General features: G+C 41.7%; 8 protein-coding genes and 2 pseudogenes across 12 annotated transcripts; 6 read left to right on the top strand and 4 right to left on the bottom strand.

The window, feature by feature from the left end:
* On the top strand, positions 9960 to 10902 carry Or52b3-ps1 (olfactory receptor family 52 subfamily B member 3, pseudogene 1; annotated as a pseudogene).
* On the bottom strand, positions 11303 to 33915 carry Trim21 (tripartite motif-containing 21). Of its 5 annotated transcripts, none has more exons than XM_006229884.3 (7): positions 33783 to 33915; positions 24845 to 25276; positions 24349 to 24471; positions 23268 to 23498; positions 21633 to 21655; positions 14720 to 14820; positions 11303 to 14435 (listed from the first exon to the last, which is right to left on the bottom strand). In XM_006229884.3, the coding sequence occupies exons 2-7, from the start codon at positions 25262 to 25264 to the stop codon at positions 13891 to 13893; spliced, it is 1443 nt and encodes a 480-aa protein (XP_006229946.1). In that variant the 5' UTR covers positions 25265 to 25276; positions 33783 to 33915; the 3' UTR covers positions 11303 to 13890. The 5 variants fall into 5 exon arrangements, with proteins under 5 accessions (XP_006229946.1, NP_001076041.1, XP_038934047.1 ...); NM_001082572.2 differs by having other exon boundaries at positions 24376 to 24471; positions 33783 to 33845; XM_039078119.1 differs by lacking the exon at positions 24349 to 24471.
* Positions 33916 to 45102: 11187 nt separating this feature from the next.
* On the top strand, positions 45103 to 46053 carry Or51r1 (olfactory receptor family 51 subfamily R member 1). The gene has a single exon (NM_001000541.1). It carries the CDS (start codon positions 45103 to 45105, stop codon positions 46051 to 46053), a length of 951 nt encoding a protein of 316 aa, NP_001000541.1.
* Positions 46054 to 56991: 10938 nt separating this feature from the next.
* On the bottom strand, positions 56992 to 57939 carry Or52p2 (olfactory receptor family 52 subfamily P member 2). Its single transcript, NM_001000125.1, has one exon. It carries the CDS (start codon positions 57937 to 57939, stop codon positions 56992 to 56994), a length of 948 nt encoding a protein of 315 aa, NP_001000125.1.
* A 15316-nt stretch (positions 57940 to 73255) lies between these two features.
* On the top strand, positions 73256 to 74209 carry Or52k2 (olfactory receptor family 52 subfamily K member 2). Its single transcript, NM_001000124.1, has one exon. The coding sequence runs from the start codon at positions 73256 to 73258 to the stop codon at positions 74207 to 74209; it is 954 nt and encodes a 317-aa protein (NP_001000124.1).
* Positions 74210 to 83791: 9582 nt separating this feature from the next.
* Positions 83792 to 84736, top strand: Or52k1 (olfactory receptor family 52 subfamily K member 1). Its single transcript, NM_001001001.1, has one exon. The coding sequence runs from the start codon at positions 83792 to 83794 to the stop codon at positions 84734 to 84736; it is 945 nt and encodes a 314-aa protein (NP_001001001.1).
* Positions 88708 to 90816, bottom strand: Bcl2l1-ps1 (Bcl2-like 1, pseudogene 1; annotated as a pseudogene).
* Positions 94404 to 95363, bottom strand: Or52m2 (olfactory receptor family 52 subfamily M member 2). Its single transcript, NM_001000123.1, has one exon. The coding sequence runs from the start codon at positions 95361 to 95363 to the stop codon at positions 94404 to 94406; it is 960 nt and encodes a 319-aa protein (NP_001000123.1).
* A 16254-nt stretch (positions 95364 to 111617) lies between these two features.
* Positions 111618 to 112571, top strand: Or52m1 (olfactory receptor family 52 subfamily M member 1). Its single transcript, NM_001000122.1, has one exon. It carries the CDS (start codon positions 111618 to 111620, stop codon positions 112569 to 112571), a length of 954 nt encoding a protein of 317 aa, NP_001000122.1.
* A 24157-nt stretch (positions 112572 to 136728) lies between these two features.
* On the top strand, positions 136729 to 137676 carry Or51h1 (olfactory receptor family 51 subfamily H member 1). The gene has a single exon (NM_001409141.1). It carries the CDS (start codon positions 136729 to 136731, stop codon positions 137674 to 137676), a length of 948 nt encoding a protein of 315 aa, NP_001396070.1.
* The last annotated feature ends 6503 nt before the right edge of the window (positions 137677 to 144179 follow it).

Consider the following 144179-nt stretch of genomic DNA (forward strand, 5'->3'; position numbering starts at 1 on the left):
GAGGGGCATGTTTGCCCGGAAACCGGGAAAGGGAATAACACTCGAAATGTATATAATAAATACTCAAGTTAATAAAAATAAATAAATAAATAAATAAATAAATAAATAAATAATAAGGGGGAGATGTAGAGGGCCGCTATAACATTTGCCACCCCAAGATGGCGCTGGCTTCCACTGCGCCCCACGTGGAAGGCCAGGATAGCTTCCTCCATTACAAGATGGCGCTGGCCTCTGCCGCGCCAGCTGACTTCCTTTCAGGAAGTTAACTGTGTGCACATGTGCAAGAGTGCCTTCGTGCCAGGTCTTTGCCCACTCCGGGGTGTGCCTAATGAGATCATGGGTAAAGCGACCAATCAGGTGTGGATGCGCTGCACTAGGGTGTATATAAGCCGTGCCAAGCGGGCGCGCGGGGTTCTCCTTTTTTTTTTTTATTTTTTATTTTTATTTTTTTTATTATCTTGAGTATTTCTTATATACATTTCAAGTGTTATTCCCTTTCCCGGTTTCCGGACAGACATCACCCTCCCCCCTCCCCTTCCTTGTGGGTGTTCCCCTCCCAAACCTCCCCCCATTGCCACCCTCCCCGCATAGTCTAGTTCACTGGGGGTTCAGTCTTAGCAGGACCCAGGGCTTCCCCTTCCACTGGTGCTCTTACTAGGATATTCATTGCTACCTATGGGGACAGAGTCCAGGGTCAGTCCATGTATAGTCTTTAGGTAGTGGCTTAGTCCCTGGAAGCTCTGGTTGCTTGACATTGTTGTACTTTTGGGGTCTCGAGCACCTTCAAGCTCTTCCAGTTCTTTCTCTGATTGCGCGGGGTTCTCCTTAAGATTGAATAAAAGTTTTGGCTGCAGCAAGGATTCGTATGTCCCCGCGTGTTTTCTTGGTGGCGAGGTCGCGTGCGGTACACTGAGCCAGAGAAATCATCTGAACAAAAATGAGAAAACCGGGGAGGGGAAAAAAAATGAGAAAACCTATACCATGAAAACACTAACCAGTTGAAAGCTAATGTTGCCATTAAATAAATGCCATTTAATAAAAATAAAAGTAGACCTTTGTTACATAATAATTGTACCTGAAATGCAACGTTTCTTCCTAGGGGGACCCTGTTAAGCTTTAGGGAGTGAACAAAATTTATAATCTCAGGAAAGTCACAAATTGTTGGAAAGTTACAAGTCTCAGGAAGAGCCCCAAACTAACAGGATTCACAGGGTCCCTGCCATGGTTATTTAAATGGTTAACAAGTACCTGGGAAGAAAGACTCTTTGTTCTGTCAAACTGCCTGCCATTCAGTCAGTGAGGTTCAACAATGCAGATTTATGAATTTACACACCTACTGGGTTGTCTTTTTGTGGCCTCTATTCTCCCCAATCCTACTAAACTCATTAACCTTGTTCATTTGCCATGTCGGACTTTGGTGGAAACATTTCTTTGTCCTGTCATTAGTGATCTGTCTGTGATGTCTGTTCTCATCTCCCCAGGAAAAGTCACAGAACAACTTTAGAAGAAAGGCCATGACTAGATTCATAATAATTATGATCTGTACTCTCCAGAAAATCATCAGTACGTGAAAATCACTTCACTAAATGCACAGCCTTAAAGTCCACTAAGAGTATTGAAATGAAGTGTGTCAAATCCAGTGTCATGGTGAAAACCTTCAATATGTCACCGAATGAAAATCAGTATTCCAATTTATTTTCTTTAAATTTTCATGTTCCTTACTGAAAAAAATTCCACTGTGTATTCACACCACATCTTTGTGTTCTAATTATCTGTTGATGAACACCTAGGACGGCCCCACTTCCTTCCTGTGAACAATACAGCAACAAGAAGTATTCAGAAAAGTGGATGCCTTTAGAAAGTATTACATTAAGCAAGATGAAACAGGCTCAGAAAAAGTAAAATCTTCAGACTCTGTACTTATGCAGATCCTGACTTTTAGTATTTGATGGATGTGAATAAGAGGGTATAAGGGTGGGCTATGTTACGGAATTAGATAAGAGGTCATGGACGGGTGTTGAGGGAAGAGCAGGCAATGGCCACAGGGGACATGATGGATGGTATAGGGCTGTGGGGGAAGGAAACTGCAGATACAAAGGTTGTTTAAAGTATGCTGTGGCTTTCAGTTTAGTTTTTTTAATTTTTAATTTTCAATTTAATAGTATTTCAGAGTGTATGAACGAATGAGTTTTTAAATCTGTATTGGTCTTTTCATGTCTCTTCTTGGGTTTTCCCCCTACTGTTTGCTTGGTCCTATCACAGTATGTTAGTTTTTATTGTATTGTATTATTGTCGGTTTGTATTCTGACGAGAAAGAGAAAGGTGGTAGATATGGATGACAGGGAGAGTGGAAAGAAACTGGGAAGAGTAGAGGGAAGGGAAAACCATAGTCGGGATACATCCTTTAAGAAAAAAAGATCTATTTCCAAGAAAAGGAAAATATAAATGACAAGAAAATTCCACAAATAAATGTAGTACTTTTTGTGCTAAATATATAAAAATGATTATATATAAACTAAAATAGTATAAGTAGTATAAATAACATAAATAAAAAGGTATACACTCAAAACTTATAAACAGAAAGAAAATCAAGGATATGGCCTAGATGTTCATAAACAATCAAGATGTAGTGGGTTCATACAATGGAATTTTCTCAATTGTAAAAAAAATGAAATTGGAAGTAAAATGGATATGTACCTCATTTTCATTATAGGATATATCAAAATCTTGGACATCATTTTATAGCTAGACAGGGATTAATAGCCTTGGAGGCCATTAATGATAGACCTCCTTTTCATCATTCACTTTGGACCCTGTCTCCCATTTCCATGGTGAAATGAAGAAGAGAAACTTTGCAGTTGCCCTTCCTTAGGATTTTAAAATCTCTGTGGGAAGGTGAAGTTTTCTGGGCTTTGCTGGAACCCATTAAGGGAAAGTTACTTCCTCCTGCTTCAAGGAGTTTCCACCCTGGGATCTCCTCGAGATATGGCCTTCAGATCTGCCTCAGAGATTTGAACTTTACACACATCGTACCCTTCCCTTACGAAGTAATCCAACTGAGCCTTCCCATCACTCCTCAGAAAGACATGCTAAAGGCATGGGGAGAACAGTTACCCCTTCAATGAAATAATGTGCCTATACCTCCCAGAAGCCCAGGCTGTGATTCAGGTGCTCGAAGGCCTTCACTTACTGCCTGCTTTTTGGAGTTGTAACTCAGAAAGACTAACTTTTCCTTTTCTTCTCTTTAGTGGATGCTGGCGGGGTTCTCTTCTTTCTCTGGAGTCTTCAGTGCATCATATAGCTGCGATGTATCTACTTGTCGAGCTTCATTGCTGAACCTGCCTGGTTTCTTGGCCCCTAATGCAGAAGACCAGGTTATCCCTTTCCTCTTCTCAATCTCTCTCCTCCCAGAAGCTGCCAAGATTATAGCTTGTCAGGCTTGTTGCTTCACTTCCAACTTCTCACAGGCCTCCTGCATTCCTGTGGGCTCATTTTTAAATTCTTTGGAGACAACAATGGACATGTTGAGTTATTAGAGAGAACACATATCTAGGTCTTCTCCAGACATGGGAGAGAAGTTAGTGGTGTGCTGTAATAATGAGACTCCATATATAATGGGAGATATTGGAAACACAGCTCTAAATCTTCCTGATGTGGTAGCATCCCTTGGGGTCTTCAACCAAATTTACAAAAAGCCTCTGCTCCCTCTGTCATTGAGTCTTATGTGAACTAATGCTATTCTATGCTGTAATGATTGCAGGGGTGCAGGAGAGTTACTTAGTAGTGTGGAGTGTTTTTCTTGGTGAAACAGACATGTGGGCCAACAAGACTAGAGGGTTCTGGGTCTGAGGTAAGTGTCTAAGAATACAAAGGTGTTTGTCTGGAATTCAATAGGGAGGGAAAAATGTAGAACCACAACAGTAAGTAACTCTAGTGTAGAGGACAGAGAGTGAGGACTGGGAGGGAAGAATGGGAGGCTATGGATGACTTCCTGGAGCTTATGTGCCAGGATTGCTCACTCCTTCCTAAGATCTGATGAGTCCCCAACCAGTGTAAATATCCTGCCCCCCGTTTTCTCTAATTTTCATTTTTACATTCTAGATTCTGGAAGTACTCAATGGAAAACAAAGTTCAGAAATCAATGAAGATCAAAGTAAATAAAAACAATTAGATAAGACTTCGCTGTTCTGTCATTGTAAGGGAGAGGTTGCCCCTGACCCTTCCGGGGCTTCTGGTTCTTCTCACTTACACAGCATCCCAGGATTCCTTTTTACATCCTTTTCTTCCTCTTTCTGTAAAGGAGGGTGATGCACATAGCTGGGTTGGGCCCCCTCTACCATTTTCATGACTCTTTGAGTTTTTGCTGCCCCATCTAGACTGCTGTCATGGTGGATATATTTTTAGTCTTTGTGTGCTGTTGATTGACTTGTGGTAGTTGATGTCCACATAGGAATTGGGCCAAATCAGATTCTTCAGTGTAGCAGACCAATCTACATTTCTCCTTGTGGTCCCATAGACTTCTTATTTTACACAAATATGCTCAGTTGGCATATTATTTTACTTAGTGATGTAAAACTCTACCTGGATGTAATATTTCCATCTCCTTCAAGATGCAGATCGTCTAATGTAGTTTTGGGCACAGCGACAGTGAAAAACAATTAGGAAGTGAGATGAAGGGTGTTCATTGTCTTCCCTATAGTGACCCTTGACTCTCTCTATGTCCCACAGCACCATGCTCAACACCTAAAAAATACACAACCAATCTAATGAAAGAGAAGCATGTTTTCCTAAAGCAGGAACAATAAAGAAGCTGTGTGGTTAATATTCATTACCACAAACAGTCAGAACATGCTGGGTATGTGAATGCCCCCAAATAGAGAAAGAGCTGGGAGAGTCATCAGTGGAAATGTTTTATTAATAATCGCTAGATATTGCCACTAGATACAAACACAACAGTGTAAATATACTTTATTTAGACTTGACTTTCTTTGACATTTTGTTATGATACTGCAAACATTGCACTAAGTCAATGTTGTTTGACTGGGTGAAACAAACAAACAAACAAACAAACAAACGTTTAAAAAGATAAACAGGATTCTAATGCTTAAAGTCTTTCTTTGCCTTTTATAAGTCAGGGTCTAAGAAGGTCAGTCATGCAGGATGAAGTTTGGGGCCCTTCAGAAGTTTTCCAGCTAAATTCCTGTCCTCTGATCTTACACCTTTTCCACCAATTGATCTCATCCAACCTCACGGCAGCCCTCCAGCATGCTTTCTCCAAGGGCTCCCAGCATCCGTGTCATGAAGGAATTAAGGGCTTTCTAGTTATATTCGTTCTGTAGAGGAGATCCTAGGGGAGAGGGATGTCATACCGATTAGCTCATGGTCCCTGGGGATGCTCAGAGAAAGGATACTTTGTTCTTTAGGTCCTCTCACACAGTGGCATACTGCCCAAGGCAGAGTCTTCTGCCGTGTGGCCACTCTGTGGTAAGGATGGATCGGGACTGCAGGCAGAGATGACAGTTGTCATGAGGAGAGACGCGTTGGTATTAATCATCAGAGCCTGGTGCTTCTGTGCCACTCTGCCCATGCCATGAGCTTTCAGAGTGTGAGTGTAAAAATGAGGGAGGTCGGGGAGGCAAAATGATGGCTGCCTTAATCATTTGGTCATCCAGTGGAGTTTGTGTTTGGAACTATCAGAACAGCCAGAGGTCAGTCCAGCTGTCCTAGCAGCTGTTTTGAGGCTTAGTGGGAACATGAGTGGAGGGAGAAATGCTTCTTGACTCTGAACCTATTTGTTTTGTGACTCTGAAGAGCTCCATTCTCAAGTCTGGATAAATAATAATAATACACTCCATTAGCCTCTAGCAGAGAGCTTGCAGATCTGTCCTGTGATGGCCTAGAACTTTTAGGTTTCCCTTACGAATTAGTAAATTCTACACTACAAAAAGCATCCATAAACAAGTAAGATTAACTACAGTTTTAAACAATGAATGTTAGCCACTGCCCCACCCCCGTCACCATTCTTTGCTCTCAACTCCCTCTTTCTCCCAGTGATGCCCTTCTTTACAAGCCCCCTTTTTACTGCCATCCTTCATTTTGTGTGAATAGATTAGAGTTTCTTGCCTGAGTATAGGTGGGGAGTTATGGGCTGTATTCTTATGCAGTGCTAGAAGAAAGAGGGTGTCTTTGGTCTTATTATTTTGATGTAGCTTATGGCCACACATTGCATTTTTCTCTCATGGTCTTTTTAAATAAACAAATAGGATGGTTTAAAAAAACAAGGTAGATAATAAGTAAATGAATCAAATGGCTATGGCCATTATAACTTTACTTTTTAAGAGCAGAAGGTAGGCACGACTTGACCCAAGCCTGCAGCTTGATGACCCCTGGAATGACTTCCCAGCCAGCATTTACAGTTTTGATTTTGATTTTGTGTTTTAAGACAATCTCTGTTCCTGTCATCCAAGCTGGCTTTGGACTGTCAACCTTCCCAGCACTGATATTTTGAGTGTCTAAAGCAACCATGTTGCCCTGGAGTTACCTGTTTCAAAAGCCCTTTTCTGGTAAATGTAAGAGGACAGGGAGGCTGGAGGGAGGGGTAAGGGAGTAGCTCCAACCCTCAGGTCCTAAACGATGTTCTCTGTTTAGAGGAAAGCCAGAATTCTGGGTGAAGATGGGCTCATATGACTCGTGTAAGTCATCACACAGGTAATGTTTCATGTGTGTGAGAGTAAGCTCGACACAGTTAATGGTGAACTGGAAATTTCTCAATGCATTAGGGGAAGCCTGACTGTACTTGTGTAGTGCATAGTGAAGGGCTACTGGTGTGAATTGTAAAAATGAAAGCCAGTGTCACTGCTTGATCAGAACATTTGTGAGCTAACACATATGATGGCGACTGTAAGAATATGGTGAAAATGTGTGTGCATGTATGTGCATGTGTATGTGGATTGTGTGTTTGTGCATTTGTATGCATGTGTGTGTGTGCATGTGTATGTGTGTGTGAGTGTGTGTCTGTGTTTTTCTTTCTTTCCACTATGTGGATTCTAGCAACTGAAGTCATGTTATCAGGCTTGGCCTCTTTTAGACACCGAGTCATCTTGACTCAATGGCCCAATGAAGGGTTTTAAAATTAAAGGAAGCTTGGTGCTACCTAAACTTGGATTTTAGACTGGCTACTAACAGATTGTTTGAAAAAAAATATTTACTTAATTGTTAGTTTCTCACACAAATTTGTGATGGCTTCAATTTCATGTATTTGATGTGAGAATTAAAAATAAGAATATGTTTGATATTCAGGCATTCAATGATTACTATTATAAAATTAAGAAACGTAAGTAATTGGAGATTACACACAAACATAAATGAAAGGTGACATTAGGCTTGGCGATTGTGGCACAGTAGATGGTTCTGTAGAGGAGATGCAGGGTAGTTTTTGGGTTACAGGGAGATGGCAGTAGGTTTGTGAGGAGGGAGGGGGAAGGCAGCAGAGGATAAATCTTGCTTTTGTGAAATGGAAAGGAGAGGAGACACAGACATATGTACACAGCTGGTTCAGTCGGGAGAAGTTGAAGTCTCTAGCCATGGATTAATGTGGAGGGGTAAAGACAGGGTTGGGGTCCAGTCCACATATGGAAGGTTCAGCCTTGCAGTGGAGGAAGAGGAAACATGGCTGTATATGAATCAGTGGTAGAGGACGTGAGGGGCTCTAACACCAGCTTTCTCCTTGAACAAGGCATCTGAATGTCAAAATTGTCTGATAAATTGAGGCAGGGTGGAGTAGGACAGACAACAACAGATTCAAGTTTGCTCTGAGGATCCAGATTTCAGCCTACCATTTGGACAACCTAGTGATCTTTGCTGTTTGTTCTCCTATCAGTGAAATGGGAAGGCTGCCATCGTTAGCTCAGCTGCAGTGATTAAGACACAAAGCACAGGCAGCCATAACTGATGCTTGCTCACCCCACCCTCTCTTCTCTATGCATCTGACACTGCACGGCAAGAGAGAGCTACTTAAAATGCACACGTACCCACCATTCCTTAGCCTGTCCATCAGTTCAGACTCAGAAACTGCAAGATGTCATAGGGAGAAACAAAGGTTCAAGTCAGTGTGCCAAGGAGGGCAGTGGTGGGTAGGGTGGGAACTCATGCTTCAGTGGTAGAATTCTTGCATCCCAAAGAAGGCAGGAGCAGGGAGCTTAGATAGGCAGTACTGAGTGACTACAAAATGATAAAAATTCCTCTGCAGCAACTTCAGTATCTGTTGAAATATTGAGAAACTGGGCATTTAGCCCAATGGTAAAGTACCTGCTTACCATGTATGTACCACCACCACCACCACCACCACCACCACCACCACCACCACCACCACCACCATCACATGTAACTCTCAAGAAATAAGGACAAATCAGATGTTGCTAGACTGTAGCTTAGTAATAGAGTGCTTGCCTAGTGTGCACAACACCCTGGCTTTGATTTCTAACAGCAGTGTCTAAAAAGGAGAGGGGGCTGAATTTGCAAGAAGAGAGGCTGGCAATGGTAGAAATAAAGATGTATAAATAGGATGGCCGTGTCTAGGAAACCAGTCTGATAACTCTTGTATTTGCACCAAATGCAGCTACCCAGCTTTTATAGATGCCCAAAGTCAAAGGGGGAAGCCTCAGGCAATAGTGTGTGATGCGTACAAGCCTTGCTCCCTTAATGTCTTCTCTGGACTCTGAGCTCCATTTTCAAAAGCTCTTTCAGATTTCCTCTCCCTGCAACACCCCCCCCCCCCAGTAATGAGTCTGAGTCTTCAGTGGCGGCTTCTTCTTCCTCTTCCTCTTCCTCTTCCTCTTCCTCTTCCTCTTCCTCTTCCTCTTCCTCTTCCTCTTCTTCTTCTTCTTCTTCTTCTTCTTCTTCTTCTTCTTCTTCTTCTTCTTCTTCTTCTTCTTCTTCTTCTTCTTCTTCCTCCTCCTCCTCCTCCTCCTCCTCCTCCTCCTCCTCCTCCTCCTCCTTCTTTCCGGAGCTGGGGACCGAACCCAGGGACTCGCGCTTGCTAGGCAAGTGCTCTACCGTTGAGCTAAATCCCCAACCCCCCTCTTCCTCCTCCTCCTCCTCCTCTTCTTTGTCTTCGTCTTTGTCTTCATCTTCATCTTCTTCTTCTTCTCCTCCTCCTCCCTTCTCCTCCTCCTCCTCCCTCCTCCTCCCCCTCCTCTTCTTCTTCCTCCTCCTCCTCCTCTTCCTCCTCCTCCTCCTCCTCCTTCTGTATACCTTCTAAAACCTTGGGGCTGTATGCAAGCCCTTCAGTGATTTGCCTCTTACTTCCTCTAACCCCCGAGTCCTTTGACACGTCTTTGATGTGGCCCATGTTCCTCCATCATCACACTTCTTTACTTTGGCAAGCCCTTACTTATTCTTAAAGATTAAGGTCATGAAGCCCTTCTAGAAAGCATTTTCAGAACTCATCCCAAAGTTTTTCAGGTTGGGCTTTTTCTTATACATTTGCTTATTTTATGTAAATAGATACTGTACTTGGTTTTTGTCTGTTCCTCAGATACCCATACCTTGAGCAAAGCTGGTGCCCAGTGTGCCCATTGAACTGATAGGCAGCTCCGTTGGGACTTTTCTTTTGAGAAGTAATATTCCAATTGCACAGCTCAGAGCTGTGGCCTTCTAGACTGGTCTGTCTTAAAGATAATCCACCCCATCTTTCACTCAGTTTCAAATGATTAGAGAAACCTAGGGCAGGACAGCAACTTACTGTTGTTTATATAGTAGATAGAATGGTGAGGATTTGTCCTCATCTCTTCACCGAGAGATGTACTATGGGGTTGCCACAATTACTGCTCAGAGTGCTTTTTGCTGTTCTATCCAGTGAAAAATGTCCCATTCTCCTCCTCAACCCCTTCCAGCTTTTTGGGAAGAGAGAAGTGACTGCCATATCCCATACTCTGATATACACATGACCTGGCCTGGGTATGGCAACTTTTACCCACACAGGAACCAGCCATTCTGCATTCATTTTGTTGGGCATCCCTGGCCTGGAAGAGCAGCACTTGTGGATCTCTCTCCCCTTCTTCATTTCCTACCTGGTGGCACTCTGTGGAAACAGCATTCTTATCCTTGTAATCCTCACTGAACACAGTCTCCACGAGCCCATGTACCTCTTCCTCTGCATGCTGGCTGCAGCTGACCTCATCCTGTCTACTACCACTGTGCCCAAGGCTCTGGCCATATTTTGGTTTCATGCTGGAGCGATTTCCCTTGATGGCTGTGTCACTCAAATCTTCTTCATCCATGCTACCTTCATTGCTGAATCGGGGATTTTGCTGGCCATGGCATTTGACTGCTACGTGGCCATCTGTGACCCACTGCACTACAGCACAGTGCTCAGTCATATGGTAATTGTTAGGATCCGCTTGGCTGTGGTCTTGAGAAGTTTCTGTGTGATCCTCCCAGATGTGCTCCTTTCTGCCTTTCTGCCACAGCAATGTGTTGCCGCACACCTACTGTGAACACATGGCCGTTGCCAGGTTTGCCTGTGCTGATATTCGCGTCAATGTTTGGTACAGCTTGTCTGTCCTCCTGTCTACTGTAGTGCTCGATGCTCTGCTCATATTGGTCTCCTACGGTCTCATTCTTCACACAGTCTTCCGCCTCCCTTCCGGAGGAGCCCGGCAAAAGGCCCTGGGCACATGTGGATCCCACCTTGGTGTTATTTCCATGTTTTACCTGCCTGGCATTTTTACCATAATTACCCAGAGGTTTGGGCACCACGTTCCTCTCCATACCCACATCCTACTGGCCAATGTCTGCATGTTGGCCCCTCCCATGCTGAATCCCATCATCTATGGGATCAAAACCAGGCAGATTCGTGAGCGTGTACTAAGTAGTTTGTCTTCACAGTGGAAACTATGCTGAGTTTGATTAACTAGGCGGCATACGCAACACAGAGCTTTACAGTGTGTACCTACTTTGCAAAGACTCAAGAATGAATCAAGACTTCCATGGATAGGGTACAAAGTGATTTGTCTTGACTCTCAAAGTCATTTTGCTACGTGACCAGAGAAGTATAGTGTTTAGGAAGCACGAACTTTTGGGTGAGGATTGAATCTTGACTTTATTGATGATAGTGGTGGCAACAATGACAATGATGACGATGACGACAACAACAACGACGACGACAATGACAATGACGATAGTGATGTTAGACCTTGGGCAAATTACTTATTTTTTTTTTTAAAAAAACTCTACTTAGGATATTCTTCGGACAACTTTAAAGGAGAGATTCCCACACCAAAGTAACTAAAAAACAAGAAAGTTTCATTCACAATGAATTTTATTAGTACATCACAATGAAAATGTCCACAATGAATTTGAATTAATGTAATGGTGCACATACATTTAACCAAAAATACATTTGCATTAGAAATTTTACATAATACAGTTTGATGCAAAAGAAAGCAATTTTGTGAGAACAGAGTGGGATGAGGGCGCGTCCATGCATCTTAGGGGAAGCAAACTATAAATATCTTATTCAGAAAAAAATTAGGTTTATTGTTGCAAAGTGATAGATACCTTCTGATTAGTCATTGGTTGTGATATTTTAAGTCTTTGTAGATCTGACTAAGAGCTGAATTAAATCATTGTGAACATTACAGCTTAATAAATGTTTATTGTCAAAACATCAGTTTAATTTGAATCAAATATAGAGGCTTGCCATAATATTCATACTTCTTGATTGTGCTCTGATTGTATGTTGATCATTACCCACAGCATGACTGACCTATAAACAGGAAATTTGTTACATATAATGCAAAATAAACTACAGGTATATTGAAAAAATTTTTCCCTTAGTGTCTTTGAAATTTTGACACTGCTTCCTTTCTAATCTCATTTTAAAATTATTTAAGAATTTCAATGTATTTTGATCATATTTACCGCCCTCCTCACATGTCCCAAGTTCATGCTCTACCCTACTTTGTATCATTACTCCTCTTTCTTTTCTTCCTTTTTATAAATCACCCACCAAGCACTGTTTATGCTGCCTTTATACACTAGTGGGCTTTCAGTGGGCCCACTAGGGCCCACACTGATTTAGCATCTATGTAACATACATCTCCAGGTAGTAAGGTAATCTGGTACAGCATGGTGTTCAGATTTTGAGGAACTGAAAGTTGTAACATTATAATAGTTTCCTTCCACCAGTATGAAGAAAACTGATGGTCCTTCTAGCGACTGCCCAACGCTCCTTAGCTAAGGGAGGGACTTGGTGCCCATCATTCTCCTTGCTGTGATTCTGTCTGGCCTGGGCCAGTACAGATAACATTTCTTTAATACTCTGTGTCTGTTCATTTGAAAGGTGGAGGTAGAATGAAAGAAGCCCAGGAAAATTAATAGGCTTTATTTGACCTTCAAAGACAATATTAATCAGAATTGGAACCAGTACTTGGAGATCTTTTTTAAGGTAGCTTTTATGTGACAAACAAGACTCTCATACCCAGACCACTTGTTATTGACTATGGGGGTGAAAAGTTGAGATGGTATGAAACCTCATAATTCCTTTCAGTGGAGAACAAGGGATTTAGTATCTGTGTAACATACATCTCCAGGTAGTGAGGAAATCTGGTACAGTATGGTGTTCAGATTTTGAGGAAATGAAAGTTGTATCATTTTAATAGCTGCCTTCCACCAGTATGAAAATCAAAAGATACAAACTATTACTTATAGTGTCAACTCTAAGACAGAACACAAGAATGAAAGGTCAATGTAAATATTAGTGCTTAAGGTTTTTTTAAATGTTTTTTTTCATGAACTAGATACACTTGAACCTCATTTAGCCTACTGAGCCATTAATTGGCATTGCTAACGTATCTTTAGCTCAATGATGATGTCCTCATAGAAACCATCTTGCATTTTCTTTATTGTACATTTGTCCATACTTTCTCCTAACTCTTCTGACAGTATTTTCAAAGTTCTCAAAAATATCTGTGTACGAGTTCAGCTACTAATTTCACTTTCTTCAAGGCAATGGAAGCAGGGAACAGAGTATTGTCAAACTGACAGTAGGCAGTGTCCAAGCACAGCTGTTCCACCCCGTGAGAATCAACAGAAGGGACTCACTAATCAGACCAGCATGGCACCTAGACTTTGGCTCTCACTGGGGATATTGAGTATACTTTCAGTGTTACATTCAGCTCTTGTCTGAACCACTTTCACTACTTTATCCTGGTTTTTGTTTGTTACCCTGGAAGATATTCTTGACCTGAGTCTACAGATGAGGTGCATAGAGCATTCCAGGGAGGGAAAACAGACAAACAAACAACAATAAACCCCAAACCTCCCCTAATAACAAACAAACAAGCAAACCAAAAGATGTACAATGTTAAAGACTAATATTTTGAGCTTTACCAAGAACTGAATAGGATAGACCAAGGCACAATTTTTAGGAAGTCCTTCTGCAAGCCACAGAAGGTATGGGAATAGATGGGTATCTGGCTAGAGGTAACAACCAAGGAAAGAGAAAACAAAGAAAGTCATACAAAGGAGGCAGAGATGGGATTTTGTCTGAGCTAGATGAGTTTGGGTGCAATGTGAGGAGTCTGTTTCATTGAGGAATCACTGAGGAATCTATGTCTGGTACATTGATGTTGAAGGTCAGTTGACATGGACTTCTAATTATGTCCAGCTGATGCCTTCATTCTGGGACCCTGACTCTAAAGAGATGAGGCTTTATGGAAGTTCCAACTAGACTGGTCAAAATGACAAAGTGCATGACTGAAGAACACCAACAGGAAGTGGGTAGGGGTATCCAGAAATGGTCCTCAGTAGTCAGTCATTGGATCTAGATCAGGACAAGGAGGAGGTAAGTGCCTGGGAGGTGCTGTCAGCAGGCACTGTTACTGACCATCATATCTTTAGTGGACAGAGCTTTAGAGGGGCTGAATTCCCCCCATCATCATTGAAACCGACACTAAAGAAGGGTCGCAGAGGTCCGATAAAAGCACACTCTGAGAAGGTGTAGATGAGGGAGCCGTGGTCAGTTATGTTGTAGAAGGAGACAATGCCAGCTTCATAGTCTACAAAGATCCCAATTTGGCACGGAGGTACCTGAATATGGAGGGTGGTCTGAGGACTGGTACCAGCCTCATAGTTGTCTTTTTGCCAAAGCCAAATGGTCCAGAAGCCATTTTCAGGACTGAGTGAAAAATGCCCTTTCCTCTGTACAGAATCTCTGCAAACCCCCAAATCCCAGGCCTGCTTTTGGGTCACATCTACCTCCCAGTACATCTTCCCAGAGGAGAATCTCTGGGCACCTAGCACCATGGGGTAATTATTAAATCTCTCAGCATTTTCAGACACATTCTGATAGGTGTCTCCCATCCTCACTTGTCTCCGATCCTTTGAGATGATGAGGCACGAGTTGGCAGTGTCACGATCCAGAGTAATATGAACTGCAGGGAGAAGGTCACAGGTAAGACTGGATGGGTGGGACCAGCACTCTCTGCCTGTAGTGAGGGGATCCATGTAAACTCAAAGATGAGAGGTGACCCTGATCCTCCTCATGTGAGGAAATGGCCCACAGTAACTCTGGCCCTTCCTCTTCAATCTCACCTATGTTCTCTCCTCCACCTGCACCACTTGCCACTTCTTCCACACATTACTACCCTGGGCTCCCCAAGACTGTCCACTCCCCACTCCCCACTGTCCAGCCCACAATTCCTACAAGTCACCTCACCCCAACAGGTCCTCAGCATCTTCTTCCGCCCTGGCACATGGCATGTGCTTGTCAGGTCTGGGGAATCAACATCTACCGTGTCCAGTTTCCAGGATACACTCCTAGGGAAAGAGTTTGAGAATCTTACCTCCTACTCTTATCTTCTACCTCGGGCTCTAATGATCTTCTTCACGCATGACTCTGATAATTAAATTCAATACAAATGTACAAATACTCATGCATTCAATGTTCATGTGAAAGGAAAAAAAATAGTTTCTATCTAGGAGTTCCAAGTTGTAGGAGTCGCAAATAAATCTCCAACTCTTTTCAGAGCCTGAGGTCATGGCCATGCAGATTCTATTTAATTTTATAGGGAACCATTTAATAGGTCACTTCTTTTTTTTTTTTATTAACTTGAGTATTTCTTTTTTTTTTTATTAACTTGAGTATTTCTTATATACATTTCGAGTGTTATTCCCTTTCCCGGTTTCCGGGTCAACATCCCCCTAACCCCCCCCTCCCCTTCCTTATGGGTGTTCCCCTCCCAACCCTCCCCCCATTGCCGCCCTCCCTCCATAGTCTAGTTCACTGGGGGTTCAGTCTTAGCAGGACCCAGGGCTTCCCCTTCCACTGGTGCTCTTACTAGGATATTCATTGCTACCTATGAGGTCAGAGTCCAGGGTCAGTCCATGTATAGTCTTTGGGTAGGGGCTTAGTCCCTGGAAGCTCTGGTTGCTTGGCATTGTTGTACATATGGGGTCTCGAGCCCCTTCAAGCTCTTCCAGTTCTTTTTCGGATTCCTTCAACGGGGGTCCTATTCTCAGTTCAGTGGTTTGCTGCTGGCATTCGCCTCTGTGTTTGCTGTATTTTGGCTGTGTCTCTCAGGAGCGATCTACATCCGGCTCCTGTCGGTCTGCACTTCTTTGCTTCATCCATCTTGTCTAATTGGGTGGCTATATATGTATGGGCCACATGTGGGGCAGACTCTGAATGGGTGTTCCTTCAGTCTCTGTTTTAATCTTTGCCTCTCTCTTCCCTGCCAAGGGTATTCTTGTTCCCCTTTTAAAGAAGGAGTGAAGCATTCACATTTTGATCATCCGTCTTGAGTTTCATTTGTTCTAGGCATCTAGGGTAATTCAAGCATTTGGGCTAATAGCCACTTATCAATGAGTGCATACCATGTATGTCTTTCTGTGATTGGGTTAGCTCACTCAGGATGATGTTTTCCAGTTCCAACCATTTGCCTACGAATTTCATAAAGTCGTTGTTTTTGATAGCTGAGTAATATTCCATTGTGTAGATGTACCATATTTTCTGTATCCATTCCTCTGTTGAAGGGCATCTGGGTTCTTTCCAGCTTCTGGCTATTATAAATAAGGCTGCAATGAACATAGTGGAGCACGTGTCTTTTTTATATGTTGGGGCATCTTTTGGGTATATGCCCAAGAGAGGTATAGCTGGATCCTCAGGCAGTTCAATGTCCAATTTTCTGAGGATTCTCCAGACTGATTTCCAGAATGGTTGTACCAGTTTGCAATCCCACCAACAATGGAGGAGTGTTCCTCTTCCTCCACATCCTCGCCAGCATCTGTTGTCCCCTGAGTTTTTGATCTTAGCCATTCTCACTGGTGTGAGGTGAAATCTCAGGGTTGTTTTGATTTGCATTTCCCTTATGACTAAAGATGTTGAACATTTCTTTAGGTGTTTCTCAGCCATTCGGCATTCCTCAGCTGTGAATTCTTTGTTTAGCTCTGAACCCCATTTTTTAATAGGGTTATTTGTTTCCCTGCGGTCTAACTTCTTGAGTTCTTTGTATATTTTGGATATAAGGCCTCTATCTGTTGTAGGATTGGTAAAGATCTTTTCCCAATCTGTTGGTTGCCGTTTTGTCCTAACCACAGTGTCCTTTGCCTTACAGAAGCTTTGCAGTTTTATGAGATCCCATTTGTCGATTCTTGATCTTAGAGCGTAAGCCATTGGTGTTTTGTTTAGGAAATTTTTTCCAGTGCCCATGTGTTCCAGATGCTTCCCTAGTTTTTCTTCTATTAGTTTGAGTGTGTCTGGTTTGATGTGGAGGTCCTTGATCCACTTGGACTTAAGCTTTGTACAGGGTGATAAGCATGGATCGATCTGCATTCTTCTACATGTTGCCCTCCAGTTGAACCAGCACCATTTGCTGAAAATGCTATCTTTTTTCCATTGGATGGTTTTGGCTCCTTTGTCAAAAATCAAGTGACCATAGGTGTGTGGGTTCATTTCTGGGTCTTCAATTCTATTCCATTGGTCTATCTGTCTGTCTCTGTACCAATACCATGCAGTTTTTATCGCTATTGCTCTGTAATACTGCTTGAGTTCAGGGATAGTGATTCCCCCTGAAGTCCTTTTATTGTTGAGGATAGCTTTAGCTATCCTGGGTTTTTTGTTATTCCAGATGAATTTGCAAATTGTTCTGTCTAACTCTTTGAAGAATTGGATTGGTATTTTGATGGGGATTGCATTGAATCTGTAGATTGCTTTTGGTAAAATGGCCATTTTTACTATATTAATCCTGCCAATCCATGAGCATGGGAGATCTTTCCATCTTCTGAGGTCTTCTTCAATTTCTTTCCTCAGTGTCTTGAAGTTCTTATTGTACAGATCTTTTACTTGCTTGGTTAAAGTCACACCGAGGTACTTTATATTATTTGGGTCTATTATGAAGGGTGTCGTTTCCCTAATTTCTTTCTCGGCTTGTTTCTCTTTTGTGTAGAGGAAGGCTACTGATTTATTTGAGTTAATTTTATACCCAGCCACTTTGCTGAAGTTGTTTATCAGCTTTAGTAGTTCTCTGGTGGAACTTTTGGGATCACTTAAATATACTATCATATCATCTGCAAACAGCGATATTTTGACTTCTTCTTTTCCGATCTGTATCCCCTTGACCTCCTTTTGTTGTCTGGTTGCTCTGGCTAGAACTTCAAGAACTATATTGAATAAGTAGGGAGAGAGTGAGCAGCCTTGTCTAGTCCCTGATTTTAGTGGGATTGCTTCGAGTTTCTCTCCATTTAGTTTTATGTTAGCAACTGGTTTGCTGTATATGGCTTTTACTATGTTCAGGTATGGGCCTTGAATTCCTATTCTTTCCAGGACTTTTATCATGAAGGGGTGTTGAATTTTGTCAAATGCTTTCTCAGCATCTAATGAAATGATCATGTGGTTTTGTTCTTTCAGTTTGTTTATATAATGGATCACGTTGATGGTTTTCCGTATATTAAACCATCCCTGCATGCCTGGGATGAAGCCTACTTGGTCATGGTGGATGATTGTTTTGATGTGCTCTTGGATTCGGTTTGCCAGAATTTTGTTGAGTATTTTTGCGTCGATATTCATAAGGGAAATTGGTCTGAAGTTCTCTTTCTTTGTTGTGTCTTTGTGTGGTTTAGGTATAAGAGTAATTGTGGCTTCGTAGAAGGTATTCGGTAGTGATCCATCTGTTTCAATTTTGTGGAATAGTTTGGATAATATTGGTATGAGGTCTTCTCTAAGGTTTGGTAGAATTCTGCACTAAACCCGTCTGGACCTGGGCTCTTTTTGGTTGGGAGACCTTTAATGACTGCTTCTATTTCCTTAGGAGTTATGGGGTTGTTTAACTGGTTTATCTGTTCCTGATTTAACTTCGGTACCTGGTATCTGTCTAGGAAATTGTTCATTTCCTGAAGATTTTCAAGTTTTGTTGAATATAGGTTTTTATAGTAAGATCTGATGATTTTTTGAATTTCCTCTGAATCTGTTGTTATGTCTCCCTTTTCATTTCTGATTTTGTTAATTTGGACGCACTCTCTGTGTCCTCTCGTTAGTCTGGCTAAGGGTTTATCTATCTTGTTGATTTTCTCAAAGAACCAACTTTTGGTTCTGTTGATTCTTTCTATGGTCCTTTTTGTTTCTACTTGGTTGATTTCAGCTCTGAGTTTGATTATTTCCTGCCTTCTACTCCTCCTGGGTGTATTTGCTTCTTCTTGTTCTAGAGCTTTTAGGTGTGCTGTCAAGCTGCTGACATATGCTCTTTCCTGTTTCTTTCTGCAGGCACTCAGCGCTATGAGTTTTCCTCTTAGCACAGCTTTCATTGTGTCCCATAAGTTTGGGTATGTTGTACCTTCATTTTCATTAAATTCTAAAAAGTTTTTAATTTCTTTCTTTATTTCTTCCTTGACCAGGTTATCATTGAGTAGAGCATTGTTCAATTTCCACGTATATGTGGGCATCCTTCCCTTATTGTTATTGAAGACCAGTTTTAGGCCGTGGTGGTCTGATAGCACGCATGGGATTATTTCTATCTTTCTGTACCTGTTGAGGCCCGTTTTTTGACCAATTATATGGTCAATTTTGGAGAAAGTACCATGAGGAGCTGAGAAGAAGGTATATCCTTTTGCTTTAGGATAGAATGTTCTATAAATATCCGTTAAGTCCATTTGGCTCATGACTTCTCTTAGTCTGTCTACATCTCTGTTCAATTTCTGTTTCCATGATCTGTCCATTGATGAGAGTGGGGTGTTGAAATCTCCCACTATTATTGTGTGAGGTGCAATGTGTGTTTTGAGCTTTAGTAAGGTTTCTTTTACGTATGTAGGTGCCCTTGTAGTTGGGGCATAGATATTTAGGTTTGAGAGTTCATCTTGGTGGATTTTTCCTTTGATGAATATGAAGTGTCCTTCCTTGTCTTTTTTGATGACTTTTAATTGAAAATTGATTTTATTTGATATTAGAATGGCTACTCCATTGCTTCTTCTGACCATTTGCTTGGAAAATTGTTTTCCAGCCTTTCACTCTGAGGTAATGTCTGTCTTTGTCTCTGAGGTGTGTTTCCTGTAGGCAGCAGAATGCAGGGTCCTTGTTGCGTATCCAGTTTGTTAATCTATGTCTTTTTATTGGGGAGTTGAGGCCATTGATGTTGAGAGATATTAAGGAATAGTGATTATTGCTTCCCGTTATATTCATATTTGGATGTGATGTTATGTTTGTGTGCTTTCATTCTGTTTGTTTTGTTGCCAAGACGATTAGTTTCTTGCTTCTTCTAGGGTATAGCTTGCCTCCTTATGTTGGGCTTTACCATTTATTATCCTTTGTAGTGCTGGATTTGTAGAAAGATATTGTGTAAATTTGGTTTTGTCATGGAATATCTTGGTTTCTCCATCTATGTTAATTGAGTTTTGCAGGATACAGTAACCTGGGCTGGCATTTGTGTTCTCTTAGGGTCTGTATGACATCAGTCCAGGATCTTCTGGCCTTCATAGTTTCTGGCGAGAAGTCTGGTGTGATTCTGATAGGTCTGCCTTTATATGTTACTTGACCTTTTTCCCTTACTGCTTTTAATATTCTTTTTTTATTTTGTGCGTTTGGTGTTTTGACTATTATGTGACGGGAGGTGTTTCTTTTCTGGTCCAATCTATTTGGAGTTCTGTAGGCTTCTTGTATGCCTATGGGTATCTCTTTTTTTAGGTTAGGGAAGTTTTCTTCTATAATTTTGTTGAAGATATTTACTGGTCCTTTGAGCTGGGAGTCTTCACTCTCTTCTATACCTATTATCCTTAGATTTGATCTTCTCATTGAGTCCTGGATTTCCTGTATGTTTTGGACCAGTAGCTTTTTCCGCTTTACATTATCTTTGACAGTTGAGTCAATGATTTCTATGGAATCTTCTGCTCCTGAGATTCTTTCTTCCATGTCTTGTATTCTGTTGGTGAAGCTTGTATCTACAGCTCCTTGTCTCTTCTTTTGGTTTTCTATATCCAGGGTTGTTTCCATGTGTTCTTTCTTGATTGCTTCTATTTCCATTTTTAATTCCTTCAACTGTTTGTGTTTTCCTGGAATTCTTTCAGGGATTTTTGCGATTCCTCTCTGTAGGCTTCTACTTGTTTATTAATGTTTTCCTGTGTTTCCCTAAGGGAGTTCTTCACGTCTTTCTTGAAGTCCTCCAGCATCATGATCAAATATGATTTTGAAACTAGATCTTTCTTTTCTGGTGTGTTTGGATATTCCATGTTTGTTTTGGTGGGAGAATTGGGCTCCGATGATGCCAAGTAGTCTTGGTTTCTGTTGCTTGGGTTCCTGCGCTTGCCTCTCGCCATCAGATTATCTCTAGTGTTACTTTGTTCTGCTATTTCTGAAAGTGGCTAGACTGTCCTATAAGCCTGTGTGTCAGGAGTGCTGTAGACCTGTTTTCCTCTCTTTCAGTCAGTTATGGGGACAGAGTGTTCTGCTTTCGGGCGTGTAGTTTTTCCTCTCTACAGGTCTTCAGCTGTTCCTGTGGGCCTGTGTCTTGAGTTCACCAGGCAGCTTTCTTGCAGCAGAAAATTTGGTCTTACCTGTGGTCCCGAGGCTCAAGTTCGCTCGTGGGGTGCTGCCCACGGGCTCTCTGCGGTGGCAGCAACCAGGAATACCTGTGCCGCCCCTTCTGGGAGCTTCAGTGCACCAGGGTTCCAGATGGCCTTTGGTGTTTTCCTCTGGCGTCCGAGATGTATGTACAGAGAGCAGTCTCTTCTGGTTTCCCAGGCTTGTCTGCCTCTCTGAAGGTTTAGCTCTCCCTCCCACGGGATTTGGGTGCAGAGAACTGTTTACCCGGTCTGTTTAATAGGTCACTTCTGAGAAGAAGTTGGAGCAATCTTGGCCATGCTGTAGGTTTCACTCATTACTTATGAATCTTCCCATATGAGAGTCGCAGCAGAGTCAGATTACCCGTTACTTTCATACTTTTAATGTATGAAGATGACATTCATTAACTACATTGGGCAATTCATCAAGTGGGATGTCCATTAGACATTTGAGGGTAGAGAACGTTTCAGAGAGGACCAGGTTTTGAGAATAGGGATGCATGAGGCAAACCCCAGTGCATGTACGCCTAACTCAATAGCCATTTCTATGCACACTTGCTTCCTGTTCTGTGGAAACCTCTCCTTACCTTTCCAGGACGATCCTCACCTCCTGAGGAGAGAAGAGACAGACAGTCAATTCTGGAGTTTCTGATTGACTACTGAGATGCCACTCCTGGGGTCATGTGACATCATTGACCGTGTATCCTTTGGGCTCTGTTCTGCACCATCGCCTTGGGCTAAGGCCCTAAGGATGACTCTGACAAGGAGAAATGACATGTGATGGCTAACAGAGTATCTAGGAAGCCAACATGCCTATGGCCTTTAGCTAGGATATGACCAGGGATCTAGAGACTGATGTAGGCTCCTGGAGGATGGGGCTGTCCAAGGAGACAGTAGAAGAGGAAAATAAACAACACGACCTGACTGAAGCCCAGTTTCAAGCAGAAAATGGCTGAGGTAGATGTCCAGAGAGGCTCCTTGCTATTTCTGGGCTTGAGTTGTTTGTGGAGGAAGGGCTAGTTGGTTAAAAGCTTTGTCCTGTGCTATGGCTAATCCTCTCTACTATTTACAGTGAGCTCAAGTGAGAATATTCATTCCCAGGGAGTGGCAGCCATAGTGTTTGAACTGGCAGTCTCCTAGGATCAGGAAAAAGACACCAGGGAGCTCAGTTCTATGACAGGAGGAGAAAGCCTGCCAAGTCAAACCTATATGACCAGCTTTTCTGTACAAAGTAGAAAGAAATGTCTGTACACATCTGACTGAGGGACAGTGACAGAGGTATGAGAAAAGATACCTAGAGATCATCTGGTCTATAATGTTCCAACACCAGGCTAACATCCATACCAAGGATGGATGAAAGATGGTTTTAGAGTATGAATGACTTTAAAAAGTAATCTGTTGTCTTAATTTCTGCCTCTTACTACTTAGACAAGCTGATGTAAGTTACTGTGAATCTCCCACTATGTCCATTAATGTTTTCTCTTCTGTGGAATGGGATCCCAGCAGCACTACCCTGAGCCCTGGTAAGTCACTGGTGTGCTCTTGAGGAACCTGCACTTACTATCCGTATGGGAAAAATCAGAAGAGAGAATAGTAGTACCAATACATGATCTTTTAGTTCCTATGCTTTGGGAAAAATATTTTAAATTTACTTTGGGAAAAGAGCGAGACTTTTTGCAGAATCCTATATGTTAAAAATCATATAGGTAGTTATGCAACAGCTATGCTTGGGTTAAGGGCATCCTTGTGGATCCTACTCCCTCTGTGGCTTCATAAATGGAGAAACAGTATAGAAAAGAAAAACAGTTTATTCCCATGAGCTATCACTTTGGAGAGAAACGGCATACTTCGGTTTTATATACTGAACTTTTATAAACATTCTATGGCTATTTGTCTAAGAACTCGAATGAATTTTCTCATTTATTTCTTTTTAAAAATATCACTTAAGATATGTGATACTATGCATCCTGGTGACATGATTCCCACTCCTGACACCTGCTGTGGTGGGCATCTCCTAGGAATAGCTATCTACTGGTTGCTATATGGAATACTTTCTCTTGTGTTTGTACCCTGCTATTCTGTAATGGAAGCCACTTGAGTGTTCACATTTCAGCTTATTTAAAAATATCCTAAAAATTAAGGCAGCACTTCCTTTTTAAGAGCGGTTCCAGACAGTGCTGGCCTTTTCCTAGTTATTCCTTGCGCCTGCGTAGGGATCGCACCTTCAATAGCTCCAGTTCTGAACCTCGGCTCCTCCTCTCCAGCTCTGAGATCAGTTCCTGCAGGGCCTGGTTCTTCTCAGCCAGCTCAGCCTCCTTCTCCCCAAGGAGTCTCAGGTGCTCCCTTTCATCCTTCTCCAGCCTCTGCAGCTGCCTCTGTTCCTCCTGAGCCAGCAAGCTATTCTGATGTGCGAACTCTTCGTGAATCCTCGACTTCTGGGTGTCAATGTTCCTCTGTGGTGGCAAGGGAAAGACAAGAGTTTCACAATCAAAATTTCCTAGGCTTTGGTGGTGAAGGTGTTTCTGTCCCCTCAACACCCACCCACACTCAAACCGCCACCCTCACCCACACATGCTTCCGTCACTAGATACTCAACCTTTCTTCCAAAAGCCACTAATGCCCATGTGAGTCCCTTTGTATTTCTATCTCAGCAAGTAATAGAGTGTAAATCTGTCCCCATACCCAGTGTTGCTATCTTTCTAGGCCCTGGGTGGAAAACAGCGGCCCCAGGAAAACATTCTTTGCCATCTTGGAGAGTCGAGTCTTTGCTACTCATTTGGGGTCTGTGATTGGCTGTAAGCCCCTCACATTCCTTGCCAATTTCAGATGTATTTCATTTCCTACCAGCAAATTCTCAGTGGGACAGGTTTTAGTTCTCTATCAGGCTTCGGACTAATACTCTGGTCACCAACAAGCAGCCACCAGGTCAGGTGGACTTCCTACCTCAGATCCAAGAACCCACTGTTGACTCTGTTGTCCCCTGAGAAGGAATGATGTGACCTTACACTTCCTCCAGTAATTCTTGATCTTTGTGCCAGACTGGTGGAAATCTCATCTAATTTTAAGCTTCTTCCCTCCCTTCCTCCCTCCCTTCCTTCCTCCTTCCCTCCCTCCCTCCCTCCCTCCCTCCCTCCCTCCCTCTCTTCCATCCTTCTTTCCCTCTCCCATCTTCCTTCCTTCCTTTCATTTCCTCTCTATCTGGAGACAAAGAGTGCAGATGCTTCATGGAGAGTGACCTGTATAATAACTCTACCATCCCTTGGGTAGGCACAGTCATGGTTAAGACTTGCTTAATGTCAAGACCTGAGAGATGCAGTCTACAGTTCTTGCCTTCCAGTCTGTTCTTTGCATTGCAAGATCCATTTCCAACTTCTCGGCCAACTCTTTCCCTTTTCTCAGTTTTTCTAAAGCCTTGTGAATCTTCTCCTGTAGAAAAAGATAGCAGGTTAGTCCCCAGCTAAAGATGTGGAGGACGAAGCTGGAAAGACTTTGGAAGAAACCTAGTATGTCTTACAAAAACAGAGCTAGGCCAATGGGGTAAGGGGATCTGGGCCATTGCATTTCTAATTCACCAGGAAGCCACAAGAAAGCTTGATACATGTTGCACCTCCCATGGCATAGCCTCTGCTACTGAGAAATAAAGTTGCATTCCATACACAGGTTCCTCTCAATGAAGGAAGAAAGTACCCTTCCATTCCTTAACTTCTCAGATGTCAGGGTGACTCTCAGCCACCATTCTGGGGGACAAAGCACCCTCCATGGGCCATTTCTTTAATGTGTCTCTGTGCTAAGGCCTCACCTGGTATATCTTAGCAGCCTCTTCAATGGGGACCTTGGTGTGGTCCCGGTGTTTCCCAGACTGGGCACACACCCAGCAAAGGGCCTGCCCATCTTCCTCACAGAACAGGTGAAGTATCTCTCCATGCTTCATGCAGTGCACTTCCTGGGTGCCCTTTTTGGTATTCTGGGCCTCTTGTTTAAGGTTTTCCACCATGTTTGCTATATGCCGATTGGGCCTGAGGTTTCTGAGCAGAAAGTGTTGCCGGCACACGGGACATGAACCGCCCCCATTTCCCCCAACCTCAGAAATGCATTCCTTGCAAAAGCAGTGGCCACATTCGATACTCATAGGCTCCACCATGGGCTCCAGGCAGATAGAACAGGTGACCTCCTCCCACATCTTTTCCAGGGACATTTTTGAGGTTGTAGAGTGTGACATCTGCCGTGGAATCTTGAGGGGTGAGGTAGGGGAGGGAGAAATAAAATGAGAGTTTGCATGACAAAAGCAAAAGCAAGGCGAACCCCAAACTCTTCAAAATAATGCAAAGGCATTATGTAATGACATGGGAGGGTATAGCGAAAGGCAAGAGCATCAACCTGAGCAACAGGAGTCTCTCCTCCAGCCTCACCCACTGAGCCATCCAGGCAGAAGGGGAAACAGAGAAAACTGGTGGGATAACACTGCTAACAACATCACCACGCCTTCCCTGCTTTAATCCTCAGTCCAGATGGTTCCCACATCTATTCTCTCAGCTCATGCCTCCACTGTGCAGAGACATTACTCATGGTAGTAATGACCATTTACCTTATTTACCACAGACCCTCTGTATTCCAACCGGGTGCGACATGCTCATGCCAGTCATCATTAATCTTGACAGTAACTACAGCGGTCAGGCGTCAGGAATGAAGGTTTACACAGCTACTCATTACATGTGAAGTTTTGTCCAATATGATGGCCTGCATATATGGCGATTGTGCAATAGATGATACTCTATAGCTTAGGTGTGTCATTAGTGACCAACTCAGGTTCATGTAAGAATACTTCAAGATCTTCCTGTTTCCGCCTACTCTCAGAGCTGACTTGGTCCCACAGCTCTCTGTACCCAGATCCTGTGGGGAGAGAGCTGGGTTCTCGGATGTGCAGACAATCCTGAGAGCACAGGGGAGACCAATACTTCTGCTCACATTTCTGGCCCAAGAGGAATCCTCCTGGAGCCCTATGGACACAGGGAACAAGGAGCAGTCTGGGAAAGGATCCTTCTGGTTTCTGCCTGTGCCAGAGCTGACACAGTGACACAGCTTTCTGTACCCAGATTCTGCTGGGAGAAAGCTGGACTCTAGGAGTGCTGACATAAAGGTTTATAGGAGGGTCAAGCGACTGCCAGAGACAGCAAGACCAGCTAACAGCAGAGATAAGCAGATGGCAGGAGACAAGGGCAAGAACCGAAGCAACAGAAACCAAGGCCACTTGGCATCATCAGAACCCAGTTCTACCACCACAGCAAGTCCTGGGTACCGCAACACACCAGAAAAGCAAGATTTGGATTTAAAATCACAACTTGTGATGATGTTATAGGACTTTAAGAAGGACATAAATAACTACCTTAAAGAAATACAGGACAATATAGGTAAACAGGTAGAAGCCCTTAAAGAGAAAACACACACACACACAAATCCCTTAAAGAATTACAGGAATAGGTGAAGGAATTGAACAAAACCATACAGGATTTAAAAATGGAAATAGAAACAATAAATCACAAAAGGAGACAACCCTGGAGATAGAAAACCTAGAAAAGAGATCAGGAGTCACAGACTCAAGCATTACCAACAAATACAAGAGACAGAAGAGAATCTCAGGGGAAGAAGAAACAAACATTGACACAACCATTAAAGAAAATGCAAAACGACTGGTACAACCATTCTGGAAATCAGTCTGGAGGTTCCTCAGAAAATTGGACATTGAACTGCCTGAGGATCCAGCTATACCTCTTTTGGGCATGTACCCAAAAGATGCCCCAACATATAAAAAAGACACGTGCTCCACTATGTTCATCGCAGCCTTATTTATAATAGCCAGAAGCTGGAAAGAACCCAGATGCCCTTCAACAGAGGAATGGATACAGAAAATGTGGTACATCTACACAATGGAATATTACTCAGCTATCAAAAACAATGACTTTATGAAATTCGTAGGCAAATGGTCGGAACTGGAAAATATCCTGAGTGAGGTAACCCAATCACAGAAAAACACACATGGTATGTACTCATTGATAAGTGGCTATTAGCCCAAATGCTTGAATTACCCTAGATGCTTAGAACAAATGAAACTCAAGACGGATGATCAAAATGTGAATGCTTCACTCCTTCTTTAAAAGGGGAACAAGAATACCCTTGGCAGGGATTAGAGAGGCAAAGATTAAAACAGACACAGAAGGAACACCCATTCAGAGCCTGCCCCACATGTGGCCCATACATATATAGCCACCCAATTAGACAAGATGGATGAAGCAAAGAAGTGCAGACCGACAGGAGCCGGATGTAGATCTCTCCTGAGAGACACAGCCAGAATACAACAAATACAGAGGCGAATGCCAGCAGCAAACCACTGAACTGAGAACAGGACCCCTGTTGAAGGAATCAGAGAAAGGACTGAAAGAGCTTGAAGGGGCTCGAGACCCCATATGAACAACAATGCCAAACAACCAGAGCTTCCAGGGACTAAGCCACCACCTAAAGACTATACATGGACTGACCCTGGACTCTCACCTCATAAGTAGCATTGAATATCCTAGTAAGATCACCAGTGTAAGGGGAAGCCCTTGGTCCCAGTGAACGTGATTTTTGGGGGGAGGGCGGCAATGGGGGGAGGATGGGGAGGGGAACAACCATAAAGAAGGGGAAGGGGAGGGGTTAGGGGGATGTTGACCTGGAAACCGGGAAAGGGAATAACACTCGAAATGTAAATAAGAAATACTCAAGTTAATAAAAAAAAAAGAAAGAAAATGCAAAACACAAAAAGCCCCTAACCAAAACATCCAGGAAATGCAGGACACAATGAGAAGACCAAACCTAAGGATAATAGGTGTAGAAGAGAGTGAAGATTCCCAACTTAAAGGGCCAGTAAATATTTTCAACAAAATTACAGAAGAAAATTTCCCCAACCTAGAGAAAGAGATGCCCACAAACATATAAGAAGCCTACAGAACTCCAAATAGATTGGACAAGAAAAGAAATTCCTCCATCACATAATAGTTAAAACACCAAATGCACAAAACAAAGAAAGAAAATTAAAAGCAGTAAGGGGAAAGTCAAGTAACATATAAAGGCAGACTTACCAGAATTATACTGGACTTCTCAGCAGAGACTATGAAAGCCAGGAGATACTGGGCAGATATCATACAGACCCTAAGAGAACACAAATGCCAGCCCAGGCTACTATATCCAGCAAAACTCTCAATTGATATAGATAGAGAAACCAAGATATTCCATGACAAAACAAAATTTTCACAGTATCTTTCCACAAATCCAGTCCTATTAAGGTTAAGAGATGGAAAACTCCCAACATAAGGAGGGAAACTACACCCTAGAAAAAGCAAGAAAGTAATCTTCTTGCAACAAACCTAAAAGAAGAGAGCCACACAAAAATAATTCCACCTCTAACAACCACCACCACCACCACCACCACCACCACCACCACCACCACCACCACCACCATCACCCAGGAAACAACAATCACTATTCCTTACTATCTCTTAACATCAATGGACTCAATTCCCCAATAAAAAGACATAGACTAACAGACTGCATACGTAAAGAGAACCCAGCATTTTGCTGCATACAGGAAACACACCTCCGTGACAGAAAGACACTACCTCAGAGTAAAAGGTTAGGAAACAATTTTCCAAGCAAATGGTCCAAAGAAAGAAGCTGGAGTAGCCATTCTAATATCAAATAAAATTGACTTTCAACCAAAAGTTATCAAAAAAGATAAGGAAGGACACTTCATATTCATCAAAGGAAAAATCCACCAAGATGAACTCTCAATCCTAAATATCTATGCCCCAAATGCAAGGGCACCTACATATGTAAGAGAAACCTTACTAAAGCTCAAATCATATATTGTATCTCACACAATAATAGAGTGGGACAATTCAACACCCCACTCTCATCAAGGGACAGATAATGGAAACAGAAACTAAATAGAAACACAGAGAAACTAACAGAAGTTATTGACCAAATGGATTTAACAGATATTTATAGAACATTTCATGCTAAAACAAAAGTATATACCTTCTCAGCACCTCATGGTACCTTCTCCAAAATCTTCCATATAATTGGTCACAAAACAGGCCTCAACAGATACAAGAAGATTGAAATAATTCTGTGCATCCTATCGGATCACCATGGACTAAGACTGGACTTCAATAAAAACAAAAACGACAAAAAGTCCACATACACATGGAAGCTGAACAATTTTCTACTCAATGATAACTTGGTTAAGGAAGAAATAAAGAAATAAATTAAAGACTTTTTAGAATTTAATGAAAATGAAGGCAGAACATACCCAAACTTATGGGACACAATGAAAGCAGTGCTAAGAGGAAACTCATAGCTCTGAGTGTCTCTGAATAGAAAGTGGAGAGAGCATACATTAGGAGTTTGACAGTACAACTAAAAGCTCTAAAATACAAAGAGGGAAATACACCCGAGAGGAGTAGATGGCAGGGCTGAAACCAAGTAGAAATAAAAAGAACTATACAAAGAATCAACAAACCAGGAGCTGGTTCTTTGAGAAAATCAACAAGATAGATAAACCCTTAGCCAGACTAACCAGGAGGCACAGGGGCAGTATGCAAATTAACAAATCATAAATGAAAAGGGAGACATAACAACAGAAACTGAGGAAATTAAAAAAAATTAACAGATTCTACTACAAAAGCCTATACTCAACAAAACTGGAAAATCTGGAGGAAATGGAAAATTTTCTAGACAAATACCAGGTACCGAAGTTAAATCACAGTCAGATAAACCATCTAAACAGTCCCATAACTCCTAAAGGAATAGAAGCAGTCATTAAAAGTCTCCCAACCAAAACAAACAAACAAACAAACAAAAAGCCCAGGACATATGGGTTTAGTGCAGAATTCTATCAGACCTTCATAGAAGACCTCATACCAATACTATCCAAACTATTCCACAAAATTGAAACAGAAGGAGCACTACCCAATTCCTTCTATGAAGTCACAATTATGCTTATACCTAAACCACACAAAGACCCCCAAAAGAAAGAGAACTTCACACCAATTTCCCTTAAGAATATTGGCACAAAAATATTCAATAAAATTCTAGCAAACTGAATACAAGAACACATCAAAATGATCATCCATCATGATCAAGTAGGCTTCATCCCAGGGATGCAGGGATGGTTTAATATATGAAAATCCATCAATGTAATCCATTATATAAACACATTTAAAGATAAGAACCACATAGTCATTTCATTAGATGCTGAGAAAACATTTGACAAAATTCAACACCCCTTCATGATAAAAGTTCTGGAAAGATCAGGAAATCAAGGCCCATACCTAAACACAGTAAAAGCACTAAACAGCAAAGCAGTAGCCAACATCAAAGTAAATGGAGGAAAACTTGAAGCAATCCCACTAAAAATCAGGGACTAGACAAGGCTGCCCACTTTCTCTCTATCTGTTCAACATAGTACTCAAAGTCCTATCCAGAGAAATTAGACAACAAAAGCAGGTCAAAGGGATACAAATCAAAAGGAAGATGTCAAAAAAGTCACTATTTGCAGATGATATGATAGTATCCTTAAGTGACCCCAAAATTTTCACCAGAGAACTCCTAACCTGATAAACTACTTCAGCAAAGTGGCTGGATATAAAATGAACTCAAACAAATCAGTAGCTTCCCTTTACTCAAAGGATAAACAAGTTAAGAAAGAAATTAGGGAAATGACACCCTTCACAATAGTCACAAATAATACAAAGTACCTCCCTGTGACTCTAACCAAGAGAGGGAAAGATCTGTATGACAAGAACCTCAAGTCTCTGAAAAAGAAATTGACGAAGATCTCAGAAGATGGAAAGATCTCCCACGCTCATGGATTGGCAAGATTAATATTGTAAAAATGGTCATCTTGCCAATAGCAATCTGCAGATTCAGTACAATCCCCATCAAAATTCCAACTCAATTCTTCATAGAGTTAGACAGAACAATTTGCAAATTCATTTGGAATAACAAAAGACCCAGGATAGCAAAAACTATCCTCAACAATAAAAGGACTTCAGGGGGAATCACCATCCCTGACCTCAAGCAGTATTACAGAGCAATGGTGATAAAAAGTATATGGTATTGGTACAGAGACAGACAGATAGACCAGTGGAATAGAATTGAAGACCCAGAAATGAACCCACACACCTATGGGCACTTGATTTTTGACAAAGGAACCAAAACCATCCAATGGAAAAAAGATAGCATTTTCAGCAAATGATGCTGGTTCAACTGGAGGTCCTCATGTAGAAGAACACAAATTGATCCACTCTTATTGCCCTGTACAAAGCTCAAGTCCAAGTGAACCAGGAACCTCCACATAAAATAAGATGCACGCAAACTAAGAGAAGAAAAAGTGGGGAAGAGTCTCGAACACATGGGCACTGGAAAAAATTTCCTGAACAAAACACCAATGGCTTATGCTCTAAGATCAAGAATCAACAAATGCGACCTCATAAAACTGCAAAGCTTCTGTAAGGCAAAGGACACTGTCATTAGGACAAAATGGCAACCAACAGATTGGGAAAGATCTTTACCAATCCTACATCTGATAGAGGGCTAATATTCAATATATACAAAGAACTCAAGTAGTGAGACTCTAGCGAACCACATAACCCTATCAAAAATGGGGTTCAGAGCTAAACAAAGAATTCTCAACTGAGGAATACCAAATGGCTGAGAAGCACCTAAAGAAATGTTCAACATCCTTAGTCATCAGGGAAATGCAAATCAAAACAACCCTGAGATTACATCTCACACCAGTCAGAATGGCTAAGATCAAAAACTCAGGTGACAATAGATGCTGGCGAGGATGTGGAGAAAGAGGAACACTCTTCCATTGTTGGTGAGATTTCAAGCTATTACAACCATTTTGGAAATCAGTCTGGAGGTTCCTCAGAAAACTGTCATAGTACTACCTGAGGACCCAGCTATACCACTCCTGGGTATACACCCAAAAGATTTTTCAACATATAACAAGGACACATGCTTCATTATGTTCATAGCGGCCTTATTTATAACAGCCTGAAGCTGGAAAGAACCCAGATGCCCTTCAACAGAGGAATGGATACAGAAAATGTGGTACATCTACACAATGGAATACTACTCAGCTATCAAAAACAATGACTTCATGAAATTCATAGGCAAATAGATTGGACTAGAAAATATCATCCTGAATGAGGTAAGTCAATCAGTAAAAACATACATGGTATGCAGTCATTGATAAGTGGATATTAGCCCAAACCTTGGGTTACCTAAGATACAATCCACAGATCACATTAAGCTCAAGAAGGACGACCAAAGTGCAGATGCTTCAGTCCTTCTTAGAAGAAGGAACACAAATATTAATAGGAGGAAATATATAGACAAAGTTTGGAGCAGAGACTGAAGGAAAGGCCATCCAGAGACTGCCCCACCTGGGCATCCAGACCATATATACATACAGCTACCAACCCTAGACAATATTGCTGATGCCAAGAAGTGCATGCTGACAGGAACCTGAAATAGCTGTCTCCTGAGAGGCTCTGCCAGAGCATGACAAATACAGAGGCAGATGCTCACAGCCAACCATTGAACTGAGAGTGGGGTCCCCTTTGGAGGAGTTAGAGAAAGGATGGAAGGAGCTGAAGGGGCTTGCAACCCCATAGGAAGAACAATATCAACCAACCAGAGCTCCCAGGGACTAAACCACCACCCAAAGAGTACACATGGACAGACCCATTGCTCTAGCTGCATAAGTAGCAGAGGATGGCCTTTTGGGGCACCAATGGGAGGGGAAGCCCTTGGTCCTGCCAAGAATTGACATCACAGTGTAGGAAATGTCTGGGCAGGCGGGTGGTAAGGGGTGGGCGGGGGAACACCATCATAGAAGAAGGGGGAGGGGAGGTGGAATAGGGGGTTTATGGAAGAGAAAACAGGAAAGAGATAACATTTGAAATAAAAATAAAAAAAAATCCAATAAAAAAACTTCAAGATGTGCATTCATTATCCTGAGTACATCATCTAAGAGTATATTTCCCAGTTATTAGGCTTGTGTGTGTGTGTGTGTGTGTCAGACACACACACACACACACACACACACACACACACACACACAAATTGATGTCTTTATTTACCCTGATATGTTCCATTGTAAGCTACACTTGAGCACAAATGCATCAATGTAGGCATGCCCATACGTTCCTCTATCTAAATGTCTATGTACAGAATATGTATGTATGCTCATCTATTGACATTTGTGGGGAGCACTCCCTGGGCTCTTCTCTAAGCTCCTCCAAGCCTAGTACTTCTCTCAACTTCCTTTAGGGTGCTGAGTATCTTAAACCCACTGAAATTTCTAAGTGGCTAGCACTCTCCTCAATCGAGGGTCTTCAAGGGGCTGGGGTTTCCCCGAGTTCCCCCCTCCCCTCTCCCTCCCGGACTAGGTCACCGCCCTGCTTCTCCTGCTCATGGCACTAGGAAAGTCAATTTCAGAGACCAGCTTTCACAGGGAAGCACGGGCAGCCTGGCAGGGTTGGGACTAGAGAACTCCGCTGAAGAGAAGCAGCAGGTGGGCTAGGAAATTCCGTGTGTAGGGCGCTAGTGGGAAGCGGCTCCTTGAATCTGTGGCATTGGGGTGGGGTGGGGGGAGCCCATCTAGTCTGGCCAGGGGTCCCATCCTCACTCACCTTACCAGGGTCCTCAGACTTGGCTAGGCTGTTTTCAGCTTCACTTTTGCAAGCCCGCAGTCTAATTTCACTTTCAGTTTCCTCTCAGAGGTAAGCTTAGAAGGAAGAGGGAGGAGCAAGGGGAGGAACAGGGAGTTGACTGGCAAGCCTTGGAGGCAGATAGGGCGGAGACTGGGCAGAGAGTGGGAGGAGAGTGGTCAGAGGTGCCAGAAACTGACTTCAGGCCACAGGCAAAGGAAAACTCAGTTAATGTCTTCTTGGGTGCAGTCTCTCTAAGGCCTCCTTGTCACCTTTAACAGACTGTAATCTACAGGATATCGACCTTTGACACTGGTCTTTACTTCAAACCTGGGAGCATCTGGGAGAAGAGGTCTGGATGGGAGAGGAGTTACTATCTTTTCTAGAGGGATCTTCCCACAAGACTGATAGTTCTTTAAAATCCGGGTGAAAGATCCTGGCACTGTTTTTGTTAACATATATTAATTGCACAGTATGCTTGACATATGCCCATTTCCCATCCCTCTGTCTTCTCGTTTTGCTCCCCTCTTTTCAAATAGTCTAGGGTGAGAAATTTATTCCTAATGATGTTAGGGTATGTGTTGTAGCAATGAAGGGAGACTTGTGGACATTGATTGTATTATAATTTGCGCTAAAACCATCAGGTGAATTTTCCTTGCCATTTATCATATTTAGGAAATAAAAGCATTCCGTGCTTTGAAATTTCCAGCCCTGTTTAAGAGATCCTTCTCAGTAAAAGGTCACCAGGCGACATCTACTGTCTAGATTGTGCTGTTGTATTGGGACTTGATTCCAGGAACACAACAGCTCCAGGAAGCAGAATGAAAAACAGAGTCAAGCATCTGAAAGGACAAAGGCATCTGCAAACATCAGAAAATGATTCTGCTTCACACCACTGAAGATCTGTCGCTATTTCCTGCAGGCAAAGAACTTGGGTCCCAAAATAAGGTAGTGGTAGAGTCAATGTCTATTTTTCTATTTACCACTAGATGACGCCTTATCTGTTTCAGTTTACACACTGGATAGAGAGATTAATACACACCCTAGGGTTGTGGTGATAAATACTCTATAATGTGCACACAGGATGACCAATGTAATATACTCATAGCTGCCTCAGCTCCCACCTTGGTAATTATCTGAAGACCCAAACTCCTGAAGAACAAAATCTCCTTCACTCTCAGCTAGTACTTTGATATCTCAACCCTCCTTCCCCTGGGCGAAATGACTCAAGTATTTATTTGGGAAGAGTTAATGTCATTGATAGGACTGTCTAGTACATTATCAGTGTTTTGGTGAAGTGAGATATTTATGCTTTGGGTTTTAGTCAGGCTTTACTAACTTGAATGTGTTTCAGTAACCCAAGTTGTCTCAGTGGTACCCAAGTCCACTCTGTCCAGGACAGGAAAAGCATTCTTTACTCATTTCTAACTTAGTGACCTAAGAAGCCCCAAAGATACAGAAGTAGAAGGAGGACAGCTGGGAACAGGAAAGGACCAATGGGTGTGGGAGAGGCACAAGAAAGATGACAGAGGGTTGACCAGTTGCTGGTTTTGACAGTGTATCAGAATTATGGGGTAGCCCTTTACTCTCATAGTTAAAACATTTGTTGATTCCTATAATAAAATGTCACAGACCAATTCATAAAAACCCATAAGTCTCTTTTTTATAATTGTGAAATATGGAAGTCCGAAGTAAGGTAGCAAAAGTTTGCTCGTCTCAGACTTGATCTCTTCCTCAAAGACAAGGCCTTCTCTTTGCATCTTTTTTCCCCATCTTAATTAAATTGGGTATTTCTTATTTACATTTCAAATGTTATTCCCTTTCCTGATATTCAGGCCAACATCCCCCTAAGCTCTCCCCCTCCCCTTCTTTAGGGGTGTTCCCCTCCCCATCCTCCCTCATTACTGCCCTCCCCTCAAGAATTCCATTCACTGGGGAGTCTAAGGATCCTAATCCCTAGCCTCACTTCTTGTTACAGTCATATATCGTCATTGTCGTCATCGTCATCATCATCATCATCATCATCATCATCATCATCATCACCACCACCACCACCACCACCACCACCACCACCACCACCACCACCACCACCACCACCATCATCATCATCTCACTCTATTAATTTCACTAAGATACAGATGTTCAGACTGCAGCAGATGGGATTTCCAAGTTGCTGCCGTACCTCCTCTCTCAACAGATCATGCCCCAATTTTACCAACCACCTCTTCTGACAATTCACATTCAAGATGATGGTTTCCATAGCCCTATTGTTAGGACTCCTTAAATATAAAACAGTTAGTTGTTACAGGTAATTCTTTGGAAAGAGCTTAATTGAGCAAGTTGAAAATGGTGGTGCTTGGAAGATATAATGTAGGAGAGAAAACAGATATGCTGGAATATTACTTATTTTGTTAGAAAAATTGGTTTAATATAAATAATATTTAATGTAAACAATGCAAAAAACTTCACTAGAAAACTGCTCAAGTTTTTCCTCAATACAGTAAAAAATCAGGCTAAGAGTAACATGATATATAATGATAGAGTGTATTATATGATTTATTTTATATACTATTTATGGCAGCACCTCCACTTCCTCCAGGGACCTCCAACTTCCTCCTTTCACTTCCCACAGGAAGTGAAGGGAACTAAAATCTTAAGACTGCATAATGGATCAAAATGACATAAACAAGAGTTCAAGGAGTATGAAAGTAATTTCAGTTGTCAACCAGTTGGCTTGCGGTAGGCCTGGAGAGCTGGTGAAACCTCTCTCTTTGAATTAGTTTGATAAAGTCCAAAATATAAAACTTATTAAAATTCCTCTACAACCATGGAGTAGGGGGAAGTTAATGTGATATAAGCTGTTATATAGGCCACCAAAGCCAGCTCTTAGCTTCTTACGTCTAATTCAAAGGAGTGTGTGTAAAGTTTATAGGTTCTTTTCTAAGAGCCTTACATATTCTAATTTATTTAAGTTTTAAAAGCCTCAGTGGTTTCTTAAGGAAAAACTTTAAGTGGATGAGTTTGGCTGGGAAAACAGTGAGGGAGTCGGGGAGGATCAAAGGATAGGGACTGGGGACCATAGTTGGTCAAAACACGGTATATGCAGGTAGGAAATTCTCAATTAATAAACAAGAAAAAATTTATGTGAAGCTTGATTTTTAAAAGACAGTGTGGAAAGTCATTTTATAAAGTAAAGGTCTCTGAAATAAACAAGTTTAATGAGTGTTGGAGAAAACAAGATTTATTACATTTGTGTGTGTGCATGCGTGCCTGTGCGCGTTTGGGCAAGCACCCATGGAAGCCAGAAGAGGATGTCGGATGCCCTGGAGCTGGAGTTGTTAGGCAGCTGTGCTCCCAGATACGAGTGCTGAGAACCAAACTCTGGTCCTCTGGAAGAACACTGTCTCCCAGTCCCATATATCCTAACTTAATCATAGTAATTAAAGATTCTGTGAAGCAATCATCACCTATAACATACAAATAAAGATCAAGTATCAAGGAAGTCACCTGCTCATAATTGCATATTTGGTGACAGATCTGGAAATAAATATCCTTGAAGTTTTTTCACTACCTCATGCTTGGCAGACAATCTCCAAGGCATTACTGAGCAAGAATGTTTGTTTCATGAATGTACCTTCACTTTCAAACACCGTCATTTACTAAGCAGCACCTTGGGGTTAAGTGGAGAATTTTTTCCTCCTCTTCTGCAAGTTTCCCAGGGCTAAATCATGGATGTGTATTGCTGGCTACCCTGTTTCCTTTTTGGCAGAATCTATGCTGATGTTTTCTATGTGTAGACATTCTTCATGCTCCCTTCTCTAGAAGGACAGAGTGTGTGCCTCAGTCTCTTGTTATAAGCTTGCCTCCATAGGTCACTGTAATTCATGGGGTTGGGTTTTCTGGAAAAATAGCCACTCCATAGGAGGTGTCTGAGCATCCTCCTGCAGGAAATCAGCAGAAACAGAAGCGTTCACCTGATGCTTCCCACCAACTCTCAGAGCTGCCTGGCCTAGAGCTCAGGGACCTCAGCAAGGTCAGCTGCGTAAATCTCTTGGATTTGCATCTGGTTCCCAGCAGACCTGTTATGTCTCTACTTCTAACAGGAAGATTATAAAGTACTGGCCTTTATGGGCAGAACAAGAGATGCTTCTTACTAACAGAGGAACAGAGGAGAGGAGACACAGGCTCTGGAGTTGTGGTGAGTGAGTGTATGAGGTGCTAGGTCTGGACTGAGGGCAGTGGACCAGGGCCTTGCTCCATCTGTTTGCATCATTATTTCTGTCACTAAGCAGAATGAAATCGATCTAGGGCAGCCACCTTCCCTCTGGGTCAGTCTACAGCGACTGGATGAAGGTTTTTCCTCATCTTTCCCTTTATTACATACAGGCTTGGTTTCATGAGGCCCTCTTTAGATCTGACTTTCCTAGGTGGTTTGGACCAAGGACCATCATGAGAAACTGAAATGCACTCAGGATAAAGGGAAACAGTGTTCTTCAACTTTCAACTACCTGGTTAAATCTGGGAAAAGCTGTAGGTGTGTGGATGGTGCAGGACTTCCCGCAGTGGCTGCTTCAGGCCCAGTCAGAATCTGATAAGTGTTCTGCAGTCTGCTGTGGGGAAAAGATAGTGACAACATAGGATCTGCTTCAGTCTGAGGTTCCGCTGCTTAACTAAACCTCCATTTAAATGTCCATTTCTGACAAACTTGAGCAGGGCAGCTGACAGTTCCTTTTCTACTAAGCTAACTCTGTCTGGGAGGCTGTTAGCCATGTGACAACTGATCACATAACACTTACTAGGATCCTATAATTTCTTGATCATAGGCCCTCACTGTCACTCAAAGGTAGAAACATTTTTTTTGTTATTTCTTGTTTACAATTCAGGCAATTTAGGACATAGAGATGTCAAAACATGCCCAATGCTTATAGATGATAAATAGCAATGTCAGGATTCAAAACCAGATTCATTTGGATATAAAACACAGATTTAAGATATTTTTAGGCTAATTTAATTATTTAACTTTGTTTGTATATGAGTGTTTTGCCTGCCTGTATGCATGTATACTACATGTACTTCAAAGGGTCATGATAGGTCATGTGGATTGGGTGATTGAACCTGGGTCCTCTGCAAGAACCACAAGTGTTATTAATCACTCAGCCATTTCTTCAGCCCCTAGACTGCACTTTGAATCCTATGTTGCCTGCCTAGATTGTAATATACATTATATGCCAACATGTCCCAACCTCTGACATGCCACTGTAAAATGTATGCTTTTAATGTGTGCTTTACACATCATCTATGCTACCAAAAACACTCAAGGGGGTGAAAGGGAGATCACATTTGCAGAGAGCTCAGGTGTCCTTAGATTTATCTGTGTCAATACAGGAGGGAATGGCCTGGCTGTGAAACAGTTATAGTGGCTCATGGATTACACAAGAGGCTTTTGTGTCAGTCTTTCCTTCTTCCCTCCCTATAATTTATCTGTCTGTGTCTATAGCATCTTAATAGTTCTGGACCTATTCTATTCTAGACTTCAACCTCACCAGTTAAATATAAGATTTTAGTTTTAACAAAGACAACATCTATAGGGTGAGAATTTGAAGGTCAACTGTTTAAAACATTTAAAGAGATTTCATATAAGTCAGAATAAAAAATGGCAGGATCTGATTTATTTAAGAACCAGATCTTTCTTATATAGATCATGAATTTATAAACGAATGGATGTTTTACAAGATTCTGCAGTTTTGATCCATTCACTGGCCTGCATTGCACCTCCACTGACAGCATCAGGTCTGGGTCTGCTATCAGTTCTCAGCCACAGACCCTGAGGGTCCCAGCCTGTAAGGGGTGAAAGGGAGGAGGTGTGGTGAACGGGTCACCTCCTCACACTCCCTCTCTACCACATAGTAAAAGCTCAGCCAGTCTAGAAGCAGCAGAGTGTGACTGTTTGCAGACCCTGCATGCGATCTGTGACTTCCTTGTCATGGGTACCTGGCAGAGGCAGTTTATGCCAAGTTTATTCGTGAATGATTTAATTTCAGCCTTAATGTTAGCTAAGACCCATCAATATCATGGCTTGAGAAAAACTGGGTTTCTGGCTCATATCAAACTCTGCTAGACTTAGGATTCAGTGCTATAACCTATTTTTCTGTGTCTTCCTTTTGAGCCCTAGGACCCAGCTGGCAAAGCCAGAGGCTTAAATCCTCACATTCCCTCGAGAGTGTTGGTGAGTGGTGCTTGGTTGTCATAGAAACCTTTTGGGGTCTCCAACTTTCTCTAAGATGGGCCATTTCCTTTGAAAATTAATAGTTAAGCTACCGGGTATAGACTTTGATTAACAAAACAAAATAGACTTTACGCTATTCATGTTTTCCCAGAACCTGGATAAGTAAAATGGTAGAAAGGCAGAGAATCTATTTTTTTTCCATCTCCAGAATTGACTCTGTTATTGGTTTTCTACCTATCCACTCAATCTTCTATCCATATATCATTACCTGTTTTATCTAGTCCCCATTCCTTCCACATCTAGTTTAATCAAGTGTCTCATTTGCTCTCTCAGGATATTACTGCTTTGAGGAGAGCATTCGTCTCCCTAAGCCATACCTGTATAGCTAAATTCACACAGTTCGCAGCACAGGACGGTCCTAAAGCACAGGAGCTCCCTTTGGTTTAGGCTGTTGAAACATGAGTGAGTGTACTCAGGATTGCTACCTCTGGATGGTCACGAGGAGGTAGGGGTGACAGACGAAGAGCATTCTCGAATATGTAACTTTATGCCAAACTTTAGGGGTCAGACATTTTCAGTCCTAATCATGTTAATAAGCACACTAGGTAACAGAAGAAGCATTATAATGTAGCACTTAAGCAGCCTCTGGGATCAGACTGTCTTGATTTCTATTCTGGCCAATCACTTCTTAACTTAATGACCTTAGGCAAGCTAGCAAACTACTTGGTACCCCAGTTGTCTCATGTGTAAAATGGGAATAATTTTTATCCACCTCAAACATAGTGAGTCCTCAATAATTAAGTTATTTATTATTATTAATCATTATTATTTTTGAGATCAGGGCTCACTGCGTAGCTTGGGCTGGCCTCAAACTCACAATCGTCCTATCCCAGTCTCCTGTGCACTGAGATCACAGGTGCGCTTCACCAGTGGAACACGCATGAAGTCGTGTCCGGTAGCCATTTCTGTGTTCAAGCACTGTTTTAAACCACACACACATAAAAGTGGTGTGTGTGTGTGTGTGTGTGTGTGTGTGTGTGTGTGTGTTATGATGAGACAATTATTTTTGAAATGTTTGGGGAGGGAGAATGCTGAAGGACAGATGTAAGCATTGGTGTCAAATCGTGTTGTTTCTTCTGCTTGCTTCTAATAAGCTGTGGACAGGGATTTTCATCTCTTAGATTGTCTTTTCATTGTTAGGAAGGAGAGGGTGCCATTCAAAGGCTTTAGAAAGTGGGAGACCTCATGAGATGCTGTCTATAAAGTCCTAGTCTCAGACGTGGTTAGCGTCACACTTTCATCAGTGTCTATAACATGTTAAGCAGTGTGCAGTTCCCCATGTTCATAACCACTCTGTGATGTCAGTAATGGTCTTTTATTCCATGAAAGGACACACTGACCATTCAGGCTGAGAAACACAACTTCTAGAGCCTACACTCAATGGGCTTAAGTATAATGGCAGCCCTCTCAGGTGTGCACTCAGCCCTGACTGGGCAGCTGCACATTTTATGAATAATATGTAAATATTCCCATGTGGTTTGACTTGTGGGGCATTGCCGCTTAGGCAGAGCATACAGGCATGCACTCAGTATGGGGAGACTGTACGATTCAGGCAGCAAAATGATGCCTGCTATATGAACCCTTCTTTATTCTCTTTTTTCTCACAGTTCTCCAACAAGATGTGCTGAAAAAAACCAAGGGTAAAAGAGGGAATGATGAGATTTTGATACTGTCTAGGGGCTTACATGTCTGGGTTCTCATTACTTAAGAGTGTCCCTAAACTTTCTTTCTTTTTTTTAAAAAGGCATTTAAAGATACATCTTTATTGAAATTTAGTGTAACCTAAAATGACATTGACAGAAATGCAAAGCTAAAAGAAAACTCTGTTGTTTACAAAACAACTTATTGAATTTTATCATAGCATATGGTTTTTAACAACAAAATAAAATATAGCAAGATAAAACAAAAACCGTCATATTGAAGTTTGACAAGGCAAACCAGCAGGAGGAAAAGGCTACAAGAGGAGGCACAAGAGTCAGAGATCCACTTGTTCACACACTCAGGAGTCCCATAAAGTGCTAAAGTGAAAGAGGACCTGGGGCAGACCTGTGCAGGCCCTGTGCTTGCTGCTCAAGTCTCTGTGAGTTCATATGAGCTTTTCTCAGTTGATTTAGATGGCTTTGTTTTCCTGGTGTCTTCTATCCCCTTTGGCTCCTACATTTCTTCTGCCTTCTTTCCTGTGGGTTTCCTGAGCTCTGAGGTTCCTAGATTTCCACTGAGTGAGAAGATGAACTGACAAGGTGAGGCAAACACTGTATGTCAGATACATGTTGCTGTATCTGCTCACAAAGGAAAAATCATCCAGCAAAGAGAATGAGCAAACTATAAGTACATGCAGCAGTGTGGATGTGTCATAGACAAGCACATACTGGAGGCTTATAATTACATAAATCCCAAGGTTTATAACATTAATCTTTGGTATCTTAAATCAGGATAATGTGAGGATGGGAATCACTGGACTCCAAGACATAGGACTTGGAGATTCTGAAGCTATTTGGTTTCTTTTTAAAAAAATGTTTTATTTGTGTGTGTGTGTGTGTGTGTGTGTGTGTGTGTGTGTGTGAGAGAGAGAGAGAGAGAGAGACAGACAGACAGACAGACAGAGACAGAGACAGAGACAGAGACAGGCAGACAGACAGACAGAGACAGAGACAGAGACAGAGACAGGCAGACAGACACACAACATGCCATGGCACAACTGTGGAGATCAGAGGATAACTTTGTGGAGATGGTTTTTCTCTTGACCTTTTACATGGGCTCTGGGGAGTTAGCTCAGGTCACCAGGTTGGCACCTTTACCCTCTGAGCCATCTTGCTGGCCTTCAATATTTGGTTGCATAAATATACGAACCTTGTGGAAATCCATCAGCTCTGCATTTGACATGCAGACTTTCTTGTGCATACACTATATCCCAAGCAAGATATTTTTAAATGACCAAACATAGTAAATTTGATGAGTAGAAGGATATTTTAATAATTCATGATACTTAGGAGAAAGGGGATTGAAAATATTAGAGATGTAAGATGGGCACAGTAGTCTCTCTTTTGGACTCGGAGATTTTGCTTAGATCTGCCCCTCTGTGCACCAGGGAAACATTGATGCTCATTACACAGAGCCGGGGCTGTTCAATACCATCCTTGTCTTCTCTTCGTCTCTGTCTCTGCCTCTGTCTCTCTGTCTTTCTCTCTCTCCCTCTCCCTTTGTTCATTTGTTTGTTCATTCCTGGCTGTATACATAATGATTTAAGTCTTCATGCTCAACTTTTCATAAACATCTGGAGCCTAATTCAATTGGAAATTTGAAAACAAACCGGAGTACACAAGGACAAAGAGAATGGGACAAAGAAGCTGTTTCATTACTCAGGGAAATCACGGTGATTTGACTTGATTAGTTTTGTTGGATCTGAGGAAAGGAGCCAGGTCAAAGATTAGTAGGCTAGGAGAATGTGTTCTAGAGAGAAAGGACAGGTCTTTTGAATGTTTAACTGATAATACAAAGGAAAGGAGAGAGAGGAGACAGGAACCCACAGGAAATAGAGTGTGGTTTGGGGAGGGGTGGGAGGGATTAGTGTTTTGCTCCATCTCTAATGCAGCCCATTGTGGTTTCCTAGTGAACAAGGGAAGGTCAGTTGTATGGCTGTGTTGGGAGGAGAGAAGCTGGGAGAAGTGATGTGTGAGGTTGTAAGAACAGGAGCGCTCACACCCCTCAGTCTTGGCTCTTTGGCAGAGCTCTATTCATCCTAAGATTCTGGAAGCTTCTGTTTCTTTGCCTGACATCTCCGTTGGCCTCAGCACTCTGTTCCCAGTTAAGGAGAACTTTGAGGTAGTTGACCCCATATAACAGCTTTTGTAGTAAGAGGGCTGGAAAGGGGTTCTTTAAGAGAAAATGGTTCTTTAGTTGAGTGTGTAACCGGAGCCCTATCTTGATGGTGGAGTCAGAAGCACACATGGAAGCTTAAAGTAGAGCATGAGGTGAACACGGGACTGGGGAAAACACTAGTAAAGTTGAATCCACTTGGCATCTTCGCACTTTGTTTATCAGACTCTGAGGAAACCTTGACCATTTCTTTTAAGCCAACTCCTCTTCATAGGACTTGTCACCAGTGGAAACACTTGGAGAGCTATTCTGACTCCTACACATTATATGTATGCACTGAAATATCATGTGTTTTCCCACAGTTATGTATAATTATTACACGCTAACCAAAAATTTAAAAACCCTTAATATGATAGGTGTCTGATTTGTTTATTATACAATCTATATACTAATTGGCACAAATAACTCCTTGCATCTGAATAATAAGCAGCAATTAAAAGCAAAATGTAACTAAGGGCCTATTTTTCTTTCCCTAAAGCATTACACAGAAAGAAATGCAGAAATCACACATAACAGCATCAGATGAGTTAGCAACCAGCCTCCTAAGGGATGCTTCTGAGAACACGCCGTTGGTTGACAGTCCTTTCAGGCATGTTTGATAGCAGATATCAAACGGGAAACCCACCTCTAAGGAAGAATGCACTCCATATGTTCTGTTTGTATTGTCACCCTAAAGTTAAAAATAATATTTATTATACTTACTTGTTGAGATAGAAGATTCTTTTCCTCTACTGGGTAGGTTTCAAGGATCAAACTTAGGCTTCAGGATTGGCAGAAGATGCTTTATACCAGCTGAGCCATCTTGCCAGCCCCCATTCTGTTTCTTTGGAGAATTATTTTTTCCTTAATATGAAGTCTGAGGAGGCTCTCTGGAAGATTAGGCTTTAGGTGTCACTTGGGTGAAAGAGGGAAGTTGCTCAGGCCCAAGGGAAGGCAGCTGCTGATTGGCTAAGGAGGGCAGTCAGCAGCAATCAGAGATTGACTCAGATAATGTATCCAATAACACTGTATTCACGGGAGCCAGTGCTCCTAGGACTGTTGTTTTTAATGGCTATGAGTCAGCTCTTCCTTTCTAGCTCGGCGACCACATGAACGAATGTTTCCTTCTCGTAGGGTGGACAGTTTCCTCCTGGAGTCATTATGTCCTGCAATACCAGCTCTCCTGGTCACTCTACCTTCCTCCTCACTGGCTTTCCAGGCCTGGAAGCCTCCCACCACTGGGTTTCCATTCCCATCAACCTCATCTGTGTGGTTTCCATCCTGGGCAACAGCATTATCCTCTTCCTGATCCGCACAGATCCAGCCTTACATGAACCCATGTTTATCTTCCTGTCCATGCTAGCAGCCTCTGATCTGGGCCTCTGTGCCTCCACCTTCCCCACCATGGTGCGGCTCTTCTGGCTGGGTACTCGGGAGCTGCCCTTCGATTTCTGTGCAGCACAGATGTTTTTCATCCATGCCTTCACCTATGTGGAATCTGGGGTGCTACTGGCCATGGCCTTTGATCGCTTCATTGCCATCCGGGATCCTCTGCACTATGCCACAATCCTTCCTCACTCAGCAGTGGCCAAAGTCGGGGCTGCTGTTCTGGTAAGGGCCATCCTGCTCAACCTCCCTGGACCCATCCTTCTGCGGCGTCTGATCTTTCCTCAGATCAGTACCCTCTCCCACTGCTACTGCCTGCACTGCGATCTTGTGGGACTGGCTTGCTCAGACACTCGAATCAACAGCCTGGTTGGCCTGGTTTCTATCCTCCTCTCGCTGGGCCTAGACTCCTCCCTCATCATGCTGTCCTATGTTCTGATCCTACGGACTGTGCTGGGCATTGCATCACCCGGGGAACGGCTCAAGGCACTCAACACGTGTGTCTCACACCTCTGCATCGTTCTCATCTTTTATTTGCCCAAGTTGGGGCTTTCTGTGCTGCACCGAGTGGAGAAACACAGTTACCCAGCTCTGGCAGTTCTCATGGCTAACCTGCACTTCTTGGTGCCACCCTTCATGAACCCTGTGGTCTACTGCATCAAGTCAAAGCAGATCCGTCAGGGGTTCTTAAGACGTTTCCAGCAGAAGAGGGTTGATATTTCCTAAGACAGAGGGATCCAGAAATATATGACCTTAGGGGACCACCATGAACCTGGGGAAGGGGAGGTATAGAGAATGAGTCAACTTTTGATGACTTTGAATGCTTGGTCTTAACTGTTGAACTCTTTGTGGGGCCTACCTGGCCTCTATAATTACAGACTTCAGACCCTGAGCATGTTGGAATACTGCAGTGATAATCCTTGCCATGTTTTATTAAACCAGAGTCAAACTACCCTAGCCTCATACATGCTGCAGCAGCTTACCCAGACTTCTCATCTTATGGACAGACTGTTAGTATCGATCGATCTGTTCTAGTGTCATTTTTGTAACTGTAATGAATACCCAGACAAAAAGCAACACCGGGAGGAAAGGCTGTATTAGGTTTACAAATAGCCTGTTATTGAATGGAAGTCAACACAGGGACTTGAAGTATCACATCTGTAGTCAAGAGCAGAGAGGAAAAACACACGAATTCTAGTCTGCTTCTACTCAGCCAGTCCCTATGCTCTTATACAGCCCAGGATCTCTTGTCTATGGAATGGTGTCACCTAGTGTGACTCAAATATTGTTTTCTATATCTAATTTGTTGATCATTCTGTCAACTCATTGTAACATACTACTGATAAGTCTATGATAACCTTTCCTTGCACTCTAGAGATTAATATCATTTCAATGCATTAAGTAATCCTCTTAAAGAAACAAAACAAACAAGACAACCCTTTACAGACACGCCCACAGACCAATTTGATCTAGGAAATAACTCAATGGAGACTCTCCCTTCTCCAATGATTCTAGGTTGTGTCAAACAGACAATTAAAAGTAATTGCACACTGCCTATACAGGCTTCTCTCCTTCCTAGATTTCTCTTTGCATTTCATGCATAAACAGAAGGAACAACTGAGGTAAGCTGTGTTTATTTGCTTTCCCCCAACTTTATATTAACTGGCTCCCAGAAACAGCTGCCAATTGCAGATAGCTACTCAGTTAGGGGTGGGACTTTGTACCCAACTGCCATCTCCATGGTGAGATATTTATCTGGCCTAAGCCTGCTGAGTTCTTGTGCACACTGCCTCAGTTGCTGTCAGTCCACATGCAACTACCCTGCTGTGTCTGGGAAACATTGTTTTCTTATAGTGGCCCATGGCCTCTGTGATTAACTCAGACACCCACAACTTGTCAAGGAGTAGAGAGTCAGAGACTCTCTTAAATGGGACATCTACATCATATCCTCTCCTCTCACAGCTCAGGGGTCCCTGCAGAAGAGATGATGGAAATATTGTAAGAGCCAGAAACAGCTGTTGGGAGACAGAAAGTACATTTTTCTAAGGCTATGGCCTCTGGTAGGTCAAGTACATTCTAGTGAATGGCTTCATACCCACAAATATATGAGAATCACAAATTGGACTTGATTTTTTTTAAAATGAGGGCACAAAGTTGAGAAGATAAGGATCTGGTACAAATTAATGTCATATATTCCACAAACTCTAAATATTTGAGGTAGTGACCTTGCCTAGCTGTCTGCTAACAGCTTCTTCACACCCATATCATATGTCTAATTTAATTATTCTTTCCCCAAGCTCTAGGAATCTCAAGAGATCTCCCCTAGCTTTGAGAGCAGATCTGAGAGTTGTCTAACTCCCTATCACTTTGTCATAAACACAATTTCAAAGTAGAATGTTGACATATGCTTTAGAAGTATTCATAAAAACGACATTTAAACCTTGCCTAGTATAGAAGGCTTGAACTGATATTTCATTTTCATGGAGGAAGAAAATTGTTATAACCTAGAATTGGGGGAGGAGTTGGGGAAGGAGAGACTTGATCTCTCTCATTGTTTTTATAGTCTTCCTGAAAGGTGTGTGTGTGTGTATGTGTGTGTGTGTGTGTGTGTGTGTATGTGTGTGTGTGTGTGTGTCTTTGTATGCATACATATATGTGTAAGCTAGAGAGCAATGTTGATTATCATTCCTCTAAGCACTTTATTGACTGAACTATTTTCCAACCCCCAGGCTCCTGTTTTTAATGGTCTGTAGATTTTTCATGCAAGGTCCTGTTTACATTGCCTCTTCTATATCTCTTCACATCTTCTGTAGGCATTTATTGTAGGCATTGATTCTAGTTTACTGTTGCCCTTGTTTGCAGGTAGAAGTTTACATTGAGAAAAATCTTATCTTTTTCAACTTGTTCTACATTTTGTTGTTGTATAAAGACAACATGTTAGTGAATGGATACAAATTTTCTCGAGTGAAGATTTTTCTTGGCATTAGGTTTTCTTGTTATTAGGTATCCACTGCCTAGAAGTAAAAGGTTAGAGCCATGTTTTAAGCCTGTATGAGGGAAAAGTCCACATTTAATGGTACTTTTCAAGACTTTGTCCTTTAAGAAACCATTGTGCCTAGGTAGACTAAATTTCTGTTTCTCCCAAACTACCAACCTTGTCAGGCATCACCTGTAAAGTTGTTACAAGCTTAGCTTTTGTCTCCCACCCTCCCTCCTTCATTTCCTCTGCTTCCTCTTTCTCTTCCATTGCCACCCCCCTCCTCCCCAGTCTCCTTTTCCTACTTCATTTATTGTCACAGGTTCTCGTCATATTGCCCAGGCTGGCCCCAAATTAATCTTTCTGGCTCGGCATCTGGAATTACACTGTATGCCACCATGCCTGGCCTTAAGGCTCAGTTTGCATCTCTGAAACTCATTTTCTAAGCAGTCATTATGGCAGATATCTAGCTGATCTCCATGCATGAAACAACAAAAGAAGCTTTTTTAGCTTGGCTGCTTCTTCTATTTTCAGAATCTCATTTTTCCTTTGGGGTTATGCCTCTTTACGGATCCATTTTAATTTGTATTGTGTTCTCATCCCTTTCTCCAAAGCCTGACTGAAAAACTTATATCTCAGGCGGAAGGGTAGGCTTGTAGAGTCATTTCATTGGGGGACCTGCTTAAGACCTCTGCACTTGTCTATATTATAATGAGCCCACACATACAAGATTATACTTCTGAAGGGCATGATTTATTATGAGTTGGGTTAAGAGGGATATCTGTACCCTACCACTTAGATTATGCAGCCACAAGGATTCTAATGGATCTCTAAGCTAAATGTATTAAGAAACAAGGAATACCCAGTCACTCTCCTGTCTTCATATAGAACCACATTGTATAGTTAGCACCGACACACTTCTCAGGCCTTAAAGAAGACAGTTTGGTACACATGGCAACTCAGAGGCGGAGCCCTGGTTAACTTTTTGGCTTTGATTTACCTCATGTGTGAATGCATTTTTTTATTTTTGTCATGACTCACAACAGTCCTGGTACCGTTATTCAGGAAGGATGGGAAAACTAGAAATGTTTAATGTACTTATTACCAGTAATTCTTTCTCATATTCTCTCTTACGTTCATAGCAGGTTTTTGGATTCATTAACTCCACTGAAATGACTTGTCAAGGAGGTCTAATGTGGGAGAAATAGTCTTCCCTGGGAAGAGTGCACCAACTGTTTATCCCCTGAAAACACTGACTGGGTGGGTTGTAGTTAGTTACCTACCCAGCTGTATGTCAACATTACAAGAAAAAAAGCCTGTGCGTTTGAGCATGAGTGTGGAGGGTATGTGGGAGGACTTAGAGGGAGGAAAGGGAAGGGGAAAATGGTTTAATTCTATTAATCTCAAAACCCAAAATCATTAAAAAAGTTTCCACCCATTATCTGATATCAGCACTTAACAGTGAATCTCTTCACTCTGTAACACTTCCTTCAGCTTCCTCTAAGACAGTAGCTACTCTCTCATTTTACCCCATCGCCTCATCGTGTCTTTAACTCTCAGATTCTTTGGCTGCTTCCTCATTGTACCAGATCCGGGTGGTGCTAACCTGGGTCCACCCATATGCCTCCACGGCTAGCAGAGCAGCAGAGGCTCCCAGCAGATGCGTAAATACTGTTCCTGGAGTTGAAGGTGAAGCTGCTCTTGTTGCTGAATGAATGTTTGCCTTTGGCTGCAGGGCCTGCTGCGGTGACTGCTACCAGGCTCTTACCTCATCCCCATCTATCATGTCTGTATACCCCATGCCTTTGTGTGTATTGCTGTGCACCAACATTAGTCAGCTTGGACAGTAAAAATAACAACATCGTGTCTTAGTTATGGTTATTATTTCTGTGACGGAACACCATGACCAGAAGCAAATCGAGGAGGAAGGGTTATTTGGCTTGCATTTCTACAACACTGTTCATGATTAGAGGAAGTCAGGACAGAACTCTAGCAGGGCAGGAACCTGGAGACAGAAGCTGATGCAGAAGCCGTGAAGGAGTGCTGTATATTGGCTTGCTCATCATGGCTTGCTCAGCTTGGTTTCTTTTAGAAACTGGGACCATCATCCCAGGAGTGGCACCACCTATGATAGGCTGGGCTCTCCCACAATCAGAAACTAAGAAAATGCTTGTCTACAGCCTTATCTTATGGAGACATTTTCTCAACTGAAGCTCCCTCCACTCAGATGACTATACCTTGTGTCAAGATGACATAAACCCACCAGAGACCACTTGGATATGGATTTAAGTCATTAGAAAGTCTTTGTTAGCCAGTCAGTGACTGCACTGGGTATTTGACATCCCAGCATAGCTCTGGGTCTTTCTCAAGGTGAGCTTTTAAACAGAAAAAAAAACATATCCTGGGTTGACATATATCATTTATAAACTTTCTCAGAAATATGAACTTTGACGGGTTGGGCCTTTGTTTTCATTTTGGCAGTTGGTGTTGTGTATGTGCCAAGTTTTATGGCCTGAACAGACTTCCATCATGGAGTCATTTGTGCTAAGGTTGGGAGTCTACTAGTCAGCACAACTGACCCCTTGGCAACTTGACACACAAGCATGTCACCGTTAACCAAAAACTTTCTTTTTTGTTTATCCCCAGCACCACACATCAATATAAACATCATAATATAAAACACTTTTATAAACTTAAAAAGTCTCACAGTCTTTACAAATTCAAACACTTTAAATGTCAGTCTATTTAAAAATTTAAAGTCTCTTTAGAACCTGGGATCGTCTTAAAATTTCAGTCTCTCAACTGTGGGCTCGTATAAAATGAAAAATAAATGGAACACTTTTTTATTCAAGAAAGCAGAACCAGGGCATAGTTACAGTCAGGTCAAAGCAAACAGCTCCAACAGTATACACAACTCAGTGGCCAATATCTGAGCTCCATTCGTGATTTTCTGTGCTCTTCCAAGGGACTTGGATCGTTTCTCTACCTCTACCATTTGCAACACACATGACTTAGTTTCCGCTCCTTTCTACTGCTGCTGCTGACATTTGTAAACTCAAAATACAAAGGAGTAGACATGAACTTTAACCAATAGAAGATGAGGCTACCTTGTCTTTCATCTCCTCCGTGGAGTTTGCGTCACAAGGCAGGAACTCTCAGAGCCCATAGGAGGACGTCTGTCATGCTGAACATGCCGTCTCTCTTCACTCCTAATTTCCTTCCTTCACACTATGCAATACAGTGTTTGCATATACTGTTTTCACCTTATGTTTTCTAGTGAAACCAAGAAAGACAGTAGATATAATAAACAGCTTTGGAAAGCTCTCAGGGTGTGATCTGAGATCATTTAATGTAGTTTGAGAGCACGAGGGACCACATTGCTGCTGGCAAGCAGGGTAGTGATCACAGTGATGTCCCATCTATCACAGTCGTGTCCCGATGCTAAAGACTTCCTGGTGTGTTTTTCCTTTCTGTTGTTTGTTTGTTGATTTGTTTGCTAGGATGGAAATGGAAGGGAAGGGAAGGAAGGGGAAAATGCTTGGATGTTCTGAGGATATGCCAGTCTTGGGCATTATGATACAGGTTGACTGCTTTAGATGGCATTTGCATCCCCACAGATAAATGTCTTTGTAATGGGAAATAATGAGTTCATGACAGTCTAACTTTAAGCTCAACACAATAAAAGCTTTGAAGTGGACTTTACTTCCCTATAGCTTGAGGTCAGGCTGAGAATGAGGTCTAGAATCTGCATGTTAAGAGATCCCGGAGATATCAAGGTAATGGAATGTGCTGATCAAAAGGTCACCTGGGTCAGCTTTTCTGATTGTGAAGGTTTGGTGCTTCTAAGCTGGAGATGAGGCATTTGGTTTTATGAGCTTAAAACTGTGGGATCTTACTAAAATCAGGGACTAGACAAGGCTGCCCACTCTCTCCCTACTTATTCAATATAGTTCTTGAAGTTCTAGCCAGAGCAATCAGACAACAAAAGGAGGTCAAGGGGATACAGATTGGAAAAGAAGAAGTCAAAATATCACTATTTGCAGATGATATGATAGATTATTTAAGTGATCCCAAAAGTTCCACCAGAGAACTACTAAAGCTGATAGACAACTTCAGCAAAGTGGCTGGGTATGAAATTAACTCAAATAAATCAGTTGCCTTCCTCTACACAAAAGAGAAACAAGCCGAGAAAGAAATTAGGGAAACGACACCCTTCATAATAGACCCAAATAATATAAAGTACCTCGGTGTGACTTTAACCAAGCAAGTAAAAGATTTGTACAATAAGAACTTCAAGACTCTGAAGAAAGAAATTGAAGAAGACCTCAGAAGATGGAAAGATCTCCCATGCTCATGGATTGGCAGGATTAATATAGTAAAAATGGCCATTTTACCAAAAGCAATCTACAGATTCAATGTAATCCCCATCAAAATACCAATCCAATTCTTCAAAGAGTTAGACAGAACAATTTGCAAATTCATCTGGAATAACAAAAAACCCAGGATAGCTAAAACTATCCTCAACAATAAAAGGACTTCAGGGGGAATCACTATCCCTGAACTCAAGCAGTATTACAAAGCAATAGTGATAAAAACTGCATGGTACTGGTACAGAGACAGACAGATAGACCAATGGAATAGAATTGAAGACCCAGAAATGAACCCACACACCTATGGGCACTTGATTTTTTGACAAAGGAGCCAAAACCACCCAATGGAAAAAAGATAGCATTTTCAGCAAATGGTGCTGGTTCAACTGGAGGTCAACATGTAGAAGAATGCAGATTGATCCATGCTTATCACCCTGTACAAAGCTTAAGTTCAAGTGGATCAAGGACCTCCACATCAAACCAGACACACTCAAACTAATAGAAGAAAAACTAGGGAAGCATCTGGAACACATGGGCACTGGAAAAAATTTCCTGAACAAAACACCAATGGCTTATGCTCTAAGATCAAGAATCGACAAATGGGATCTCACAAAACTGCAAAGCTTCTGTAAGGCAAAGGACACTGTGGTTAGGACAAAACAGCAACCAACAGATTGGGAAAAGATCTTTACCAATCCTACAACAGATAGAGGCCTTATATCCAAAATATACAAAGAAGTCAAGAAGTTAGACCGCAGGGAGACAAATAACCCTATTAAAAAATGGGGTTCAGAGCTAAACAAAGAATTCACAGCTGAGTAATGCCAAATGGCTGAGAAACACCTAAAGAAATGTTCAACATCTTTAGTCATAAGGGAAATGCAAATCAAAACAACCCTGAGATTTCACCTCACACCAGTGAGAATGGCTAAGATCAAAAACTCAGGTGACAGCAAATGCTGGCGAGGATGTGGAGAAAGAGGAATACTCCTCCATTGTTGGTGGGATTGCAGACTGGTACAACCATTCTGGAAATCAGTCTGGAGGTTCCTCAGAAAATTGGACATTGAACTGCCTGAGGATCCAGCTATACCTCTCTTGGGCATATACCCAAAAGATGCCTCAACATATAAAAAAGACACATGCTCCACTATGTTCATAGCAGCCTTATTTATAATAGCCAGAAGCTGGAAAGAACCCAGATGCCCTTCAACAGAGGAATGGATACAGAAAATGTGGTACATCTACACAATGGAATATTACTCAGCTATCAAAAACAATGACTTTATGAAATTCGTAGGCAAATTGTTGGAACTGGAAAATATCATCCTGAGTGAGAAAAACACACATGGTATGCACTCATCGATAAGTGGCTATTAGCCCAAATGCTTGAATTACCCTAGATGCCTAGAACAAATGAAACTCAAGACAGATGATCAAAATGTGAATGCTTCAATTCTTCTTTAAAAGGGGAATAAGAATACCCTTGGCAGGGAAGGGAGAGGCAAAGATTAAAACAAACACAGAAGGAACACCCATTCAGAGCCTGCCCCACATGTGGCCCATACATATACAGCCATCCAATTAGACAAGATGGATGAAGCAAAGAAGTGCAGGCCGACAGGAGCTGGATGTAGATCGCTCCTGAGAGACACAGCCAAAATACAGCAAACACAGAGGCGAATGCCAGCAGCAAACCACTGAACTGAGAATAGGTCCCCTATTGAAGGAATCAGAGAAAGAACTGGAAGAGCTTGAAGGAGCTTGAGACCCCAAAAGTACAACAATGCCAAGCAACCAGAGCTTCCAGGGACTAAGCCACTACCTAAAGACTATACATGGACTGACCCTGGACTCTGACCCCATAGGTAGCAATGAATATCCTAGTAAGAGCACCAGTGGAAGGGGAAGCCCTGGGTCCTGCTAAGACTGAACCCCCAGTGAACTAGACTATGGGGGGAGGGCGGCAAGGGGGGAGGATGGGGAGGGGACACCCATAAAGAAGGGGAGGGGGGAGGGGGATGTTTGCCCGGAAACCGGGAAAGGGAATAACACTCGAAATGTAAATAAGAAATAAAGTTAATAAAAAAAAAAAAACACAAAAACTGTGGGATCTTTTACTGTCTCTATGCTTTCCAGTCTTGTAAGAAATACTATCTCTTTTTAATGACAAAAAAGAATAGTTTTCCATTATCTGGGAATCACGAAATTACATGCTAACCAAGTGCCTTACAAGAACACAGTGCATTTACTGTTTTCTTCAAGATCCTGTTTATTCCTCCTCCTTGCGTCTAGACTGTTGATCTCTTTTTACCTTAGGAAGGTGGAAAAGTGAGTTAAGATGAAGAGATGAAAAGAAACAAAAGTAGAGGTTTTCAGAAAAAGACAAAAAAGGATAGAAAGGAAAAAAATCAAGAAATCTATATTTGATTTTAAAAAGAGTAACCATATACTCATATGGTTCCCGAAAATGTGACAGAAAAAAATGAGGCACATGCACTCTATATCCAAAATAAAAGACATAACAAATTATACAAAACTGTAAGGACCAAAGTATACTATGAACAATTTTATACATATATTGACAGATTATTTTAGAGAAAATTTGGGGTCAATTGAAATATAGTGAAAATAGAAAATCTGATTAAAAGCAGGTTTATTAAAACCCAGATATATAGAAGAGGCAGAGAATCTACTCGGGATGAAGAAGGAGACTCAAGGGAAAGGGCAGGAACAATGTATGGCTATCGAGGGTGAACATGATCTAATCACATAATATATAGTATGGAAGTTTCTCAATATAAAGATGACTGAATGTTCACTATGACATTCAATAGCTTATTATCTCACACAAATATTATACACTAATTAGAAACCCCTAATACTGTATCAATGTAGAAAGCAGATTTTGTCGCACCACACATTAAAGTAGACTGTTAATAGAAAAAATGATAAAACTCATGCAGGAACTATATTTGAAACATTTTGTTAATATCAAATACTTTATAAAGAATTTAAAGAACAGGGTAGACAGATGGCTCAGCTCATTTATGATCAAACCTGATGACTCGAGTTTGATCTAAAGAACCCCAGGTAGAAGGAGAGAACTGACTCCTGCAATATGTCCTCTGACCTCCTTCCTTGTGCTTTAAATAATGTGATAAAGTTCAGAGTAACTCAATTTGACAGAGAAAGAATTCCTAAGACAATCTGCAGGAGCAGCTGAATATCCACAGGTGAAAAACAAACTTTTAGTTCTACTTTATTCCATAATAGTTGTTATTTGTGTTGGGCCATACACCTTAAATAAAAACATAAGTCTATGAAATGAATAACAAGCCATGAACAAAACGATTTGTATTTCACTGTAACTCGCATTTTAAGTAAAAGACATCACTAAGAAAACAAAATGTGTCACAAAACTAGACACACATTTTCAGTGTGTATCCTTGACAGATAACTTGGATCCAGAGCAAAATGACAGTACAGAAATTACTAAACTAGAAAGTCTAAATATGGACGCAAGACTGAAAAATTTAATAAAAGGAATATTCATGAATTGTAAACATGAGAGAGATTGCTTAACATAATTAGTTATAAGAAAAATGCAAAGCAACTTTGCAATGAAGTCTTAGCTTATACTTCCTGGAGTGCTTAAAATGAAAAAAAGAATAACACTATCAAAGATGAGCAGGTGGGGAACAACTGGGAAGTGTTTGAGATCACTGATGAGATTGTAACATGTTACAGCTGTGTCAAATAAAGTCATCCAGCGGGTTCTGTTAAACATACACCTACCCTCAGTCCTAGCGATTGTACTTGGAGGTTAAGAAATATAGCAGCTTTATTTTCTAATAGCCCAAAGTGGAAAATATTCCAGGTGTTATGATCAGATGGTTAAACCATAGTGCATTTGCAAAATGCAATATTGGTCAGCAATAAGAAGGAATTAGCTGGTATGCTTAGCAGCGCAAGGGTGGGAACTGTTTTCTTTATCTTGTCAGTAGCTACATTTCTCTCCTTTAATCAACATCCTTTGGAAGATAGGAGAGACATTACACTGTGGCATTTCTATGGACACCACTATCAGTTTGGAAGCTGTATCTCCCTTTAGGTTCCTGCATTGTGATCCCTATCTCCATCACAAGTAGCAAATATATCAGATGATGCCTCCTCTGACATGTGATAGATCTCTATATTAAAGTAGGGATACCATTGAATGTGTGTTTCTGCCTTCCAGCCATGTTGGCATCCATGTAAACATTGCTCAAGGGCTAGAGAAAAACAACACAAGGTCTAAGGAGTGAGCTTGAAGCACTATGATTGTGCAGGGCCCCTCTTGAGTAGTCGGAGTGCTCCGTCTCTGATCTGCTTGGTTTTCATCCCATAGATGATGGGGTTGAGCATGGGTGGTACAACCAGGTAGAGGTCAGCCAGGAGGATGTGGACGTGCCTGGGTACGTGTTGACCGAAACGCTGCGTATAGAATGAGAAGAGCCCTGGTGTGTAGAAGAGAAGGATGACGCCCAGGTGGGAGCCACAAGTGCCAAAGGTCTTTGCCCTAGCTTCTTTGGAGGAGAGGCCCAACACAGCCCGGAGGATGAGTGCATAGGATACAGCAATACAAATGGAGTCAGTTCCTACAACTAGTGTGGCTGCTGTGATGCCATATATATTGTTTGGTTGGGTGCCCCCACAAGCCAGCTTCACCACAGCCATGTGCTCACAGTAGGAGTGTGCTACCACACGGCCACAGTAGCTCAGCCTTGCCAGTAGGCAAGTGAGTGGGGTCATGAGCCCCAGGCCACGGAGCAGAGCAGCAGCCCCTAACTTGCTCACTGACTCTGCGGACAGCAGTGACCCATAGTGCAGTGGCCGGCAGATGGCCAAGTATCGATCAAAGGCCATTGATAACAGGATGCCAGATTCTACAGCTGAGAAGCCATGGATAAAGAACATCTGGGCAGCACAGGCCCCAAAGGCAATCTCAGCTGCATTTGCCCAAAAGAGTGCGAGGAGTTTGGGGACAGTGGAGGTGCAGAGTATCAGGTCAATAGTGGACAGCATGCACAGGAACAGGTACATGGGCTGGTGCAGTGAAGGCTCAGAGCGCACCACCAGCAGGACTGCCATGTTGCCAAGAACTGCTAGGGCATACATGGAACAGAAAGGAAATGCAATCCAAAAGTGGGCTGCCTCCAGGCCGGGAATCCCCATGAGCAGGAAGGAGCTTGGGTTCTGATGGCTGTGGTTCGTGTGTTGCATGGTCAAGCTGAGGAAGAGTCTGTGCGGAAGATCTAAGCTCTGAACTCTATGAAGCCTTAAAGGGATGGGGCAGCTGGGATCATCTTTGTGCTGTAGCTTAACGGTAGCAGAAGCATTTGAGTTAAACTCCACAAAAGAGCATCTGGGATGAGAAGATTGTAAGGCCCTGGGAAATGTACAAAGCAGGACATGGGTTAGCATCGCCCAGGTTCAAAGGAACTCTTTTCAGTTCTGTGTGATTTAACAATGCCTTTGCTGGGAAGTGGGGTGAAGGGCATGGCTATCGAACCATTTCCATGGTGAAAGTAAGAGCTAGAGCTATTTACATGGCAGTTCTGTCTATAAACCTTTTTGCAAGTTTCTAGTATTGTTTTCTTCAGATTCATCTTCTGTGTGGCAATGTGCAGGGGATGTTAATAATACAGGGCCATTTGGATTGGATGGGAGCCTCAAGTTGTGAAGATTTTTATTGAGGAGAAGCACATGGAGGATAAAGACATCTTGCCCCAAACCACCTGAACCCATAACAACTCATGCATAAGGGTTTGTCTTGACCAGGAATATCAAATCACAGGTAAGGGGCTGAGTCTCTTGTAGACTTCAATGGATGGAAGATTTCCTGGCTCATGTTTGCTGAGATCCTGGACTTGCCTCATCTGTGCTATTTAGCTTTGGCAGCATCGGGTAAGATGATGCAGGATTGGTAGTGTTAGATATCAGGCTGCCTTAGCCATAATAGATGATTTGATGAGGTCACTGAGAGATAATTGTTTGCAAATATCTCCTCTAATAAAAGGTGAAAGTATGTGAAAGGATGGGGAGTGAATTTTAATCTCCAACAAACCACAATACCCAAAGCCAGCAGAGTTAAATTTGGTCCAAAGACAATGACAAACTTTGACACATTTCCACTCCACACTTTCTGCCTCCCTGACCTCTCTCCACCTACACAGGTCTTCTCCTTTGTCTTATATACTAGTCAGCAATATTTGAGAATTTAAGGGAGTGTGGAGATCAAGTGGAAGACATGGGAAGAGGACAGTGGGGCAGAGAGGCTGATGAAAAAGAAAAAAGATCAGAGTCAGAATCAGTGGTCGCATGGAGAGAAGTGCTCTCGATACAGTGGGACACAACTGTGTCCTGTTGCTAACTGAAGGAGAAAGTAGAACCAGGAAGATCATCTGGAGGTACCACAGTTGTGTCCCCAACCTAAAGACGCAGTATTCCATGCAATTGCTAGCATCAGCTACCTGCACCCAGGGACCCATGAAACTGTCTTGGAGAAAGGCAGGAAAGAAGTAGAGAACTTTCCAATACTGTTATGGCAGAATATCTCTTTTCCATCCTGATGCTAACTGTAGCTGTCATTCTGGAGTAAGTTATCCTGTCACTTTCTATCTCACTATCCCTATCTAATTATTTCCCATATAATCTTCTGTGATAGTTCCATTATCTATTCTGGGACCAATAATCTCCACAGGGAATTTCAGCCAACTGGTGATTGAAAGTAGGAGGGGCAGAGGAAATCAGAGTGTGTGGGACCTTGTGAAGTGGCATGAGCATGCTGTCTAAGCTTGTGACTTTGTGTGTCCATATAGACCTGAAAAGACTCAGGGACAATTCATAAGACCAGGTTATAGGCAAGCCTCTGGGGCAGTTTTTAAATTAGTGATTGATGGGGGAGCCCAGCCCATTGGGAGTGGTGCTATCTCTGGACTGGTGGTCCTGGCTTCTATAAGAAAGCAGGTTGAGCAAGCCATGAGGAACAAGCCGGTAAGCAGCACTCCTTCACAGCCTCTGCGTCAGCTCCTGCCTCAGGGTTCCTGCCCTGTTTTGACTTCCTTTGATGATGAAGAGTGATAAGGAAGTATAATCCAAATAACCCCTCCCATGAAGGAAACAAAAAGACTCACAGGCGATACTGCAGTCAGAAGATCCAGACTCATATATTTACACGACGCTTTCTTCGGTTGCTCATCCCTCACACAATTTCTCTGACAAAGAGAGCAGAAGGCTGAATAACCTAGGCATGAAGCGAACAGACCCATTTCTTTTCTTCTGTTTTCCCCTTAGGCAATTACTCATCACAGCGGATTTACTTTTCTTTTGAATGTCCACTCAAAGAACTTCACCCATCCTTCATGGAGCTACACACCCCAATGTCCTTATGTTCTCCCCCGCCTCTGCCTTAGCTGTATTTGCACAGGGGAGGAAGTGAGGCTGGAAGCGCAGGCACTGAGTATGCTGTACTCAGATTCCAGGACAGATGTCCGGGCTGAAGTACAGCTCATGGCCTTCTCCTTTCCAACTGTCACTAATATCTGAGTTAGGATTCATTAAAAACATCCAGGATGGGAAGATGGTAGGCAGTGATGCAAGGCTAAAGTTAGACCACCATCATCAGCATTCACAGTGACCCCCTAAGGGCTGGACAGCATCTTTGCTGGGCCCATTCATGGTGATGGTGGTACTGGATGCTCTTACAGCATTCTTAATTCTATGTCTGTGGCCGATTTCTTTTTAAACCTTTTTCCCCCTGATTTGTCTGCATCTTGCAGTCAACCAAACATCGCCTAGCCTCTTTCAAATACCTTCCTCAGAATATCAAGTAGTCTCCCATTTATTTGCCCTGCTTGCCTCATGGTAGTATTTGCTAGAAGACAGTCCTTACCTAGAACATATGATAATAGGTGTCCAAGCACCAGGAACAGAGCTGTGCTATGAGTACAGGAACAAATTGGTCACCCCTCTTGAGAACCCGAAAGCCACTTTGCCAGCACTTACCACTCCTTTATGGAAGACCAAGTTCAGTGCAATGCAAATCCTGGCTCAGAAACTCATCAGTTGTGTAGATTCAGTGACCTCCCCTAAGCTCTTGCTTCCCCATGATCTGGAGAGGCTGATTCATATTTCATAGGTGACTGTGTAAGGATATCTCATTGAAAAATGACCCCAGTGACACTTGGGTCTGTGGTCAGCTTATAGTACGTATAGTGTTGGGGTATGGGCGAGCTTACAAACAGCCAGACTTACCAGGTTTTGGAAGGGCATGATAGTGGAGTCCCAGGTCCTGCAGGACTTAGACTTCTGGAAACACAAGAGCTCCAGTATTTATCCTGTCATTAGGGCCTTAAGTTCGGGTAGAAACTCCTTGGGGATAAGGACACTAAAGAGGCCTCTGGGATACTGGAAAAGGCATCAAATTGAAGCTTTGAAATTTAGACCTTGAAGGAAGGAAGAATGTATTAATTCATCATCTTCTAGAACATAAAGCACAGGGTAAATTATAAATAGTAAAAATTTATTTGACCTAAGGTTTTAAAGGCTGGCAAGTCTAAGATCCAGGGGATCCATCTGGTGAGGGCCTCGTTACTGTATTACTACGTGGTATTTATTTACAAATGGAACTATCACATGGTCTATCAATTCCATGACTGGGTGTACACCCAAAGAAAATGAAACCAGTATGTTGAAGAGATATCTGAACTTCCAGTGTTCATTCACAACTAGTGTCGTACACGTCAGTGTCCAGCAGTAGGTGAGGGGATGAAGAAGATGTGGTAGATATACACACTTAAATACTATTTAGCCATAACAAAACAAAATGCTATCATTTGCCACAATATAAATAAACCTGCTGACAGATGACATAAGACAGGCACAGAGAGACAAATTCCACTTACCTGTGTAATATAAAAACATTATCAGAGACTCCCAGGGTGGGAAAGGAGAGAGGTAGATCAAAGGATACAAAAATGAAGTTAATCAAGGGATAGGTTTAAGAGAGAATTACTGTCTCTCATCTTAGTTAAAAACAGTTAACAGTTTTTTTTCTCCATATTGGCCGGCCAATTCAGTGCTTGCCTGTTTTTAGGCAAGCAGTCTTTATGTATGCATGTCACAGAGTACATATATTTGAGACAATATGTCATACATGATAAATGTATACAATTTTATTTAAAATATAAAATTAAAGGTGGTTTGGGAAAAACTGGATTGTAAGGTAGAAAAAGTTAGGAAGTACAACTAGGGAACCATGAGGAGTTGGTTAAGTGGGCATCTTGATGATGTGAGTGAGGAAGGCATGTAGGTCCATGAGGTTTACAGACAGAAGGAGCAGTAGATGTGGAGGCTTCTGGGATTAATTCCACTAATTTGAAAGACACCTTCAGGCCAGTTGCTAAAGTGGAGTGACAGAGAGGATGGTAATCATGAATTTTGAGTTGTGGCCATGGTCACTTGATGAAGGCTATAGTAAGCCATGGCGCGGGAATGGCGCTATTATTGGGAGGTATGGTTAGGAGGAAGTGTGTTACTCAGCTTAAGGCTTTGGAATTTCAGAAGCCCAAGCCAGGCATAATGGCCCTCTGTCTTTCTGATTCCTGCTAATTATGACGTTGAACTCTCAGCTATCTCTTTAGTATCTTGTCTACCTGGCTGTCCCTATGCTTTACACCATGATGATAATGGACTAAACCTCTGGCCTGTAAGCTGGTTTCAATGAATGTTTTTCTTTGTAAGACTTGCCATAGTCGAAAATATCACCCTGAGTGAGGTAACCCAATCACAGAAAAACACACATGGTATGCACTCATCGATAAGTGGCTATTAGCCCAAATGCTTGAATTACCCTAGATGCCTAGAACACATGAAACTCAAGATGGATGATCAAAATGTGAATGCTTCACTCCTTCTTTAAAAGGGGAACAAGAATACCCTTGGCAGGGTATTCTTGAGAGAGGCAAAGATTAAAACAGACACAGAAGGAACACCCATTCAGAGCCTGCCCCACATGTGGCCCATACATATACAGCTATCCAATTAGACAAGATGGATGAAGCAAAGAAGTGCAGGCCGACAGGAGCCGGATGTAGATCGCTCCTGAGAGACACAGCCAAAATACAGCAAATACAGAGGCGAATGCCAGCAGCAAACCACTGAACTGAGAACGGGACCCCCATTGAAGGAATCAGAGAAAGAACTGGAAGAGCTTGAAGGAGCTCGAGACCCCTTATGAACAACTATGCCAAGCAACCAGAGCTTCCAGGGACTAAGCCACTACCTAAAGACTATACATGGATTGACCCTGGGCTCTGACCTCATAGGTAGCAATGAATATTCTAGTAATATCACCAGTGGAAGGGGAAGCTCTGGGTCCTGCTAAGACTGAACCCCCAGTGAACTTGATTGCTGGGGGGAGGGCGGCGATGGGGGGAGGATGGGAAGGGGAACACCTATAAAGAAGAGGAGGGGGAGGGGTTAGGGGGATGTTTGCCCGGAAACCGGGAAAGGGAATAACACTCGAAATGTAAATAAGAAATACTCAAGTTAATAAAAAAATACTTGCCATAGTCATGGCATCTCTCTTCACAGCAATAAAACCCTAAGACAGAAGTTTATACCAGGAGTGGGGTATTGCTGTGATAGACCTGACTATACTTTAGTTTGGAGGAATATGGAACCTTTTCTAGTTTGGACTAGAAAAGCAATGGGACACTTTAAGCTGTACTTAATGGGCCATATCAGCAGGAACATGGAAGACAGTGGTTCTGAGGGTGAATTGAACTGTGGGAGCTCAAGACATCTCAGAGAAGAAGAGTATTAGCAAGTGGCCTAGAGATTGTGTTTGTGATAGTTTAGTGAAAAATATGACTGCTTTCTGTTCTTGTCCATAGAAATCTACCCAAGGCTAGATTGAAGAATAATGAATGTATTAATAACTTTGGCAGAGGAAATTTCAAAACAACCTGACTGTGTGGCTATAGTGGCTAGTTTTATGCAGATGTGTGATGAAAAGGAGTAAGCTGAGCCAGGAAAAAGAGAAAGTGTAGAGTTTGTGGAGAAAGGGACATCAGGAAGTATAAACAAAGGAAAAACCTAATGCTAAGTGGAATAAAGGGAGCAGTGACTCAGAGCAAAACCCCACCCAACTAAGTTTCCAAGTTATGAAAAGGAGTTAAAGAAAAATGTAGGACAGGGCATAGTGGCACATGCCTTCAATCCCAGCACTTTGAAGGCAGAGTCGGGCAGATCTCAGTTCAAGACCAGCCTGGTTTACAGATTGAGATCCAGGACAGCCAAGCTTAGACAGTGAAGGAACCCATCAAAACCACTGAATTGAGAATAGGACCCCCGTTGAAGGAATCAGAGAAAGAACTGGAAGAGCTTGAAGGGGCTCGAGACCCCATATGTACAACAATGCCAAGCAACCAGAGCTTCCAGGGACTAAGCCACTACCTAAAGACTATACATGGACTGACCCTGGACTCTGACCTCATAGGTAGCAATTAATATCTTAGTAAGAGCACTAGTGGAAGGGGAAGCCCTGGGTCCTGCTAAGACTGAACCCCCAGTGAACTAGATTGTTGGGGGGAGGGCGGCAAGGGGGGGAGGAAGGGGAGGGGAACACCCATAAAGAAGGGGAGGGGGGAGGGGGATGTTTGCCCGGAAACCGGGAAAGGGAATAACACTCGAAATGTATATAAGAAATACTCAAGTTAATAATAATTAAAAAAAAACAACAAAGCTGAATAAGGGGGATGTATAGGGAGAATACCCATATGGGGGAGGAGGAGGGGAGGGAATGAGGGCTTATGGACAGGAAACAGGGAATGAGAATAACCTTTGAAATGTAAGTAAAGAAATATATCTAATAAAAAATTAAAAAAAAAAACCACAAAGCTGGTGAAAGCTTGTTTGAACAAGGGGCTATGTTCTAGCCCCAGGAAGCAGCAGAACCTGGCAGCTTTGGTTTTGTGGTTATGGTTTTAGAATCAAGGATACAGGAAAAGGGTTATGGAATCCTTAGCAACTAAGGAAAGCCACTGGGGCAAGGCATGTGGCAGGGGTGTCTCTGTATGGAGGTCTAGAGAGGTCACTGTGTGAAATTGCGAAAGTGAAGCCTTGGAGACCCCAAGAATTGGAGATGCCAGAGTTAGGGAATACCTGTTGGGGAAAGCTACTAACATGGGGTTGAACTAGCCCAGAAGAGAGAAGTAGGTTACAGTCAACAAAGCAGAAAGAATCTGGAGAACTGAAGACCTCATGGCCGTCAGAGATGGAGATGGAGAGTTTGGATTTGCCCAGCTGATCTTTGGTCATGATTTTGTTCAGTATTTGCTCACTATGTTCCATTTCCTCTCTTTTGGAACAATTCTATCTATCTAAATATCTATCTATCTATCTATCTATCTATCTATCTATCTATCTATCTATCTATCTACCTATCTATGCAACTATGTATGTATGTATGTATGTATGTATGTATGTATGTATGTATCTATCTATCTATCTATCTACCTATCTATGCAACTATGTATGTATGTATGTATGTATGTATGTATGTATGTATGTATGTATCTATCTATCTATCTATCTATCTATCTATCTATCTATCTATCTATCTATATCTCCTAATGGATTATGGGGACTATTGAAAGTGGATTGATATGGCTATAAGCCAATGGGGCCAGGGAGTGAAATGTTGTGGTTTGAATAAAAATGGCCCCCATAGGCTCACAGGGAGTGACACTATTGGGAGTTGCGGCCTTGTCAGAGGAAGTGTGTTACTGGGGTTTCAGAAGCCTAAGCCAGGCACAGTAGCTCTCTCTCTCTTTGTTGCTTGCTGATCCAGATATCTTGAAACCATACCTCCTCATACCTCAGCTCACAGATGTTCAAGTTCCTTTCATGAACTGTCACAGCATTCGTGTGTAACCCATACACATCTACTTGTAAACTTTAAATCACTTCTAGATTTCTTACACCACCTACTGCCATGTGATTACTCTGTACATGTGTTCTACTGTATTGTTAAGGTAAAACACACAAATACAAAGGCCCTAATATATTTGCCAATTGGCAGAGTTGTATTAGTTGAAGGTTTGCATGTGGGACTCAAAGAATAGATTTTAAAAAAGCCCCAACAAAGATAAAATCTAAGGTGATGAGAAGGCACCGAGAGGCGGGAGAGAGAACCAGCTGGCAGTGGGTACTAATGAGGTAGAAGGAAGCCCTGTCGAGGGCACAGGGAGCGCTCAACTGCCCAATGCTGCTGCAATGTTGAGTAAGCTGTGGCTCAAGAACTGATTATAGACATTTATGGCAAAAGGTTCAGGGAAGACTAAATATGCACATGGGAGGAACAGGTGTGGACCCACTCAAAGATCCACTGAATGCATCATGGATCTGAATACAAAATATAAAATTGTAAAATTCTTAGAAGAGGAAAAAGCTTCACGACTTTAGATTTGGCAATGATTCTTAAATACTGGCCACAAAGGAAGAAATACTCAAATCATACTGTGAATTATCCTAACTCTTCCAGGATGCCAAACCTTCCCGCCTCCCAAGAAAGTACTCTTGCTTTTCTGGGTTCATTAACACAACTTTATCATGGATTTACAGACTTAAACAATTCTTCTTTTGAGATTTTATTTATTTGAATTTTTAAGTGTAAGGATGTCTAAGCAAACCTGCATGTTTTTGAGTACCTTGTGCATACAGTTACCTAGAGAGGCTAGAAGAGGATATTGGATTCCTGGGACTGGAGTTACAGATGGTTGTTACTTACTAGGTGGCTGCTGGGAACTGAATAAAGGTGGTTCCTTTACATGAACAGCTGGTACTTTAAAACCCCAAGCCATTTCCCTACCCTCTGAATTACATACTTCAAATATCATCAGTTTAAGCTGTATTATTTTTATAGTGAACCTAGCCAAGATGCTGAAAGGAAAAGTGTGTAAACTGCTGGAATGTTCTCATAAGCACAATTCTGTCTCAGGGTCAAGTCCCTTTCAGCCTTAGACTCTCAAGGGGATCTTGAAAGGACTTAGCAGGCCATCCACCTGCCCTCTGAAGGGTCATGAGAAACAAAGATCCGGAGTGCAAGTGGGTGGAGTCCAAAAGTAATGATTAGGACAAATTCAGAAAAAAGCTTGATTACACTGAAATAAAAGTTGCAAGAACACTGTTAGGAGAGTATAAAGGCGATCTATAGAATGGGAGGATGTATTTGCCCAGCATCCATCAGTAGACTTTTACTACAGGAATACATGAAGACCTTCCATGCCAGGGATGCTGACTCATGCTCTCATCCTACCACCCGAGAGGCTGAGGCAGGAGGAGTGCTACAAGATTAACACCATCTTGGGCTACATAGTGAGTTTGAGGTCATACTGAGATAGATACAGGTTGAGACCCTACCTCATATAAAACAAACAAACAAACGACACCAGATATATTTCAATAACACCCTCTCCAATAAGCCAATTACAACAACAGCCACAACAACAACAACAACAACAACAACAATAACAACAACAACAACAATAATGACAACAACAAAGGCAAACATTTTGTTTTTTTTTTTTTTACTTTAACTGTAAAATAATTATTTCTTTTCTGCAAATGTTATTGAGGCCTTTTTTTGTTTCCTTTATTTTTTTTATCTTTATTAACTTGAGTATTTCTTATTTACATTTCGAGTGTTATTCCCCTTCCTGGTTTCCGGGCCAACATCCCCCTAACCCTTCCCCCTCTCCTTCTTTATGGGTGTTCCCCTCCCCATCCTCCCCCCATTACCACCCTCCCTCCAATATTCACATTAACTGGGGGTTCAGTCTTAGCAGGACCCAGGGCTTCCCCTTCCACTGGTGCTCTTACTAGGATATTCATTGCTTCCTATGAGGTCAGAGTCCAGGGTCAGTCCATGTATAGTCTTTAGGTAGTGGCTTAGTCCCTGGAAGCTCTGGTTGGTTGGCATTGTTGTACATATGGGGTCTCGAGCCCCTTCAAGCTCTTCCAGTCCTTTCTCTGATTCCTTCAATGGGGGTCCCGTTCTCAGTTCAGTGGTTTGCTGCTGCCATTCGCTTATGTATTTGCTGTATTCTGTCTGTGTCTCTTAGGAGAGATCTACATCCGGTTCCTGTCAGCCTGCACTTCTTTGCTTCATCCATCTTATCTAGTTTGGTGGCTGCATATGTATGGGCCACATGTGGGGCAGGCTCTGAATGGGTGTTCCTTCAGCCTCTGTTCTAAACTTTGCCTCCCTATTCCCTGCCAAGGGTATTCTTGTTCCCCTTTTAAAGGAGTGAAGCATTCACATTTTGATCATCCGTCTTGAGTTTCATTTGTTCTAGGCATCTAGGGTAACTCAAGCATTTGGGCTAATAGCCACTTATCAATGAGTGCGTACCATGTGTGTTTTTCTGTGATTGGGTTAACTCACTCAAGATGATAAGGCAAACATTTTGAATAGGCATGTTTCCCCAGAGGATATATAAACAGCTAATAACCACTTGAAAAGATGCCCAACATCACTAATCATCAAGACTCATCAAGACTCCACTGCACACCCATTTGACTGGCTGCATCAAAACTGAGAAAACAATGTTGATAAAGATGTGAAAAAATTGTAGCCCTGTGTGTGCTGGTGGATGTGACAGACCCAGCCTGGCTGTCTTCTACCTTCGCTGCCTGTAATATTTGCTTGTAAAACTCAAGTTCTACTGACTTTTCACAGTCTGTTCACTGAGACTTACTCAGACCTTAACAATGGGGGTCCTTGTGCAGATGTCCTGCGTCAGGTCAATGTAGCCTGGAGACAACAGGCTCAAGAGAGGTGTATTCTCATTCATGAGGGTGCAAGTTAGGGCACCTGCAGGGAGGGGAGTGAATGTCAGCAGAACACAATCTCAACAGAAGTGGCTGAGATGCCTCAGGAAAGAATATAGATGCTTTGATGTTAGGGGTACAGAGGCTCACTTGAACCCCAACTTCTCTTCTTAGGACCATGACACAGTAGCAGACTCTAAGACCAGTCCTGGATGTGTTTCTGTGTTAATACTTTGATAATATTAAAGATTAATGATTATTGAATAGTAGTAGCATAGTTTGTTATTCCATAAAGATGTCACTGGATCCTCCCTTGAATCCTGTAAGGTAGAAAGGACTGGGTACTGAGATCACAGGAATGAAACAATCTAAGGAATGAAGAGGTTAAATGCCTTGCTGAGCTTACAATCTAGGACTCAAACCCAGGTCCCCCACCCCCACCCTCAAATTATAGCTCAGTGGGAAACAACCACGCCACAAACAAACAAACAAACAAACCAACATACCCAACAACTAGCAATCAAATATAACAGCCACAGATAACCTTCCTCTTATGAACAAACAACCCTCTCTTCCTCAGCCACAAGGAGCAAGCACCATGCCAGCCTTTCTTGTACTCTGGAGAGGCTGTAGATCTCAGCAGGCACCAAGGGAGGGCAGAAAGAGGCATACTCATTACCTCACTGCAATCAGGTCAGCCACTGCCTCCAGGGAGAAGCAAGACTGGATGTGACAGTCACAGAGTGGTCAGAGTGTGGGGTTGGCAAAGCCTAGAAAGTCCTGAGTCAGCCCCAGAGAAAAGTCAGTGCCTATCATGAGGTCTGTTTCAGCCCCAGAGAGAAGTCAGTGCCTATCATGAGGTCTGTTTCAGCCCCAGAGAGAAGTCAGTGCCTATCATGAGGTCTGTTTAGCATGTTCCTCAGAGACAAGGGTCCACTGCTCCCTTTTTCTTTTGGGAGAAGGGAAGTTGACTGAGGATATATCTAGGCTTTTCTGTGCATCTCCTCTCATGGAGAGAGGAGCATGATACTGCTTTTCTGTGACTCCCAGGAGTGAGTGGAGTTGCAGGCTGAGGGTGAGAGCAGGCTGGGCCTGATGCAGTAGACATAGACTGATTGGAGGGGTACTTGTGCTGGGACCAGCTAGCCTCTAGGGGTGGGGCTGGGGCTTGGGCAGATTATCTAGGGGCCGGAACAGAGGAAGAACAGAGGCCAGGGCATGTGAACAGAGAACAGGATCAATCAGAACAATGGCAGAAATAGCACCCAAAGACCGAGGGAGTGTCATGGAGTGACAGAGCCTAGCGTCACTCTTCCTTTCTTCTCAGCTCCAAACAGATGACTTCTTCCTGCTTTAGGCACTACCTCACCTCTCTGTTGTCACTCATGCCAGCACACTTCTGGCTACTAGGACATCTTTCTATCTTCTTATGCTTTGTGTTCTATGGGCTTCAGATCCCGCATTATGCCTTTATTAGAAGTCCCTACTTGCCTCCCAGGCACGTGCCCATTTTGGGGTGCTTTTTAGAGTCTACCACCAGAAATCTCTGGCTTAGTAACCCAGCCCATGCCTATAATTTCTCCCTTCTTGTCACTGTTGCTTTCCTTCCTCTCCACATTCAGGCCCTTTCTCAATTATAGCTGCTGCAAAGTGGCTGAGACAAGACACTGGGAAGGACAAGTGGGACATCTGGTTCATTAAAGAGTTCAGCCACAAGCAGTCCTGTCTCCACAGGGTGGTCCTATAACCACAGTTCTAGAATACTGTAGGAAAGATGTGGAAACGAGGCTTAGGTCTGAAGCGTGCCCCCTCCATGATGGTATAGTTCTCCAAATCTGTCATTCTAAGATTTTCTCTAGGTAAAGACGTAATGAGCAAGGCAAACAATCCTGCTGCCTCGCTGCTCTCAGCCATGACTCTGGGGGAGACAGAGAAACCACAAAGGTTTCCTTTGTCTCCTTGATGATATCCTTGGGGAGGAGGCAGGAAAGGGACACAGTCTTCTCAGTGACATCGAAAGACTGGAAAAACCACCCAAGCCAAGCTGGGTTAAGTGTTTTAAACAGGAGGAGACTGGCAAAGACTGTGACTGGAACTGGAGGTAAGTTTTCTTCAAAGCTAAAAAGAGCAAAGGTTGATGACTTCTGGGTTTATTAGTTAGAATATACTGACTGAGACTGAGTTGTGAGGGAAAAGAGAGAGGAGGGCCAGTGGCAGCCATCAGGAGTTCGGTCCCCAGCTCCGAAAAAAAGAAAAAAAAGTTCTGGTTTTTAAAATCTATCCAGTTCATGGTCATTATCTATGTTCTCTAACCATGACAACAGTAACTGAGGATTTTTCTCCCTGATTATAATTTAGCAATCAAAAATTTAAACTAGGTTTACTGTGGAAGGAACCAGAATTGTGGGGAACTAGACCAAAGAAGTTAAAAGGCAATGAAACCACTGATGCTGAGAAACATTTTAGACAAGAGTTGGTTTCTTTTCCATTCCAGTATTTTATTTTCCATTTTTATTTATAAGAAATAAAATTTATTTGAAATTTAATTACTTTTTTAAGATTTTCTTATTAGCTTAAGAAGTACAAGGTTTCATTCTAACATGTTTGACAAACAAAACTTATTTTGTATGTGTCTCTCCTCACTCCTCCCACCCCTTTCCCCATGCCCTCTCGCTCCTCATAGCCTCCTTTCTACTGCCATGTAACCTGTGAGCTTTCTCAGAACTTCTCGTTCTCCTCTGGGTTTTCTATACCCACTCTCACAATACCTTATTGCTATCATACATACCTTAAATGCCAGAATCTATGTAGGAGAGAGAAATGAGACTTGTCTTTTTGAGACAGAGCACCACCTCCTTTACTAGAACACTTTCCAGAATCACCAAATTTCCTGCACATTTCATTCAAATTCCTTACAACTAATCTCTAATAGCCCCAGATTTAACTTTGACAATTCCAAGCTATGTAACCATTAATAATTAAGAACCATTAGTTTTCCTGACTCAAAAATATACCCACATTTACTGAGCACATTCAATGCATCGGATTTATGCTGCTTTACCATAATAATCTCAAAATCCTCAAAAGACATGTTTTAGACTATCCCTAAAAAAGGTGAAAAAGGACCATGTGTTTTGGTAAAATGTTTAAGAATTTTCTGGTAGTAGGGAATTGAGGCTAGCACCTTTTATATGCTGGGCAAGTACTCAACTAATTATTAGCTATGTTTGAGCATTTTCTCTCTCCTTCTGTCCCTCCCTTCGTCCCTCCCTCACTCCACCCCTCTCCTCCCCTCTCCTCTCTTTTTCTCTTTTGTTTTTTGTTTGTTTGTTTGTTTCTGTCTGATTGCCTGTTGGTCGGCCTTTCTTTCTTTCTTTCTTTCTTTCTTTCTTTCTTTCCTTCTTTCCTTCTTTCCTTCTTTCCTTCTTTCCTTCTTTCTTTCTTTCTTTCTTTCTTTCTTTCTTTCTTTCTTTCTTTCTTTCTTTCTTTCTTCAAGACAGAGCTTTGCTGTATAGTCCTGGCTATCTTGTAACTCACTCTGAAGACCAGATTGGCCTTGAATCTGCCTGCCTCTGTTTCCTGAGGGCTGAGGGCTGAGATTAAAGGCATGTGCCATCACACCTGATCTCTGTTTAAGCATTTTTCAAAGGAGATAAAAAACATGGGGAAAAAAGAGGAGGATAAGGGTTCCAGTAGGAAGAATAATAGTGCCAAAGATCAGAAGGGTTGAATACATTTTCTGAATGTCATGAAATCTAGCAAGAAATGGGGTGAAAGGAAGAACTAGAGATGGAAATTAAGGTACACAAAAAGGCACAAAAAGATTCCTCACATTTTTCTTAGCTGTGGGAAAGATACTGGTGGCAGAGGTTTCTGTGTGTTCAATAGAATCAATAGAATTTATATAACAGGAGCTGGGTCTTGTGGATCAGGTCTAAAGCTCAACTACTACAGAAGTTGAGGCTGGAGGATTTCAAGATCAAGGCCAGCTTGGGCAATTTAGTGACATCTGATCTCAAGTAAAATGTAAAAAGAGCATTTGAGATGAACCTTGATGATAGAATGCATGCTGAGTCTGTGCAAGGCCCTAGGTTTAATCATCGGCACAACAAATAAAAGCAAGCAAGCAAGCAAGCAAGCAAGCAAGCAAGCAAGCAAGCAAGCAAGCAAGCAAGCAAGCAAGCAAGCCCAACTTACAGATAAGCAAATTAAGGAAGAACTGAGACGTTTGCTTATTTTTTATATAGTAAGTTTATTATTTCAGAAAGAAACCTTTTGTATTTAGGGATGTAGTTGGAGTTGGGAAAGTAGTAAGAACTTGAGGAAACAAAGTGAATTTTTTGTAATATGAAAGCAGAAATCCACATCTTTAATAGAAATGCTTTCGAACTCCCTCTGTACTCCAAATGGTCTTAAACTAATGACCATAAAAAGGCTGCTTTTGGCACTATCTGCAGTAGTATCAGATATCCTGATGGTAGATGATTTTGTTATCATCTTGAAGGTATGAGCCACTTGTGCAATTTTTTTGATATGTTTTTTTGTTGTTGTTTATTTGAAGACTCACACATGTGAAGAAGGGCTAATTTTGTTTCATAAATGATTGGGATTTGAATTTGAACACTGACTCTGCTGATGTTGGATCCTCTTTAGAAGGGCTCTGTGGGAGTAAATTGGAAGAAGAAAAAAATTCCCAGCAGCCATGTTGGTTAATAATATCACCTCAACCCACCCAGTGGCCTTCTTATTGATGGGTATCCCGGGCCTAGAACAATTACATATTTGGATCTCCATCCCCTTCTGCTCAGCCTATACCTTGGCTGTTCTTGGCAACTGCACCCTCCTTTTCATCATTCGGGTTGATGCAGCCCTCCATGAGCCAATGTACCTCTTTCTGTCCATGTTGGCAGCAATAGATCTGGTCCTTTCCTCCTCAACCCTGCCCAAAATGCTTGCCCTGTTCTGGTTCAGGGATCGGGAAATCAATTTCCATGCCTGCCTTATCCAGATGTTCTTTCTCCATTCCTTTGCTATCATGGAGTCAGCAGTGCTGTTGGCCATGGCCTTTGACCGTTATGTTGCCATCTGCAAACCCCTGCACTATACCACGATCCTGACCAAGCCCCTCATCATCAAGATTGGCCTGGCTGCTGTGACACGGGCTGTGACATTAATGACTCCACTCCCCTTTCTGCTCAGACGTTTCCACTATTGTCGCGGTGTGATGATTGCCCACTGCTACTGTGAACACATGGCTGTGGTGAGGCTGGCATGTGGGGACACACGCTTCAACAACATCTATGGCATCGCTGTGGCCATGTTTATTGTGGTGCTGGACCTGCTCTTTGTTATCCTGTCTTATATCTTCATCCTACGTGCTGTTCTCCAGCTTGCCTCCCAGGAGGCTCGCTATAAGGCCTTTGGGACATGTGTGTCTCATATAGGTGCCATCTTAGCCTTCTACACACCTGTAGTCATCTCCTCAGTCATGCATCGTGTGGCTCGCCGAGCTGCTCCCCATGTCCACATACTCCTTGCTAATTTCTATCTGCTCTTCCCACCCATGGTCAATCCTATCATCTACGGTGTCAAGACTAAGCAGATTCGAGAGCGCGTCTTAGGACTATTCCTCAGAAAGGACTTAAAAGGAAAGTGAGGGATAATTGAAGAAGGGTGTAGGATGTTTGTTGGAATTGGAAGCCATGTGTGATAGGAAGTAGAGGAATGCCAAGATCTTCATGTTTACTTTTATCTTGATGCGATTTTTTTTTTTTTAAAATGAGTCGCCATTGACAAATGACACCTGCCTGGATTCAAACTTGTTCACATTTTGGAATTATCACTCCTGGCCTTTGGTAATGACATGACAGAGTCATGACCTACTGACCTCTTTAGACTGCAAATAAAGTCAATAATGTTTGTAAGTTCACTCACTCATGAGAAGCTGAGGGTCTGATTTATAGCCCAGTCCATGAAATGTGAAGTTTTAAATAATCTATCAACGTAGGACCTGGGCGAGCGTCAACAGTGCACCAATGAAGAAAATCCTCATCACTCACTGACAGCTGGGGTCCGGAGTCAGACAGAACTCTCCCACTGTTGGGGTTTCTAACATTCCAGAACTACAGATTCTACCACAGACAGCCTTGCTTATTAGGTTGTATTTTTTAAAACTTAGCCAGCCTGTGTATTCTTTGAAGTCTGTTCACTTCAGTGTCTTCACAGCTAACTTTTCTCATGAAACACTTTGAATAGCATGCAACATATCTTCTGAATTTCCTTATGTCATATGGCTCTTTCTTTGTACAAACCCTTATGTTTTCTATAAGAATGTGATTATTTAGACAAGGGTGTCTAGGGCATTGGTTTTAAATCTGTGGGTGGTGACCCCTTTGGGGGTTGCATACCAGATATCCTGCATATCAGATAAAGTTCAATTCATAACAGTAGAAAAATCAGTTACGAGTAGCAATGAAATAATGTTATGGCTGAAGGTCACCACAACACGAGGAACTATATTAAAGTGCTGCAGCCTTAGGAAGGTTGAGAACCACTGGTCTAGGGGCTTGGAACACATACATCTTAAAGTCGGTACACTGGATTTATATAGAAGTCCTAGGAAGAGAAAGAAATGACAATTGCAATAGATTCTGTTCTTTGTGCTCTCCTGCCCTGTTTCGATTCCAGAATTTAGTACATGGGAGAAAAAGGACAATGCCGAAACACAGAAGAGGAAGGAGTATCAAGCTGTCTTTTCCTTTGTCTCATGCAAACTTACATGATTATTTATAATCCTGAAAGCACACATGAACCTTCTCAGACAATTCCTAATACATGTTTCCACAAATGCATCATATCTGTTTTATTTTACAACTCTTTGTTTTCTCAAACTGTTAATTAGGAATTATATATCTTCTTCTCTGTAAGGAATTAGATATTGCATTTATAACAAAAGTAATAAAATCTTTTGGTTTCTTCTGTGTATGATGGAGTATATGGGAAGTTTTAAAAATCATAAAATAGTAATATATAAATAGAGTAGCATGAAATAAAAGAAATGACTCTTAAAATTAGTGTTTTGTGTATGTGTGTGTGTGTTTGTGTGTGTGTGCACATACATGTCTGTATGTGGATCTTCTCATGTGTGAGTGCATATGTGTTCTGAGGCCAGAAGGGGGCAGCATATTACTCAAACTGGGTCCATGGGTGGTTGTGAGTTGTTTGACAGGGGTGCCCAGAACTAGATTGAGGTCCTCTGCAAGGGTAGAATGTGCTCTTTATCACAGAATTATCCAAGAAATTACTTTTAATAAGATCTGTGATTATTCTGTTGGTTTATACAAGGAATTCCATCATTCTACAGGCTAGATATACCCCCAAGAAAAAGAGAAGAATTTTGTTTCTAGCACAATCCAGTAATGTAAGCTTCCCTATCATGGAAACACATCTATCATCATCATGAAAAGGGCTAGTTACAAAATAGTAAAAGGAAATTCTGCATTAGCTTGTTGGAGCTTGGATCATAGAACATTCACAAGAAATACCAATACCATCGGATTAAGATATTTTCACCCTCAAAGAATATAATGCAAGATTAGTTAAAAGAAAATGGTCAAGTTTTGGCTTAGTTACATATTTCCAATCATTGGATATCTGGGATATTCTAACTGTGCATCTTCAACTAGGACACATAGGCACGTGCCACTCATGAGGTAGCTGGACTCAAGGGTCTTGTCCTAAGTGGCCTTCTTGAAGGAAGTGTGTCACTGTGGGTGTGGGTTTGGAGACCTTCCTCCTGGCTGCCTGAAAGCAGTCTTCTCCTGATTCCATTTGGAACAGGATGTAGAATTCTCAGCTCCTCCTCTACCATGCCTGCCTAGATGCTGTCATGTTTCCTGTCTTGATGATAATGGATTGAACCCCTGAACCTGTAAGTTAGCCCCAGTTAAATGTTGTCCTTTAGAAGAGTTGCCTTGGTCATGGTGTCTCTTCACAGCAGTGGAAACCCTAAGACATGCTACTCTGTGACTCCCATGGAACTTTGCTCTTTTTCTGCTGCTCAAACTAGAAGTCTTGGCATTGCTATAGAATCCTTTCTCTCATATCAGCATCTATTTCTTTCTTGATCCATTGGTACTTTTGTCAGATGCTTATACCCCAGTGATTTCTCACTATGTTCCTTGCTATCACTTTTCTTTGGAAACACCATACTCTAATATAATGCAACAGTCTTTCTTCTTTCATGGTGCTGAATGTTAAACCCTAAGGATTTCATGTTATACAAAGCTCATACATAAAGCAAGTCTCAACAAATAAAGAAAAAAATTAATAGCATCCCGAAATTTCTCAAAATATTGTTATGTCACTATATTGCTCAAAACATGGGTTTTTTATATTTTGAGAGAAAGGTCAGAGCATTTTAAGCCATTGCAAAGGCCCGTGTGATTCAGACTCCTAGCTAACTCCAGTCAGTGAAAACAAGAGCTACACCTAGACACACAGTGGAGATGCGAAAAAAAGGAGAAAAGAAAAATCTTAGCAGCTCCTATGTTGAGGGCATAGCACTTTCTATTTAAAAGACTTTGGACTGATCACTGTCTTCAGCAAAAAGCAAGGAGAGGCAGGATGCAATAGATTGAACTTGAACTGGAGAAAGAAATTAGTTGCCTTTCCAGAATTTTTATTTCTTGTGAAAATAGCTTTCATGCATGGAGATGACTGAGGAGTTTACTACCAAAAAACGAATGAAATGTTTTCTGTAAGCCTGAAACAATAGAAAACTAAATGTAATTCTTCAAGTAGGGATAATATAATTTGGTAGAAACAAAGAAGGTATGAGGGGGGAACAAGAAATGTGAAGAAGACAGTATGCTGCAAAAAGAAGCTTCTTTGTTGAAGGGTGAGAGGTAAACTGTAGAAAAAATATATATTTACAAATTTTGAAAAGGGTAGTAGTAGGTTCTCCTCTTAAGTCTCTGACCTCCTTAGCCACAGGTAGTTGTCTAGATTTACAATGCCAGGTAGGAATTTCTTTTTATTGCATGGGCTTTAAACATCTGATTAGATAGCTGTTGGCCATTCACAGGGCAATAGTGTCACTACTGCACTGTTGCAGGTACTTGGCTGGTCCACTCATTGCTGTGCTTTGTAGACGTTGCAGCTGCATAGGCTTATAGATCGCTCCTCTCCCTTGGCAGCCTGCTTGGATACATTTGCAATGCAAGTCCTATGGTTAAAGCTCAGGGGAAATTGTGGGAGAAGGGGAAGAAGGATTTTTGAGGGTCAGAGACTCTCAAATCTTGTCAGTATGGGGGTTGGGGATTTAGCTCAGTGGTAGAGTGCTTGCCTAGCAAATGCAAGACCCTGGGTTCGGTCCCCAGCTCCAAAAAAAAAATCTTGTCAGGATGTTTGTGGCTACATGTGTTCCCTAGACATGACAAGGAACAATGAACCCATGAAACCTCAACAACTTGGCTGCCAAAAGAAGATTGCATAATGACATCACCAGGTGATATGCCAATATGGACATAGGAAGCTCCATGTGATCCCATGCCTAGAGGAAGAGCTACAGGTGGTCAACAGCTGCTGAAAGGAAGACTAAGTTTCCTCCAGGGATGAGCATCCACATAGGTTGTTTAATCTCAAGTGGTCAGCCGTGGTCATGAATTCATATGAGCAATACTAAATGGATCAAATAAGTTGTGTGCACATGCAACAATAATAATTAAAGAGGGAGGACGTCATAAACCTGAGAGGGAGTCAGGGGATACAGGAATTTGAAAGTGGATGAAACAACTGAATTTTATTTTCCAGCATATTACAAGGAACAAAGGAAGGCAAAGTTGCTGGGAACAACTGCAGCAAAAGCTTCCTTCCAGAGAAAGATTTTCCTCTATAAACCAGATGATCCTGAATTGGAAGTAGGGGGCTGGGGATTTAGCTCAGTGGTAGAGCGCTTGCCTAGGAAGCGCAAGGCCCTGGGTTCAGTCCCCAGCTCCGAAAAAAAGAACCAAAAAAAAAAAATCTGAATTGGAAGTAGTTAGAAAGATCATCTTTTATTATGTATAGAGGGTTGATAAACATTAATAAGGAATTATATTCATAATGGAATCACAACCATGTAGTTAGATCCTCTTGGTTACCCTGTGAGTCAGGAAAAGTTGAGAGTATTTTCTTTGCTTCAGATTGAGAATTAGAGTCAATCAGCGTGACAAAGGTCACAGCCAGATGACAATGAGTAACCAAGAATTTCACTGTGTTGTAATTATAGATGAAAACTAGCTAATGGATGACCTAGTCTTGGTTAGGCTGCCTCCTCACCTTCCTAGCTATCCCCAGACAGGAGTTGGTTTTGGTGTATAAGTTGAAGCCGTCTTTCACAGTAGATGCTGAAAGGAGAGAGGAAATGCAAGGATGTATTAGCGATCAGAGCACAAGCAGGCTTCACACAAACTGCTCATAGCTTCCGGGAGTAAAGCACTACTCCTTGCAGGTCTGATTTAGTGCAACCAAATGGGTGATGGGGCACGGGTTTCAGGAGAACTTTGTAGTGTGAGACATGAGCCAATGATATCTCTACCAACCTCCAGAGAAGAGCCCAGCAATTCTAGGAATCCCCAATGAGCCTTCTCAGGGGTAATTGTGGTTCGACATCCTTTGGGAGTAGTGCAGTGGTTTGTGAGGATAATGTCAACTGCTCCCTTTTTAGGTGCCTCCTATTCTAGAAGTAGGCTGTCTTCCAGATGCACGAAGTTAATGAAAAGGGTCCAGAGCCTGTGACCAGAGCTGGCACCAGGGACATCGGATCTGACACAGCTGTGCTGACCCGGTAAGGATGAGGGCACTCTCAGTCGCTTCCCATGGCCAGTCCTGATCCAGCATTAGCTCTCCCATCTTTTCTATTGCCATCGTTACCTCTATCTTGGCTTTAAAAAAAGGAGAACAGGTTTCAATAATTCCACTCAAATGCTTTATCTGTTTTCTATGAATTCCCCATCAAAGAGGGCTCTTTCCTCTTCTCTGTGGCCATTACTAGGATATGTCACTGTATTATGTAAGTTTGGGTTCTGTCACATCCTGTCTCCTATTGTTGCCTTCCCTGCTCTCACCAGCCTGCTCCTCCCTGTTACCAAGCTGCTGCATTAGCCAACAGAAGAGAATGAGGTCTGAATGAGAAAGGTTACAGGGACTACTAAGAAACACATTTCTTTGGGGTTCTGTTACATCCTTGAAGGGCTTCAGGTAAGTAAGTACTTTCCTGCCATTGAGTTGTAATCTTTTGAATCCATGACCTAGGAGATACATTCTGAGTCCAGGTGAGCACTTTGGCGTATAGTAGATAAAACACTGACTTTGGAGTACCAAGATCTGGATTTTATTTGAAGACTTATTCCATTCACTGTTCTATTCTAATTCTAACATTCTGGATAAAGCAGGTTTTAGATGAGCCTCCAAAGAAATAACGCACATGGATCATTGGACAATCTGTGCTTGGAAGATGAAGTTAGGTGTTTGTCTTTGTATAAGGATGGGTGGTAGGTCACCACATAGACAGAAATGTGCCCCTTTCTTTGTCCTCTCCTGCCTTCTCTTTTAGTTTCTGCCTTCTATCATTTGTGTTCTAAGGACTGAGTCATCGAAGCCATCAAGCTTGGTGGCAAGTACATTGATTCATCTTCTGACTCGTCTCACAAGCCCTCACATTTCTCTTTTTATTTTTTGTCTTTATTTTTGAATATATGAAAAGCCAATGGCTTTATTGATGCAGTACATTACAATGAATTTAAGAGTGAACACAGAGAATTCACTTTCTTTGAAAAGGCAGGATAACTGTACAAACTCTCAGATTTTTCTACTTTAAAATTCAAGCTCTTTTACCATGGCCCTGTGACCTGCACCTGACCAAACAATTTCACCCCATTTTAGGCAGGAGGTGCCCACAGGTACACGATGAAATCTGGAAAGTCAGTTATTAGTCAAGCGTCATTTCTGTGTTACTTTGCGGGCAAAGGCAAATCAGATCCCACTGAGAATTTAGGAAATCGATAAGACAAAATTTGCCTCCACCCTGAACTCTCTTTAGAAACAAGCAAACACAAACCCTTCTTGACCTTACTTCTCACTGAATCTGATGTCCACCCACTGTTGTCTTCTACAGAAAAATTGCTTACATGAGGAAGACCTTTGTTAGACGTCAAATTCTCCTTTTCTCAAGCTCATTTAAAACAGACTCTACATGGTACTATTCTGTCAATATTGCTTTATTCATTCATTCAGTTTCCTGAATCTCTAAGTATAAGAGCAATGTAGTTTTCAAATGATTTGCTTTGCTGATAATGTTACTACATAGTGATAATTCTTCTTTATTAATATACAGTGTTGACTCGCCTGTCAAAGCAACACAGATTCCAATTACTTTCCATCTTAATAGTTACCCACCCGGTCTCTTTTTGGACCTAAATCTCAGTTCTAAACCTTGGGATTTGTACCAGAGTTTTTCTTATGCCTGTGGATACTCAGTATATGTTTGGTATGGACTACTCTCATGTCTTCAGATACTATCTGTTTCCCAATGACACTAAGTTTCTATCAATAATCAAAGTGTCCCCTTCAAGTTCAAGACACGTACTCAAACTAATCACATGTTTCCTTAGACTTCTGATGAGACATTTCAAACACATCATGCTTAAAGTCGAAATTTTCATCTACTCCTCCAAAACTTCCTTATTTCAATATATTGTAGCCCCTCCTTTCTGATTGCTTATGCCAAACTTCAATTTCTGACAAAGCCTATATTTAATCTGCTGAAAACACACCCTACCACTCTGAGAATGAGTCCCAAATCCAATTAGAATAACTCATGACCATCTTGATTCTGAGCCAAACTCTTCCTTTCTTTGGACTGCTGAAGTAGCTTTAGTAAGTGTCTCCAATGTTTTTGCCTCTAAATGTTTGTGCTGTTTTCTTTTTTAAAGATTTGTTTTATGTATTAGTACACTGTCACTGCCCTCAGACACACCAGAAGAGGGCAGCAGATCCCATTACAGATGGTTGTGAGCCGCCATGTGTTTGCTGGGAATTGAACTCAGGACCTCTGGAAGAGCAGTCAGTGCTCTTAACCACTGAGCCATCTCTCCAGCCCCTGTGCTTTTGATTTTTAAACAAAATTAACCATGTCATAGATATCAGAGAAAACTTTTAAGAATTTTTAGGAATTCAAATATGTCTTTTTTTCCCCTGTTAAGCCAAAGTCTGAGAAAAATGAGTTTTTTCCCCTCAAAGTTCTACAAAGCCCATTTTCAATCTACCCAGCCAATATTTGAACATTGGTCATATATATGTCTTATGACATTTCCTTTGGCTAGTTTTTTAGATATTCTTCTATCAAGGATAATTCTATCCATCCTGTATCTCTCATGCCTGTCTCATACCCTGTCACTTTATATTTTCTGTTTTAGCCATTGCATTGGAAACTAAATCAAAAAGTCACAGCTTTACTCAGCTGTGTTTTGTCCTGGAAAAGTGTTCAGCAATTCCAGTGTTTTGTGAGCCTAGAAGACAAAGGAAATCAACACTCTTCAGATAAATCCCTGGCTGTGTGTTAGGGGAAGTGAGTGGAAGCCAATGAATGTGGTAGGAAAATACACAAAAACCAAAAGAAACTTAGAAGGGGCAATGCTGCAGAATGTTTCTAAAAGTAACAGTCCCTCTTTAATGTCTACAGAGAGCAATCCTGAGGTTCCTTGTACGTAGCTCTTCACTAGTAGATGATACAGCTGTGTCAAGATTCTCCAGCACAGAGATGCATCTTTGAATTCCTTTCTGTCATTGAAATCTTTCATTTCAGTCTTGCTCATTGGTTAATACAAACTGCCTGCATGGAATATTATGGTCTGTCTTTAAGGAAACCCGACAACTGTATTTTCTTATCTATGATTCATTGCTCACAATCATTTTCCAATGGAACCTACTATGGCTTCTTCATTTAAAATCGCTGTGTCTAGAATGGATATAGCTCAGAAGGAGAGTAGTTGTCTCATATGTTCAAGGTCCTGGGTTAATTCTCTTAGAACATTTGTTTCTTTTCTTCATATGTTTTAAGATTCTATATGTTCTTATTTGTTTGTTTGTTTGTTTAGCTTGAGAGAGAATGTGTGACAATATAAACTAAGTTGACTTTGAACCTACGTTTCTCCTACCTCACCTTCCAGAGTACTGAAATTACCATTAAAGCCACCATGCCTGGCTTTTAAAAAGTAAAATTGCACACTATGATTGTGTTAGTGACTATGTTTTTATTATTTTAAAGCCTTTTAAATTTTTTTATTAAAGAAACAAGTTTACTTTAGTCACAGATTTTTTTCCTTAATCCATGAAGGGAGAACACATATCAGTCAATTTATGTATATGGTTGCTGACTTATGTGAATATGAAGTTGTATGAAATCGAGGCTTGAAACATGAAGAAATTTAATTCATTGAAGGAGGATAGAAACCATGTACTGAAATAAGACAGAGAGATGAGAAACTGTAACAGGGCAGGGCCCAACAGAGAGTGAGTTTTCATGGTCAGTTCAGATAAATGTTGCCAATAGCTAGAGAGGAATGAAGCAGATCGGGGGCTAATGGCACATCATGGAAGTCATCAAAAAAGAAATATATCTAATAAAAAAATTTAAAAACAGTTGAAGAAGGAAAAGTATACATTGTTCTTGTAGTGGACTAAGTCTCAGCACCCATACCAGGCTGCTCACAATCTTCTGCAACTCCATATCCATAGGATCTGATGCCCTCTTCTGGACTTTTTGGGCACCTGCACTCATGTATACATAGCCATAGACATATATGCATACGTATGATTAAAAACACAAAATAAATCTTAAGAAAGAAGTAAACTAATTTTAACATATTTTATTTCCCTACCCAAAGGTATTCCTTTTATCAAGAACACAGCAAACACATCTTGCCATTGCTTTATGAAGGTTGCCATGTGATGTCAGTTATATGGATATTTAATATTCTCTTATTCAGAGTCAAAGTTCCTTGAGGCATGAATCATGAATTGAATTCCTATATGTCCATGAGAGCTATCAACTTATTTTGTTTAAGGTGTAACAGTGGGAATGGGACCTAAGCCACCCAGCTGGGATAGCAGAATTCTAGTATCATGAATTTCATAGGAAATACACACCGAAGGGGAAAGGCCATTTGAAAACCAACAAGGAGAATTTCCAGAAGTCATGTCAGCCATCAATGTTACCGAAACCCATCCAATGGCCTTTTTGTTGGTAGGAATACCTGGTTTGGAACACCTGCATATCTGGATCTCCATTCCTTTCTGCTTTGCCTATATCTTGGCTCTGTTGGGCAACTGCACCCTTCTCTTCATTATCCAGGCAGACTCAGCCCTTCATGAGCCTATGTACCTCTTTCTGGCTATGTTGGCAACCATAGATTTGGTCCTTTCTTCTACAACACTGCCCAAAATGCTTGCTATTTTTTGGCTCAGAAACCAAGAGATCAGTTTCCATGCCTGCCTTATCCAGATGTTCTTTCTCCATTCTTTCTCCATCATGGAGTCAGCAGTGCTGTTGGCCATGGCCTTTGACCGTTATGTTGCCATCTGCAAACCCCTGCACTACACCACGATCCTGACCAAGCCCCTCATCATCAAGATTGGCCTGGCTGCTGTGACACGGGCTGTGACATTAATGACTCCACTCCCCTTTCTGCTCAGACGTTTCCACTATTGTCGCGGTGTGATGATTGCCCACTGCTACTGTGAACACATGGCTGTGGTGAGGCTGGCATGTGGGGACACACGCTTCAACAACATCTATGGCATCGCTGTGGCTATGTTTATTGTGGTGCTGGATCTGCTCTTTGTTATCCTGTCTTATATCTTCATCCTACGTGCTGTTCTCCAGCTTGCCTCCCAGGAGGCTCGCTACAAGGCCTTTGGGACATGTGTGTCTCATATAGGTGCCATTCTGTCCACCTACACACCTGTAGTCATCTCCTCAGTCATGCATCGTGTGGCTCGCCGAGCTGCTCCCCATGTCCACATACTCCTTGCAATTTTCTATCTTCTTTTCCCACCTATGATTAATCCTATTATCTATGGTGTCAAGACAAGGCAGATTCGTGATCATGTGCTCAGTCTGTTCCGTAGAAAGGATGTGTAGATGGTTAGATCTTTTTCTACCCATCAGCCCAGTACTGAGTAGATGGCATGTTGGATAGAGAGGGAAACCTTTAGGATAACTGCACAATCTCAGTTGGCAATTCATCACTTGAGAACTCCTTGGCACCCAGTTATTCACTGATCTGTACCATAAGTCAGATTAGATAAGGTCTGTACCTCTAGCAGGGACCAGAGAAACCCATTTTTAAAGGGGAATGGCACAATGGAAAGACAATGAAACCTTATAGTAAATACTGTTATTCACAGGAAAGATGGTAGGCATACTAGATAAGACCGGTTCATACAAGTGAGATTTTGCTGATTATTTCATCCATAGTATGAATGAGTGTTGGAACATGATCCAAGAATGAAGACAGGTGGGGAGACTTCTGAGTGAGAAAACTCCAAGAAAACAGGACAAGAGTCTTGTGACCTCAGTCTTCAAAAACCACAGATTGGCTTGGATTATGCTTTTGTGCCCCTCCCAGCTGTAGCAGATCTTCGTATTCTTTTGCTTATCTGGAAGAACTGAAGCCAACTGTAGCTTTGACAAATTGAGATTATTTAATGGAATCTGATATTATCTGAATCCAAAGGGAAAATAATTTCCTTAGCATTATAAGGAAGTCTTAATAACCTGAACTATTATCTGCTTAAATTCCTTGATATAACTCTTTGAAAAATAAACATAATAGAATGTTCTGTTTATTAAAATTATCTCTTCTTAATGATTTTATTTTTTTATATTATTTTATTTTGGGGGGCAAGTCTGACCTGGATCTATCTTCCTTCCTTCCTTCCTTTCTTTCTTTCTTTCTTTCTTTCTTTCTTTCTTTCTTTCTTTCTTTCTTTCTTTCTTTCCTTCTTTCTTTCTTTCTTTCTTTCTTTCTTTCCTTCTTTCTTTCTTTCCTTCTTTCTTTCTTTCTTTCTTTCTTTCTTTCTTTCTTTCTTTCTTTCTTTCTTTCTTTCTTTCTCTCTTCTTATTTTTTTGAGGTAGAGTTTCTCTATATATCCTGGCTGTCTTGGAACTCCCTCTGTAGACCAGGATGACTTGAACTCAGAGCTCCACCCTCACTTGCTTCCTGTGTGTCTGGATGAAAGGCGTGCACTATCATCACCTTCACTGCCTTGCTTGGCCTGGAATTCCTCGTCATGCCAAGTCTTTAGTAGTTTCTTGGCTGTTAGGATTATGGGTATGAACCACCATCAAACTTGTATGTACTTTAGTATCATCTTGACATCTTCAAAAACCGCCAAATTCAGGCTATACTCCCACCAATCAGAGGTGAAACATTATCAATTGTATGTTGTGTAGATTAGAAAAACAGTATGTAGATACATCCTGAACAAAATGTTATACAAAGCGGTATTCAGAAAATTTGATATTTCTAATGTATTTACTAAAATGAAACATTATCAGTTCCATGTTTTAAAGGTTAGAAAATTACTAAGTAGGTACATTTTAAATAAAAATTTACACAAAATTATATCTAAAGAATTTTGGTATGTGTTTAATGTGTTTGCTAAAATGTAGTCTGATGATTATCTTCTTTGCTTGTTAGTATACATTGTATCATTTGGCCATTTCTAAGTCATCAATGTACTGTGGCAGTCCAGGTAAAAGAGATATCAGGACCATGAAGGATTTGTGCTGTTATATTGTTGAGAATTTACTGACAGCTTCTCGGGCTCCTGATGATTCATAAGTAACATACATAAATTATCCAAAGTGTCATTATTACATTTGGTTAATATACATAATTTCCATGTAATTTTCTCATATTTGTGTAATGGTTATAAACCTCCCATCCCCAGTCTTTCCCTAACCATTTTTGTTTTGAAGGAAAAATACAGAGCTTTAGCCACGCTGTGACCCAATGAAAGAGGTTTTTCTGTGAAACCGTGAACTCAAGACTGGAATCTTCATTGTTGACATACTATGTGATTAAATTTAAAAATGGTGTGTGTGTGTGTGTGTGTGTGTGTGTGTGTGTGTGTGTATGTGTGTGTGTGTGCTTGCCTGTATGTGTGGTGCATAATGCAGGTGCCCATGGAGGCCAGAAGTAGGTGATGAACTTCTGATGTTTGTATTGGGAACTAAACTCTGGTTATCTGCAAGAACAAGTGTTCTTAAATGCTAAGCTATCTTTCCAGCTCCATGTATACCATTTTTGATATTCCTATTATATAATATATATTTTCATGAGCCTTATAACTTGAATGTATCTTTACTTCAAATTTGACTCATGTCCTAGTTCTTAGATGTGCTCAAGTATGGCAATCTCCATCTGAAATATAATTGAGCAATCAAAGGCCATGGACCAAGGCTACTCTTCTCATTAATACCTACATAATGATTCTCTCTATATAACATTACAAGTCTTTTTACTTTTATTATAAATGTCTATTCTGTCAATTAAGTTAGCCTATTCTAGTCCTTAGCTGAGTGTCAACAATTTTGGGAAGAAGAGCTAAAATGTCACATGACTGATATTATTTCATGACTATAGGATTTAGGGCAAAAGGTAAGAAGACTAGAACTCTGAACAAAGATGATCTTGTTTAAATAAAACACTGACTTTTATACAGGAGTCACTGGACCATAATGTGATGTCCAAGAATTATTTTTTATTTAGAACTAATCTGGAAGCTATTTTTATGAAAGGCTCTTCCCTTTCTTTTTCCTTTCCTTCCCTTCCCTTCCCTTCCCTTCCCTTCCCTTCCCTTCCCTTCCCTTCCCTTCCCTCCCTTCCCCTCCCCTCCTCTCCTCCCCTCATCTCGTCCCCTCATCTCCTCTCCTCTCCTCCCCCCTTCCCCTCTCCTTTTCTTTCCCTTCCCTTCTGTTTTTTACCCCTTATGTTGGTGCTAAACTGAAAGCTCAGACTTATCCTAATGTTAAAGGGGAAGTTATCAATTAGACCAAAGAACAACGATACCGAATTCTTAGCTTTTAAAATCCAAAGTCTTGACCAAGATACACAGAACAGAGTTTTAGAATGATTGGAGGCAGAAAGTAAAGTTTTCTTCATGGCTTCATTAGGTTAACCACCAAGACCTGGTAGTGCCTGGTAGGAGAGATATTTATTGGGACCATGAACCTTTCTGTCAGACTGAACTGCCAAGGGGCACAGGTCTTTGCATTGTTAGCACTTCTTCCCTGGGACTCTGTTATAGACAAAGTGGTTGACTGAGAGAGCAAGAACAATGATGCTGACTAGTTTGCACTGAATCCTGCAGTCAGGACGGAGATGTCAACAGGAGGGTGTACAGTAGGCAGTTTCTGCCAGGTCTTGCAGGGACACTATTGTCCTTTATCTCATGGATGAACAATATCAGTCTCCTAGGTCTGGTTCTACAGGTCATAATGTGAAGGAGTGCTGTTCATTAGAGCACAAGGTGGAGCAGGCCAGTGGAGAACCTGGAAGCGGAGTCATCCCTCTTCCATGACTGCCTGATGGTAATTTGTGTAAAAGTCCACTCCATTACCTACTGAAGTTTTAAATTTAACACAAGGAAGAGGCCACTTACAAAATAATCAGGAGAACCTTTGAGGCTTGTAATGTACTGAATTATAAATTAAAATTGTTTAAGAGAATTAAAGTTCCTTAGGTTTGATTGTAAATGACTACTTTCTATAACTTGCTTTCATTATAATTTGACTCTGAACTCCAGAGACCCTGAGGCTATGTTTTTGTACAATCAGGTGTGCATATCTGTTACACAGGAAAATGGTGAGAGAGATTTAGCCTTTTGCCATCACAAGACTAGTTAGGCAAGCATCATCTTAGATGAGAAGACCCAAATAGTCATGAGGTTGTACTGGGAAGCCAAAGGGAACAGAATAAAGCTGGCTTTGTTTATATAACTTTCTGGATAGAAAAAAAAATCAGTACTTTCTATACCTACGAGAGCCTTCATTAAGAAATTCTTTTTTTCATTTAAAAAGTTTGTTTGTTTGTTTATTATTTTTTTTCACAGACACCATTTATTACTGAACTGCACTTTCACCTTCACACAAACTATTTCAAAGAGCTGGAAAAAGTGTAGGGTGAGGGGAGGAGAGGGACAGGTGCCTCTCAGAAGCCACGACCCTCAGTGGGCTTCCCCAGGCAGGGCAGGGAGGGAGCGTCAGGCTGTCAGTCTCTGGGCACCAGCTCTCCACGGGCACGCGCACAGCAAGCCAGCAGCTCCTCATACATAAATACAGTCACGCTTAACAAAAATAGTATATCATCTTCACAAGGAATAAAAACTAGTCTCAGATATGTACAGTAGAGAGCCCGGGGTGGCCAGAGCTGAGCTGGGACCCACAGGGATGAGACAGGCCAAGGGTGGAGCAGAGGAGAGGCCTGAAGGGCTCCTGGCCAGGGCATTCTGACCTTGGCAGCCCTGCTGCAGACAGGTGGGGACAGGGCACAGACAGGCCCTTGCAGTCCTCCTCACCTATGCACCAGGCTCTTCTTCCTGCCCTTCCTGCCTGAGGTAGGGAAGCCCCCAGGGCTCCCACAGCTGCGCTGTAAGCTTCCTCTCACTTCTGGGCTAAGGCCAGAGTCCCTGGACCCTGTGGCCAGCACCCAAGGCAAAGATGCCACAGGCTGATCTTGCAGGAAGTGAGGCAGCTGAAGTCATTAACAGCTCTGGGGCACCTAGCGTGGGCCCAGTTGGTCCCTCAGTCATGGTCACCATGGAGCCAGGGGAGGGGTGGAGAAGGATCTGGGGTGGTGCTAAGCCGCAAGAGCCGCTCAGGCTCTCGCTCAGGCTCTCGCAGGGTGGACTTTCCGTCCCTCCTCCTGGGTGGGGCTGGACTCTAGCCAGAGGCCTCAGGAAAACATTCAGACCAGGGGTGGGGGCTTGGCCAGGCCACAGGTGGGGAAGAGGTCCTTGCCTCGTTATCCCAAGCAGCCTGAATTTTTAGTTAGTCAAAAGGGCTAAAAGCACCTCACTCAATGGCTCGGGGGGGGGGGGGGCGGGGGGGTGGAGATGGGAAGGAGGAGGAGCCCCAGGGACACAGCAGGATGGGAAATGATCAATTCTGAGGCCACACACATCAAAACCAAGGCAATCTAGTCTCTGGGGGAAGAGGTTTAGAGAGCTCTCCAGCTCCCTGCCAGAAAAGCATTCCTGAGAGGCTCAGGGGTAATCAGGGTCCCACCAACAAGGCAGGCTCTTCTCCCTCTAGCACACCCCTTCCCACTCCTGCCAGCCTCCAAGGAGCTGATCTGAGGAAAAACCTTGTGAGTTTTGAGGTCAAGGGAACTGAGATGTGGGGGGAAGGTGGCTTTCACAGAAGCGTGGTAGATTCTAGAAAGCTAACTGCAGGGGACTCCGTCTAGGCCCAACCCTATAATAGGGGAAGAGTTGCATGTAGTGGTTCTCCTGGTAGCAATGGTGGCTGAAGAGAGAGTTGTGGTGGGGGCAAGGTGGGAGGTGAGAGGTGAGTGGACGGTCAGTGTCTGGTCACTTCCGACTGAAGAGTGAGCCCAGCAGAACCACACCAGCCACAGTCATGCCCGTCAGGAACCAGCGGTTGAAACGCTCCTGGCCTTTCCGGCTCTCGGCTGCTGCATTGTTCCCGTAGAGATCCACAAAAGTGTCCTGTTCAAAGCTCTGATATGCTGTCCCTGGGGTTATATGAAGCTGGGATGTTAGATCACTGAATGCTCTCCGGTACCGCAGTTCAAACTCATCGCCAGCCTCTCTCAGCGCTTGCTTCACTGCTGCCATGGGGATTACCTCCCGCGCCTCCAAACTGCTGCTGTGGCCAGTGGCTCCATTCACCTCGGGGCTATCCGCCAGGTGCCAGGATGGGTTGCCATTGATGGCACTGGGGGTCTCCCTTTCTGGTTCAGTTTCTTCTGGGGCTTCAGTCCTGTTCTCTTCGACATCGCTAAACTGACTCCAGCTGTATCCTTTCTGGGAGAGCTTGTAGGAGAGAAAGTCAACCACCAGCTCCCGGTTGCTCTGAGACATTTTTATAATAGAGATGGGCTCAACCAGTCCATTGTCCAAAACACCTGCTCACTCACTGGGTCTGCTCTGTGTTTAGCGATTCTCTTCCAGGATCCAAAGCCAAGATAGGGTGCACCCCCCGGAAGGTCTTTTGTATCATAGGTCGGGAGGAGGTGGTGGCTGGGTCGCCGGTAACTCAGCAAAAAACCCCGGCCCCGGCCGGGATCATGCGACCTGGTAGGCAGGCCAGAGGAATTGCGAAGCTTAGGAACCTGCCCCCTCGCTTGCTTCCTCCATTGCCCAGATCGAGGGCGGCCTCTCTGCTCCGCGTGTTTATTAATTTTATACTCCAGATTTTTATTCCCCTTCTGGTCCACCCCCCAGGGTTCCACATTCCATACCTCCTCCCCCACCTCCTATACTGCCCCCCACTCTCCACAAGGATGTCCCAACCCCAACCACCCCACCAGACCTCTAAACTTCGTGGGGCCTTCAGTCTCTTGAGGGTTAGGTGCATCTTCTCTGACTGAACCCAGACCCAGGAGTCCTCTGCTGTATATGTGTTGGAGACCTCATCTCAGCTGGTGTATGCTGCTTGGTTGGTGATCCAGTGTCTAAGAGATCTCAGGGGTCCAGGTTAATTGAGTCTGCTGGTCCTACTACAGGGTTGCCCTCCTCCTTAGCTTCCTCCAGCTTTTCTGTTCGTCAGCAGTTTCTGTTCGTTGGTTGGGTGCACATATCTGCATCTGACTCTTTCAGCTGCTTGTTGGGTCTTTTGGAGGGTAGCCATGGTAGGCCCCTTTTTGTGAATACCCCATAGCTTCAGTTAACTTTTATTTTCTGAGATTTTTTTTCCCCACAATGACAAAGTGTACAGAAAGCACTCAGTTCTAAGTGGAATGTCTTCATTAACTAGCCCCCTCCAACGACTCAGGGAACTATGAGGTAGAGGAGGTACAAGGATTGTAAGAAGCAGAGGTGATAGATGACAATATATTATTTATTTCCTGTATTTGGGTGTTTGGCCTGCATGTTTGCCTGTGTTACATGTGATGTCACTATGTGCATGCAGTACCTATGGAGACCAGAAAAGAGCATGGATCTCTTGAGAGTGGAATTATGTTAAGCTACCATGTGGGTGCTAGGAATTGAATTCTATCCTCTGGAAGAGCAGCCATTATTAACTGCCTGAGCCATTGTCTCGGCCCTGATTAGGATAGTTTTTACCAATTTACAGGAACTGTTCCTGTACTTTGTGCCTCATTGCATATTCTGTCTCTGGGGCCTTTCAATGTACAACACAGACTATTTAGGAGACAGGATGACTTTTATAATTTGTGTGCTGGGCTGCACACAAATACTTTATACTATCATACTTTGTCCTTACAATAAACCCATAATGATCACCAGTATTTTCATTCACAAGAAGAGGGGCTGGGGTTTAATTATATGCTCAAAGTTTGACATACTATTATTCAATGTCAATTTCTGCCCATTATGATTCCACAGCCAAAATTGTTAAGACATTCCTGTCACATGACCCTACACAAATATCACATCAATGTTTCCTCCTTCAGCCATTTCCTATCCAGCCCCAAAAAAGTATGGTAATCTTCTGTTATGTTCCAGAGTGTTGGTTATGGAAAGAAAGAGTTGCGTGAGGAGGAGCAACCATTGGTTGGATCAAGATATTCCCCAGTTAGTCACATCTCCATAGAGTTCTTCAGTGCTCATTCCCTTCTATTCTGGTGAAACAAACCCCTTGACTACAAACAGTACAGCTAGGACCACGGATGACAGGAGGACAAAATGTTTGAATGGAACTAAGGCCACACTATTAAGTCTGGTGGGCCCTCTCAGGAGGAGGGCATCTGATCAAGCCAGAGCAAAGATGTAGCCACTTTTTATTATCCCCAGCCATTCAGTTCCACATGATGATAAAGATGGGTCTCGCCTATGGGAGATTCAACAGATTATCTAGGGAGAAATGCCTAGCATTGGATTATCTGCAGCTATTCCGTCATAAAGCTCTTAGTAGAAAGCTGTATTTCAAAAGTCCAAACTTCCCATATGCACAATTACAAGGTATAAGTGGAATTTAGGCAGTGGAACTATGTCAAAATTTCCCCCAGCATTCATTCTACTGCAGGGTTTGAGTGTTACAGTCCTTTATAATCGCCTATACCTGAGCCAGCCTAATATCTAAAACAGATTTCCAGCTTTGAGAAGTTAAATGTGTATTTTCTTCAAGTGTCTTTTCAGGTAAAAGCCAGTACACAAAACTACTTTTAATATATATATCCCTATATTTTCACAATAATTTGATTCAAGTTTGGCACTGGAATCAGGGACCATGGTAGAATGGGAGAACAACTGCCCTTTGCTGAGACAATGGTGAAAAATTAATAAATGTTATCGAGCCAATCTTGGTTTAGGGATAGATAGATGCAATCAAATTAGGGCCTAGTTAGAGGTTTACATTAAACATTGGAGACTTGTGCTATTCCAAGTTTCTCACTTATTTTATTTTTGAACATACAACAAACATCATTCCAGTTATGACTTGACCATTTGTTTTCTTGAATATATTTTTCAAAATACTAAAGTGATATCTTTTTAACCTAAGATCACCCATTTTGGCCTTTTAAAAACTCATCATGACTCATGAACTTGAATCAGATGACTTAGAATTTAAAAAAAAAATAGAACAACATGGACAGAACCATGATTCTGAAGCACTACGTCAGAAGCGATTGCCTTTTCCAAATGCATTACTAAAATTTTTATGTAAGTGCTTTGAACAAGTCTCTTTATGGAACTCTTGCAATCTGTAAGCAAACTTTTGCAATCAGCAAAAAGGTTAAGTCATATAGCAAAAAGTAGCAAGAAGAATTCCCCAAAAATGACCTGGAAGATTTTCAAGGTTTATCCACTGCAAGGTCTCCATCTATTACATTCACCTTTGACCCGTTATTACTTAACCCTCTTGATGTCAATCCCATGGTAACCTCCTTTCCTTTACCACTTGATACCTCAGTGAAGCTGCTGCCCCTCACATGTGTTATCTTAGAGCCTCTGAAACAGAGTCTATACCATTTCCTTTTCCTCTCTATCCCTCATTTGGCTCTAGGGGATATGGTATACTCCACGTCCATCTTTTCTGTTTAAATGGAAGAATGACTTGGTTTAATGACTTTAACTCCTGTAGAAGGTAAAATCTCATTCTAAGAGATTTTAAATTGCTCATATGTGTGTTGTCTCCATTGTCAATAAGTATCATTTTAACAGGGGCAATTCAGGAGAATTTAAAATGTTTACCTATGTAACACATGTCTGAACATTTCCAACAAAGTTTTTGAGTTGTGCTTAAGGAGGTGTTGGAATAGAATTCTACTTTTTAGAATTATGCTTGATTACACTTGTCATAGAAAAACTGGGGATATGATGCCACCAAAGTAAAGGATAGAAAGGACCTCAGGTCTCCTGGATATATGCCTGTCACACTTAACTGCACAAACTAAATAGGCAAGGGGCTGGGGCTACAGTGCAGGAACCTATGATCTGATCTCCCTTCTCCACTTCAGGATCTAAGATTCACACTGCACAGAAAACGCATGCTCAAACAGAATAGACTTAAGGGCTGCTTTTAGGGTCCTATCCTTACAGTTTAAGTAGGACCCAGAACGACTATGGGCTTCCTTCCTATTGTCACTGAATATTTACATGTCCCTGTGTTGAGTTCCGGACTTAATAATATGCAAAAGTCTCTCTCGGATCTGTTTGGTACGCACAGCATAGACAATTGGGTTGAGGATGGGTGGGATGAGGAGATAAAAGTTGGCCAAAAGAATATGGATATGGGAAGGCACGTGGCGGCCAAAGCGATGGGTGAGAGACGAGACAGCAATAGGAATATAGAAGACAAGGATGGCACAGATGTGAGAACCGCATGTCCCTAAAGTTTTAAACCTGGCATCAGAGGTGGACAATCCCAACACAGCCCTGAAAATCATCACGTAAGATGCAGTTATAGCTACGGAGTCTAGGATTAATACCAGGAGACCAATCCCCATTCCATATAAATTATTGGCTCTTGTGTCACCACATGCCAAAGTGACCACAGCCATGTGCTCACAGTATGAGTGGGCAATGATGTGGGTCCGATAAAGGGGCAGCCTCAGGCGAATGAGGAGTGGAAGAGGTCCAATGTAGAATACTCCTCGGAGAAGTGCAGCCAGCCCCAAGCGTCCCACCACTGCATGGGTAAGTACTGATGTATGGTGTAGTGGGTCACAGATGGCCACATAGCGGTCAAAAGCCATGGCAAGAAAGATGCCCGACTCAACGGTAGCAAAGCAGTGGACAAAGAACATCTGAATCAAGCAAGCATCTAGACCAATTCTGCAGGCACCAAACCAGAAGATGGCCAATAGTTTGGGCATTGTAGAAGTTGATAGGACCAAGTCAATAACAGCCAACATACACAGGAAGAAATACATGGGCTGGTGCAGGCTGCGCTCTGTCTTAACCACTGCCAAGATGGTGATGTTCCCCACCACAGCCACCAGGTACATGGAGCCAAAGGGGATGGAGAGCCACATGTGCAGGGACTGCAGTCCTGGGATGCCGGTGAGCCAGAAAGAGCTGGGTACTGAACAGGCATTGTTAGAAATGAGCATGCTTGGGGGGATGGGATATGCAGGGGCACTCGTAATATTAAGTTTCCACTCCTGCGAGAGACAGTGCCCCTGACAGCGCTACAATAGACCTTCATTTTCATTCTTGATAACTTGTGGCACCTATAACGAAGAAGAATTTTGAACATCAACTTGGAAGGTCATTATGGTACTTAATTTATAAGAATTATTTATGATGACATTATTGATAAACACAGAAACAGGTGTGCTCATGGCTTCTAAAGTTGGCCTTTCAAAACGTGGTATAGAAACACCCAATATTATACATTCCCTTGATCAAGGAGGTTTATTTTGGGGTAACTTTTCCTAAAAAAACAAAGGAAATACAGAAATGGTTTCCAGGTAATAGTTAAATGTAAATAATAAATGATAGGTTTAATCTATAACTGTCTATGCTTTTCTTATAACCAATCAGTAACTTTGGTATCAATGATGTATACTAATTAGCTATTTTAAATTTTTGTTTGGATGAAAAGTTGGAGCTATGTGTCAAAGTAAATAAAACATTGCTTAAATTTTAATTTATACATTTACTGATCTAGAATTATACTAACTGTGGATTTACTTGTATAATGTTTATATCGTATAATAATTGAAGGGGTTACTAGGAGGCATAATAAACTATGATTTAATATTATTAAAGTGTGTGACATGTAGAATTATATCCATAAGTTGAAAGTGTCTGGAAAGATTTTCGTTGTGCTTTTCAACCTGTTGATTTTTACGTAGACAGTATTATGGGTACTTTTAAATTTCTACCACAAGTATGGAATATAAATTCTTCTACATGTGTATAGTCTGCTTTAAAAATAAAGTTATAAATTATCAAAGTCTGATAAAAACAGAAGGAAGCAGTCTTATTAGGAAAATATATTAGTGGGATAGAATTATTATGATTTGACATAGTGGTTGAAATGGGTTAATGAGTAAAGCAGTTATACACACTGAAGGACTTAAATCTCCAGAGCCTATGCAAATCAGGCACAGTAGCACACAGCTGTAAACCAGGCACAGTAGCACACAGCTGTAAACCAGGCACAGTAACACACAGCTGTAAACCAGGCACAGTAGCACACAGCTATAAACCAGGCACAGTAGCACACAGCTGTAAACCAGGCACAGTAGCACACAGCTGTAAACCAGGCACAGTAGCACACAGCTGTAATCCCAGAACTTCTGTGGGAAGGTGACAATGCGTAATGGGAGCCGTCCTCTGACTGTCACTATACATAATGAGACACATGCACATGCACATGCACGCGCGCACAGGCAGGTAGCCCACAGTCCTACAGACAGGCACACAGGCAGGCTGATGAAGGCAAAGGCAAATGCTCTTGGTTCAAGGCCACATTTATACAGAATCATACAAAAGTGGTACTCTACCAAACCAGTTATGTAGCAGATTGCGTTACTCTAATTCTGGAAGCCCAGGACCTCCAGTATCAGTTATTTTATGTTAACTCATAGCTCCCATCACACACACACACACACACACACACACACACACACACACGACATGGGACCTAGACTCATTCAGAAAAATATCTCACATTTCAGGTTGTTAGAGTTTATGCTTAAACAGAATGAAGAACAGACACAATTTCTTGAGAATGTTTACTCTAAGGAAAGACTACTGTTAGTAATTTTTCCTGGCAAGTATTGGGCACCACTTGTGATTTTCCTTAGAGTAAATTTTCTTAAGACTTTGTACCATCTGCTACTAGAGAGTAATGAGAATGAACTAAAGGGATAATGGACATGTTCCTTGCATCAGAGTCCTTGGTCAAAGAACCAGATTATACAGGTCTTGTCTGCTTTTTGGTTTTTAGATGCATCTGCTAAAAGTTTTTATTTACATCCTCATTGTTCAGTCTGAGAGCCCAGAACAGCACTGATGCCCTTTCCTGTCTCAGGCTTGCCCTCCTGATCCTTCTTCTCAAGTACTTGTTAGTGAGTTTTCACCACATCCATGTGTGCACGATGACTTTCTTCACACAGCTGTTCTGTCTGGGAAGTTTCTTCATTACTTTTGCTTCCCCTAGGTATATTCTCCCATCCTTTAAGGCTAGTTTCGGTCCATCCTTTCCAAAGCTCTCAGTGACATCTTTAATCTATACCATAGTGTGTGTGTGTGTGTGTGTGTGTGTGTGTGTGTGTGTTTCACTGGACCCTTACAAACTCCCAAATTGTCTCAAAAAAAAAAGCCTACATACATTTATTTTAATTTTTCTGTAAAATAGGGCTAGCTATTTCATTTCTATACCAAGTAGGACTAAGTCCCTATGTAGCCTGTGAGGCCACTGCCTTAGACTTTGATACACAGCTCATTTTAAGAGCTCATTTGTTTATTCAGTGGCTAGACATTCAATGGACAGATGGAGAGTAGAACCTTAAATTCACATTCTGTGAATCTTAAAATAGCTTGCAATATTTTTTTATTTTAAATCTTTGACTTGGATATTTGAATATGTAAATGAGTGTTGACATGTAAAGTTACTTCCTCAGGGGTCAAATAAATGTACAATCGACTTAGATCAATCAGTTAGTAAGGGGAAGGCAGCTGTAGGAGGCTGCTCAGGACGCTGCTGAATTACTAACATGTCAGATTTGTCACCCCAGAACTTTATTGTACTCTTAGAAATTTATGTGAAGTCTCCTTTTCCATTTGCAAAACAGGAAAAATGTTTACTGCAAGGGAAAGCTGTATGGGAAAGAAGGCGGGGCTTTGATGTGACAGCACATGCCTCCCCCTGAAACTCAAGATGAGTGGCAGACTGTGAAGTGTTCACATTTCATGAATAAAAAACATTTCTCTGTGCTTGTTACATCTCAGAGGATCTTTTGAAAGTGTAGGAATAGGTCAGATGGATCAAGATTTAAGGCAGTGCTTAGTACAGAATTTTAAAACCGGGACACTGTTGATGTGTACTTTGAATGTATAATGTATCAAAACAGAGAGGAGCTCATTTACTCAACTTCAGGGTATGTCTAAATAGTAACTACTTGTTGCAAAAGACTCTGCGTCCAGCTATGGTCTTAGCTGTAGTCTCTGTCTTTGATTTGTGTCTGACCTATTTCAAAAACTAATTGAGTGTTAGGCTAGGATAAAGAATGCCAAAAAAAAAAAAAAAAAAAAAAACAAACCCACCTTATGTTCCCATCACACAACTGTCATCATAAGCTTCAGTCTTAACTAGGTTGTGGCAACTAAATTACCTCACTTGATCTAGAGCATTGCATACCAATATTTTCTGCTTCTACAGAGATCGCATTTTTACCTGCACAGTGGTGACAAGCCTGCAAGCCCAGGGAGAGATGATCTGACGGTCTGAGGCTTCGGAGAGAGGTGCTGCTGACATAAGCGGTGATTAGAAGCAAGACACACAGGTTCATTTCCTAACTCTATTTTTGCTGTTGTACAAATTTTGGCGAATTGTGTTTGTTTTTTATTTTGTTTCCTGGTCTGTGATATGAGCATTTCTTCATCTCTGTCATCCTGTCAGGCTTAGGATTCCTAGCTGCTGAATAGTGCTGTCGTCACCTCACCCACCGACTCCTCCATTCTCCCTTCCACTGACAGTCGGTGCTGCATCTCCAGGACAGTAGAGAGTCTAGAACTTCTTTGCCAACTAAATGACTATAATCTCTCTCTCTCTCTCCCCCTCTCCCATTCCCTCTCCCCCTTTCTTTCCCTCTTCCTCTTTCTCCCTCCCTCTCTCCATCTCTCCTTCCCCCATCTCTCTCAATTTTTAATGAATTGGCCTGTAAGCATATCCTATCCTTTTTGCTTTCCTGTAGTCAGAAACATAAGAGACTTATTTTGAAATGTTATAACTAGCTTCATTAACATGAATAGCACTGATTGAAAAAAACAGACTGATTCTGTTGGGATCAGTTCAGGGTAAAGAGATGTCTCATCCTGGACTCTAAGACAAGAACCTCAGTTGGGCTGCCGGAGTCCAGCCTTTGCTGTTCCTAAATACTAGGCATCCCTATCTTCTATTCTGTGATTTTTTTCTTTTTCTTTAGCTCAACCAAGGCAATATTGTATCAACTCGCTGATGCTTTTGAGTAATCCTATGAGGAAGAGAACAGTTTCTGACTCTAGAAGGCTTCTTTCTGTGGCTTTGCTCCCAGTCGACATGAAATGTGCTTACCCATGGAGCATGCTCACAGAGCTGCAGACTCTTCCTTATGGTGGTTAGCTCTTATCTGATGCTTGAAAAAAGGTAGTTGGCAGCCAGGGGAAGGCCATTCCCCTGATCACTTTCTTTCTTCTCCTTTATGTAGGCTCTGAAAATAGCTGGCTGTTTCCCAAGGGCTGCACAGAGAAACTTGCCTGCTTCCCTCTGGATTTTAGTTCCCTCTTGGGTGTCACTCTCTGTCCACTCTAGCTTCAAGGACTAGAAAAGAGACTTATTCTTATCCTCAGGTGAGCTCTTAGCTGGTGCTGGATTTGACTGCCTTCCCTTGGGCCTGGTGTACTCACAGGTTCTAAGGTTCATACCTCATGAGAGAGTTCACAAGAGAGGGGTGGGGGAAACTCCTAGACCCTCATGTAATTCGTGTATGTTCTTGTAGTCACCACTTCTACTAAAAATAATATTTGTCGTGGTTGGAGAAATAGCTCTGTGGGTAAAGTTGTTGCTTTGCAAACATAGGGAGCTGAGATTGACCCCCATAATCCATGTGACAGAGCTGGGAGTGGTGGTGCACACCTGTAATCCAAGCATGGGGGCCGGGGCTAGGCAGATGGCTCCCTGGGACTCGCTGGCTGGACAGTTTTGTTTACTCGGTGAACTTGGGCTAGGGAGAAACCCTGTCTCAGAAAACAAAGTGGATGACACAGAAGGAATGACGCCAGAGGTTTATCCTGAGTCTACACAGACACACAGGCAGATACAGACAGACAGACACATGTACACACTTGCACACTCAAAAGCCTTAATGTAATACCTGGCCTATACCAAGAAGAAAACAAATTAAAATTAAATGTTAATCTTTTAAAAAGTTCTAATTTTTGAATTCATTTTTATTTAACCAAAATATTTACAAATTGGAAATATTCACACGTGGTTACTTCTAACCCTTCCAGGATAGGGACGAAGCTAATTTCAGTTTTTCCAACCAAAGTGGCACAGATACGTTTCTTTTTTTATTTTATTTTATTTTTTTAGATTTTTTATTGGATTTTTAAATTTACATTTCAAATGTTATCCCCTTCTCCGGTTTCCTGCCCAGAGACCCTCTATGCCATCTCCTCTCCCCTTCTTCTACAAGGATGTTTTCCCACCTACCCAGCCACCTCTTCCCGATTCCCCGCCCTGACATTCCCTTACACATGCAGCTGGAGCCATGGGTCTGTCCATATGTAGTCTTTGGGTAGTGGTTTAGTCCCTGGGAGCTCTTGTATTGTTTTTCTTATGGGGTTGCAAATCCCTTCAGCTCCTTCAATTCTTTCTCTTCTTTATATTTCTGTGCAAGCATAACCAAGGCTATCCAAGGAGAGATGTCTAACACGGAAACTGATGATTTTGCAAAGGGTCATGATGTAAGGCGAGGGGAGGTGCTGATATTAAGGTTTAGTCCCCTAATTGGTTCTTGATTTGTTAACAAAGAAGGCCGGGAGCCAATTACTGGGCAGAAGGTACAGGTGGGACTTCCGGGTCCAAAGAGGAAGAAGAGACGCAGGGAAAGATAGAGGATCCTTTTCTGCATGCTTGGGAATGAGCAGCGATCATGTAAGATCTTGGGGCAGCCAGGGCTTGTGGCTCGGCTGCAGGTGGGTTGCCAGAGATGTTTGGCAGGGTCTGATTGGAAGGGCCACTGAGTTTGAGGCAGAAGGAGGTGGAACTGGCAACACAACTCCTCCCGGAGCAAGGGTCTCGAGAGTGGGCTGGTCGAGCTGTCAACTCCTGGAGCATAAGATGGGTAGGAAAAGAGAAGCTGGGTCAGTGCTAACGCTGGATTCCGGAGCTGAGCCAGATGAGAAAATGAATCACTAGTCTTTGGAGATGTACGCAAATCGCACACACACACACACACACACACACACACACACACACACACACACACACACACACATATCTCTACAACTGATATATATAAAATCCTCCCCACATACTTTTTCAAGTCAGTATCTGGACTAGCAAGCTTAAATTCTGTTTTCCTCCAGAATTACAAATAACCAATGGATAGTTTCAGACACAATTTGACACTAAGCTTACTGATGAGGTTACAAGCTTGATATCAAGTACTCAAAATATAAAGCAGAAGAGTCTTGTGTTTTGCCATTTTTGTGTCCTGTGTTTTGGCATTCCCATCTTGGCTCCACCAACACATTTTCATTGTGGTTTGGAAGCTGAGTTCTGCAACAAGGTTGTTTGGAGAAAAAGGAGGGTTAAGTAAAATCACTACCTTTTACCTCGGGAACCTGAGTCCTCTCTTTGTTCTATAGGGACAATGGCACCATCATTCTTTGTGCAGTCAAAGGATGGCTCAGAGGTTAAGAGCACTGTCTACTCTTCCAGAGGTTCAGAGTTCAATTCCTAGCAACCATGGTGGCTTATAACTATCTGTAATGGGATCTGGTGACCTCTTTTGGCCTGTAGGCATATGTGCAGGCAGAACACTGAATACCTAATAAATTAAGCTAAAAAAAAAAAGATAGAGGGGAGACCAAAGCATCTGAGAGAATTTTTAACAGAAAGTAACTTGATTAAAACCTGACTCTTGGGGGCTGGAGAGATGGTTCAGTGGTTAAGAGCACCGACTGCTCTTCCAAAGGTCCTGAGTTCAAATCCCAGCAACCACATGGTGGCTCACAACCATCTGTAATGAGATCTGATGCCCTCTTCTGGTGTATCTGAAGACAGCTACAGTGTACTCATATATAATAAATAAATAAAATATTAAAAAAAACCCTGACTCTTTCAAAAGCAGTGTATGCCAATCCATTGAGATGCCCATCACCTGTAAGGATCCTATAACAAAAACAAGTAGGCTTCATTCCAGGGATGCAAGGTTGGTACAATATGTGAAAATCCATTAATGTGATCCACTATATAAACAAACTCAAAGAAAAAAAGACTGGATCATCTCATTAGATGCTGAGAAAGCATTTGACAAAATACAAAACCTCTTCATGTTAAAAGTGTTGGTGAGATCAGGAATTCAAGGCCCATAATAAACGTAATAAAAGCAATATACAACAAACCAACAGCCAATATCAAATTAAATGGAGAGATACTTGAAGCAATCCTACTAAAATCAGGGACAAGACAAGGCTGCCCATGCTCCACATTTCTATTCAATATGGTACTTGAAGTTCTAGCTAGAACAATAAGACAACAAAAGAAGATTAAGGGGATACAAATTGACAAAGAAGTCAAGATATCATTATTTGCAGATGATATGATAATATACGTAAGTGACCCCAAAAATTCTACAAGAGAACTTCTACAGCCAATAAACAACTTCAGCAAAGTGGCTGGATATAAAATTAACTCAAATAAATTGGAAGCTTTCCTTTATACACATGATAGACAGGCTGAGAAAGAAATTAGGGGAAACAATACTCTTCACAATAGTCATAAATAATAGAAAATATGTTAGGGTAACTCTAATCAAACAAGTGAAAGATCTGTATGCCAAGAACTTAAAGTCTCTCAAGAAAAAAAAATCAAAGAAGACCCATAAAATGAAGAAATCTCCATGCTCACAGATTGGCAGGATTAACACAGTAAAAATGGCCATTCTACCAAAAGCAATCTACAGAGTCAGTGCAATCCCCATCAAAATTCTAACCCAATTCTTCAAAGACATAGAAAGAGCAATTCTCAAATTCATCTGGAAAAACAAAACAAAACAAAACCCAGAATAGTGAAAACAATTCATAAGAATTAAAGAAGTTCTTGGGGAATCACCATCCCTGAACCTCAAGCTCTACTACAGAGCAATAGTGATAAAAACTGCATGGTATTGGTACAGAGACAGACACGTTGATCAGTGGAATAGAGTTAAAGACCCAGAAATAAAACCATACACTTGATCTTTGACAAAGAAGCCAAAAATATCAAATGGAAAAAAAAGCATCTTTAATAAATGGTGCTAGTCTGACTGACAGTCTATATGTAGAAAAATGAAAATTGATCCATATTTGTCACCATGCACAAAGCTCAAGTCCAAGTAGATCAAAGACTTCAACATAAAACCAGAGACACTGAATCTAATAGAAGAGAAAGTGGGAAAGATCCTTAAACACATTTGCTGGGGGGTTGAGGCAGGGGAGGAGGGAGAATTTTTCTAAACAGAATTCCAATGGCTTAGGTTCTAAGGTCAAGAACTGTTAAATGGGGCCTCATGAAACTAGATAGCTTCTGTAAGGTAAAGGATAGTCAGTAGGACACTTCGGCAACTTACACATTGGGAAAAAAATCTTCACTAACCCCACATTCGATAGAGGGCTAATATCCAAAATATATAAAGAACTCAAGAAGCTAACCACCAAAAAACCAAACCACCTAGTCAAAAAATGTAGTTAAACAGAGAATTTACAGCAGAGGAATCTCAATTGGCCGAGAAGCACTTAAAGAAATGTTCAAAGTCCTTAGTGACCAGGGAAATGCAAATCAAAATGACCCGGAGATTCCTCCTTACATCAATCAGAATGGCTGAGATAAAAAAAAACTCAGGTGACAGCACATGTTGGTAAGTGAGGGTGTGGAGAAAGAGGAACCCTCTTCCATTGCTAGTGGGATTTCAAACTGATACAGCCACTCTGGAAATCAATCTGGAGGTTCCTTAGAAAATTGGAAATAGATCTACCTAAAGACCCTGCTATACCATTCTTGAGCATATATACAAAAGATACCCCACCATGCCACAGGGGCATGCATTCCATTATGTTCATAGCAGCCTTATTTGTGAAAGCCAGAAGACAGCCAAACCCCTCAGAGCTCCCAGGGACTAAAACACCAACCAATGAGTACATATGGAGGGACCCATGGCTCCAGCTGCATATATAGCAGAGGATGGCATTGTTCAGCATCAATAGGAGGAAAAGCCCTTGGTCCTGTTAAGGCTGGATTCCCCACTGTAGGGGAATCCCAGGGTACTGAGGTGCAAGTGGGTGGGTGGGAGTGGGAGCATCTTCATAGAAGCAGGGGGAGGGGGAGGGGATGGGAGAGAGGAAAAGGGGATAACATTTGAAATGTGAACACATAAAATATCCAATAAAAAATGAAGACATCCAGGCAAATAGACGGAATTAGAAAATATCATCCTGAGTGAGGTAATTCAGACCCAAAAGAACATGCATGGTATGTACTCACTAATAAGTGGATATTGGACAAAAAATACAGAATACCCAGGATATAATCCACAGAACTCAAGAAGGTTAACAAGTTGAAGGGTGCAAGTGAGGATGCTTCAATCCCACTTGGGAGGAAGAAGAAAGCAATCACAGGGGGCAGAGGGATGGAGGGACCTGGGTGGGAGAGGGGACATGTTGAGGTACTGGGGGGGTGGGTCAGGAGAGAAGCCCTGAGAGTCAGTAGAAAGAATGGAAACAGGCAACCGTGGGAGGTAGGAGGGGGGACCCTCTAGAATGTAGCAGAGACCTGGGAGGTGAGAGACATCAGGACTTAAAGGGAGGTACATTAGATGAAATGTCCTACAGTGGGGAGAGGGAACTTGTAGAGTCCACCTCCAGTAGAAAGATGGCATCAAGTAGAAGCATGGGATTGCCATCCCACACTCAAAAACTTGACCCAGAATTGTTGCTGTCAGAAAGAAGTGCAAGGACAAAACTGGAGAAGATCCTGAGGGAAAGGAGGTCCAGTGACAGGCCCAAAATGGGATCCAGCTCAAGGGGAGGCCCCAAGGCCTGACTATTACTGATGCTATATGGTGTACTTACACACAGGAGCCTAGCATGACTGCCCTCTGAGAGACCCAACAAGCAGCTGAGTCAGATGCCAATATGTGCACCCAACCAATGAACAGAAGCTGCTGACCCCTGTGGTTGAATTAGGGAAAAGCTGGACGAAGCTGAGGAGAAGGGCGACCCTGTAAGAGGACCAGCAGTCTCAACTAACCTGGTCCCCTGAGATCTCCCAGATACTGAGCCACCAACTAGGCAGCATACACCAGCTGATATGAGGCTCCTGACACATGTATGGCAGAGGACTGCCTGGTCTGGCCTCAGTAAGAGAAGATGCACCTAACCCTCAAAGAGACTTGAGGCTCCAGGGAGTGTGGAGATCTGGGGGGTGGTGGTGACATCCTCTTGGAATGGGGGGAGAGGAGTATGAGACGAGGAACAGTCAGAGAGCAGAACTTGAAGGGTGATAATGACTGGACTGTAAAAAAAAAGATTAAAGAATAATTTAAAAAAGTAAAATCAATACATAGGTGGTGAGTAAAAACATTTAATGACATCAAACTTGCTTTCTTTTTTTTTTTTTTTCCGGAGCTGGGGACCGAACCCAGGGCCTTGCACTCGCTAGGCAAGCGCTCTACCGCTGAGCTAAATCCCCAACCCCTCTTTTTTAAAAATGTGTACATACATCATTTAATCATTAAATGTAGTTCATATCTTCTCATTTCTATGTCTTTGAAAATCATGTATTTTTTGTGTTTGGGTTACCTCATTCAGGATGATATTTTGTAGTTCCATCCATTTGCCTATGAATTTGATGAAATCATTTTTTGATAGCTTCATAATACTCCATTGTGTAGATGTACCACATTTTCTGTATCTATTTTTTGTGTTGAAGGGCATCTGGGTTCTTTCCAGCTTCTGGCTATTATAAATAAAGCTGCTATTAAAATAGTGGAGCATATGTCTTTGTTGTATGTTGGAGCATCTTTTGGATAAATGCCCAGGAGTGGTATAGCTGGGTCCTTAGGTAGTACAATGTCCTATTTTCTGAGGAACCTACAGACTGATTTCCAGAGTGGTTGTACCAGCTTGCAATCCCCCAGTGTAGGGAAATGTCAGGGCAGGGAGGTAGGAAGGGGGGGTAGTTTGGGAGGGGGAACACCCTTATAGAAGAGGGAAGAGGATGGGATAGGGGGCTTATGGATGAGAGACCAGGAAAGGGAATAACATTTGAAATGTAAATAAAAAATATCCAATAAAAGTAAAATAAATAGATTAAAAACTGGAAAACAAACAGTAAGTATAATGACACAATTTTAAAAAAAGAAAATCTTATGTAATGTATTTTGACTGTACTCACCATTCCTCTCATGCTTCCTACCTTCCTTGACCACTCAACTTTGTGTCCTACTTTAAAACAAACAAGTACACAATCAAGTAACGTTTGTTCTACCCATTTGTCTTGGACTTGTGACCTTCACTAGAGGGTGACATTGCACCAAGAGCTATACCTTTAAGAACACAGACTTTCGGGGTTGGGGATTTAGCTCAGTGGTAGAGTGCTTGCCTAGGAAGTGCAAGGCCCTGGGTTGGGTCCCCAGCTCCGGAAAAAAAAGAACAAAAAAAAAAAAAAAAAAAAAGAACACAGACTTTCCCTCTTAGCGGCTGTCAACTGCTAACAGCTCTTGAGCTGGGGGAGGGATTGTGTTTGCTTCCCTTTCCACAATGTGATTTTATGTGGTGAAGCTTGCACAGGTCTTGTGCATACTGTCTCAAGTGCTGTGAACTTCTAGGTGTAACTGTCCTGCTGTGTGCAGAAAACCCTTGATAGAGCACCCAGCTGTTCCTAGTATCATCTTGTTTTCAGGTTGGGTGCCCTCTCCTGGAAAGGGTTAGAATGACGCTATTTGCTTCTGATTACTAGGCCGAATGTAGGCATCTTTTGGGATGAGCTGCGATGCCTTTAATACAATTCTTCTCATATGATGTACACTTTTCTCTGTTAATTGGGAAGATGAAAAGGTTGCGAGTTGGTACATGCCAATTACTATAGTCTTAAAATGTCTTGAATACAATGTAAAATTATTCAGTTATAAAATGCTCATCTGATGAACTAACTTTACCAACGGTAGTGTTCATGTGCCTGAGGTCAGAATGATGAACTAAGATTCAGAAGCTACATAAGAACATGTGTTGGATAATGTTCCCTTTTCTTTACTTGGCTGAGTGTATGCATACAGACTCTATGCATACAGACTCAAGAAAGAATGCATTTACGTGGGCAATTTTATGCAGAGCGTGAAGTTTGAGGTTGGAGTGAAGCAGGTTGCAAGCTTCCCACCTTCTTCTGAGGTTCTGTAGCTGCAGGATGCCATGGAAAGTGGAGGAGACTGAGTCCTCTCTTTAGTGCATCATCCTCTTTCTTACTGGATTCTGATCTGAAGGAGGAAGCCAGTGTCTGCTGGGATCTCGAGAGCTAACCTCTCCTAAGGAAACTTACTGATGGGGATAAGGCTGTTTAAGTGTGTTTGTTTCACTGACTTTTATATATAAGGACCTAAGTTACAAAACTACACAAGATGTAAATATTCCAATTTTCTACTTGAAGACACACAGAGTTGGAACAGCCTGAGCTCACAAGACTCAAACCTTTCGAGCCTTGGAGACATTTTTGCCCCATGCTCTACAACATGATGCTCCACAACCCATAAACACCCCACTAGGGTACTCTAAAAGAAACTGCTTCTTCAGGTTGCCTATACTTGTTTGTGAGGAATGGCATGTTTTGTAGTGTTGGGCACATAAGTGAGTGTGGAGCGGAACTTCTTGTTATGAGTACACATGATACTTCCTATATAATGTAAACCAGACATGGAAAAAGTCGTCTCTGCCAGTTTTTTATGGTATTGTCTTTGATATACCTAAGTGTTACTTCAAAATTCTACCACCCTCCCCCAGATACTGTAAAGGGAGTTTACAGCCTTCAAAAATGTGGACCTCCAATCCCTTCTGAGTCCAAGAAGACTCATCTACACTTTGGGAAGGCTTTTCTGTTTCTGCCTTTTTTTTTTCCAGAATATGTGTTTTAGCTTCTGAGAGGCCAGGACAGGGGGACAAGAGCAGATCTTCTATCTAAGAAATCATGACTTAGAGGGTCTATCCTTCCCTTACTCATTTTGGAGCAGCCATGGCATGCTGGGGTGAGCTGTGATTACAGCCAGATTCTCTGTTCATCCTCTTGGGATAGATGTGGATATTTTTCTTCTGCACTGGACCCTGAGCCACTCTACCACTCTCTGAAGGAATTCCCGAGACTCTTGCGAAGAGTGTTTATAAGTTCAATGTCTCTGAAGCAGTTCTAGAGTTCTGTGCTTTTCTGACATGATTCAGTCCTGGAAAAGGATCTTCTGATGAGGAACCAAGGAAAAGAACAAGGACCACCAGGGAGACTTCTAGCTGAGGAGGATGAGGATATCTGGGATTCCTGAGCATCCAACTCTAGATCATGTCCCTATTTAAGTCTCCAAGGTAAGAACCAAAGGAAAGGAATGTTCTTGAAAGGGGACTAAAAGGGTAGGGGCCTCATAGATTGCACATAATGTGCTTAGAAAATCTTTTTACCACACCAATGCAAACATAAGACTCTAAAAGTATTTTAAATAGACATTATTCTTTTGGAACAGAACCATGCACCGTGCTACTGAGGAGCTTTTAGTAGAGAATGAGACAGACAAAATCGTTGGCCTTCTGGCACTTACACGGTATTTGGAGAAATACTCACGTCAGCAGATCAGAGAATTCTGCACTTAAGAAGACACATAATTAAGGGTTAAAGCAGGCTTTCCTAAGATGATAATTAGGCCACAGCAAGGGGATTGCAAAGAGATAGGACTGTCTCAGTGCCAGGAAATAGCATGGATAAGGGGTAAAAGAACGTGAAGCATTGACAAATATTTACCCACATTGGAAGTTAGCAAGCAAGGGTGAGGAACAGCAAGGGTTGTGGCTGGTAATGGGGATGTATCTGGATAGGGTCTCAGGCAGGAGACTGTCTTAATGTGAATACCTACTTCTTGCCATTCCTTTGAGGCACTTTTTCAGCCTCCTGGCATGTTTAAGCTACACAGCTTGCTTCTGACCAGGGGACATAAGGGGACATTTAGTGCTAGGATCCTAGAGAGAAGGTTGGCTCCGTCTACTCTTATGCAGCTCTCCAGCCCTGAGTAACCTTTGCACAGCCATGAGTGTTTAGAGATAGCCTGGAGATGAAATGGAGGTGGAGTATCCAGTAAGACAGCTCTTCGTGTGCCCATGTATAATGAAGAGGAAGATTCTACAGTGCAACGTATCTGCCCAAATCTGACTGAATCTGAAATAGCTCTCTCATAAATGCAGTAGTAGCAACAGTCATGCAGGAGAATTGTGGGTACAAAAGCACTCATCTGACAGTCTTGCCTATTTTTCCATTCAAGAACTTTACTGAAGCAAAGCAAAGCTATTCTGTTCCACTTAAGCCTTGCTTAGTGTAAATGCCTAAGCCATGAAAAGTCATTTGAATAGAAGCAGAGGGCGAAAGGGACAAATCTCCATTAATTATAAATCTCAAAGTCATGACAAGGTTAACAAGACTTTGCCTTGACATTGTAGTTGTTTTTCCTTTAGATTCAGTTCTGTGACTTGTCCACCTTCAAATTTTATGTCCCACTAAGGCAGCAGTCTGCCTATCAAGAGACAATACTGGGTAAAGATGGAGTACTGGTAGGATCTTATCTGGTACTCACAGAGTACCTGGCATGCTGTGGAGACAAGGAGCACCTCTGCAGAGGGGCACTGACGGGATTATGAAGTATCAGGATGAGCAGAGAGCATGGTTACTTACCCCAGGTGTAGTTAGCAGAACACAGGGGCTGGGGGGACTTATATTTCCTGCTGGCTCCTCATGTTGGCAGGGCCCAGACAGAGACAGGGTGAATTCTTCACAATAACCACTCCTTGGAGAAAAATTGCTGGAGCTGAGATACGCGGTCAGCCTCTTTGGACTATGTACTAGGTTGAGGTTTAATCTGAGAACAATCATCAATGCTTTAACTTTCCTTGTTGAAATACAACTAGAATCAATTCACAATAATGTTTAAAAGCTGCAGCCTACAGATGTTCTTATGACTATAGCTAGCTGTGTCCAATGCAGTAGGGATAAGCATCAGCCCTTTCATCTGATATCAGTGTGCAAAAGTAAGGCTGTGTTCAATAGCCTTCAAAGAAGTTGGAGCTGTCTATCCCAGGGAGTGATGATAGGAAAATTAGCTGCCTTGTAAGCTTGTTGTGGTTTAATGCTCCTCTCCTTAAAATGGGCTCACCCATAAGAGTCATAGAGACTGCTAGTATAGATTTCGAACAGACCTAGTGTTAGCAATAGATGTAAAAATCACTGGGCTGGGAAGGAAGGGTACTTCACAGCCGGTCTCTGAAGTCACTGGGAAGAGTCATGGAGAGCCATAGCTAGGTGAGTCTGTCTCAGCTCTCTTATCCTATGGGCTGGGTATCCTCTATTTGCCCCCCCCCCAGGTCTCAGCATGGTGCATTTAGAAAGTGTACCCTTGTGGAGATCCTTGCTGGACCCTGCCAACATGATGAACCAGCAGGAGATATAGGAGTAAAAAGGGAAGCCAGAGACTAGCTTTCAAACTCCCTTCCTACTAGGTGTGTTCGATGCTGTCCTTTTCTTCTATTCAAAGTCCCAGATCTTGAAAAGTGGCCCCTCCTGTGTTCTGCTAACTACACCTGGGTTAAGTAGCCATGCTCAGGGTTCATCCTGATACTTTATGATCCCACCAGTGGACCTCTGCAGAGGGTCCCTTCCTCATGAGCATGCCATGAGCATGCCTGGTATCAGATAAGACCCTATTGGTACACAATCTTTACCTAGTATTATTTCTTGAGAAGCAGACTGATTCTTTAGTGGGACATTCTTAGTGGGGCATTAGAAGATCATTCTAATGTGATCCCAAAAGTTACTTTAAACTATATCTGGAGAGATAAATTACCAAATGGATGAATTCACATCTACTTCAGGGAGATTCATTTATTGATGCAAAAATATCACTCATTGAGGATCATACTATCCAAGAATTCATCCATTCGCTCAAACACATATTTTTGATTATGCTTGTTAAGTTTATGTTGATACTTTAGTGTAGCATGAAATTTCACCATTTCTTCTAAAAGTTGTGTAGCACTGTATGTATATTCAGTGACATTTATTACATGGCCCAAGAATACTGCTCTTTTTTCTTTCCAGGGGGAAATGCCTTTCTACATTTGGGGACACAAATGAGATTTATTTAAATATAACAATGCCTACTTTTCATAATGCCTGCTCAGTACCCAGCTCTTTGTGGCTCACCGGCATCCCAGGACTGGAGTCCCTGCATATGTGGCTCTCCATCCCCTTTGGCTCCATGTACCTGGTGGCTGTGGTGGGGAATATCACCATCCTAGCTGTGGTAAGGGTAGAGCGCAGCCTGCACCAGCCCATGTACTTCTTTCTGTGCATGCTGGCTGTCATTGACCTGGTTCTGTCAACTTCTACTATGCCCAAACTTCTGGCAATTTTCTGGTTTGGTGCTGGCAGCATTGGCCTGGATGCCTGCTTATGTCAAATGTTTCTTATCCATTGCTTTGCTACTGTTGAGTCAGGCATCTTTCTTGCCATGGCTTTTGACCGCTATGTGGCCATCTGCAATCCATTACGTCATAGCATGGTGCTCACCCAGACAGTGGTGGGTCGTTTGGGGCTGGCCGCCTTGCTCCGAGGAGTTCTTTACATCGGACCCCTACCACTTATGATCCGCCTGAGGTTGCCTCTTTACAAAACCCGAGTCATCTCCCATTCCTACTGTGAGCACATGGCCGTGGTTGCCTTGACCTGTGGTGACAGCAGAGTTAACAATGTCTATGGGTTGAGCATTGGCTTTCTGGTGTTGATCCTGGATTCAGTGGCCATTGCTGCTTCCTACGTGATGATTTTTAGGGCTGTGATGGGGTTGGCCACTCCCGAGGCCAGGCTTAAAACCCTGGGGACATGTGGGTCTCATATCTGTGCCATTCTGATTTTCTATGTTCCCATTGCTGTTTCTTCTCTTATTCACCGGTTTGGCCACCAGGTGCCTCCTCCAATCCACACTTTGCTGGCCAACTTCTATCTTCTCATCCCCCCTATCCTCAATCCCATTGTCTATGCTGTTCGCACCAAGCAGATCCGGGACAGGCTTCTTCAGATCCTAAAGACAGGAACCAAGATCAGATGACCGCTGCTTCCTCTTCTCTCTCACATAAATTCACCGAGAAGAAGGCATTCAAATATAGACAGCTGTTTCCCAAATGGGAACCCCAGTCTGAGCCGTTTGGTCCACCATTTATAGTTCCAAAGGAATGGCGGGAAGGAGCGCCCAATTCTGAACCTTCTAAAGGAGGAAGATCCTTATGTATCTTATGACTGGAGGATGTTTGGATTGTGAAAATGGATCAACAACAGCAATGAGATGAACAGCAAATAAATAACACTTTAAAACCCCCACATTTCCACACAAGTCTTATCCTCTCAGATGTTATAGGGGTCTGTGCTCACATTTTATGTATGGGGAAATAGTAAAAGTTGCTTTACAATCCATGTGCAGAATGACTGAGGCACTCTAGCTCAGTGTTTTATGAAATTTATAACACACTTCGGGGTCATTACTAAACCTTTGTATTCAGTTTGTTTTCGAGACATCTTTTCCTAAGTACATTTGGAAAACTTGCTCATTTTAAAGTCACTGTAGCAACAAAAAAATTATTTCCTGAGTTACCTATTGGCAACTGTAGTGCTGCTAAAACAGATTTTAATAATACAAGATGGTATTTTAGGAAACTGAATTGTGTAGCCAATAGGGTGCAGACATGTGTTGATGAAAGGTATTGTTTTTATAAGAAAATGACTGTATGTGCCAATTTCCCTTGTGGTCTTTGCTCGTGTTGAATCCCATGCTCCAAGGAAGAGAAAGCGTCCTTCTCACTCCATGAACCCTAATCCATTGGTAGGTTCCTGTGCAAAGGGGATCAGTTTAATAGGAAGTTGCAATTTATAGACACATGGGTTCTACACATCTGTGTTTTCCTCCATCAATACTTAGAAAATAGTTGTGCTGGCTAGTGTTTTGTCAACGTAAACTAGAGTCATTTAAGGAGAGGAAAGCTTACTTGAGAAAATGTCTCCATATTGACCATACTGACCTGTGCAAGCCTATGGAACGTTTATTTTATTTATCTAATTTTTTGATTAGTGACTGATGTTGAGGACCAGACCATTGTGGGTGGTTGCTATCTCTGGGAAGGTGCTTCTGAGTTATATAAGAAAGCTGGCTAATAAGCAGCATCCCTCCATGGCCCCTGTAGAGGCTTCTGCCTCTAGATTCCTGCCCTAAAAATAAAGTAAAAAATTCTTTGTCAATTGAAGATCTCCAATGGAGCATCACTGGCTACACCAACAATACTCTGGGGCAGGTCCTATGTCCAGGAGTAGTTGACCAATACAAAATGGACTATATGTTTCTTTTGTGTGTATGCTTTGTTTTATTGTGGTATCTTTTGTTTTTTGTTTACTTTGACTTGTTTTGATTTCTGTTTTTAGAGAGAGAATGAGAATGGAGTTGGGGGAGGAGAAAACAACTATAAATATTTTAAAATAAAAAGAATATTTAAATTATTCATTTAGATTGAAATAGAAATCATGGGTCAGTTATTACAGACAGCTATAAGGAAAGAAGAAATAAACCAGAAGTTGAAGCTTATCAGAGTTACAACATTACATTCAAGGCACACCATCAGTACTGGGGAGAGTGACTTCAAAGGCTAAGGTACTCTTGGATGCCCAAAGTGGATGTGAACAAAATAAAAAAAATAAAATAAAAAATACATAAAGTCATTACATTAGTCAAAATAAAAAAAATACAGAACGTGCTAACTTAGATCTAAGAAAAAACAAGCATTTATTAAAAAAAATCAAATTAATTAAACAATAATCAGTCAGTCCCCCATATTACATCTAGGAAAGAAAAACATCGAAATGCACATCTGCGCAGACAGTAGAGTGGAAATCCGCTTCGTGTGATATTTGGTTTTTTTGTTTTATGCATCAGTAGAATAATTTACTCATGGAAGGACTTCCTGGGTGAGACACTAATTACTGACATTACAAAGGACACAGTCCTGGTGGCTTGTTTTTGAAATGACACAGAGTATTCCTAAACAGGTTTGGTCCTGGTCACTGTAAGCAGGTCACTATAGTCAGATGACAAGCCATTTGCAGTGTGTGTGTGTGTGTGTGTGTGTGTGTGTGTGTGTGTGTGTATGTGTGTGTGTGTGTGTGTGTGTGTGTTGGAGGTGAGGGCATGGGCACATGTATGTGCATGTGTTTCAAGTTAACTGTTCAGTAGCAGAGTTGATAAAAACCAAGCTCACCTAAATGATAATAAGCCTTCGAGAACTTAACCCTGAATGTAATCTCTTTTTGATGCTCCATCTTGAAGAAAAATGCTACAAATTATGGGTGGGAATTCTGCTCATGTGGTTAGACAACATCTTAATCTGGGCAAAAAAATAGTTGTCTCATTTCCACCTAAGTTGTTTTATTCAAGTTGGTGCCAGGACTCCCCCTCCCATGGTTCTCCTTCTCTGGAAGATGGGGGAACCTTCCCATTCCATTGTCTTTAAATATAAGTGTGGCAAGCATATACTGTGGTCCACAAAGAAGGGAAATTACTAAAGTGAAAACCAGCCTAACAGACTGGACTCCTGTCCAATATAGACTCAACACCAAAATAAACACTGGCCAGACAAGAGTACTCGAGGTCAGTTGATCTTCCCCTTACCCCGTAAATTGTAACTCTCACCCTGAAGCCTTCTAGGACTGAGGATGATTGTGTCTCAACAATGGCTTTAGCTTCTGTATTTTGTTTTGATCCTTGAGCTTCCATTTTCTTCATTACAATTTTATTAGTTTTTTTTTATCTTATTGTGTTAGTTGTTTTTACCTTTCATACATTTTGTTTACACATTTAATTTCATTATTGGGCAATCTTCTTGACATTGCTTCCTATTTTTCCTTGATGCTTCCCCTTCCCTTCCCATTGTAATCTTTGTAATCTTTTAATTTTTGCCTTCTCCTCCTCCTCCTCCTCCCCCTCCCCCTCCCCCTCCCCCTCCTCCTCCTCCTCCTCCTTCTTCTTCCTGTTATTAAAGAGGTCTCTTGCTTTCATTTTTAATACCTTCTTACATTTATCTAATTTTATTTTTGAAATGAAAAAATCTGGGGAAGATTTTTCTTTCCTTTTTATTTGTATTTTGCTTGCTTTTTCCTTTCCTCTCTTAAAAGCATCCTCCCCATAGATGCTCAGGTAAAACTTAGATACTTCTAAATAAAAAGGCCAACACCGAAACAAAGCATTTGAGAGACATAAAGAACACGAGCATGACATGACTCCACTGAAGGACCAGTGCTCCTCAGCTACATGGCTCCAAACTCTGGGACTGAGGAAATGTCTGCTGAAGGCTGTATATAAACAAGAGCCAGGAAGGAGCCCATCACATCCACAATAGCAAACCAGCAAATGCCCAGTTCTGACAGGGAATAACAGACAAATGAATAATCTAACGAGGCAAAAAGATTTATAGGAATCAGCAAACATCTCTCAATAGTAAGCTTAACTGCAAACAATCTGAAGTCACTAATAAAAAGGGATAGACTAGCAGATTTGATTAAACAACACAGTCCTATAATCTATTTTTTTTCAAGAAACACACCTTGCTGCCAAGGCACCCACAGAGTAAAGTCAGTAAATGGAAGCTGAAGATAAACTGGTGTAGCTGCTTTTATATCTCACAAAGTAGACCAAACCAAAAATTATAAGAGTTCAAAAGGCCACTATATATTAATAAGGGGAAACATACTAAGAAGAACAATAATTGTAAATATATTTGTTGAATGTTGGGGCTCTCAATTTCATCAAATACTAATTATCACACTATATCACATAGGTGTTTACACAATAATAACTGGATGCTTTCAAGTTTCCATTCTCATTGAAACCAACAAAGAGACTTCAAAGTTGAGCTCTATGATACATCAAATGCAATTAACAATTATCTGTAGAATATTCCAGCTAACTGAATAACTTGGAATTGTGAGCTAAATGGCCCTTTGTCAGGCTATATAGTTAGAGCACCATGAAGTGAAACTAAGCCAGGTGTCTGTGTGGTGCCATATGGTCTGCCAAGGGGGACGTGCATGACTGATCTTCTGAGAGGACTTGGGGACTGAGTGACAAATAAACTCTCAAAGATTTCCTGACAATAGTATGAGCACTTCCATTATTACTATTAATAGCATTGCAGTCCCTATTTGTTGAAAAATCATGAACTAGGTGTTATAAAATTGAATGAGCTTTTATACTATAATTATGGAGTTTGGGGCTACCTTAGTCTATATAGTGAATTCTAGGCTAGCTGGAGCTAATGGCAAGACCCTCTTTTTATTTATTTATTTATTTATTTATTTATTTATTTATTTAAAAAATTTTAAACCACAACACAGAACAAAAATATGAAGGATAAAAATCAGTGAGATGCAATATAAGCAGATACAAAATACATTCTCCTCAACTTTGATTCAATTCAGATATGAAATAACAGAGAAAAACCTATTAGAGGAGTTAAAAGTAAAAGCTTAGTAAACAAAATTAAACATTAAAATATTTAAAATTTGCTTGTGTTTATTGGTCAACTTTTAACCAATGTGAATCTTAGGAGAGGATGATGTGGGAATCTGGAAATGACCTTGAAAAGATGTTGTGTCTCTATCGGAGCACTGACCTCAGGAGACTTACTAAAATGATCCAACTCGAAGGAGAATTATTTTGCATTTTGGAAACTTCTCCATTTTCTTTCTTTTCCCTTTATTTCTATAGATATATTAGTCATACAAATAAAAGGTTTGATTCTCACATTCTCTACACACTCTACCCTACTTTCTACAATAAAGAGATAGTTTAATGTTGAATTCTGTTGGCTTTTTTTCAATAGATGATATTGATGACACAAAATAAAATTCTTTCCTTGGAAAAATATTTTGGGGTTCTAGTGAAAATTATCTCCAGGACAAAGGGCTGCTGGTTAAAATTTGTATGTTGATCCTTATTTGTATGCATATATGAATGCACATGGGGCACCCCCATGTATACAAGCCTGACTGCCTTTATGCCCTGGTCGCATTCTCAAAACACTCCTCGCCTTAGTTTGAATCTACAAACTTGCTCACTAGGTTTTACCAACAGAGCTTCTGGGGTTGCAATCTCTGCAAACATTTGCAGATTCCCAGTGCTGCCTAAAGTTCATGCACTTGTTAACCAATCATCTCTTGATTTCTTGTTACACTTTCTTGAGATGTTCAACATGTGCCATAAGCCATTTAAGGTATACAAAGTATGCAGACACGTTACTGTTATTGGAATTATATAATACAGACATAATTGTCACCTCATTAGCTTGTCTGTATCCTGGGGTTAATGGCATATCCCTGATGCTTGCAGCAGTGATTTTTAAAAAGAAGTGGGTCACAATAGTGCTTCTCAAATGTTGATGTGTATGCAAATCACATGGGAGGTCTTGTTAAAGTGTGCTGATTACCATAGCTTGGAGGTGAAAGAATGATTCTTTTTTCTTTCTTTTCCTTTAACAAGCTCCCAGGCGATATAATACTTGTTTGAGGGCCCTGCTTTATGTAGTAAAGAGTTACAAAATCTTGGTAATACCCTACATTAAAGTGAAGTCTAATCTTTAACACTCACATAAAGATTCTATTTTTGATGAATATTATCTTCATTAGTAACCATAATGATATGTATTTGTGAAGGATTTCACTTAATCTAGACAATATGATAAACCCTGCACATGTAATTAATTAATTATTTAAATAGTGTAGTAAATGCAATGTTATATATAAATTCCAATTTATCAATGAAGAAATTCAGGTGGAGAGATATCTGGTAAATCACCTGATTGAGGACAATAAATCCCTTTGTTTAAATGACATGCTGGTATGTTTTATTTTCTAAACATTCACCAGAGATCTATAAATCTACTGTGGTTGGCAAATGAAGAATACTCTGTAAATCAATCTTTTTAAAAAGTATTTGTTTTGTATTATTTTTAAGAAAATAGCTCATGCCAGTTTTCAATTCTTACTATAGCTAAGGAAACCTTGAACTTCTGATTCTCATCTTCATACGTGTTTATGTGGGTCTGGGAACTGAGAACGTAATGAAAACACTAGAAGAAAACAGAAAGAAAATCTCTTAGGACCTTTTAATGTACAAGGCATTTCAGACAAGACTCTAAGGGAAACAGAAAACAAAACCCAAAGGAAAAGGAATAAAAACCTGAACTGACAAGATTAACTAAAAAAAAAAAAAAAAAAAAAAATAGTAGCCCTCTTATAGACAAATGAAAAACTTGATGAAAAAGAAATCAGAAAATCAACAACCTTTACCATAGCCACATATAAACTATCCTGGGGCAGCTCTAACCAAGCAAATAAAAGACTTGTATGATAAAAACTTCAAGTCTTTGAAGAAAGGAAATTGAAGAAGCTATCATAAGATGAAAAGATGCCCATGGATCCATAGGATTGATATAGTAAAAAAGACAATCCTACTAAAAGTAATCTACAGATTCAATGCGATCCCCATCAAAACTCCAAAACAGTTCTTTATAGACCTTTCTTGAAAGGACAATACTAAACTTCATATGAAAAGACAAAGACCGAGACCCTGTGAGAGAGAGACCCAACCGCCTGGTCAGGTGGGCACTCCTGAGGCTGCAGAGGGGAAGAGACCACCAACACTGCTCACCCCTGCCCACATCCCTGGCCCAAGAGGACTGTATAAGGCCTCTGGGCTCCCATGGGGGAGGGCCCAGGAGCGGCAGGACCCCTGTGCCTGAGACACCAGCAGAACCTGAAGGAAACAGACCGGATAAACAGTTCTCTGCACCCAAATCCCGTGGGAGGGAGAGCTGAACCTTCAGAGAGGCAGACAAGCCTGGGAAACCAGAAGAGACTGCTCTCTGCACACACATCTCGGACGCCAGAGGAAAAAGCCAAAGACCATCTGGAACCCTGGTGCACTGAAGCTCCCGGAAACGGCGGCACAGGTCTTCCTGGTTGCTGCCGCTGCAGAGAGCCCGTGGGCAGCACCCCACGAGCGAACTTGAGCCCCGGGACCACAGGTAAGACCAACTTTTCTGCTGCAAGAAAGCTGCCTGGTGAGCTTGGGACACACGGAAGCAGAATTCCTCTAGGACCAGGCACGTTCTGTGTTTACCGGAAGTCCCACACCCGCGGATCCCGGCCCGCAGCAGCCCTCTGCCCCAGACCCTGTGAGAGAGAGACCCAACCGCCTGGTCAGGTGGGCACTCCTGAGGCTGCAGAGCGGAAGAGACCACCAACACTGCTCACCCCTGCCCACATCCCTGGCCCAAGAGGAAACTGTATAAGGCCTCTGGGCTCCCGTGGGGGAGGGCCCAGGAGCGGCAGGACCCCTGCCAGAGACACCACCAGAACCAGAAGGAAACAGACCGGATAAACAGTTCTCTGCACCCAAATCCCGTGGGAGGGAGAGCTGAACCTTCAGAGAGGCAGACAAGCCTGGGAAACCAGAAGAGACTGCTCTCTGCACACACATCTCAGACGCTAGAGGAAAAAGCCAAAGACCATCTGGAACCCTGGTGCACTGAAGCTCCCGGAAACGGCGGCACAGGTCTTCCTGGTTGCTGCCGCTGCAGAGAGCCCGTGGTCAGCACCCCACGAGCGAACTTGAGCCCCGGGACCACAGGTAAGACCAACTTTTCTGCTGCAAGAAAGCTGCCTGGTGAACTCAAGACACAGGCCCACAGGAACAGCTGAAGACCTGTAGAGAGGAAAAACTACACGCCGGAAAGCAGAACACTCTGTCCCCATAACTGACTGAAAGAAAACAGGAAAACAGGTCTACAGCACTCCTGACACACAGGCTTATAGGACAGTCTAGCCACTGTCAGAAATAGCAGAACAAAGTAACACTAGAGATAATCTGATGGCGAGAGGCAAGCGCAGGAACCCAAGCAACAGAAACCAAGACTACATGGCACCATCGGAGCCCAATTCTCCCATCAAAACAAACATGGAATATCCAAACACACCAGAAAACCAAGATCTAGTTTCAAAATCATTTTTGATCATGATGCTGGAGGACTTCAAGAAAGACGTGAAGAACTCCCTTAGAGAACAAGTAGAAGCCTACAGAGAGGAATCGCAAAAATGCCTGAAAGAATCGCAAAAATCCCTGAAAGAATTCCAGGAAAACATAAATAAACAAGTAGAAGCCCATAGAGAGGAGACACAAAAATCCCTGAAAGAATTCCAGGAAAACATAAATAAACAAGTAGAAGCCCATAGAGAGGAGACACAAAAATCCCTGAAAGAATTCCAGGAAAACACAATCAAACAGTTGAAGGAATTAAAAATGGAAATAGAAGCAATCAAGAAAGAACACATGGAAACAACCCTGGTTATAGAAAACCAAAAGAAGAGACAAGGAGCTGTAGATGCAAGCTTCACCAACAGAATACAAGAGATGGAAGAGAGAATCTCAGGAGCAGAAGATTCTATAGAAATCATTAACTCAACTGTGAAAGATAATGTAAAGCAGAAAAAGCTACTGGTCCAAAACATACAGGAAATCCAGGACTCAATGAGAAGATCAAACCTAAGGATAATAGGTATAGAAGAGAGTGAAGACTCCCAGCTCAAAGGACCAGTAAATATCTTCAACAAAATCATAGAAGAAAACTTCCCTAACCTAAAAAAAGAGATACCCATAGACATACAAGAAGCCTACAGAACTCCAAATAGATTGGACCAGAAAAGAAACACCTCCTGTCACATAATTGTCAAAACACCAAACGCACAAAATAAAGAAAGAATATTAAAAGCAGTAAGGGAAAAAGGTCAAGTAACATATAAAGGGAGACCTATCAGAATCAGACTTCTCGCCAGAAACTATGAAGGCCAGAAGATCCTGGACTGATGTCATACAGACCCTAAGAGAACACAAATGCCAGCCCAGGTTACTGTATCCAGCAAAACTCTCAATTAACATTGATGGAGAAACCAAGATATTCCATGACAAAACCAAATTTACACAATATCTTTCTACAAATCCAGCACTACAAAGGATAATAAAAATCAACAGCCCTTCATGATAAAAGACCTGGAAAGAATAGGAATTCAAGGCCCATACCTAAACATAGTAAAAGCCATATACAGCAAACCAGTTGCTAACATTAAACTAAATGGAGAGAAACTTGAAGCAATCCCACTAAAATCAGGGACTAGACAAGGCTGCCCACTCTCTCCCTACTTATTCAATATAGTTCTTGAAGTTCTAGCCAGAGCAATCAGACAACAAAAGGAGGTCAAGGGGATACAGATCGGAAAAGAAGAGGTCAAAATATCACTATTTGCAGATGACATGATAGTATATTTAAGTGATCCCAAAAGTTCCACCAGAGAACTACTAAAGCTGATAAACAACTTCAGCAAAGTGGCTGGGTATAAAATTAACTCAAATAAATCAGTTGCCTTCCTCTATACAAAAGAGAAACAAGCCGAGAAAGAAATTAGGGAAACGACACCCTTCATAATAGACCCAAATAATATAAAGTACCTCGGTGTGACTTTAACCAAGCAAGTAAAAGATCTGTACAATAAGAACTTCAAGACACTGAAGAAAGAAATTGAAGAAGACTTCAGAAGATGGAAAGATCTCCCATGCTCATGGATTGGCAGGATTAATCTAGTAAAAATGGCCATTTTACCAAAAGCAATCTACAGATTCAATGCAATCCCTATCAAAATACCAATCCAATTCTTCAAAGAGTTAGACAGAACAATTTGCAAATTCATCTGGAATAACAAAAAACCCAGGATAGCTAAAGCTATCCTCAACAATAAAAGGACTTCAGGGGGAATCACTATCCCTGAACTCAAGCAGTATTACAGAGCAATAGTGATAAAAACTGCACGGTATTGGCACAGAGACAGACAGATAGACCAATGGAATAGAATTGAAGACCCAGAAATGAACCCACACACCTATGGTCACTTGATTTTTGACAAAGGAGCCAAAACCATCCAATGGAAAAAAGATAGCATTTTCAGCAAATGGTGCTGGTTCAACTGGAGGGCAACATGTAGAAGAATGCAGATCGATCCATCCTTATCACCCTGTACAAAGCTTAAGTCCAAGTGGATCAAGGACCCCCACATCAAACCAGACACACTCAAACTAATAGAAGAAAAACTAGGGAAGCATCTGGAACACATGGGCACTGGAAATAATTTCCTGAACAAAACACCAATGGCTTATGCTCTAAGATCAAGAATCGACAAATGGGATCTCATAAAACTGCAAAGCTTCTGTAAGGCAAAGGACACTGTGGTTAGGACAAATCGGCAACCAACAGATTGGGAAAAGATCTTTACCAATCCTACAACAGATAGAGGCCTTATATCCAAAATATACAAAGAACTCAAGAAGTTAGACCGCAGGGAGACAAATAACCCTATTAAAAAATGGGGTTCAGAGCTAAACAAAGAATTCACAGCTGAGGAATGCCGAATGGCTGAGAAACACCTAAAGAAATGTTCAACATCTTTAGTCATAAGGGAAATGCAAATCAAAACAACTCTGAGATTTCACCTCACACCAGTGAGAATGGCTAAGATCAAAAACTCAGGTGACAGCAGATGCTGGCGAGGATGTGGAGAAAGAGGAACACTCCTCCATTTTTGGTGGGATTGCAGACTGGTAAAACCATTCTGGAAATCAGTCTGGAGGTTCCTCAGAAAATTGGACATTGAACTGCTGAGGATCCAGCTATACCTCTCTTGGGCATATACCCAAAAGATGCCTCAACATATAAAAGAGACACGTGCTCCACTATGTTCATCGCAGCCTTATTTATAATAGCCAGAAACTGGAAAGAACCCAGATGCCCTTCAACAGAGGAATGGATACAGAAAATGTGGTACATCTACACAATGGAATATTACTCAGCTATCAAAAACAACGAGTTCATGAAATTCGTAGGCAAATGGTTGGAACTGGAAAATATCATCCTGAGTGAGCTAACCCAATCACAGAAAGACATACATGGTATGCACTCATTGATAAGTGGCTATTAGCCCAAATGCTTGAATTACCCTAGATCCCTAGAACAAACGAAACTCAAGACGGATGATCAAAATGTGAATGCTTCACTCCTTCTTTAAATGAGGAAAAAGAATACCCTTGGCAGGGAAGGGAGAGGCAAAGATTAAAACAGAGACTGAAGGAACACCCATTCAGAGCCTGCCCCACAGGTGGCCCATACATATACAGCCACCCAATTAGACAAGATGGATGAAGCAAAGAAGTGCAGACCGACAGGAGCCGGATGTAGATCGCTCCTGAGAGACACTGCCAGAATACAGCAAATACAGAGGCGAATGCCAGCAGCAAACCACTGTACTGAGAATAGGTCCCCCGTTGAAGGAATCAGAGAAAGAACTGGAAGAGCTTGAAGGGGCTTGAGACCCCAAAAGTACAACAATGCCAAGCAACCAGAGCTTCCAGGGACTAAGCCACTACCTAAAGACTATACATTGACTGACCCTGGACTCTGACCCCATAGGTAGCAATGAATATCCTAGTAAGAGCACCAGTGGAAGGGGAAGCCCTGGGTCCTGCTAAGACTGAACCCCCAGTGAACTAGACTATGGGGGGAGGGCGGCAATGGGGGGGGGTTGGGAGGGGAACACCCATAAGGAAGGGGAGGGGGAGGGGGATGTTTGCCCGGAAACCGGGAAAGGGAATAACACTTGAAATGTATATAAGAAATACTCAAGTTAATAAAAAAAAAAAACAAGAAAAAAAAAAGAAAAGACAAAGACCACAAGATACCGAAAACAATCCTAAACAATAAAATAACCTACCGATTGTAGATTATTATTATCCCCCCCCCCCCGATTTCAAGTGTGCTACAGAGCTATAGCGATAAAATCTACGTAGTATTGGCATAAAACAGACATGCAATCAATGGAATTGAATCAAAAACTCAGACATAAATGTATACACCTGTGGACACATAGCTTTTGATAAAGAAGTCAGAAATATACACTAGACATAAGATAGTGTCTTCAACAAATGGTGCCAGTCTAACTGGGTGTCTACACATAGAAGAATGGAAATAGATACATATTTATCACCCTGTAGGAAACTTAAGTCCAAGTGGATCAAAGTCCTTAACATAAAACCAGACACATTGAACCTGATAGAAGAGAAAGTGGAGAATAGCCTTGAACACATTTGGACATTGAACTTCCTGAACAGCATCAGTAGTGTGGCACTAAGATCAAAAATTAATACATGGGACCTTATGAAACTGAAGGTACTGTAAGGCAGAGTGCCCTGTCAGTATGACAAAACAGCAAACTACAGAATGGGAGAAGATTTTTTTTTTTTTTACCAACTCCATATCCTATGTCTATCTAAAATAAATAACGAACTCAAGAAACTAGCCATCAACAAATCAAATAATCCAATTATCCAAACCCAAGCCCCCAAACTGGAAAACAAACCAAACCAACCCAAAACTTCAAACCAATCTAAATAGGGAATTTCAATAGAGGAATCTCAAATGGCTGAGAAACACTTAAAAGAAACGTTCAACATCCTTAGCCATTAATTCAAATTGAATTTGAATTTTGAACCAAATTCTCTTTTCCAAGTCAGATGTGCTAAGATCAATAACACAAGTGACAGCTCACGATAGTGAAGATGTAGTGCAAGGGAACACTCCTTCATTGCTTGTGGGAGTGCAAACTTATAAAACCACTGTAGAAATCAATACGGGGTTCCTCATAAAACTGGGAATTGATATATCTCAAGACCCAGCTATACCATTCTTGACCATACACCAAAAGGATGCCTTATCCTACCACAAAGACACTTGCTCAACTATGTTCATAGGAGCTTTATTCACAGTAGCTAGAAACTGGAAATAACCTAGATGTCCCTCAAACAAACAATGGATAAAGAAAATGAGCTACTTTTACACAATGGAGTATTACTTAGCAGTTAAAAAAAAAGACATTGCAAAATTTGCAGGCAAATGGATGGAAGTAGAAAACATTCCGAGTGAGGTAACGCAGACCATGAAAGACAAACATGGTGTGCACTCACTTATAAGTGGATATTGGCTGTTAAGTAAAAGATAATCACATAACCCACAATGGTTACATAACAAGGAGGGCTGGGGGGAGGCATGGTGTAGGAAGTAGAGTAAGTTTTATGTGTGTATTGAAAGAGGGTCAGAATAGGAACAGGAGAGATCAGGTGGGCAGGGAGGGATGGAGGGAGAGGGTACAGGAAAGATGACTAGAATTGGAGGACATTTGGGGGATGATGTGGAAATCTAGTGCAATAGAAAAATCCCAGGATTGTATGTGGTGACCCCAGTGAAAGGATTCCTGGTAATGGAGGATATGGAGCCTGAACTGGCCATCTTCTGTAGCCAGGCAAATGGTGGGACTGGGACATCAACCCGGCCGCAAAACCTTTGTCCTACAATCTATCCTGCTTGCAAGATGCGCCGTGTCAATGGAGGCTCAGAACTTGTGGGGGTGGCCAAGCAATGACTGGTCTAATTTCAGGTCCATGCCAGGAGAGGAAGTGAGCCCCTGCCAGACACGCCTTGATGATGAGTAACTGGAGGTTTGATAGCCCTGAAACCTAGGATGGGGAGGAGGCGAGGGAAAGAAAAGGAATCAATAAAATGATTCCTAGTGATAGTGCACTATACTCATAGGTTGGTGCCTAGCCCAATTGTTGTTAGGGAGGCGTCTTCTGGCAGCTGATGGGAACAGATGCAGAGACCCATAGGCAAACATTAGGTGGAAGGAGCCCAAATTGGTGATCTCCATTGGGCCCTTCCCCTTGGTTCTTGGGGAACGTTGGAAGAGGGGAAGGATTATGGAGCTAGAGGTCTCATGGACACCAGGAGAACACGGACTATAGAATCAACTCAACAGGGCTCACAGAGGCTACAGAATCAACTCAACAGGGCTCACAGAGGCTACAGAATCAACTCAACAGGGCTCACAGAGGCTACAGAATCAACTCAACAGGGCTCCTAGGGGCTCATGGAGAGTAGAGGAGCAGAGTCTGCATGTGTCAGCACTACATTCTCTGCTTTTATGCTATGGTTGCTAGCCTTTTTGGGTGAGGGGACTCCTAACAGTGGGAGCAGAGGTGTCTCCAAGTTTTTTGCCTGCTCTTGGGACCTTTTCCCTCATTCTCGGTTGCCTACATATGAGGGCTTGTGCCTACTCATATTGTATCTCATTATTTTGTGTTCAGGGAGGCCCGCTCTTTTTTGAAGGGACACTGAGGAGAAATAGATCTAGGGGAGAGGGTCATGAGAGGACTTGGAGGAGTGGAGAGGAAACTGGTTTGGATGTATTGTATGAGAGAAAAATAAATAAAAACTGTCTGTCAAACTAACATACTTCAAAAAAGAATGATCTCACTGACAATAAGTTTCATCACACAAAAGTGTATTAAAACAAATGAAGCGGATCCCGGCCCGCAGCAGCTCTCGGCTCCCAAACCCCGTGGGAGAGAGACCTCACCGCCTGGTCAGGTGGGCACTCCTGAGGCTGCAGAGCGGAGGAGACCACCAATACTGCCCACCCCTGCCCACATCCCTGGCCCAAGAGGAATCTGTATAAGGCCTCTGGGTTCCCGTAGGGGAGGGCCCAGGAGCGGCAGGACCCCTGCGCCTGAGACACCGCCGGAACCTGAAGGAAACAGACGGGATAAACAGTTCTCTGCACCCAAATCCCGTGGGAGGGAGAGCTAAACCTTCAGAGAGGCAGACACGTCTGGGAAACCAGAAGAGACTGCACTCTGCGCACATCCAGACGCCAGAGGAAAACACCAAACGCCATCTGGAACCCTGGTGCACAGAGGCTCCCGGAAAGAGCGGCGCAGATCTTCCCGGTTGCTGCCGCCGCGGAGAGGACTTAGGCAGTACCCCACGAGCAAACTTGAGCCTCCGGACCACAGTTAGGACCAACTTTTCTGCTGCAAGTGACCTGCCTGGTGAACTCCAGACACAGGCCCACAGGAACAGCTGAAGACCTGTAGATAGGAAAAACTACACGCCCGAAAGCAGAACACTCTGACCCCATAACTGGCTGAAAGAAAACAGGAAAACAGGTCTACAGCACTTCTGACACACAGGCTTATAGGACAGTCTAGCCACTGTCAGAAATAGCAGAACAAAGTAACACTAGAGATAATCTGATGGCGAGAGGCAAGCGCAGGAACCCAAGCAACAGAAACCAAGACTACATGGCACCATCGGAGCCCAATTCTCCCACCAAAATAAACATGGAATATCCAAACACACCAGAAAAGCAAGATCTAGTTTCAAAATCATATTTGATCATGATGCTGGAGGACTTCAAGAAAGACGTGAAGAACCCCCCTAGAGAACAAGTAGAAGCCTACAGAGAGGAATTGCAAAAATGCCTGAAAGAATTCCAGGAAAACATAAATAAACAAGTAGAAACCCATAGAGAGGAGACACAAAAATCCCTGAAAGAATTCCAGGAAAACACAATCAAACAGTTGAAGGAATTAAAAATGGAAATAGAAGCAATCAAGAAAGAACACATGGAAACAACCCTGGATATAGAAAATCAAAAGAAGAGACAAGGAGCTGTAGATGCAAGCTTCACCAACAGAATACAAGAGATGGAAGAGAGAATCTCGGGAGCAGAAGATTCCATAGAAATCATTGACACAACTGTCAAAGATAATGTAAAGCAGAAAAAGCTACTGGTCCAAAACATACAGGAAATCCTGTACTCAATGAGAAGATCAAACCTAAGGATAATAGGTATAGAAGAGAGTGAAGACTCCCAGCTCAAAGGACCAGTAAATATCTTCAACAAAATCATAGAAGAAAACTTCCCTAACCTAAAGAAAGAGATACCCATAGGCATACAAGAAGCCCTCAGAACTCCAAATAGATTGGACCAGAAAAGAAAAACCTCCCGTTACATGATAGTCAAAACACCAAACGCACAAAATAAAGAAAGAATATTAAAAGCAGTAAGGGAAAAAGGTCAAGTAACATATAAAGGCAGACCTATCAGAATCACACCAGACTTTTCGCCAGAAACTATGAAGGCCAGAAGATCCTGGACTGATGTCATACAGACCCTAAGAGAACACAAATGCCAGCCCAGGTTACTGTATCCTGCAAAACTCTCAATTAACATAGATGGAGAAACCAGGATATTCCATGACAAAACCAAATTTACACAATATCTTTCTACAAATCCAGCACTACAAAGGATAATAAAGGGTAAAGCCCAACATAAGGAGACAAGCTATACCCTAGAAGAAGCAAGAAACTAATCGTCTTGGCAACAAAACAAAGAGAAGAAAGGCACACAAACATAACCTCACATCCAAATATGAATATAACAGGAAGCAATAATCACTATTCCTTAATATCTCTCAATATCAATGGCCTCAACTCCCCAATAAAAAGACATAGATTAACAAACTGGATATGCAAGGAGGACCCTGCATTCTGCTGCCTACAGGAAACACACCTTAGAGACAAAGACAGACACTACCTCAGAGTGAAAGGCTGGAAAACAACTTTCCAAGCAAATGGTCAGAAGAAGCAAGCTGGAGTAGCCATTCTAATATCAAATAAAATCAATTTTCAATTAAAAGTCATCAAAAAAGATAAGGAAGGACACTTCATATTCATCAAAGGAAAAATCCACCAAGATGAACTCTCAATCCTAAATATCTATGCCCCAAATACAAGGGCACCTACATACGTAAAAGAAACCTTACTAAAGCTCAAAACACACATTGCACCTCACACAATAATAGTGGGAGATTTCAACACCCCACTCTCATCAATGGACAGATCATGGAAACAGAAATTAAACAGAGATGTAGACAGACTAAGAGAAGTCATGAGCCAAATGGACTTAACAGATATTTATAGAACATTCTATCCTAAAGCAAAAGGATATACCTTCTTCTCAGCTCCTCATGGTACTTTCTCCAAAATTGACCATATAGTTGGTCAAAAAACGGGCCTCAACAGGTACAGAAAGATAGAAATAATCCCATGCGTGCTATCGGACCACCACGGCCTAAAACTGGTCTTCAATAAGAATAAGGGAAGAATGCCCACATATACGTGGAAATTGAACAATGCTCTATTCAATGATAACCTAGTCAAGGAAGAAATAAAGAAAGAAATTAAAACCTTTTTAGAATTTAATGAAAATGAAGGTACAACATACTCAAACTTATGGGACACAATGAAAGCTGTGCTAAGAGGAAAACTGATAGCGCTGTGTGCCTGCAGAAAGAAACAGGAAAGAGCATATGTCAGCAGCTTGACAGCACACCTAAAAGCTCTAGAGCAAAAAGAAGCGAATACACCCAGGAGGAGTAGAAGGCAGGAAATAATCAAACTCAGAGCTGAAATCAACCAAGTAGAAACAAAAAGGGCCATAGAAAGAATCAACAGAACCAAAAGTTGGTTCTTTGAGAAAATCAACAAGATAGATAAACCCTTAGCCAGACTAACAAGAGGACACAGAGAGTGTGTCCAAATTAACAAAATCAGAAATGAAAAGGGAGACATAACTACAGATTCAGAGGAAATTCAAAAAATCATCAGATCTTACTATAAAAGCCTATATTCAACAAAACCTGAAAATCTACAGGAAATGGACAATTTCCTAGACAAATACCAGGTACGGAAGTTAAATCAGGAACAGATAAACCAGTTAAACAACCCCATAACTCCTAAGGAAATAGAAGCAGTCATTAAAGGTCTCCCAACCAAAAAGAGCCCAGGTCCAGATGGGTTTAGTGCAGAATTCTATCAAACCTTCATAGAAGACCTCATACCAATATTATCCAAACTATTCCACAAAATTGAAACAGATGGATCACTCCCGAATTCCTTCTATGAAGCCACAATTACTCTTATACCTAAACCACACAAAGACCCAACAAAGAAAGAGAACTTCAGACCAATTTCCCTTATGAATATCGACGCAAAAATACTCAACAAAATTCTGGCAAACCGAATCCAAGAGCACATCAAAACAATCATCCACTATGATCAAGTAGGCTTCATCCTAGGCATGCAGGGATGGTTTAATATACGGAAAACCATCAACGTGATCCATTATATAAACAAACTGAAAGAACAAAACCACATGATCATTTCATTAGATGCTGAGAAAGCATTTGGCAAAATTCAACACCCCTTCATGATAAAAGTCCTGGAAACAATAGGAATTCAAGGCCCATACCTAAACATAGTAAAAGCCATATACAGCAAACCAGTTGCTAACATTAAACTAAATGGAGAGAAACTTGAAGCAATCCCACTAAAATCAGGGACTAGACAAGGCTGCCCACTCTCTCCCTACTTATTCAATATAGTTCTTGAAGTTCTAGCCAGAGCAATCAGACAACAAAAGGAGGTCAAGGGGATACAGATCGGAAAAGAAGAAGTCAAAATATCACTATTTGCAGATGATATGATAGTTTATTTAAGTGATCCCAAAAGTTCCACCAGAGAACTACTAAAGCTGATAAACGACTTCAGTAAAGTGGCTGGGTATAAAATTAACTCAAATAAATCAGTAGCCTTCCTGTACACAAAAGAGAAACAAGCCGAGAAAGAAATTAGGGAAACGACACCCTTCATAATAGACCCAAATAATATAAAGTACCTCGGTGTGACTTTAACCAAGCAAGTAAAAGATCTGTACAATAAGAACTTCAAGACACTGAAGAAAGAAATTGAAGAAGACCTCAGAAGATGGAAAGATCTCCCATGCTCATGGATTGGCAGGATTAATATAGTAAAAATGGCCATTTTACCAAAAGCGATCTACAGATTCAATGCAATCCCCATCAAAATACCAATCCAATTCTTCAAAGAGTTAGACAGAACAATTGGCAAATTCATCTGGAATAACAAAAAACCCAGGATAGCTAAAACTATCCTCAACAATAAAAGGACTTAAGGGGGAATCACTATCCCTGAACTCAAGCAGTATTACAGAGCAATAGTGATAAAAACTGCACGGTATTGGTACAGAGACAGACAGATAGACCAATGGAATAGAATTGAAGACCCAGAAATGAACCCACATACCTATGGTCACTTGATTTTTGACAAAGGAGCCAAAACAATCCAATGGAAAAAAGATAGCAATTTCTGCAAATGGTGCTGGTTCAACTGGAGGTCAACATGTAGAAGAATGCAGATTGATCCATGCTTATCACCCTGTACAAAGCTTAAGTCCAAGTGGATCAAGGAACTCCACATCAAACCTGATACACTCAAACTATTAGAAGAAAAACTAGGGAAGCATCTGGAACACATGGGCACTGGAAAAAATTTCCTGAACAAAACACCAATGGCTTATGCTCTAAGATCAAGAATCGACAAATGGGATCTCATGAAACTGCAAAGCTTCTGTAAGGCAAAGGACACTGTGGTTAGGACAAATCGGCAACCAACAGATTGGGAAAAGATCTTTACCAATCCTACAACAGATAGAGGCCTTATATCCAAAATATACAAAGAACTCAAGAAGTTAGACCGCAGGGAGACAAATAACCCTATTAAAAAATGGGGTTCAGAGCTAAACAAACAATTCACAGCTGAGGAATGCCGAATGGCTGAGAAACACCTAAAGAAATGTTCAACATCTTTAGTCATAAGGGAAATGCAAATCAAAACTACCCTGAGATTTCACCTCACACCAGTGAGAATAGCTAAGATCAAAAACTCAGGTGACAGCAGATGCTGACGAGGATGCGGAGAAAGAGGAACACTCCTCCATCGTTGGTGGGATTGCAGACTGGTACAACCATTCTGGAAATCAGTCTGGAGGTTCCTCAGAAAATTGGACATTGAACTGCCTGAGGATCCAGCTATACCTCTCTAGGGCATATACCCAAAAGATGCCCCAACATATAAAAAAGACACGTGCTCCACTATGTTCATCACAGCCTTATTTATAATAGCCAGAAGCTGGAAAGAACCCAGATGCCCTTCAACAGAGGAATGGATACAGAAAATGTGGTACATCTACACAATGGAATATTACTCAGCTATCAAAAACAACGGCTTTATGAAATTCGTAGGCAAATGGTTGGAACTGGAAAATATCTTCCTGAGTGAGCTAACCCAATCACAGAAAGACATACATGGTATGCACTCACTGATAAGTGGCTATTAGCCCAAATGCTTGAATTACCCTAGATGCCTAGAACAAATGAAACTCAAGACAGATGATCAAAATGTGAATGCTTCACTCCTTCTCTAAAAGGGGAACAAGAATACCCTTGGCAGAGAGGCAAAGATTAAAACAGAGACTGAAGGAACACCCATTCAGAGCCTGCCCCACATGTGGCCCATACATATACAGCCACGCAATTAGACAAGATGGATGAAGCAAAGAAGTGCAGACCGACAGGAGCCGGATGTAGATCGCTCCTGAGAGACACTGCCAGAATACAGCAAATACAGAGGCGAATGCCAGCAGCAAACCACTGAACTGAGAATAGGACCCCCGTTGAAGGAATCAGAGAAAGAACTGGAAGAGCTTGAAGGGGCTCGAGACCCCATATGTACAACAATGCCAAGCAACCAGAGCTTCCAGGGACTAAGCCACTACCTAAAGACTATACATGGACTGACCCTGGACTCTGACCTCATAGGTAGCAATGAATATCCTAGTAAGAGCACCAGTGGAAGGGGAAGCCCTGGGTCCTGCTAAGACTGAACCCCCAGTGAACTAGACTGTTGGGGGGAGGGCGGCAATGGGGGGGGTTGGGAGGGGAACACCCATAAAGAAGGGGAGGGGGGAGGGGGATGTTTGCCCGGAAACCAAAGAATAATTATTAAGTATTAAAAAATTAAAAAAAAAATGAAAGAATGTAGACATCAGAGACAGGAATTATTAACCAGTAAGTCCAAGAGTCTCCCGCAAATTCAAAGAACTTTGTGTTTTTAATGGACAGAATCTAGGCGAGTTTTCCTTTCATCCACAGTTGACTGATCCCAGCCCAATTTCGGACAAATTGTGGCATTATATCATCCCTGAGATAGAGAATGTCTTTAGAGGTAGGAGATATGGAGTTAAAGAGGGAGTGATTCTTATAACTGAGAGATGTAATAAGAGACAAATGTGTGTGTGTGTGTGTGTGTGTGTGTGTGTGTGAGAGAGAGAGAGAGAGAGAGAGAGAGAGAGAGAGAGAGAGAGAGAGAGAGAGAGAAGAGAGGAGAGAGGAGAGAGGAGAGAAAGAAACAAAACACAAACACACAATGAAAACTTTGAGATAAAGAAAACTTTGGTCTGTGTTATTTGAAGAAAGGGGTTAGAGATTCTTGAGGGCATGAGGATGGAGCAGCCCAAGCAGCTGCAAACTACTCCTCAGGGGATGTTCTCCACAGAACTTACAAACTCCCTGTAGAGTCCTGTTGGTTGTAGACATCCACTGGGGTCTGAGACATCTTCATAAATATGTTGCAATCTAATCTCAGGGAAGACAGAGCCTAAATAATTCACAACTGGAGTACAGGGATTGACATAGGTAGGAAGAGTCTTATTTTGTTGTATCTTTTACATAGACAAGATATAAAATGCAAAATACTTTATGTGTATTTTAAAAATCAAATCCTCAGAGAATTCTAAGAGCAAATATGATTAAGACAGAAGAGAAGAGTGTAGTCGTTCTACATGGAATGCTACGATGGAACACTAATGGGGAAGTAAAACACACATGCTTTTAGTAGGAATAAAAGATGCACACAGAAGGAAAGAATACAGTGCATGGAGAAGCTGCGATAAAGAAGAGGTTGACGGATAGGCAGGGATTTAAACTGAGAGTTGGGATAAAGTGGGCTATGAATTCTTAGGGAAAGTCCTAAGAAGAACAGGTGTAGAATGTGGACAGGAATGAGAAGGGACAGGAGAAAAGCAGAAAAAAGGAGGGGAAAAGAGGAACTAACCGTTTGCATGGAGTAGAGATTCAGCTGGCCCTGTGGTTTCCACCAAAGGTTACTTAAAGACTCTTTAAGAACTTCCCAATAAAACAGCCTGGGGCCATGTCCACCTGCTCATTATGGGTCCTTAGCATTGTCTGAAAGGAGGGACCAACAGGCCCTGAGAAGTGAAGAGCTGCTATGTAACATGTAAAGTCTCACATGCTTAGAACATAGGCATGCTTAGAACACAGGCAGAGAACTGGACAGGCACTATGAAGTGCTTGGTTAGAGGTGACTATTTACTTGGAGAGAAGCCTGGATTCTTGTTACAAGGCAGTATGGTTTAGCAAGGGGGCATGGACTCTTCCTTTTAAGGATTCCAAGAGATCAGAATCTGAAAACCATCTTATTTGTAACCATGGATCCCATGTAGCAATTACTCATCTCTCACAGAAATGGAGCAGAAGGCATTCACAGGCCAGCACTTGAGTTGTGTTTTTTCTCTTTCCCTCCCTCCTCCCTCTCTCAAATATGGATGTGAGCAAACTGTAGTGTTACTAACCTTGAACTCTCGCATTTATTTTCTCTGACCTGGAGAAGAGATTTTCCCCTTGATTAACAATTATCAACCCATAGAAACTTTCTATGGGGAAAGATAGGGGAGTCATTTGAGGGTTTCCAAGAATCCATGAAACAACCTGATATCTAATCATTTTCATCCACTTACTGTTTTCTTCCTTCTCTGAACATATGAAAATGCTTGTGTATTCTTCATGTATGTTCTATGAAGTGATGAATAGTGACATTTTTTCCCTTTATCCTGTTTAACTTCATAGTTCAGAAAGGTATAAGTTTATACTTTTCTTAAAATATATATGTAATATTTAATCAACTACATTAATTTATAAGAAGAAAGGATTCCAGCATGTAAAAACAGCACATCGAAGAGTTTTAAACTCCTGCTAGCATTTGGAAAAGGGTTACTTGGTATGAGTAGATTGGCTAGGCAAAGAGAATCAAATGTGGGGAAACATAATAAGGAAATTGAAAGTCATTTTCTAGAAACTTCGTAACTGGAAATATCTTAGTGAGATCCAAGTGCAAATTTGGCTGGATTGAAGGGACCAAATGACAGAGAAAATGGTGTAAGTTGTTAGAGATTTAGACCTAGGGAGGTAGGCAGGTCCCTGAGGGCTCTGACTAGAATTCATGACTCTCTTTAAGCTTAGAAGATCTTTTAAAAATATTTAATTTAATTTTTTTAGATTTACTTATTTTTTTATGTATGTAAGTACACTGTCGCTGTCTTCAGACACACCTGAAGAGGGCATCAGATCCCATTACAGATTGTTGTGAGCCACCATGTGGTTGCTGGGAATTGAATTCAGGACCTCGGAAGAGCAGTCAGTGCTCTTAACCTCTCAGCCATCTCTCTAGTCTAGATTACAAGCTCTTATAGGGGGTTTTGTTTGTGATTAATAAGTCAGATTTCCAGAAAAATAGTTTATTGTAACTAAAGAGTGAAAAATCTCTTGAAAGAGGTGTAGATGTGGGAAAAAGTGTCATAGAGCATCTGACACAGAGAGTCACATTATTCATTAGCTATAAGAGTAGAAAGAAAGGAAGGGGCATGATGGTACAGCCCTGTGAGCCCAGCATTCATGGGGCTCAGACAGGAATATTACAAGTTCAAGATCAATCCTAGCAACATAGTGAGATTTTGTTTCAAGTCCCCTCCTTCACCTAAAGAGAACGGGAAGGGAAGATCAGCTTTATATATGTTTCAGGCAGTAATTTGGAAATGAGTTAAATGTTGCTTGAATGAAGAGTTTCCAGTTTTGGCTCCCAGACTTCTGGTGTATCAAGAGATTATGGAAATAAAATTTGTATAAATTTTTATATATATCATTCTCTGTTCTTTGCTACCTTTCGACTAAGTTTCTAAAACTATATTTTTGACATTTGTGAATTCACTATGTGTCTATCACGACATCATGAAGACAGTGGGTTAAGGGCATAGTGAAGTATATACATAAAGAGAAGGAAGTCTGCATTTATCCAGGAAGCTGAAACTTGAAGTGGAACAAAAGTTACCTAGCCATTACTGACTAACTGTTCTCTCTGTGTGTTTACTAAATCATTTGCTTATATGAAATTATCTTTTCAGTTTAGGAGCTGTGAGCCAAGTGAAGGAGACCAGCTTCAGCCCGTGGTGAGATTACCAAGATGAACTCAAATGCTTCACAGACCAATCACCATAGCTTCATTCTGACGGGCATCCCAGGGATGCCAGACAAGAACCCGTGGATGGCCTTTCCCCTGGGATTTCTCTACACGCTAACCCTCCTGGGAAATGGTACCATTCTAGCAGTTGTCAAGGTAGAGCAGAACCTCCATGAGCCTATGTACTACTTCCTCTGCATCTTGGCTCTGACTGACGTTAGTCTCTCCATGTCTACCTTGCCCTCTATGCTCAGTATCTTCTGGTTCAATTCCCCTGAGATTCCCTTTGATGCATGCGTCACACAGATGTTCTTCATCCATGGATTTGGAGTAGTAGAATCTGGAGTCTTAGTGTCCATGGCCTTTGACAGATTTGTGGCTATCCGAGACCCACTGCATTATGCTTCCATCCTCACTCATGGCCTTATTGGAAAGATTGGACTAGTTGTTTTGGCCCGGGCAGTCTGTGTTGTCTTTCCTGTGCCCTTTCTTATAAAGCGGCTGCCCTTCTGTCATTCCAATGTCTTATCTCATTCATACTGTCTTCACCAAGATGCAATGAGGTTAGCCTGTGCCAGCACCCGCGTCAACAGTCTCTATGGCCTCATTGTTGTCATCCTCACATTAGGGCTTGATGCTCTCATCATTCTCTTCTCTTATGTACTCATCCTGAAGACAGTGCTGGGCATTGCCTCCAGAGCTGAGAGACTCAAAGCCCTCAACACCTGCCTCTCTCACATCTGTGCTGTGCTTCTCTTTTATATTCCTCTCATTGGTGCCACCATGGTCCACAGATTTGGGAAACATTTATCGCCAGTTGTGCACATGTTCATGGCTAATATTTACCTTCTCCTTCCCCCTGTGCTAAACCCCATTGTCTACAGTGTGAAGACCAAGCCGATACGTAGACGGATCATCCAAGTGTTCCGGGGGAGAAAGAACATGGCCTAGTGGGATGGAGTCCTGTACCAGATCTATAATAGGTAGACAGTGGGAAAACCAATAGTTTCACATTTAGAAGCTATGGTGAAATCAGATTTTACCCATCCAGTAGAATACAAGGTCAAGAAAGGTTTGTGCAAATAAAACACATATACTTCTTGTTCTGTTTTACATTTTGTAATGTAGACCTTTCATATGTGGCACCATAAAATCCAGTTTAATTTAGCAATATACTTTTTATTCTTTAAAAGTAGAGATGAACATAAGCTATGACAAATTGTTTAGATAAATAATATAACCATTCATTCTTATACTGTTAAGAATTACTTTAATTGTGTAGTTGTCCATCAGTTGTTTGTATTCTTGGAAGTAACTTCTTTTAAATGTATTGGTTCTCCAACTAATTACAACTTATATTTACTTATCAATTAAGTAATAATTATACCAAGAAAGAGACAATATGTCCTATAGTAATTTTGAAGAAATAGATATGTAAAATACTCTTTTGATCTTGGGACCAGGCCCCTAGAAAAGGCTAGCCAATTCCAAGAGGTCAGTCCTAAACACATTTGAGCAAATGATCTCAGCACCCTGTATTTATTAATGCATATACACATATGTAATGATTATAATTAAATAATTAGAGGCTATGAGTTTGATAAGGAGTGGAAGAAACACAGGAAGAATTGGAGGAAGGAAAGGGAGAATGAGAATATTGTAAATACATAACTTATGTATGGAAATTCTGCCAAACAAATAAATAAAATTAAAATATTTATTTTTAAGTAGAGAAAAGAAAACTGTTGTAGTATCAAACTACATTTCTCTATATCTATGTGTCTATTGAATGACGTGTGTTTATGACATACTGAAAACAGATACATGTGTGATTTTTATTATCTGCTTTCTTTAGTGGTATCACTTCTTTTTATATTTAACATATTTCTAGATTTTCTATCACACATTTAGGACAGCAATACATGTCCCTTTTCTCTCTTGACCCCAAGAAAATGGAATTTTTTTCTCATACTGGATGATTCCTGCTCTTTGTATAAAGCAAGCAAATTTCTTAATGGAATTGTGTTTTATTGTCTGAGAATTTCATTCATTCATATGTTTTGAAAGAAATCTATAATTCACCCTCTCCTTTAAAATCTTTCTTACATTTACTATCACCTTCTCTTCTCAATCTTATATGATCTTTTTCTTTTCTAAACCACTGGATCCACTCGATACTGGTAGCATGTACCATTTGTAGGGACATGCTCAGAGCATGTGTACCCATCAGAGGCTGCATCCTTTAAGAAAACTGACTCTCTCTTCCTCATATAGCCATTAGATTGGCGAGAGTTCTTCAGGTGGGAGAAAAGGATTTCATGACTACCTCTTCTATCCATACTTGGATTTTGACAAGCTTGATCTTGTGTAGATCTTGTGCATGCAGTCATAGCAACTGTGAATTGTGTGCAATAGCCTTGTTGTATCTGGAAAACACTGTTTTGAAGCAGTCATTCACCACTTTGGGATCTTATAGGCTTCCTGCCACTTCTTCTGAGACATTTTATGAATGTTGAGGGAAAGATGAATGATATATATCCCATTTAGGGCCAAGCACTCCACACCATCTTGTTCTCTACATACTGTGCTTCTCTGTATTAATAGCTGTCTACTTTGATGAGGTTTGAGAAATGCATTAATATATTGGTATAAAGATAAGTAATTAGGAGAAAATTTAACGGTCTATTTAGCAGAATAATAATATTGGGTTCTCTTTTAGAGTCTATGAATCTTTCAGCCACTGGTTTTGCATGTTTAACAGTACTAGAAATGAGTTCTGTTTTTTGGTGAATACCTTAAATCTAATCAGAAAGTGGTTGTGTCTCTACTGCTCCAGTAGCTCTACCTTTTCAGGTTAGGTGTTAATGCAGCCTGCAGTGTTCACATCTGAGTCAGGTTTAAATCCAAGCAGAAAGTGGTTGGTTACTCCTATAACATTTGTGCTGCTGTTGGCACCAGCGGATCTATCTTGCCAGGTCAGTAGTTACTGCAGCCTGCAGTGTTCACATCTGAGTCAGGTTGCTGACTACTATTCTTCAAGAATAGGATACACATCACCTTCCAGAGCCATGGAAACTAGCCACTAAGGAGAAAGCTTCTGGGTCACTACCAGCCTGATTTCTGTGTCCTCTAATTCAAGTATGTGGTATCTTCATCAATAGGGTGTTACTACCAAGTTCTGGAGGGTAAATAAGAACAGTGGCAATACCTTGTAGTGTTTTAATATCTGGGGATCCCAACAACTCAAAAAGAGATAAACACAGGTTTTTAGTTTGACAGCCTATGGTGTCTGGGACAGGCATTACTCCTTTAACTTATTATAAACAAACACTCTATTTAAACTACATTTACATATGCAAAAGTATGTATTTTATGAAGTTTCTAAAGCAGTAGGTTTCTTTATGACCCTTCTAAGGGCTCCTAATGTTGGTTATCCCTTCTTAGCCCCTTCCCATTCCTTATCCCTTAAAATATCCTGTTCAATTCTTCCTCTTTGTTTGTTAATACCATTTGTCATATATCCCTCTCTCCTTTGAAATTACGTTTATGGCATGTTACTTGCTCCCCGATGTCTATGGGATTTCCAGTTTAGTACATATACACATCTAAAAGTTCGATAGTAATTTACTGTACATGAAAGACATGAAGGAGAACATGTTGCATTTATATGTCTGAGTCTTTGTTACTTCAGTCAATATAATGCTTTCTAGATCTCTCTATTTGCATGCAAATTTCAAAATTTATTTTTCTTCATAGCTGGATGAGTTTCCAAAACCTATATGTATCACATTCTCATTGTCCATTCATCAGTTGGTGGGCATCCCACCAACAGGTAGGCTGTTCCCCTTCCTGGTTATTGTGAATAGAGCAGCAGTGAACAGAGATATTAAGCAAGCATCTTATAGTATGAGGAAGAGTTATTTGGGCGTATGTCAGGAGTTGTATAGCTAGACCATATAGAAGATTTATTCATAGATTTTTGAGGAGCCTCCACACTAATATGCATAGTAGCTGTTCCGGTTTGAACTCCTACCCACAGTAAACAAGTGTTCTCTTTCCCCAACATCCAAGAGGGCATTAAAAAAAATGTAGCCATTTCACTTGAGTGTGATCAAATTCCAGTTCTTTTTGAGACAGGGTTTCTCTGTGTAGCCCTGGCTGTCCTGGAATTCACTCTGAAGACCAGGCAGGCTTTGAACTCACAGAGGTCTGCCTGCCTCTGCCTCCCAGGTGCTGGGATTAAATATGCGTGCCACTGCCACTACTGTCCAGTTGAAAACAGTTTTTTTTTTATTATGGCTCTTTTTCTATTGGATAGTTTACATACTTAGATTTCAAATATTATCCCTTTTCCCGGTTCCCTCCTCTCTGATCTCCTCCCAGCCCCCTGTTTCTATGAGGATGTTCTCCCTCCTACCTCAACACCCTGGTATTCCCCTGCACTGAGGAAAAGAGCCTTGACAGGATCAAGAGCTTCTCCTTCTATTGAAACCAGACAATGCCGTCCTCTGTTCCATATGCAGCTGGAGCCATGGGTCTCCTATGTGTACTCTTTGGTTGGTGGTTTAGTCCCTGGGAGCTCCAGAGGGTGGGGTCTGGTTGGTTGATATTGTTGTTCTTCCTATGGGTTTGCAACTCCTTCAGTTCTTTGAGTTCTTTAACTTCTCCATTGGGGTTCCCATGCTTGGTCTGATGGTTAGCTGCAAGTATCTTAAACTGTATCAGTAAGTCTCTGGCAGAGCCTCTCGAGACATTCATATCAGGCTCTTGTCAGCAAGCACTTCTTGGCATCAGCAATAGTTTGGTGGCTGCATATGGGATGGATCCCCAGGTGTGGCAGTCTCTGGGTGGTCTTTCCTTCAGTCTCTGCTCCATTCATCGTCCCTGTTTTTCCTCCTGTGAGTATTTTGTTCCCCCTTCTAAGAAGGACTGACACATCTGCATTCCAGTCTTCCTCCTTCTTGAGCTTCATATGATCTGTGAATTGTATCTTGGATATTCCAAGCTTTTGGGCTAATATCCACTTATCAGCGAGTGCATATCATGTGGGTTTTTTTTGTGACTGGGTTACCTCACTCAGAATGATATTTTCTAGTTCCATCCATTTGCCTAAGAATTTCATGAAGTCATTGTTTTTAATAGCTGAGTAGTATTCCATTGTGTAAATGTACCACATTTTCTGTATCCATTCTTCTGTTGAAGGGCATCTGGGTTCTTTCTAGCTTCTGGCTATTATAAATAAGGCTGCTATGAACATAGTGGAGCAGATGTCCTTGTTATATGTTGGAGCATCTTTTTGGTATATACCCAGAAGTGGTATGGCTGGGTCCTCAGGTCCAGTTTTTTGAGGAACTGCCAGACTGATTTCCAGAGTGGTTGTGTCAGTCTGCAATCCCACCAACAATGGAGGAGTGTTACTCTTTCTCCACATCCTTGCAGCATCTATTGTCACCCGAGTTTTTGATCTTAGTTATTCTGACTGGTGTGAGGTGGAATCTCAGGATTGTTTTGATTTGCATTTTCCTGATGACTGAGAATGTTGAACATTTCTTTAGCCATTCGATATTCCTCAGTTGAGAATTCATTGTTTAGCTCTGTACCACATTTTAAAAATAGGATTATTTGGTTCTCTGGAGTCTAACTTCTTGAGTTCTTTGTATATATTGGATATTAGTCCTCTATCCGGGATGTAGGATTGATAAAGATCTTTTTCCAATCTGTTGGTTGTCATTTTGTCCTATTGACAGTGTCCTTTGTCTTACAGAAGCTTTGCAATTTTATGAGGTCCCATTTGTCGATTCTTGATCTTAGAGCATAAGCCATTGGTGTTCTGTTTAGGAAAATTTCCCCTGTACCTATATTTTAGAGGCTCTTCCCAATTTTCTCTTCTATTAGTTTCAATGTATTTTATTTTATGTGTAGGTCTTTGATCCACTTGGACTTGAGCTTTGTACAAGGAGATAAGAATGGGTTGATTTGCATTCTTTTACATGCTGACTTCCAGTTGAACCAGCGCCATTCATTGCAAATGCTTTATTTATTAAAATAGCTTCAACATCTTTGTCAAAGTTCGAGTGACCATAGGTTTGTGGGTTCACTTCTGGGTCTTCAATTCTATTCCATTGATCTACCTGCCTGTCTCTGTACCGATACCATGCAGTTTTTTGTTTTTTAATAATGAATCCTTTGTAATACTGCTTGAGGTCAGGGATGGTATTTCCCCCAGAAGTTCTTTCATTGTTGAGGATAGTTTTCCATATCCTGTTATTTTTTTGTTATTCCAAGTGAATTTGTAAATTGCTCTTTCTAACTCTATGAAGAATTGAGTTGGAATTTTGTTGGGGATTGCATTGAATCTGCAGATTGCTTTTGGCAAGATGGCCAATTTTGCTGTATCAATCCTACCAATCCATGAGCATGGGAGATCTTTCCATTTTCTGAGATCTTCTTCGATTTCTTTCTGCAGAGACTTGAAGTTTTTGTCATATAGATCTTTCACTTGTTCGGTTCGAGTCACACCAGGGATTTTTATATTATTCGTGACTATTGTGAAGGGTGTCATTTCCCTAATTTCTTTCTCAGCCTGTTTGTCCTTTGAGTAGAGGAAGGCTACTGATTTGTTTGAGTTAATTTTATATCCAGCCACTTTGCTGAAGTTGTTTATCAGCTGTAGGAGTTTTCTGGTAGAAGTTTTGGGGGGGGGTCAATTAAGTATACTATCATATCACCTCCAAATAGTGATATTTTGACTTCTCCCTTTTCAATTTGTATTCCTTTGACCTCTTTTTGTTGTCTGAGTGCTCTGGCTAGGACTTCAAGTACTATATTGAATAGGTAGGGAGAGAGTGGGCAGCCTTGTCTATTTCCTGATTTTAGTGGGATTGCTTCAAGTTTCTGTCCATATAGTTTGACGTTGGCTACTGGTTTGCTGTATTTGCTCTTACTGTGTTTAGGTATGGGTATTGAATTCCTGATCTTTCTAAGACTTTTATCATGAAGGGGGGTGTTGAATTTTGTCAAATGCTTTCTCAGCATCTAATGAGATGATCAGGTGTTTTTTCTTTTGAGTTTGTTTTTATAATGGGTTACGTTGATTGAATTCTGTATCTTGAACCATCCTTGAATCTCTGGAATGAAACCTACTTGATCATGATGGATGATCATTTTGATGTGTTCTTGGATTCAGTTTGCGACAATTTTATTGAGTACTTTTACATCAATATTCATGACAGAAATTTTCTTTCTTTATATGGTCTTTGTGCGATTTAGGTATAAATGTAATTATGGCTCAAAGAATGAATTGACTAGTGTTTCTTCTTTTTCTATTTTGTGGAATAGTTTGAAGAGTATTGGTATTAGGTTTTCTTTGAAGGTCTGATAGAATTCTTCACTAAACCCATCAGGTCCTGGACTTAGGAGTGAGAGTACTCCTGGGAAATCAGCTCTCTTCAGGC

Source organism: Rattus norvegicus, chromosome 1, assembly GCF_036323735.1.
Source record: "Rattus norvegicus strain BN/NHsdMcwi chromosome 1, GRCr8, whole genome shotgun sequence".
Taxonomy (NCBI): Eukaryota; Metazoa; Chordata; class Mammalia; order Rodentia; family Muridae; genus Rattus; species Rattus norvegicus.

Coding starts and splice junctions, on each gene's coding strand:
- Trim21 (XM_006229884.3), bottom strand. CDS start 25,264: ATGTCACACTCTACAACCTCAAAAATGTCCCTGGAAAAGATGTGGGAG. Junction 23,499..24,348: donor CTGTAGACTGCATCTCTCAG/GTCTTGACATTA, acceptor TTGCCACCACAG/AGGAACATTGACACCCAGAA. Junction 14,436..14,719: donor GATGCTGAGGACCTGTTGGG/GTGAGGTGACTT, acceptor TTCTCCCTGCAG/TTCATATTACTCTGGATCGT.
- Or52p2 (NM_001000125.1), bottom strand. CDS start 57,939: ATGCAACACACGAACCACAGCCATCAGAACCCAAGCTCCTTCCTGCTC.
- Or51r1 (NM_001000541.1), top strand. CDS start 45,103: ATGTCCTGCAATACCAGCTCTCCTGGTCACTCTACCTTCCTCCTCACT.
- Or52k1 (NM_001001001.1), top strand. CDS start 83,792: ATGTCAGCCATCAATGTTACCGAAACCCATCCAATGGCCTTTTTGTTG.
- Or52m1 (NM_001000122.1), top strand. CDS start 111,618: ATGCCTACTTTTCATAATGCCTGCTCAGTACCCAGCTCTTTGTGGCTC.
- Or52m2 (NM_001000123.1), bottom strand. CDS start 95,363: ATGCTCATTTCTAACAATGCCTGTTCAGTACCCAGCTCTTTCTGGCTC.
- Or51h1 (NM_001409141.1), top strand. CDS start 136,729: ATGAACTCAAATGCTTCACAGACCAATCACCATAGCTTCATTCTGACG.
- Or52k2 (NM_001000124.1), top strand. CDS start 73,256: ATGTTGGTTAATAATATCACCTCAACCCACCCAGTGGCCTTCTTATTG.